Source organism: Schistocerca cancellata, chromosome 1, assembly GCF_023864275.1.
Source record: "Schistocerca cancellata isolate TAMUIC-IGC-003103 chromosome 1, iqSchCanc2.1, whole genome shotgun sequence".
Taxonomy (NCBI): domain Eukaryota; kingdom Metazoa; phylum Arthropoda; class Insecta; order Orthoptera; family Acrididae; genus Schistocerca; species Schistocerca cancellata.
In genome coordinates this window covers 870,050,893-870,195,071 of record NC_064626.1, presented here as the reverse complement: position 1 = coordinate 870,195,071, position 144,179 = coordinate 870,050,893, and the positions used below count along the sequence as shown (strand labels likewise).

The window sequence follows — 144,179 nt, the reverse complement described above, 5'->3', positions numbered from 1 at the left end:
GATGGTGCAGTTGCATTTCCTGCAGAACATTCCTTGCCAGTGGTGGTGGCCGAGGTTCGGTGGCCGCAGCAGGTTCGGTTGCAAGAGGGGGCGTGACTATGGGCGGAGCCGGTGATGTCCCAGTAGCTTGTTTACTGCTTTCCGGAACGAGTGGAACGGTCGGCACAGTATGGCCCCAGCCACGTCCAGCTGCAGGGCGATGGGCCTGAACCAGAGACTTGTCAGGTAGGCAGTGGATGGCGAAGTAGAGCAGTGGTGCATCATGTAGCTTGTCAGCAAGTGTCACTGTTTGCTCGACACATTCGGGAGGCCTCTGAGCCAGAGCAAAGCGGATGTTAGGAGATAGTTTTTTCTGACCAGATGGCGAGGAGAACTGTGTCAGAGAGCAGATCAGCGCTGACCAGGGCGCGTAGCCGTGTCCAGAGCTGGGAAGGTTTGTCTTTGCCTAGTTGCTCGACATGGAGCACTTGCCATATTGCTGCCACAGTTGAGCATGCAAGCCGATGTAGAACTGTTTCTTTGGCTAGAGTGTACCAGGTAGACAAGTCTGAGGTGTCGACCAGGTCGTGCAGGTGGGAGATGAGGCACAGAAACCTGGTTGACTCGTCGAGTTTGTAATGGTTGAACACTTCGTCCATAATTTTGAACCAGGTTGCTGCTCTGTCGGGATTAAACAGCGGCAGCATCGGTAAGGGTTGTATAATGTTCGGAAGAACAGGTTGAGTTGAGTTCATCGGGGAAGTGCCTGAAACAAGCTGTTGTTGCTGTAGTATTCCAGGAGAGTGTACCTCCAGGGGGTGTGGTGATGACAGCTGGTCGGGTGGCAGTGTGAAGGTGACGTGTTGTGGTTGAGCACCATCCGTCGTGATGTAGAAGGCAGAGCCGGGTGAGACACCGTAATGTGTCGATTGCGGTTTTGGAAGCTCAACACATTGTGGTTGTGTTCGGATTGACGTGTCGCGGAAGACTGATGCGGATGAGGCACCGGGATGTGAAAGAACAGTAGAGGAAGCTCAACTGGTGCCAGTTGTCCAGAAGCACAGTGTGGAAAATGACGTCGAACATCAGATGGAATGTGTGAATGTTCACTGTTTGTAGTCACTCCACTCTAAGGTGAATGTCGTGGCACAGAACACTGAGGCATAGCAGTGGGACAGAGATGGAGGCCGGGCACAGATAACAAGTTATTGTTCCTGTTGCAGGCCTAGGTATCAAAGCAGGAAAGCATGTGCTGATGCTTAACCGGGGCAGGTGTGGGCGTGGTCGGATGCTGAGCAGGTTGACCTGTGAACAAAGCAGTTCCAGCCACGTGGCAGGAATCCACGTGGTACTGCATGGATTGCCGCATGCAAATCTTGTCCTGGCGGTGGTAAGTTGTCCAACGAAGCTTTTGCAGAAATTGGCATTGGTCCCGCACTGCACGGAGATCCGTAAGAGGTAATTGCACCATCGATGAGGGAGGGCGCATGGGGTGGAACAAAGGCGTCAGATAGCCGGAGTCATGCACACTCCTAACCTCACTTATTGTTGCAGGCTCGAAAATGTCCGGCGAAATCGGTGTAATCGTCGAGTGAGAGGCATTGTGTTGCAGTCCTGGTGGGTGTACATCACCCACAACACAATGCATGTCGATCACAAAATTCGGCATTAGGCATTGGGCAAAAGTCATTGTTCGAATGCTGAGTTGAAGTAATAACAACAGAGAATATTTCAAGTAGGTGGCTCCAGCTATTCACAGATCAACCAACAGCTCATATAAAAAGTTTCTAAAATAGTTCACTGGCCTGTGTCAGTCCCAACATTTAACTTGAAAAATATCAGAAACAACAACTGTGCTACCACTACAGCTACATAACAGACATTTTAACGAGCCTTTGGCCACTCTGCAGTTTAGATGTTTTTAGGCACATAGTAAGTTTAAGTATATAGGAAATGGCTACTCAGTATAAAACAGTAATAGCCCAGATGTACAACCCCTATTAATTTTAGTCACAATGCTTTACATGTGCCCACTAAGACACAACTCAGGCTCATACCCCAAGACTGCCACTACATTTCTAACCAAACATGTGCGAGATTCCACATAACCTGAGCCCTTCAGCACATGAGAATGTAAGTTTTATGAAAAATAGCTGATAAATTCTCCAGGAATTCATATTCTTTATTGCTCATTCAGCATTATTACGTGCAATAGACTTCATCAGTTCACTTAACCTATTAATTTTACAAAATAAATTTTTACATATTTAAGGTGATATTTGATATTGGGCATTTATAAAAATTCTTCTAATGAATAGAATGGATTAGTTAACAAGAAGTTGTGTACATTTTCTTTAAATAATTTGTCAGGCTTGATTGATGCATTCTTAGACAATTTGTTATATATTTTAATTGGCATATACTTATGACTATAGTTAGTTTTAGTTAATCTATTTTGTGGCAACAGCAGAGAAGTACAGGTTCTTGTATAGTAGTCATGTCTTTGATTTGTTACACTTAAGTTTGGTAGTTCAGCAAGTATGTAGTTAGCACTGTCAAGAATATATAAATTAATTATTGTTAAAATTCTATATTTAATGAGCAATCATTTACAATGTGTCCTATTATCTACCTTAGCCATTACTCTGATTGCTTTCTTCTGGATCACCATAATTTCATTTATTTTTCTTCTGTTTCCCCAGAATATTAAGCCATACCTTAAAACAGATTGAAAAAAGGCAAAGTATGCTGTCCTTATGTACTCAAATGTCACACAAAACATCAGTCTCTTCAAGAAATATATAACTCTTGACAACCTAACCACTAAGTGATCAACATGAGAGTTCCATGTTAGACTGTTGTCAAGTATGATACCTAAAAACTTTGCCTTTTGTTTTTATATTTTTGTAGTGTTTGATAGACTGAACCACATATTCTGCGTCTTTTCTCCATTTAATAGTAGACCATTTGCATTAAACCATGATGTTGCATTTTATTTTGCCAATTTCATACCACTTGCAAGGTTATCAGATACATGGTTTACAGATAGAAAAGTTGTATCATCTACATACATATATGTCTTTATATCTATATTTTCTGGTAAGTCATTTATGTATACAAGGAAGAGAATGGTCCCAATTTGGATCCCTGCGGCACTCCGTGTTGAACCTCAATTGCGTTTGACAGTTGACTTCCTGAACTCACCACCTGTTTCCTTTTATTGAGGTATGATTTGATGTGTTTTCAACTTTATCACATATTCCACAGTACTTAAGTTTAGAGAGCAAAAGTGAGTGGTCAACACAGTCAAAGGTTTTGCTCAGATCACATAAGGTTACCTGTGTGTGAGCATGCTCCACGAATGCTGCTAAAATGTCTCTGACTAAGAGCTCTATGGCATGTATAGATGGCCATCCTTTTCTGTAACCAAACTGTGATGCACTTAACATATCATTTAGTTCTAGGTACTCATACATCTGCTCATATATTATGCCTTCAAAGACTTTTCCTAGTACTGGAATTAGTGAAATTGGTCTGCAGTTTGCAGGATCTGATTTGATGCGTTTCTTAAAGACTGGAGTCACCTTTGATAGTTTGAGAGGATCAGAAAAAACCCCTTCTATGAGACACAGGTTTATAGAATATGTTAATGGTGCTGCAATGTAATGTATGATTTCTTTCAATAGATTGTTTGACATATTAAATATATCTGTACTGTAGGAGTTTTTCATTTCTTTGACTATTTTAAGAACTTCATGTTGGCGTAACTGTTTAAAGTGTTTCAGTGATGGTCTGGCCCTATTATGATTTAGGTTGGCACTCTTAAGATAATCTATATATGTTACATTGGGTTTACTGATCAACTTTTTGATATCATCAGCACAGCTTACGAAATATTTGTTGAATGTATCTGCTGGTGTTGGGACAGTCTTGTCAAAGTTTCTGACTTCACCTTTGACAGTATCAATTACTGACCAGGCTGTTTTGCATTGGTTTTTACTATTTTTTATGAGATTTGTGTTGTATCTTTATTTTGCCAAATGTAATATTTTCTTATACAGTTTCTTAGTGTTTTTTTCGAGATCCTTAATTTCATTAGAATTATTTACTTTGCCAAGGCACCTCAACAGCAGTAGCTTATTTTTTAGATTCTCCAGTTCTTTCGTGTACCACAATTTACCCTTTCTTGTTTTATGATATTTCTTTTGAACAAGATGGGCTTTTAAAGTACCTATTAAGCAATAGTGAAATGTTTCATAAACTGTTTGGGCACTGGAATCACAGTTTAATAATTTGTCCCAGTTAGTTATGCTCATCTGGCATGTTAGTTTTCTGAGATTGTGTTTTGTTAATATTAAGGTATTAGATTTTGTTAACTTTTGTGCAGCCTTGCTCTCATTCCCTTTTATAAAATGTCTAAACTCTGCTGTTAACATGGAGTGGTCTGAGAAAACAAATTCCTTTACCTTGGTGGAGTACACATCATGAGCACAGTTGACAAAAGCATTATCCAAGCATGCTTTTAGTCTTGTTGGTTCTGAATTTATATGATGGAAGTTGTGCTGCCTTAGCATATTCAGTAACTTATTTACACTGGGTTTGTTACATGTTACATCAAAGCTTGAATTAAAGTCTCCTCCAATTACAGTTACATATTGTTTTCACTTCATTATGTAGCAGAGTACACTATTTAAATTATCTAAAAAAGTTTTATCATCTGAGTCAGTGGAATGGTAGATACATACTATGGTAAGTTTCATTATATCACATATGATCCCAGTGATTTCAAAGTGTTTTTCTATACATGCCGAACTAAGATCTGGTGTTTTACACGATATTTCATTTGAAACATAGATACCACCATTGCAGTACTGAGATCTGCAAAAACTGTTTCCATGTTTATAACCTTCTGGTACATAGTATTGTATTTGTTCTGGTTTAAGCCAGTGTTCAGATAGGCATAAGAAAGAATACTTATTCTGTGGCAATGACTCCTCCAGAACTTCAACTTTTGTTTCAAGAACCTGAATGTTTGAAAATAAAATGTTGCTGTGACTTATCTGTGAGTTAGCAGGCTGGTTTATCACCTTTTTATTTTCTTATTGGCTTGAAACCATAAAAAATTATCACTGAATGACACAGACGTATTTTTCCTTTGGCTCCTCCTTAAGCATTGCTGTGTTGCTGCTCCAGTTGTTGTTGGTTCTGATACTGCTGCTGCTGTTCTTGATGCTGTTGCTGTTGTTGCTGCTTCTGTTGCTGGTTCTGATGATAATGGTGGTGCTGCTGCTGTTTCACTTATTTCTGGTGTTTGTTGTTCCACAACTGTTGTGCCTTTCTGTGAATTGTTAACATTTGGGGTGTTCACTTGCATTAATAAAATTTCACATTTGTCTTGGAGAGGTGTAGCTTCACTGACAGCAGATTCGAGTCTCCAGGGAACACACACTTCCTGCCCATGAGGGGTATGACTTTTCTATCATCACACTGCACATTTGAGATTTTATTTACTAGTTGTAAAATTTTTGTTACCTTTACATTTTTTCCAAGTACATTTAGATGAGAACTGTATGCTGTGTGAAATCTTTTCCCTAAATTGCTGATATTCACAAATGCTACATTTTCAAACCGCTTGCAAATATTTTGCACCTCTTTATTTGCAGTTTCAATTTCCTTATTTACACAGGATCATTCTATCAAGTAGTTATGGTGTGGCACTGAAAAAACAATAACATTTGTTCCTCTCAGCTCATACAGTTTTCTTTTTAGCGAGATTAGGAGATCATTTTTTTTCTTCCTGGCGACATCATTTGATCCCACCAGGAAGATGGAAAAAGTCCTTTTTGCTCAATGAGGAAATTTTTTCTTGACTCATTGATGTAGCAACACTGAATTTTGCTCCTGGTTTTATTGTACAATTAAGATTAAAATTCTGACTTCTTGTTCACCAAAATTCAGTGACTATATTTCATCCTTGGCTGTCGGCATACAGTTCAATTTTACCGGTACTTGCTAGATTACCTGTTTTCTGCCTACCTATGCAGTAAGCAAAGTCTTGTTTGACACTATTTATTATGTCCTTTTTGTTAACACATGTCGATATTGTCTCAGAAGAACAGCTTAATGGTGGAAGATTTTTTGTGAGCACTTTTGCATATTATCTTTTCTTAACTGCTGCTGAAATATTCCATGTTTTACCTCATTCACAATGTCGTTTGGTTTTCCACATGGTACACTCAAACTGTTAACAACACTGTCACAATCCATAGTCGAAAGAGGTTTAAAGTAATTTTTGTTCACTACATTTATGTTTCTTTCACCATTTTCTATATCTTGTATTATCTGTTTGCGTCTTTTGTACTTCACTTCCATCCAGTTCTCCAACATATTCGTACTTTCATGACGTTTTTGTCATGTTCCATTAACTTTTTTCATCTTTAAGTTTCTTGATATCCATCTTCAAGGAACTGATACCTGACTATGACATTACCATGAATCCAAGAGTAATAGTTCCTAATACACAGTCCCAAACCTTTGGGATGGCAGCTGCAATGGCTTGTTTGGTCTTCGCTAAACAGCACTGGGCCAGGCTCTGCTGCTCTTGATGCTGGTTCACTAGCACCCTCCAAACCTGTCCCTGATGCAGTTTATCACATGTTGTGTACTGACTTGTCCATTGCTGACTGTGCTTCCTCTTCTCTCTATCATCCACCACTCTCCTCCTTAAAACCCTGTCCTCACGACCTCAGATGCCCTCTAGTCATGCAGCCAGCACTGCAACTGTCACTAAAGCAAATCGATAGCCAAAGAACTCTGCGGCATGCACCACAGACAACAATAGGGCAAGGAACTATCACAATATTATACAAGAATTACTGAGGTTATATCACCTTATATGATGTAATTTGTCACTTAAACAGTATTTCTGGAATGATCATTTGGATTTCCTTCCAAATAACTGTGGCACCTTAAGTGAAGTAAAAAGAGAATGTGTCCAAAAGGTCATTTCCCAAATAGGAAAGTATTATCAAGACATGGACTACTATGATACTGTCTGACTACTGGTGATCCTTCTTGCCATGTTCTTGAAACAAAATAACTAACAATTAGTTAGAATGTACTTTTGGTATGATTCTGCTGTATTTCTTTACAAAAACCATTATTGTATGAAAACTGGGGCCAGTATAGAAATTCTGAAAGTAAGTCTTGATTCAGGTGTGAATTACCTTCCAGAAAAAGTGTATACTCTTCTTATAACAGAAAACAATTTTTTTGGCCAGTATTCTTATTGGGATGAACTTTTTTCCTAGCAGTATCTTCATTAATTGGCAGTCCAGAAATAGAAGAAAATTAACATGACAGGAGAAGTAAAAATGGCATTCATTACTCCCCATTACTGTCTTTGGCACAAAGAGTGGTGCATAATGCTGCAATAAAAATTATTGATCACTTACCCAGTGACATGAAAGGCCTGACATACAGCAATTGTGTGGTATATTTTGAAGCAGAATTCAGTGCACAATCCCAAATCATGTTTCACACATGAAACTAGTATCTTTCCTAATTATTTTCTGATTTGCACACATAAGACATAGGGGTTGGTGGGGGTAAAAGTATGCATGGGACAAGAATACACATCAAGATTTCATGTCCCTAAAGGAGAAGTTCACCGTTCTCCCACCAGGCAGCACATACGTCATCATCTCCTCAGTTCTATTTTATTTTGGAACCTTGAAGCAGTCAGGTGATTACAGGGTGAGAAAATGTGGTAAGTTACTTCTTTACATTTTCAGTGTACAATCTGTATAGTTTTCAGTGTTAGGTAAATACATCTTTAGCTTCGAATATCCTCCTTGATCTCCACAGATTTAGTTATCAGTTATCTGTAGATTGCTGAAAAAGAAAATAGCAGAATGGGGTAAGAGTATGCAAGCCTATTGGGGTAGAGGTTCACAGGGTATGCATTTACTCCATCAAGAAATTAGCTGTGAACTCTAGCCCCTTCTAGTGTATTCAAACATTCTTTGGTGGTGCTTATTTACCTTAGATACCTCTGTATGCATCTTGGAGAAGTTAATTTATCTTTTTTGTAGTTTTTCTTTTGTTGAGTACTGGTTTTTTCAAACATACCTACTTCTCACACACACTTCAAATATAATCACATCTTCCATAGTTGCATTTTTTTCTGGAGATCATTAAGTTGATAGCCATTAACAGAGTCACTCTACGAATAAGCTCTTGATCATTGTGAAAATGGGAGCTCAATATGGCAAGTATCCAAAGCTATCAGATTTTCAGAGACTGTCTTACGAAAATATCTTAAACCTGGCAAAGGTAGCAAGCACCTTGACCAACTGACAAAAACTCTTTCATTGGAGGAAGAATGAACTATAGTGCAGAACTGGGTTTCCCTGGATAAACATTTTGGTGTCTTTGTTTTTTTCATGGTCTCCCTCTCAGATCGCTACAATATTTACTTTTTGAATTTGCCAAAAAATAAGGAGTTCTTGATTTATTTTTCCATGCATTTTTTGCAATCCTTTTCATTTTCTTCAGTTGAGGGTTAAAATATATATTACATACTCTTGCCTGAGGCCTACATACCCTTAGCACAGGTTAACAATATGCAGAATTATTTTTAGGAAAACTTTTATAACTCCTCTAATAATAACTGGATGACAATGTAATTTTTACAAATGTTATCAAGATGTCAAATTAGGTGTTGCATGTGTAATTTTATGGTTCAGATCAATACTACTGTAACTACTCTTTGGCAGAAAATGAAGTTACAATGCCACTGCATTGACCAAGATAATGTTTTGTCTGTGAGATAAAACTGTAACTTCTCCGCTTACTGATCCGTCACACAAAGAAGATGTCCAAACATTGTAACTACAAACTCCATAATTTTCAGTGTAATTTATTTATTTATTTATTTAGTCTTCCTAACCTTACATGTATAGAATATATACAAGGATATTGGACATGGTTAAGTCTTTACAACATAAAATAAAATTTGTATTGCATTACTAAGGACTAGATATTTAAGTAATTTAGCAAAGAATCATATATACAACAAACATTAGAGACAACATGCAAAGTAGAATACTCGCAATGCATATTTATTTTTGTTGTTTGGTTTCTAGGTACTCTGTCAGACTTAAAAGCAATGATCAATTAAATACCATTGCAACTGCTTTTACTATTCTTTTGCACTCATATCTTCAGCAGCATGTGTGGCCTTTTAGGGTAACTGCCTTAATGATTTTGTTTCACAAGATAAAAAACAACTGAGGAGTGAAAATTGAGGAGAAACTTTAAAATAGAAACTTATTAGAAGGGAAAAACATACATTAATTCAAAAGGAAAAGGGAGTACAAGAAAAGCTGATGGGTCCAGATTATGGAATAACTACAAGGTGCAATTGCAAAGTTAGTATTATTAGATCAAAGTCAGAAACTGTCTGAGACATTTTATGGCTTACAGAGTATTGATAGAAAACTTGATTATCTGAGTGAACTGATCATGCAAATTCCAAGAAAGAGAATTTGTAACAGATTGGAAGACAGTATTTTGTCCAAGTGTACTTTCCCATTATAGTATTAATTTATTCTTGAAAATCAAGCAAAAAAGGTACACAAAAGCATGTTTGTCATCGACAAATATCAGAAGACAATATGGAAGGGATAATAAATCATATAGACTCATTTGATAAAGTACTATCAAACTAAATTAAAAAAGGATAGTTCATGGCAACACCTAGTTACCACCCTCAGTGGTTGAAAGATGTGTAGGTTGCATGCTCCGAAGTGCCAAGGTGAGGGGAAGGAACACACATCAACTTGGATGTATGAAAGGGTTTTCAATACTTAATACATTATTGGGTTTTTCAAACCTAAAAAGGATGCAGGTTACCAGTGTGAGATCTACAAGAATGCTGAACCAGAAAATAAAATAGCTTTAGAGTGAAAAATACAAAACCATCAGAAAAACAATGATATGGCTCAAGCAGAGAAAGATGCTGAGAAGTTGAAGGTGCAAACTGATAGTAAATTTGTGCATGTTTTGATTTACAGCAGGTACTCAACACTTCACATTGTGAAGTATCCTTGCCCTATTAGAAAAGAATTCTCAGTACCTACAATTTGATTACCTACAACATGGGATACGAAAGGAAATGCACTTCATGTGGCATGAGGGAACTGGATGTAGAGGAAGTGTAGGCATAGCTAGCTGTATCTACAAATTTCTAAAGCAGCAAAGTGAGGATGGCTACAAAAATGTTTCTTTTTTGACAACTGCAGTGGACAGAACTAAAATGGATTTATATTTTTCATGTATCTGTACAGTATGAATACTCTACAGATTGATTCACTTACCCATAAGTTTCTTGAGAAAAAACACACCCAGAATGAAGGAGATAGCATAGGCAGTGTTATTGAGAGGGCAAAAAAGGATGTGAACCCACAGCACTGTTACCCTCCAGCAGCCACAGCCAAGCAAAATGGAAAAAGGTACAATGTACACGAGATGTCAGAGAAGAATTTCTTTCATTCCAAAGACCTGAAATATTTCAGTAAAATTTTTATTCAATGTTTTAACTTTGTTTAGTGTTCCAGTGGCCGTCTGAATTTTTTGGTTTTAGCTAATAATTTTTTGAAGTTTTGTTGGTATTGATATTAGCTGTGGTGTAGTAGTATTATTACAAGTAGTTTCTTTCTTAGTAGGCAGAGAATTTTGAGACCATTATTGTTAGTTCTATGAGTAGTTCTACCGGTGTAACTGAACTTTGGTAATGTGGACGTATAGTTTTTTTCAGTAACTGTAAAATTTTACCATGAGTGAGAAGTGTGGGCTCTGTCATAGGTTTGTGAGTAGTGGGTTATGGTGTGGAATTTGTTCCAAGTATTTTCATTGGGTTGGAATGCAGTGGGGAAGCCAGTGGTCATTTTAGGCAGATCCTCTCCTGGGAATGTAGAATCAGTAGTAGAAACAAGTTAACAGAGGAGCAGGAGCATAAGATCTGTGCCCTTCAGGTGCAGTTACAATGCACAAAGGAGGAACTAGATAGGTTGAGGAGGGTGAAGGGTGGTGGGGAATGTGAACTGGCAGTTGGCAAGAAGGCAGCTAGGAAAAGGAGGTATTCAGACAATTTTACTTTGTGTATATGCAATAGATTTGACCAGCTGTTAGAGTTGAGTGGAGAAGAGTCTCGTGCAGCTGTAGATGTAGGGAACATGTAGCTGTTCTCAGCAATTAGGAGGCCTAGGCTAGTTGCAAAGTCTAACAGAAAGAAGAAGGTTCTGTTGCTAGGTAGTTCTTACGGTAGAGGTGTAGGCCAGCAGTTGCAGGAAGTGTTGGGGAGTGAGTACCAGGTCACCAGCATTGTGAAGCCTAGTGCAGGGTTGGCTCAAGTGACTGACAGCATAGGGGAGTTATGTAGGAATTTTATGAAGCATCAGGTAGTGATAGTGTGTGGAGCAGCGAACAGTCTTGATAGGGACGGGGAATATGATGTAGGTGGTGACCTGGTAAAGATAGCTACTCAAACTGGTGACACTAATGTGCATTTCATGCAACTGTTTTAGCATCATGATTGGCCTCACCTTAATGTGACTGTTAGGTGCTTTAATGTGGGGCTGGGGAGGGTGTTGATGGCGGAGGGCGTGGGTGACATCTCAGTGGTGCCAGTTGGATCTATCAGTAGATTGGATTTTGCTAGGCATGGCCTGCACCTCAATAGGTATGGGAAGGGGAGGCTGGCTAAACTTATAGGTGACAGTGTAGTGGGTGGTGGTGGGGTCCCTCATGGAAAAATTCCTGTAGTAGTTGGTGTTAGAGCTGCACCTTTTTTAGACTGAAGTCAGCTGATATGTATACCTGTTTAAAGGAAGTCCCTCTAACTAAGGGTTCACCTTCCGAGGTTGTAATGTTTTCAAGTAGAGAAGGAATTAGCATATTTCATCAAAATATGAGAGGTATTAGAGATAAAGTTCATGAACTGCTTATATATGTTAACTCTGAAATTATTGGTATATCAGAGCACCACTTAAATAATTTGACAATTCAGAGGCTTCCTTTACCAAGATACATATTTAATGGGTGTTTCTCAAGGAGTTCCTTGTGGGGTGGGGACTGGCTACGTACGTAAAAAACAGTATTCCATTTGAGTCCATAGACGTATCACGACACTGCACAGAACAGATATTTGAATGTTGTGCAGGGGCAATTGAATTTAGTGAAACTAAACTTTTAATTGTTGTTGTTTATAGGTCCCCTAACTCTGACTTCAGAGCATTTCTGCTCAAGCTAGAGAGGGTTCTTGAGTCACTTTGTAGGAAGTACCAGAAACTGGTTATATGTGGTGACTTCAATAACAATATCTTATATGATGGTGCAAGAAAAAGGATGTTGGTAGATCTCCTAAATGCATATGATCTGATGCAGACCATGTTTTTTCCAACTAATGTGAAGGGGAACAGTATCACAGCCATAGACAATATTTTTATTCATTCTTAATTTCTAGATGGGCATTCTGTTAGTAAAAGCGTGAATGACCTTTCAGACCATGATGCACAAATTTTAACACTAACAGGCTTTTATACTCAAATCAATGTCATATTTAATTACAAACTATGTAGGAAAGTTAATTCAACAGCAATAGAGAGTTTTTTAAACCTTGTCAAGGAACAAGAGTGGCAGGATGTTTATAGTGCCGATAACGTAGAAGGTAAATACAATGCTTTCGTTAACACATTTCTCATGCTTTTTGAGAGTTGCTTTCCATTAGAACATTCTAAATAGGGTACTAGCAATAATAGGCAGTCTGGGTGACTGACTAGTGGGATAAGGATACCTTGTAGGACAAAGCGGGAATTATATCAAAATGTTAGAAGTAGTCACATTCAAGCAGTAGCCCATTACAAACAGTATTTTGAGGTGATTAAAAATGTTGTTAGGAAGGCAAAGAGTATGTGGTATGCAAACAGAATAGCTAATTCACAGGATAAAATTAAAACCATATGGTCAGTTGTGAAGGAAATGTCTGGTCAGCAGCACAAGGTTGACGATATAAAGTCAGTTCACAGAAAAAATATTTGTGTTACTGATAAATCAGATATATGTACAGTATTTAACAATCATTTTCTGAGCATTGGTGGAGAATTAAATAAAAATTTAGTTTCTAAAGGAAATCATATAAGTTTCTTGCCAAATGCCTTCCTGAGATTTATGCCTGAAATACTCCTCTGTGATGCAGACAAGAGGGAGATCGAGTCAATAATTGAATCACTGAAGACTAAGGACTCTCATGGTTATGATGGAGTGTCTAGCAGAATATTCAAGTATTATGCTGCACATGTTAGCCCTGTATTTAGCCTTATTTGTAATTTTTCCTTTAGGAATGGTCAGTTTCCTGAGTGATTAAAGTACTCAGTAGTAAAGCCACTTTATAAAAAGTGAGAAAGGAATATTGTAGATAATTTTAGACATACTTCTATGCCATCAGTGTTTGCAAAAGTTATTGAAAAAGCTACATATGTAAAGATAACTGATCACTTTATGTCACACAATTTGCTATCAAATGTACAGTTCGGCTTTAGAAGTCATTTAACAACTGAAAATGCTATATTCTCTTTTCTCTGTGAGCTACTGGATGGGCTAAACAAAAGGTTTCAAACGCTTGGCATATTTTTTGATTTAACTAAGGCATTTGATTGTGTTGATCACAAAATATTGCTCCAGAAACTGGACCATTACGAAATATGGGGAGTAGCTCACAATTGGTTCACCTCTTACTTCAGCAACAAGCAGCAAAAGGTCATTATTCACAATGTTGATAATGGTTGTGATGTGGGGTCTGAGTGGGGTACTCTCAAGTGTGGGGTGCCCCAGGGTTCAGTTTTGGGGCCACTCCTGTTCCTTATTTATATAAATGATATGCCCTCTAGTATTACAGGCAACTCTAAAATATTTCTGTTTGCTGAGGACACTAGCTTCATAGTAAAGGATGTTGCATGCAACATTGGCCCGGTTTCAAACAGTGCAGTACATTACCTAAGTTCATGGCTTGTTGAAAATAAACTAATGCTAAATCACACTAAGACTCAGTTTTTACAGTTTCTAACACACAATTCAACAAAACCTGACGTTTTAATTTCACAGAACGGGCATATGATTAGTGAAACTGAACAGTTCAAATTTCTAGGTGTTCAGATAGATAGTAAGCTGTCATGGAAAGCCCATGTTCAGGATCTTGTTCAAACACTTAATACTGCCATATTTACTATTCAAATGGTATCACAAGTGAGTGATCATTTGACGTGAAATTTAGTCTACTTTGCTTATTTTCATTCACTTATTTCGTAGGGTATTATATTTTGCGGTAACTCTTCCCATTCTAAAAGGATATTTTTGGCTCAGAAACAGGCAGTTTGGGCAGTAAGTGGTGTAAGTTCACGAACATAAACTTTCAGGAAACATTCCTCACACACAAATAAAGAAAAGATGTTATGTGGACATGTGTCCGGAAACGCTTAATTTCCATGTTAGAGCTCATTTTAGTTTCGTCAGTATGTACTGTACTTCCTCGATTCACCGCCAGTTGGCCCAATTGAAGGAAGGTAATGTTGAACATGTGCCTTTACAAGTACGACACAACATGTGGTTCATGCACGATGGAGCTCCTGCACATTTCAGTCGAAGTGTTCGTACGCTTCTCAACAACAGATTCAGTGACCGATGGATTGGTAGAGGCGGACCAATTCATGGCCTCCACACTCTGCTGACCTCAACTCTCTTGACTTTCATTTATGGGGGCATTTGAAAGCTCTTGTCTATGCAACCCCGGAACCAAATGTAGAGACTCTTCGTGCTCGTATTGTGGACAGCTGTGATACAATACGCCATTCTCCAAGGCTGCATCAGCGCATCAGGGATTTCATGTGACAGAGGGTGGATGCATTTATCCTCCCTAACACAAAGTTAATTACATGTTCCCTGTCAATCAATAAAACAGTCACTGAATAAACTCTCAAACACAAAATTTAGATAACTCTTGATGCATTTTTGACTTGTGTTTTGTACTAATTTGTCTGCAGTACACCGTCCATTAATTTTGAGCACAAATCTTCATAACCATCCACAGTCTGACTGAAATTTTCCTTTTATAAGTTTACATTAATTAAAAATACATTTATCTATTGTTGTTTGCTGAAGTTTTACAAGTTACAATTAAACTTTTACATTCCTGATTAACTGAATAGTGGAGAGAAAGTTTCTTCTGAATGAGAACTTTTAGATACAACAACAATTATGCTAAATTATGCATCTGGTTTGCCAAACTATGGTATTCTATTTTAGTAACAATGTTTCTGATTATAATGCTAATTACTGTGAACTTAAATGACGGCAAAAGTATTAACATGTTTCAAGCATTAACTGAATAAATACTTCACTTATCTATATGTACTTTTGATCTGCCTTATCTGAAAGTTAGGAAAACAGTATATGTTTACATTCTGGCAATGATAACAAATTTTGCAATCACTAGTATCTGTAACTAGCACAGCTTTTAGGTAAACTGATTACACCAACAGATTCTGATTAACAAAATGATGTACTGGATAATAGCCCCCTGCGGGTTCGGGGGTAAGAATAGGCCCGCGGTATTTCTGCCTGTCGTAAGAGATGACTAAAAGGTGTCTCAAATGTTTCGGCCTTCTGTGATGGTCCCCTCTTGGTTTTGACCTTTTTTTTTCCAAATTTCCGTTGTTAGTGCGTGCCATTTGGGGAAGGATGCCTTACATGGTGTTTTCTATTGGTTCATCATGCACCACCATCTTGCATGTTACCTATTGTTGCGTGGCGGGATTTACACCCAACGTCTTCTGGGTTGCCTCCTTCTCATCTTGTGCGCAATCCCCTTCTTAGTGCCCACGACAACTGTGGCCCCTTTCAACACCTAAAATCCAGCACAGTAGCCAGTCCGTTGTGGTGGGGTCATCATGTACCCTCTTGGTGGTAGCCCCCTGACCACGCAGGGATTGCACTACAGATGCCAGAGCTGTTTCCTCCCCATGCATGCCAAGGAGTATGTGCCCATCTTGTCTGTGGCACGGGGACTCCGGGCAACGGGATATCAGCCAGGTACCCGTTGCTTTGGCTGGGTGGTGCCCTTGGGGAGAGCCCTCGTTTGAAGTAGCTGGCATCTGGGCGGACGTGGCACAATGAATCACAATAAATCACACCAAGCTGGTGGTTGCACTGCCACCAGCATCTCTAAGCGAGGCAGAGTAGACTTTGATGCTGCGAAATATGACCATCAGTCGTTCCCCTCGTTGGCTGCGCCATGGGAGGGACGTAGATCTAGTGCCAAGTGGGAGCCTTACGTACCACAATACCTTGTCTGCAGCAAGACTGATGGTGACTCCTTTCTTATGACGAAGCCTCTGTTTTTTGTGGAACACCTGGAGGATTAGTTTGGGGAAGTGGTGGGGTTGTCTAAAATGAGGAATGGGTCCATCCTCCTCAAGACATCTTCCCCAGCCCAGTCACGAGCGTTGCTCTTGTGTGATAAGCTGGGTGACATCCCTGTTACCGTCACTCCCCACAGTAGCTTAAATATGGTCCAGGGGATTATTTACCATCGTGACCTCTTGTTACAATCTGATGACGAGCTGAGAGCCGACTTAGAACAACGTGGAGTACATATTGTCCGTCGTGTACATCGAGGACCCAAGACTAACATCTTATCTTGGCCTTCGAGGGTGATGTCTTGCCTGAGAAGGTCAAGGTAATGGTTTACCGTTGTGACATCAAGCCCTACGTCCCTCCCCCGATGCGGTGCTTCCAGTGCTGGAAGTTTGGGCACATGTCCTCCCGTTGCCCATCCAGCGCCACATGTCAAGATTGCGGACGCCCCTCTCATCCCAATTCTCCATGTGCGCCTCCACCTGTATGTGTCAACTGTGGGGAGCACCACTCTCCATGCTCGCCGGATTGCCCCATTCTTCATAAGGAGCGGAAGATAATGGAATTTAAGACCCTGGACCGGCTTACTTATCGAGAGGCAAAACTGAAATTTGAAAGGTTGCATCCTGCTTCCCTTTGAACATCTTATGCTGCAGCCACGTTATCGTCACCCTCGCGAGCAACGGTTGTCGCCTCCTCTGTGCCGCCTTCAGTGGGCCCTCGGGGCCGTGCCTCTCTGTCTGCCCCCCTCATGTCTGGGGGCAAGCCTTCCTCTGTTGCCCCCTTAGCCGTTGGGGGCAAACCCTCTTCTGTCGATCCCCCCATGCTTACTTCGGGAGTGACATCTGCTCCACAACCGGGAGGCTCGATCCCTCCCCCTCCTTCTCCACCAGCGTTGCCTCTGCCGGTTCCTCTCTCGCGGAAGGGGTCCCTCGGGGCTCTCCCTTCCTCCATTTCTTCTCCTACCCAGCCGGATGTCAGCCAGTGGCTGAAGGTTCCGCCACCTGCTGGTCGTAGGGCTTCTGCATCGTCGTCAGCCTCCGACGCTCCTTTAGAGAAGCTCTCCCAGCCCTCTCACCCTAAGGGCAGATGAGAGAAGAAGGAACGGAATGTGTCCAAGAAGAAGGACGTTCCAGCGGTTTCAGTGCCGCCTGCTGTACATAGTCCTGGCACCGGGGATGAGGTGGAGATCCTCGCCTCTGCCGCGGATCTCCCCCTCACAGAACCCTCGGGGGCCTTTCCTATGGTCACAGCTGCCTCTCCCCCGGTGGCAGCAGTTGGCTCTGAGGCGCCGTCTGCCTCTTAGTTGCCTTCACACCCTCCCAGTCCCTTACTGCTTCCATTTTCCAGTGGAATTGCGGCGGTTATTTCCGCCACCTGCCTGAGCTCCGGATGCTTCTGAGTGCTTCCCCTGTTCTCTGCATTGCTCTGCAGGAAACTTGGTTTCCAGCAATGCGGACCCCCGCCCAGGGATACTATAAGAACTGTACTGCCTGTCAACGAGCATCAGGTGGAGTTTGCCTCTTTGTTCACCACTCTGTCTGTAGCTCGCCAGTACCCCTTCTGACGCCTTTAGAGGCTGTCGCTGTCAGGGTTGAGCTCTCACCGGCTATTACTGTTTGCTGTGTTTACATTCCTCCGGATGGGGAGCTCCCCCGACATGTCTTGGCTGCGCTGCTGGCTCATCTCCCGCCACCATTGCTGCTTCAGGGCGATTTCAATGCCCACAACCCTCTGTGGGGTGGGACTGTCTCCGATGACCGCGGTCGCGCCATGGAGCATGTGTTGGCTCAGCTCGACCTTAGCCTCTTGAACACCGGTGCTCCCACGCATTTCAGTGTGGCCCATGGCTCGTTCTCGGCCATCGATCTCTCTCTTTGCAGCCCCGGACTTGTCCCATCCCTCCACTGGAGAGTGCATCCTGACCTGTGTGGTAGTGACCATTTTCCCATCTATTTGCCACTGCCCCAGTGTCATTCTTCTGGGCGCCTGCCCCGCTGGGCTCTTCACAGGGCTGACTGGCCGGCTTTTACTTCTGCTGCAACCATTGAGTCTCCCCCACAGGGTGACATTGACGAGGCGGTCTGTGTCTTAACCACGTCAATCGTCTTGGCGGCCGAGGCTGCCATCCGCCGCTCTTCTGGACTCCCTCAGAGGAAGGCTGTATCCTGGTGGTCGCCGGAGATTGCTAGGGCTATTCGCGACCGTAGGCGGGCCCTCCAGCGTCATAGGCGGCACCCGTCTCTGGAGACCCTCATCGCCTTTAAGAGGCTCCGTGCCTTGGCCCGTCGTCTTATTGCACGGCGTAAGCAGGAGTGCTGGGAGAGGTATGTCTCATCCTTGGGCTCCCGTGTCTCCCCCTCGCTCGTGTGGTCCCGGATCCAGCGGATTTATGGATACCAGACCCCTATGGGTGTCCCTGGGATCTCCTTGGACGGCGCTGTCTGCACAGACGCTGCCGCCATTGCTGAACACCTTGCCACGCACTTTGCTAAGAGCTCTGCGACTGCAACTTATCCCCCCGCCTTTCGCTCTCTAAAGGAGCGAGTCGAGCAGACGCCGTTATCATTCCACACGCGTCGTTCTGAAAAGTACAATGCTCCTTTCAGCGAGAGGGAATTCCTCGCTGCCCTCGCCGATTGCCCTGATACAGCACCAGGACCAGACTGCATCCACGTGCAGATGCTGAAGCATCTCTCCAGGGACTGCCAGAGACACATCCTCACCATCTTTAACCGCATTTGGAGCGAGGACATGTTCCCGTCGCAATGGCGAGAGGGTCTTATTGTCCCCATCTTGAAGCCCGGTGCGGACCCACTGGCGGTGGACAGCTATCGTCCCATTACTCTCACCAACGTTTTGTGCAAATTGCTTGAACGTATGGTGGGGCGGCGTTTATGTTGGGTCCTTGAGTCGCGCGGTCTCCTCGCTCCATCCCAGGGTGGCTTCCGTCGGGGCCGGTCTGCTGCGGACAATTTGGTGCGGCTGGAATCTGCTATCCGTACGGCCTTTGCCCGACATCAGCATCTTGTTGCTGCATTTTTTGATCTGCGGAAGGCGTATGACACCACATGGAGGCATCACATCCTTGCTACTTTGCATGAGTGGGGTCTTCATGGTCGTCTCCCGGCTTTTCTTCAAACCTTTCTATTGCGCCGCTCTTTCTGGGTGCAAGTCGGTGCCGCCTCTAGTTCCTCTTATACAAAGGAAAATGGGGTACCGCAGGGCTCGGTGTTGAGTGTCTCCTTATTTCTAGTGGCCATTAATGGTCTGGCTGCAGCCGTGGGGTCATCGGTGTCTCCTTCTTTGTATGCCGACAACTTCTGCATCTCCTTTCACTCCGTGACTACGGGAGTCGCCGAATGCAGGCTGCAAGTAGCCATTCACAAGGCGGCATCATGGGCTCTGTCTCATGATTTTCAGTTCTCTGCAGCCAAGACTCATGTTATGCACTTCTGCAGGCGTCGGACGGTCCACCTTCATCCTGAACTTTACCTCGACGGCCACCTGCTTGAAGTGGTGGACACTTGCCGCTTCTTAGGTCTCGTCTTTGATTCCCGGCTCACATGGGTTCCTCATATTACTCAGCTGAAGCAAAAGTGCTGGCGGCACCTCAACGCCCTCCGCTGCCTGAGTCACACGTCTTGGGGTGCAGATCGCTGCACGCTGTTGCGATTGTACCGAGCCCTTGTGCAGTCCAGGCTTGATTATGGGAGCCTGGCCTATGGGTCTGCATCACCCTCAGTGTTGACGATGTTAGACCCCATACATCACTGTGGGGTTCGGCTTGCAACTGGCGCTTTCTGTACGAGCCCCGTGGATAGTCTGCTGGTGGAGGCTGGGGTTCCCCCGCTGCGGATTCGCTGCCATCGACTGCTCGCCGACTATGGTGTCCATGTGCATTGCTCGCCAGGCCATCCCACTCATCGCCTGCTTTTCCCTGCCATGGTACTCCATCTGCCCGAACGGCGACCTCGGTCTGGGCTTTCCATAGCTGTCCGCGTCCAGTCCCTGCTGTCGGAACTGGGGTCATTCCCTCTTCTGCCTCCCTTCCGGGTCCGTGCACCTACGCCTCCCTGGTGTTTGCCCCGGCCGTCCATCCATCTGGACTTGGCACAGGGACCCAAAGACTCGGTTCCGCCTGTGGCCCTCCATCGCCGTTTTCTTGCACTCCTCGCCTCGTTTTCGGGCTGTGAGACTGTCTACACTGATGGTTCCCTAGTTGATGGTCGCACTGCCTACGCTTTTGCTCACGCTGCCCATGTTGAACAGCGCTCCTTGCCGGCTGGCTGCAGTATTTTTACTGCAGAGCTGGTGGCCATATTGCGCGCTCTTGAGCATATGCGTTCCTGCTCAGGTACGTCCATCGTCATCTGCAGTGATTCCCTGAGCAGCGTCCAGGCCATCGACTGCTGCTATCCCTCTTCTCCTCTGGTATCCTCTATTCGGGAGTCTGTTTTCGCCATTAACCGCTCTGGTCGTTCGGTGGTCTTTGTTTGGACGCCAGGTCACGTTGGCATCCCGGGGAACGAACGTGTCAACAGGCTGGCCAAAGGGGCGATCAACGCCTCAGCTTTGGAGATCGGCCTCCCAGTTCGAGATCAGCAGTTGGCGTTGCGCCGTAAGGTGCTTGGGATGTGGGCTGTTGAGTGGCGTTGCCTGACATCCCCAAATAAACTGCGGGCTGTTAAGGAGATGACCGATGTGTGGTGGTCCTCCCTGCGGGCTTCTCGCAGGGACTCTGTAATCCTGTGTCGGCTCCGCATCGGCCATACCTACCTGACGCACGGCCATCTTTTGCATCGGGAGGATCCCCCCTGTGTCGGTGTGGGTCCCGGCTGATGGTCACCCACATTTTGTTGGAGTGTCCCCGACTGCGCACCCTCCGGCAGTCTTTTAATCTCCTGGGCACTTTGGTTTTATGCGACGATGCCTCCATGGCTGATGCCGTTTTAAATTTTATCCATGGTAGTCCTTTTTATGGTTCTATTTAGGGAGGTCCTGCACCTTTCCCTTTCTGTGTCTTTTGTCCTCGCGTCTCTCAAACTTTGTCGCTGTTTTGGTGTGTAGTCAGATGGTTGACTCTTTCCCTTTTTTTTGTTCTCGTGGTCAGTCAACCAGTCTCCGGCCATCTTCTTTTCTTCTGTTTCTTTCTGTCTGGCGTTCATCTGTACTCTTCTTGTCTGTAGTGTTTGTTGCTGCATTTGTGTTCTTTTAGTGCCTGGAGGAAGTCTCCTTCCCCCCTTGGTTTTTACCTGCTCCGCAAATTTTCGGCTCGTCTGTTTTTGGAATGGGGGACTGATGACCTTCGCTGTTTAGTCCCCCTTAAACATCCCAACAACCACCACCTACTGGATAATAAAGTCAAGGTGCTTAAGACCTAAGTTAGTATCAAAGATTTTTGGTACTGTGCACATATCACCAAAGTGATAATCTCAAAAATACTCGTATTTGCAAAAAAATAAATAAATACATGAAATAAAATTTTGGGGGGAATAAAAAAACAGATCACAAGGAAAAACCCACCTACTTTGTTACACACCCCCACAGCGGGTTGTATGGACAGTGCACTACCAAAGGAAATTAAAAGTATACCAAAATTCCACATATTCAAAAAAGAACTTAAAATGTTAATTAGCAAGAGTTTTTATAGTGCCAAGGAATACTTAAATCAGCAGTATTCAATATACAGTAGCTTATTTCCTTCATCATAATGACCCAAAATGCTCATTGAAAACTAAATTGTATTCATTTAGTATTATAATTTAGCATATTATGAATGTTGTTATGTATATGGTTTCATGTTATATGTAATAATATTTTATTTATGGACATATAATTGTAAATCTTTTTGTGTCATGTTTTCTGTGTAAGGCAATGTATGACAAATCCTGTATCATTTTTATAATGATGGGATACAAGGATGCTAAGTAAATAAATACATAAATAAATAAATAAATGTTAACCAAATAGCTCACTATATAATCCAAGGTCCAAACAACAACCTAAAAAAATTTTATGAAGTAGTTACATATACAGATTCAAAATTGTTCTTATTACCTAAACTGACCATAAATTTCTAATAGAGAAAATTATAAACTTTTCAAATTATACAAACCATACTGAAATACAAAATCATGTACTTCAAAGAAAGACATGTCTCATTTTACAAAGAGGAAGGAATTCCTCATCTTTCAGTCTGTTCAGTGATTACCCTTACACCATTTCACTTGTCACTGTTCCATTTAGTTGAATTTCCCCATGTCCTCCAGTTTCACCAGTGTCCTGGGAGTTGGTTATCCTCCGCCACTGTACATGGAAAGCAAAACGAAACATACTACTTTAGCGTACAAATAATTACCATAACGAAACCTATAAGAAAAAGTTTTGTTTTTCAAAGACAAATTCATTACATAACCTTCTATACACATACAACATATTCTTCAAAATAAAGATAATATTAAAGAGAATGGAATCTGCTCCATGTACTACTGTACTTTCATCATTATATCACCTCACTGAGCTCAAAATTCGATTACCCAATTACTTTTGCAAAATGACCAGTCACATATTTAACTTTTTACAAAGATAACAAAATTATGATCACAATATGATTACATAATTACTAGCGAAATCAAATTAATGGGATGGAAGCTGTTTCAAATCGTTACATTACTTCACTCATTTTAGATTACTACCTTCACTCAACCCTAAAATTAAATCCTCAAGTAATGCCCCATAATGTCTCCAAATCATCCAGCCTTCTCAGAATATTCACATTATTTTCAGGTTACTATTATCAGTTAATCAGCAAAAGTTTTTTTCTTTAATGTATCATCATTACCTTAAGACCATCACTACCCAGAGCACATATACCGATTTCCAGTAGCATTTAAAACTAAATATGCAGCATTATATAGCTACTACTTCATCAAAATACTGCTCTTTCACTTGTGGCGCCGATGAGGTCGACACCAGAATGGATCTGAGCATTGTCTTTGAACTAAGCTAAACATTATCTTTGTGCAGTGCCGCCATGTTAGTTCTGTGTAAGCCTTGCTTGTGTAAAGATGTGCATAATGAACTACTGTAAAATGGGAGTATTGTTTGGTGTAACCGACCCGAACTTCCTCCTTACTGGTGACGCCGACTTGATTACCACACTGATGACCCCAATGCTCATGAACGCCGCATACGACGCCAGAAACGTGTACTGGAACATCACCATGGACAAACAATGCAGTAACCCTTTGTTGGATTTCTACATCCATCGACTTCTCATCGTGCCACATCTGGATGCAGTGTACAGGATGTGTAATTAGTGTGTAAATTCCCAACTCTTGTGTGAATCATGCTTTTTGGTAATTTTCGTCACCTTCTCACACATCACAATGCGACCGAGGCGCACACATCATCCGTCGAAACCCATTCAACGCATCGGTAATTTCTCTTCCAGACAGTGCAGTGCTCCTTCACTGATTAATTTGGACTATTCTGACTTGCTTTAGAGGAATGAATTTACTTTGTGCAGTGCTTCGATACCAGTAAATCATGCCATACAATGGACTGCAACAAACGGGGACTATGTTGCAAATCACAATTTGCACGAACTCCCAACTATGGCTAAATCGCATGCCTGGTCGAATTCACTGGAACAATTTCATCAAGGACATCCTACCAACCAACGACAATGCACCAATTACACCAATGATAATGCCGGCTGTTTCTCAGTCCAACACTGGACGTTCCATGCCTCCCTCTATGCAGCACCCGAGCCGCACTGACTCTGCCCGACCGCTACCGGCAGCGACGTCACGGCCGCCGCCTGCTGGCTCACTGACCTTGACCCAGTTAAAACAAACAGCTGCACAACATGTGATCCCACCACGGCTACCACACCTGCATCTTGTCAACAACTCGCCGACACTATACACGCTTACCGCCAGGCCGTTCACTGCTCGATCGTGCCCGCAAATTGTTCACCCACCATAGAAGACGATTTCAGCCGTATCAATCCTTCATACAGCAGTGAACGTGTCCTCACTCCGCCGCTGACGAGTACTGAGTTTCACATTTGTGATCACACACACGATCTCTTCTACTCGAACTATTACGTCAATTCTGTGCCACCGACCTGGTCTTGTAGACCAGGTTACCCTTTGATAGAGAGACATTCTGATTTCGACCCCATCTTACTCAGTGATAGACAGCAGACTGCTTCATGACATACATTTTCACCTGAACAACTGTGATAGCTACATGAGCAAATTGCGACATACAACTTGTAGGTACAAGATCAGTTACACATGCTGCAGCCGACACCGACCGAACACAACACGCAACGAGATGCTGCTGTCATTGTTCTGCCTCCGACTGCTGATGATCCTTTGCCGTTACTACCAGCTACAACTAATACCCTGACGATCATGCTACATGGATCTATGTCCAAGATGTCACAACTGTCATCATCATGCCGCCTCAAGTGGAAATTCTACGTGACTGATGTGATACAAGCAACTTATTTACGCAGATGCTACCTTTCCTTGGTAGTTCCAGACACTTTGTTTCTGTACCACGGCATAACCAGCTGCATTCCAGTGCCGCTTGCTTTGCTGCCCTCTTCACTACCTCCCCAATGTATGACCAACACATCTGCCGTTTCTGCTTCGACGAGTGAGCATCTTTCCACTCCGACACACGACCGTGCAGCAGTTTTGCATTAGCAGCTTGCACCCTTACAACTCAACCGCAGCGCCGATAGTGACAGCACACATGCAGCTCCAGTTCATTTGAACTGTGTTGCCTTTCCACCACGGACCAGTAGTTCATCCGCCGTTTCGACGTCTTCATGTTAATATTACATTTCATCGCCTTCCTGCTCCGACCATGGTTTTGCCGACCACGTCCGCCTTCCATCACCTCTCGCCATCGCCTTGCCTCATGCACAGAGCTCATGGCCACGTGCCCCAATCTTCGATCACAGCTGTTTCACACATCAAAACACTGACACTGTCAACTCCACATGGAACATCGTGCCATCTACTGCTGTAACACACTCACCGTCCACGGACTCTGAGGTGATGCTTCCGTTTACACTGAAGTCATCCACCGCCAAGGTCAGTCATGTGCAGCTTGCTGTTTTCTCCCCTACTGCGTCATCAAGCACCTCTATAACTCCGTCATTACCGCGAGTTTTGCTCATTCGGCATCTCTTACGCAACCTGTTAAGCCACAGCATGCTTGCTCCTATATGTTATATGGCCAATAACAAACTGTTACTGGACACATTGCACTTACTGCAGTGCTCGCCGGCAAATACTTTGCCAATACATCGCATCGTGTCTTCGACGCAGTCCACGGCTTTGATCGTATCAAAACCTTGCTGTGCCGCACGGCCTCGGCACGACGAGTTTCTCTCCACCGACACGCCGCCGCCTTCTGCTTCCACCGTGCCATCAGCATCATGGCACGGTCAACCTGTGGACACCGTCTGCACCTCCTTTCCTCCACTGGTCGTGCCTACCTATACATCGAGAAACGGTCTGATCACGCCTCGCACTAGCGCCTGCCACGACACAATCGGTCATGCGCAGCTGCGCCATCAACCGGCCAGGTGCACACACGCCTCTCATCATCCTTACCATGCTCCGCACTACCAGTGGGGGCTCTGTGGTGGTTCTCAACTGCAAGAGTCGACCGCCTCATATTTGAGAACGAACTTCTTTGAAAACTGTTGATCGCAGTGTGTTCTGAGCTCTGTATTCGAGCGGATGTGTTTGTACCGACATGATCAAAATAAAGTTAATTCATTATAAACGAGTGAATACTTAATGTTGGGTTCGATATTACCATATGTAACATCTCGATTCCCACACTGGTAACCCTGAGTTGTAACATATTTCATTTTTGCCGTTTTACTGTGTCCGCGGCCTCCGCGTCGGTTGTCAACTGTGCTCATGATGTGTACTCCACCAAGGTAAAGGAATTTGTTTTCTCAGACCACTCCATGTTAACAGCAGAGTTTAGACATTTTATAAAAGGGAATGAGAGCAAGGCTGCACAAAAGTTAACAAAATCTAATACCTTAATATTAACAAAACACAATCTCAGAAAACTAACATGCCAGATGAGCATAACTAACTGGGACAAATTATTAAACTGTGATTCCAGTGCCCAAACAGTTTATGAAACATTTCACTATTGCTTAATAGGTACTTTAAAAGCCCATCTTGTTCAAAAGAAATATCATAAAACAAGAAAGGGTAAATTGTGGTACACGAAAGAACTGGAGAATCTAAAAAATAAGCTACTGCTGTTGAGGTGCCTTGGCAAAGTAAATAATTCTAATGAAATTAAGGATCTCGAAAAAAACACTAAGAAACTGTATAAGAAAATATTACATTTGGCAAAATAAAGATACAACACAAATCTCATAAAAAATAGTAAAAACCAATGCAAAACAGCCTGGTCAGTAATTGATACTGTCAAAGGTGAAGTCAGAAACTTTGACAAGACTGTCCCAACACCAGCAGATACATTCAACAAATATTTCGTAAGCTGTGCTGATGATATCAAAAAGTTGATCAGTAAACCCAATGTAACATATATAGATTATCTTAAGAGTGCCAACCTAAATCATAATAGGGCCAGACCATCACTGAAACACTTTAAACAGTTACGCCAACATGAAGTTCTTAAAATAGTCAAAGAAATGAAAAACTCCTACAGTACAGATATATTTAATATGTCAAACAATCTATTGAAAGAAATCATACATTACATTGCAGCACCATTAACATATTCTATAAACCTGTGTCTCATAGAAGGGGTTTTTTCTGATCCTCTCAAACTATCAAAGGTGACTCCAGTCTTTAAGAAACGCATCAAATCAGATCCTGCAAACTGCAGACCAATTTCACTAATTCCAGTACTAGGAAAAGTCTTTGAAGGCATAATATATGAGCAGATGTATGAGTACCTAGAACTAAATGATATGTTAAGTGCATCACAGTTTGGTTACAGAAAAGGATGGCCATCTATACATGCCATAGAGCTCTTAGTCAGAGACATTTTAGCAGCATTCGTGGAGCATGCTCACACACAGGTAACCTTATGTGATCTGAGCAAAACCTTTGACTGTGTTGACCACTCACTTTTGCTCTCTAAACTTAAGTACTGTGGAATATGTGATAAAGTTGAAAACACATCAAATCATACCTCAATAAAAGGAAACAGGTGGTGAGTTCAGGAAGTCAACTGTCAAACGCAATTGAGGTTCAACACGGAGTGCCGCAGGGATCCAAATTGGGACCATTCTCTTCCTTGTATACATAAATGACTTACCAGAAAATATAGATATAAAGACATATATGTATGTAGATGATACAACTTTTCTATCTGTAAACCATGTATCTGATAACCTTGCAAGTGGTATGAAATTGGCAAAATAAAATGCAACATCATGGTTTAATGCAAATGGTCTACTATTAAATGGAGAAAAGACGCAGAATATGTGGTTCAGTCTATCAAACACTACAAAAATATAAAAACAAAAGGCAAAGTTTTTAGGTATCATACTTGACAACAGTCTAACATGGAACTCTCATGTTGATCACTTAGTGGTTAGGTTGTCAAGAGTTATATATTTCTTGAAGAGACTGATGTTTTGTGTGACATTTGAGTACATAAGGACAGCATACTTTGCCTTTTTTCAATCTGTTTTAAGGTATGGCTTAATATTCTGGGGAAACAGAAGAAAAATAAATGAAATTATGGTGATCCAGAAGAAAGCAATCAGAGTAATGGCTAAGGTAGATAATAGGACACATTGTAAATGATTGCTCATTAAATATAGAATTTTAACAATAATTAATTTATATATTCTTGACAGTGCTAACTACATACTTGCTGAACTACCAAACTTAAGTGTAACAAATCAAAGACATGACTACTATACAAGAACCTGTACTTCTCTGCTGTTGCCACAAAATAGATTAACTAAAACTAACTATAGTCATAAGTATATGCCAATTAAAATATATAACAAATTGTCTAAGAATGCATCAATCAAGCCTGACAAATTATTTAAAGAAAATGTACACAACTTCTTGTTAACTAATCCATTCTATTCATTAGAAGAATTTTTATAAATGCCCAATATCAAATATCACCTTAAATATGTAAAAATTTATTTTGTAAAATTAATAGGTTAAGTGAACTGATGAAGTCTATTGCACGTAATAATGCTGAATGAGCAATAAAGAATATGAATTCCTGGAGAATTTATCAGCTATTTTTCATAAAACTTACATTCTCATGTGCTGAAGGGCTCAGGTTATGTGGAATCTCGCACATGTTTGGTTAGAAATGTAGTGGCAGTCTTGGGGTATGAGCCTGAGTTGTGTCTTAGTGGGCACATGTAAAGCATTGTGACTAAAATTAATAGGGGTTGTACATCTGGGCTATTACTGTTTTATACTGAGTAGCCATTTCCTATATACTTAAACTTACTATGTGCCTAAAAACATCTAAACTGCAGAGTGGCCAAAGGCTCGTTAAAATGTCTGTTATGTAGCTGTAGTGGTAGCACAGTTGTTGTTTCTGATATTTTTCAAGTTAAATGTTGGGACTGACACAGGCCAGTGAACTATTTTAGAAACTTTTTATATGAGCTGTTGGTTGATCTGTGAATAGCTGGAGCCACCTACTTGAAATATTCTCTGTTGTTATTATTCTTACAACCATCTTTAACATTTCCTGGTAGTACTGGCATATGCATTGTTTTAGAGTAATTTATGACAGTAAAATGATTTATGTCTATCCTCCAACCACAGCTCTTTGTTTAAATCATTCTCGCTGAATACTTTTAAAACCTTCCACCTGTTATGTTGCAGGATTTAAGGGCTCATTCATTGACAAGTCATAACCTTACGTATGACAAAGTTTCAGGCAGCCAGCGCCCATATCATTTCATGTAACAGGCCAGACTTAAGTGTAACGGTGTGTGTCATCAGCACTGAAGGCACCAGTTAATGCAAGTATAGTTTTCATGTGCTGTGTTGATTAAGGTCTGTGACTGAGGATGGCCTGTTAGCTGATTAACTTCACTAGTGCTTCGAATTGACACTCCTAAACAACTGTCATTGCTCAGGAGTATTGTTAACTAGCTTAGTTTAGTGGTTGATAGGGCCATGAAGTTGTTTTAAAAATTCTTTTTAGTGTTACGTGTGGCCAAGGGTTGAATTTAAAAAAAAGTTGGTGTATTCCTGAAGTTAAAATGGCTAGTGGTGATTCAAATTGGTAAATTCATTTGATTATTTAAAGACAGCTAAGTGCTGAGTCAGACTTTAAATTTAATCTGTCTGTGTAAGCTGTTAAAATGGTTAGCACCGTGGGCATATCATTATTTAACTGCTTGTGTAGTTTGAAAATTTAAATGGCTAGTGTCGATTCAATTGTGTATTCAAAGGGGGCTAAGTGGCAACTTAAACTCCTTGTTTTGCAGGTTTGTGCTATCTTTAGACCATTGGTAAATTTGTCTTATTTTATACTACATGTATAAGGGGCGTTCAGAAAGAAATGAACCAGAGTCTGGAATGTGCAAACTGGTTACAGGAGGGTAATATCATGGCATTTATAATGAGGTGTGGTTCTGATCAGAGTATGGAAGTTCACAGCTGGTCGCTACAGGGCACGCGTGCATGTCACGTGACTATACAGAGCTAGCATCAGCATGCATCAATTGTCTAATGCTGTCAGTTGCATTGCAAACAGTGACATGGTGGTGTCAAAAGAAGAGCAAAGAGATGTTGTTCATTTTCTGACAGCGGAAAGAGTAGGAGGAACAGACATTCATCGACGAATGTCACAAGTGTACGGTGAACACTGCATGTCCCTTGCATGGGTGAAGGTGTGGCACAAGCACTTCAGGGAAGGATGGGTGTCATTAGCCAATGATGCACAGTGTGGATGACATCATCCAGCTGGTAGATGCACTCATTACCCAGGACCGCCAAGTGACAGTGAAAACCATAGCCACCATGGTCAGATCGAGCATCAGAAGTGCTAACACCATCATGAAGGAACGACAGCACATGCACGAAGTGTGTGCCCAATGGGTGCCCCACAGTCTTCAACCACACCAGGAAGCATGTCGAATGGCCCACTGTCTTGCTTATCTGCAGCGCTATGCTCTGGAAGGAAATGCATTCCTGGCACGAGTGGTGGCTGGAAATGAGTCATGGTGTCATCACTTTGAACCAGAATCAAAATGACAAAGTCTCCAGTGGAAGCATCCAGGGTCACCACCACCAAAGAAAGCCAAGGCCATCCACATGAGTGCAGGAAATGTTATGCTGACATTCTTCTTTGACCAAGATGGCCACCTTCTGATTCACTTCCTGCAGCACAGGACTACAGTGAATGCCTGGCATTACTTGCAAACCTTGACCACCCTTCACCAGGCGATCAAATCAAAATGACCAGGCAATCTCACCCATGGGGTCATTCTGCTCCACAGCAATGCAAAGCCTTATACACCCAATACAGTCACGGCACTCCTGCAGAAATGCAAATGAGAAGTTCCCAGCCACCCTCCATATGGTCCGGACCTCTCTCCCTGTGATTACACCAATTTTGGTCCCCTTAAAATGGCTCTGAGGGGCAAACGATTCACCTCGGATGATGACATACAGCTGTACGTGCAGAACTGGTTAACATTGCAGTCCCAGGAATTTTATGAGACAGCCTTTCACCACCTTGTGTCACAGTGGGACAAGTGTCTCCACAGTCAGGGTCAGTACTTCTAATACACAGGCACTGTATTGGTTTCTGTAATTATGCCTCCAAATCATTTCTTTTTGAACGTCCCTTATAGTTTGCAATTTAAGAGACTCCTGCTGATTCAGGTAGGGAAGTCAAGTTAAGTGTTTTAAGTATTTTGAGTGTTATGTAATCATATGTAGATGATTAGAGCTATTGCTGATCTGAATGATTCTATGGGTTATGTGGTTATTCCATTAGAGCAGCTATTGCCACCAAAAATTGTAAATGATCCTTTTAGGCGAGACTGCTGAGAACTGTGGGAATATTAAGGTGTTACTGTCTTGTAATTATTTAATAGCAAAAGGCCAGTTGACTTTGAATTCTTGTTACCTTGTATCATTTGTTTTAAAGTCCACCCCCGGTAGCTGAGTGGTCAGCATGACAGACTGTCAATCCAAAGGGCCCAGGTTCGATTCCTGGCTGGGTCGGAGATTTTATCCTCTCAGGGACTGGATGTTGTGTTGTCCTAATCATCATCATTTCATCCCCATCGACGCGCAGATCGCCGAAGTGGCGTCAAATCGAAAGACCTGCACCAGGCGAACGGTCTACCCGACGGGAGGCCCTAGCCACACGACATTTCATTTGTTTTAAAGGTGGCTTGGGCCGGTTGTCACTTAAGAGCCCTGATTGATCAGCTCTTGTTGACTAAACTAAAAACCGGAATGTCTTATTTGCAACATGGCTAGTGCCAGTTGTATGTTGTTTCTCTCAGTAACTGTGGGCATTGTTCAAGTACTGAAGTACGATTTTGTCAATAAAGCAAATTTCATTTTTTGCACCTAGTACCTTTCAGTCCAGGACCCTTGTGTCCTAGATACCCCTTCTCCAAAAGATATCCTCATACCTTGTTTCCATTGTGGGGCAAAAGGAGGGGGAGATTTCAGCATAAAAGGTTCTTGCAAATTACAGCAATGCCATTTTTTTATTGTACAAAAAATCAAGCAAACCTTTATTAGATATTAATTCCATAATTTTCAGCTGTATAAATATTCGTTACTTTATTTTTGCTTCACTGATCCTTAGAAACTTCTGTTACAAGAACATGATCCAAGTGAAGTTTTGTCGTTGGCTTTCATAAAGTTTTTAAGTGATCCAATCTAATGAGTGGGAGACGTAAATAAACATTTTAGTTGGCAACAAGGGGTATGTTTGCCATGTTGTTCTTTCCAGGTAATAGTTCATTTTAAACAGACCATTTTTCCACAATAGTGCTTTTTTTCTGTCTCTGCTGCTGCACTCACACAAAAAGCATCATTTCTTTTTTACTCAACATACATGCTGAGAAGAACTGGATTCCCACTGAGATATCCACATATATGCCATTTGTATTTCTCATACTGGAAGTGAATAGCAATGTCAAGTTCTCAGAGGTCTTCTTTCGATTAAGTGCATGAGCAATCAGAACAGAACAAAATTTGCTCTGGCAGTGGAGAAGTTCTGCTTTCAGATAAACTTTGCTGGAATCTATGAACAAGTCCTACTCATTTACACTGGAATCATGGCCAAGAGTCTCCATAATGGACTTTGTCATTGCAAATGCCACCTTCCTTGGAGAAATGTTCATAAAAAATGATGGCCACAATAAACACATTTACATTACTAATCAGATGATTTGATCCTTTTAATTGTGAAGCCAAATCTCTGCCTGCTGCTTTGACAAACTTAAATACAAACAATATGTTGAGATACCCTTGAGACAAAAAGTGGCATACTTGATTCACAAAGACCTGGAAATGTTGGGTCAGCATGCATATTTCCCTCATCATTTCTTGCCTGTTGCTCAAGTATTTGTCTTCAATCACAGCCTCATACTTAGGAGGCACTGGTGTTTGCATTTCTTCACTATAACATACATGCCTCATAGCAGATGGTAAACAAGAATTTGCACTCCCTATACAAGTAAGTGCCATTTTTCCTTCTGAATTGACACAAAATGAAACCCACAAACATTCACAAAATTCAAACAATAGTCACTTCTAACAGTTGTCAGAACTGTCAATGCTGGGATGCAAGTGGCAGCAAACAGTCTGATTCTATGTGTTCAAGCAAGACTCATTGACAGCCCAACGATTTTCATTTCCTGGAGATATATTTCTAAATTGGTAGTCATGTGTGATATTTCCTAGTACACATTTTGATTATTCTTTTACAGTTAAATCTGGAGAATAATGAAGAATAACCAGTATGCACCATTTTTTGAGGATTTCAATAGATAGAGGATAAGGTGTCACAAGGAAACTGCAGCTGATGGCAAAAACTGATCTAATTTTCAGCTTCCGTACCTACAACTTAGCAAAGAATGCCACTCAGTCTTTGTAACTGAAAATTTTTTTTCAACTGCTGTTATTGTGCAGGAAAAACTGTGACAGTCACCTGTTACTAAATACAGAAAGGTGTAAATCAGTTAATCATTTCAGTAAGCGTTTTTATTTTTCCTTCCAGAACAGAGTTTTAGTAACACAATGGTCTTCATTGCATAGAATTAATTCTATATTTCATATAAAAAAATAATATTATGTGAAAGTTTCATTTGTAAACATAACACTTTATCAATAAATATATATATATTTCTAATGTTGCTTGATTCCAACCACAAGTTCATGAAGAAAATATGTTCTTCATTTCATCACAACCATTCACTCTTACTGTATTTCCACGTACAGTGTAGTTCTCCCTTTCAGTATTAATGCAAGCCATTTATTGCTGGATTTAAAGGGGTAAAATACATAGTCCAGTCACATTAATGCATTCATCTGTCAAAAGCCTTTCGCAGAGTGGACTTCTGTGAAAGGTACAGGAAGATAGTGAATGAGGTTCTGGAAGGTAGTGAGAGGGACATGGAGCCATGGTGACTCCAGTGCCACGTCAATCTGCACTAGGTTCTTCAGCTGAGGATCCATGCTGCAAACAGATTGATCAAGGTGGTGTCAAAGATTCTTGGCTAGTTTTAAATCTGGGGAGGTTGGTGGCCAGAGGAGTAAGCTAAACTCTTCCTGGTGCTCTTTGAACTATGCACGTACACTGTGAGCTCCGTGACATGTATTGTCCCGTTGGTGGACGCCAAAGTGCCAAGGTAAAAGCAAACTGTATGTTGGAGTAGACTTGGTCCTCAGGGACAGATGCATACTTGTGTTGTGCATTCCAGAATGACAAGAATCACCCAGGGAATGCTACAAAAACATCCCCTAGGCCATAACACTGCCTCCTCTGACCTGAACCTTTCCAGTGATTTCCTTTAAGCACTTCATGTCATACATGCCAACAGCCATCTGTTATGTGGAAAGACCACCTGTCACCACTTAAGGGACATCCAGTTGCGGTGTTGGTGTGCAAAATTCCAGCCTTCATTGGTGACGAAAAGCAATCAGCGTGGGTGCGTGAACCAGGCACCTGCTGTGAAGGTCCATACGCAGCAACATTCACTCAACGGTAATTGGGGATACACTGTTGGTAAACCCTTGTGTCATCTGGGCAATCAGTTGATCTACAGTTGCACGTACAAATCTCCACAGCTGCTGTTCTCCCCTGTCATCTAAGGTCCGTGGTGCACCACAACTACCTTGGCACTGGTCTTGAATAGTGCCATTTTACCATGCACAGTATACTTTAACCAGTTTACTAACTTAGCTGTTTCAGAAATGCTTCCACCCTTGTCCCAAAAGCCAAGGATCATGTCCTTTTGGATGGCAGATAAATCTCTCCATTTTTGCATTACAACAATGGCTGTACTGTTTCCTGTGTCGCTCCAACATGCTTTATATACTCTCTACTGCTGGTGGTACCACCTCTCATCTGTGAGTAGTTATAGCACACAGATGTTAAACACTGACAATGGTCACATTAATGTGACTGGACTGTGTATACTGGTCCCTCAAAAGATTGAATCAAATGTTTCCTTTACTACTTATATATTTTCCTAAAATCTTTTACTTCAATGTCTATGTACAACTTGCATGGAACTGAGGCTATGAATTAAGTGATAAAATATTCGTCTTCTGCCACATTCTCACAGGTTGGAGGCATCTAAGATCTTAATATGGATCAGCCTTATTTTCTTGCACTGCCTACTTTTGGGTATGCCCATACAGTCTGATAAAAATGATGGATGCCTGAACTGATCAGCAATCTGACAGTGGATTTAACAGCTCAAGTGAACTTACAGTGTATGCATGTCTTCCATTGTGTACTGATGTTAGTAACCCAGTGAGTGAGGTTTGTCACAGTCAGTTGGGTGTTAGTATACAGAAGCTGGTGAGAAGCGAGCAGCTATTATATTTAAAACATTGCTTGTCACAAATACTTCACTGTCTGTTCCAGGTATGTCAATTTCCGAGGTTAGGGTTCAGATGGGACCTAATAGCACAGCTTAAATTGCTGTGAGTGAAATGAAGAGCTACACTACTGTCCATTAAAATTGCTACACCATGAAGATGACGTGCTACAGACGCGAAATTTAACCGACAGAAAGAAGATGATGTGACATGCAAATGATTATCTTTTCAGAGCATTCATACAAGGTTGGCACCGGTGGCGACACCTACAACGTGCTGACATGAGGAAAGTTTCCAACCGATTTCTCATACACAAACAGCAGTTGACAGGTGTTGCCTGTTGAAATGTTGTTGGGATGCCTCGTTTAAGGAGGAGAAATGCGTACCATCACATTTCCGACTTTGATAAAGGTCGGATTGTAGCCTATCGCGATTGTGGTTTATCATATCGCGACATTGCTGCTTGCGTTGGTCGAGATCCAATGACTATTAGCAGAACATGGAATCTGTGGATTCAGTAGGGTAATACGGAACGCCATGCTGGATCCCAATGGCCTCGTATCACTAGTAGTCAAGACGACAGGCATCTTATCCGCATGGCTGTAACGGATCGTGCAGCCACGTCTCGACCCCTGAGTCAACAGGTGGGGACATTTGCAAGACAACAACCATCTGCACGAACAGTTCAACGACATTTGCAGCAGCGTGCACTATCAGCTCGGAGACCATGGTTGCTGACGCCATATCACAGACAGGAGCACCTGCAATGGTGTACTCAACGATGAACCTGGGTTCAGGCCAGCCACACACAGGTGTGACTCCAACAATGTTGGAACATGTGGACACGTACAGCACGCAAGAGATCGGACAGGTCTGCACAACCTTGTTGTGATGATGACAGAGGCCTTTCCCAATGAATCAGCATGGTTTTGTTCACTGCCAGGTCTCTGTAGATATTCTGCAAGCACCTATGAACATCTACAATGCTCTAGTTTTCGGGGGGGGGGGGGGGGGGGGGGTTAAAAAAAGCCCTCAATGACAGCCCTGTGCTTGGAAAGCACCTCCGTCACAGGTGCCATTTTGAAGGCTGTGTATAGTGCTGCCACATATCGGAACTTCTGGAAACTATAGGGGATGAAGTGGGAATATTTCAAGATTTTCACGACAAATTCTGCATTTTTCAAGTGAAATTGGCTTAGAAAAAAATATATTGCATTACTTATTGAACACACCTTGTACATTGTCATATGATTCCCATGTATTAAATGAGAGATGTGCACTGCACTCTTGCTATCTAAGAATTAAGAATAGGCACCCATGAAAGTTCTAGAATGTTTTACTGTTTGCTGTTCAGGATCTAGGCAACCAAATTGCGTGAAAATGTTATCACATGTCAGTTCTAGTATAATATATTTGTCCAATGAATACCCGTTTATCATCTGCATTTCTTCTTGGTGTAGCAATTTTAATCGCCAGTAGTGTATATATTTATAACCTTGCTTGTCATAAATATTTGGCTGTTTCTTCTAAATATGATCAATTTCTGAGATTGTGGTCAGGTTGATATTTAATAATACAGATTAAAAGATCTTTACGATCACTCTATCATAAACAATTCACTTTTTTTTGCACTACATGAGGGCAGTTCAGAAAGTAACCTCTTTTTAGTTGTAAATAGAAAACTTACATGGAAAAAAATTATTATATACATCTTGAAACTACAACTTTTTGTCGTTTTTCAACATAGTCTCCATTTAAATTTAAACATTTGTCACAGTGTTTCATTAACAAACAAATTCCTTTTCCATTAAATTCTGCCACCTAGGCACATAGCCAATTTTTCAAAGCATTTTGAAGTTCATTGTTGTCATTGAAGTCCTGCTACACAAGCCACTACTGTATGTGTGCAAAGAGATAAAAATCGCTTGGTGCCAAGTCTGGGTTATATAGGCCATGCTCAGAAATGCCCCATTTGAATTGCTGCAAAATCTCTAGTTTTTCGGGCATTGTCAGGAGAAGTGTTACGATGCAAAACCACAACATATTGCAACATTCTTTTGAATGGTTCACTTAAGGTCTTCAAAGTTTTCTGCTTGGTATCTGAAGTGATTATTGTTCCACACTCTATAAATTCAACCAGAAAAACTCCTTCAGCATCCCTAAACATCATAGCCCTGACCTTCCTTGATGACCAAGTTTTGCAGGCTCTCTTCAGCTTGCTTGGAGAATTGGTATGGCCACAAGATGTCAACTGTTGTTTCATTTCAACATTTATATATGCCATCCAAGTTTCATTACCAGTAACAATTCTCTTCGAAAAACCTTCTCCTTCTGCATTGCAGCATGAAAGGAAGTCCCAGGAAGAGACCATTCATTTGGTTTTGTGGACCGCTGCAAGCAATTTCGATATGCACCGTGCACAGAACTTTAGGTAGTCAAAGTTGTCAGTGACAACCTCGTACAAAGCTGTACACGTCTTTTGCAGGAATTGTTCAGAAAGTTAAGAACTGGTAAATCTTCAATTTTCACAAACTGTTTCATCAATTTTCTTGACAGGATTATTACTCACAACGTAAGGCCTAGCACTCCTCTCTTCTTCATGAATGCTTGTCCTATCACTTTTTAAAAAATCACACCCATTTCCAAACCTTCCAGTCATAATGCCTGGACTGTACAAAGTACACAAGTGAAGATAAACATCTACATTGAAATGACTTGTGCCAAAAGAATTCTTGGTAGTACTTGCATTTTACATTTCGCAGCATTTTTTATTACAGTGCTCATGATTTAAGGTTATAACAAGTGAATACACAAACGAATAAGGTTCATACTTTCACAGATGGATGCTTTTTGAATCAAAAAACATGCAGATGTGACAAAGGGGGCACTCCAAGCACTTGCACAAATGGTGGTTACATTCCAAACCACCCTTGTACAGTGTGAATTTGGAGATGGTGGGTAGAGTGGGGAATTGTCAGTTGAATTTAAATTTCTGCAAGTGAAACAAACTACCAGCCAACTTCATTTATAAAGCAAAGGAAATTACAAATGAGCAATGTCACTGGGTACCCACCTCTGACTCATGATCTGTCATGTTCACTTCCCATTCAGCACACAGTTACTAGCTGTAGCACATAATGGAAAGCCGCGTACATCGAAAGTGCACTTTTACCCAGTATGATACTTCTAAGGCAAGCATTATTCTCATGCTATCAACATTGTAGACTGTGGCAGTTCGTAGAGGAAGTTCTCTATTGTCTAAGCATCCCTCCATCACATGTGCTTATGGGCATAGTGGACAACAGGAGTCCAGTGTTTTAGGTCAGTTGCTCCAATGCTAATGTCTGTGCATAATCAAGTTGCAATCAATTTATTCCACTTTCAGACAGCATACTAATAGCATTTCTGTAGAAAAATATATTTTCAAGTGAGTGCTTGTGATCCAGAGGTCTTGAGACTACCCTCCACATAAACATCATCCAGATGTTTTAATACTATAGCAACCACCAGTTGTCACCAGTACCAGCTCCTGTTATTCACATGGCAAGTATACAGTGCTTTAATACGGCTGTGTCATTTTCCAAAGGAAAGCCTATGATACGCTGGATGATAAATGTGCACTGCACATCCAATTGATTGCACACTGACCATTTGGTTCTGAGATCCATGAATGGAGCCACAAACAAGTTAAGATAAACCAAATTGTATTATAGATTTAAAATTTTTATCTAGAATCTTCTACTGGTGAAGCTACCAAGCACAGAATGTTGCAGCAACTTGGTGGCTACTAATACTATTGGGAGAAAATTTCAACACAACAATGGCAAAATTATCAGTGAGATAATTTCTCACCAAGGATATGACATGATGAACACTAAAGTTAAATTTTATGTGAAAAATCAAATATACTACAGTGAGTTAGATACAAAGGTGTTCATAATTTTGCACCACAGATAAATGATACTATTCAGTTACTTCCATTATGTTGAAGGAAACACTAATTTATCCCATTGTCAGTCCATATCTTTTCTTTATTTTCCTTTTAAGTAGTGGGGCTTCATATTCATTTGAAGATACCTATGTCAACATCTACAATGAACTCAATCAAAAACCATTAGAAGATTTTCTAATTGCATTCAAAATCTTTGTCACAGGAGAAACTTGCAATCAATAATTCTCAGATTTCATGCATAAACTCAAAGCAAGGGATTTTTTTTCCTTTGTAAATGTGTTAGAAAGGTACTGGGATCAACTGCAATCTTCTTTCATGTAAAAACCGGAGTCAGCAGCTTAGCAAACAGTAAAACATTCTAGAACTTTCATGGGTGCCTATTCTTAATTCTTAGATAGCAAGAGTGCAGTGCACATCTCTCAATTAATACATGGGAATCATATGACAATGTACAAGGCGTGTTCAATAAGTAATGCAATATATTTTTTTCTAAGCCAATTTCACTTGAAAAATGCAGAATTTGTCGTGAAAATCTTGAAATATTCCCACTTCATCCCCTATAGTTTCCAGAAGTTCTGATATGTGGCAGCACCATACACAGCCTTCAAAATGGCACCTGTGACGGAGGTGCTTTCCAAGCACAGAGCTGTCATTGAGGGCTTTTTTTACCCCCCCCCCCCCCCAGAAAACTAGAGCATTGTAGATGTTCATAGGTGCTTGCAGAATATCAACAGAGACCTAGCAGTGAACAAAACCATGCTGATTGATTGGGAAAGGCATCTTTCATCATCACAACAAGGTTGTGCAAACCTGTCCGATCTCCTGCGTGCAGGCCAGCCACACACAGGTGTGACTCCAACAATGTTGGAACATGTGGACACGTACAGTCAAGGTATTTGTCTTCACAAGAATGCAAATGAACATCTCCATTACAATGCAAGGGCTCACACAAGGCACACCCGACTGTTCTTCTTCATCCACCCTACAGCCTGGATTCAGTATTCAGTTTATTCACCATTGACCACTTACAGCGGAATAGGTCTGAACATTAAGTATACAATTAACAATAACTTTACAGTAAAGTTCTTTACAATTTAATTCCTTTTCTTTTAGGAATATCCTTATATACTAATGTCAATGCTTATTTCAAAATATTCTGTTATCTTATAAAATGGGTGTTTGAGAAGCCAGTCATAAACCTTACGTTTGAAAATATTATTGGTCAGTGACCGAGCAGATGCTGGAAGTTTATTGAAGAGAACTCATATCTTGCACCTTTCATCTATTTGGCCCAATTAAGGTTGCACTCCATAGGAACCAGTACATAGATGATGAGAACGTTATTAATGCAGCAAGAAATTAACTCCAATGTTGACCAGTAGAGTGGTACCATGTGGGCATACAGGGCCTCGCAGTAAGGTGGCGTAAGGCCCCCATTAAGTGGAGATTATGTTGAAAAATAGGGCTTTGTAGCAAAAAGAGTGGGGTGCAACATGGTGATTGGAATCCTGAATAAAACCAACCTGCTTTATGAAAAACAGGAGAGAAAGAGAGAGAGAGAGAGAGAGAGAGAGAGAGAGAGAGAGAGAGAGAGAGATTGTTGCTGCCACTTGTAAATTTGCCATCACTAGGAAATCAGCAGGAATGTCTGCATCATCTGCTCCCGATAATGTTAAGGCTTTGTAATTTAATTCTCTCTTCTTGCTCCAAACATGACATGAAAGACTAAAAGTATATTCTGCATGGAGAACATTTTGTTCCCTTTCTTTGTCAAGGGTACTTCTCCTTCTTCTACCCCTTCTTTTGCTTTGGCATTTACCCCTGGGAGTTTATCTATCTCCACAGGCCTCTCTTGTTCCTGTCATATGGTCCTAGATTTGTGTCTTCCACAGCTTCCTGTATGTATTTTTACCATCTTAGCACTGACTTTCCTCTCCTTCCAGGCGACTCCAAAGTTTAAAAATGTCCTTGGCCACCTATTGTTAGGCATTCTCTGTAGATGCCCATAGCAGTGAAGCACTCTGTTCTCCAAAGCTTTTCTTATGGAGCATGTAATCTCCATTTGCCTCCATATCTCCTCTTTTGTATCCTGTCTTATCTTGTTAACTTCCACTTTGCTGATCTGAAACTAATAATGTTGTCACATGTACTGGAGTTATCTAATATTGCTCCCAAATATTTGTAGCTTTTGCAGGGAAAAAAAAGAAGAAAAGAAAAGAGGGAAAAAAAGTGTAAGGACCATCCAACAAGACGGATCCACCACAACAGCAGTGTTAATAACACATTGTTACTTTAAGTAGCATCCCACATGCAAATATGAATCAGTCAGCAATGTTAATTTTAATATCAATACATTTGTCAACAATGCACAAAATGAACAAGAAACATAAGTACTGTTTCTGCTGAAGGACCTAATTATGAAAAGTTAAAAAAAGTTAGGGAAGAACTGCATGCATGGAAATAAATTGTAGGGTGAAAACTTTGAGGTCTTGTCCCTCTTTGCATTCAAACAGAGATCAAAACTGCCATAAATATGTGAACAACAAACGTTGTCTTCTGGCAACCCACCACTACTTCTGACTATCAGCAGACAGTTTGCCCAGTGGCACTAATTTAGCCATAGAGAGTTGGCAACTGTCCAAAATACTACAAGTATTTTCCTCAAAATGCTGGTTTTTGCACATATCTGCTACTTCGTCTTGGGCGGCATTTAAAAAAGTAACTGTGATTTACTGATCTTCATATATTAATTCTCATAATTAAGGGAAATTCCACCATGAAGTTCTCTTCGTAATAGTATAAAAACTGCAATATTTGGGTTATGTGAGTGGAGAATGATATTTATTGAAGAAGTTACTTTCACTGCAAGGAGGAAATAATTATTACATTCAAAATTTTCTTACATTTAAGCTAATGATATCAAATAACAACATAGTACATTGGCAGTGTGAATTAGAAAATTTTACTTCTTGTAACCCATTATTTATCATCATATATTACTAATTCCAACCAGCACAATATTTTTTTATTTCTGAAATAGTAATTGTTGAGTGTCTTCATTACACTGTTGACTTTTCCTGGCTCCATATGTGTTGTTACAGAATAAGAAAATCTTAAGCGCTTTTTGGCACAGGTCCTGTACGGAATTTCTGGCACAGAGGAGGACAGTGCAGTGCACTTTATTACAGCTTTCTCAAAATACAAGCTCATGACTGACTCACCAATTAAGGCCCTAAATTCATTCTTTTCTTAATTTATGGGACAAAAACATATTTTGTACAGGTTTTTTTTTTTTTTTTTTTTTTTTTTTTTTTTTTTTTTTTTTTATAACAAATGATTCACAACTACAAGCGAATATGATGTATATGTTACCAGCAAACTGAAACCTGACATTTCATGGAATGCCTATGCAATATATAGAATACCAAGTATCATTAGGCAAGGTATGAAGTGCATCTTATTTAATACTTTGTCCAGGCATTTAATAGAATGCCAGTTACATTTCAGGCAAAGCATGAAAGAAAGATAATTTAAATATTTTGAGTTACAAGATCCACAGATATCATGCCAGAACCTCAGTTGTTTGTTTGTACTACAGTAAATAAAGTATACAAGTAGTACAGCTTCAAAGTATACAAAAATTGAAAGTTAAGATTCTGTTATTGTTTTATTATTCATTTTTGATAATTGTTTAAAATTGTTTATTGTACATCAGTAACTGTTAAAACGTATATTTCAGGATAAGCCAGTAGTCAGACAAACACAATCATTACAATGTTCATGTTTTATTTTAACTTTCATTAGCTATATAAATGTTTAATTTGAACATGTTATTTGATAATAATTTCATACTTTGCCTGTGTTAATTTAGCATTTTATAGGTTTCCTAAGATAAGTATTAAATTAAATATTTTGCCAAAAAGTCCTAGGCAATCTACACAATGCCTTGATTTGACACTTCGCTGGTAACATATACAGAATATCTATGAAGCAGAATTAATAATAAATGGAAGAACAAAAATGTTAACAGTTACAATGATTATTCAAGAATGCCCTTCCTTTAATCATCTTCTAAGACAGTTCACTCAGATAGCAAGCAATATCAAATGACTGGCAGAGAGCACATGCTGCACCAATAAACTGATAAGCACAGTAAACCATGTCAACCAAATTACATGTTATCACCAATGTCTGCATCCAGCAAAACACATTCCATGTTCAGGGTCTTTGGCACCTAAATACAAGCTTGTCTTCAGAAAATGTTATGGCAGAATTGCTATTAACATGTTTCACTGTACAAAAGCATTCCAAATATTTTCCTCAAATTCCTGGTTTTGCACATGTCTGCTACATTTTAACAATCTTGCTGTGACTCAGTTTCAGGGATTTTGACTGCTCAAACACACACACAACTGCAATTTTTTGGGGTATCAGTAGTTTACTGTACTGATTTTATGTATTTATCCTCTGAATCATTCCTGTAGAAGACATTCACATGGTGATGTACAAAACATACATTTGCTACTGGATAATTCAAAGTACGGTCTACTGGTTGGATTAGATGAGGTGATTTGATGAGAATTTACAAAACATGAATTTTATGTATTTTTTACACTTTATGTTAGTTTTGTGTCACACACACACACACACACATATACAAAACAAGTATTTGGTTGGCTTTCTCTCTCTCTCTCATCTTTGCTGAATTTTGCAATATTGCTTTTTACAAATTTACACATTTCTCATATGTAGAGACTACCAAAAGGCAGAATGAGTGCTTTTTAGAAGAGAGGTCATTACTCTCACAGCTCTCTTTTGTGCAAGAAAAATGTCTGAGCTATGTGTGGAGTCTCCCCAGAGTATGGTACCATACTGCATTACGCTATGAAACTGCACGGTAAGCAGTGTGAACAATATCTGGGCTGTGCAGTATATGAAGATGTGTAAGGTACGCAAGTGTTCAGCTTACTATTATTTTTGCTAATATGTGTTTGTCATTTTAAGTTGTCCTGGAAGCACAGGCTAAAAATATCGTGGTTCTGATGTGAAGGATATTTCAGAGCCATTTAATTTCATATAGGATATAAATTACTTGGTTCTCATGAGAAAGCTTAGGAAGGTGGTTTTCTTTGTATCAAGTATTAGGCTACTTCTGTCAAATCAATCACCCAAATCACCTGCACTTTCTGTTATGGCTTCTTGGAGTTCATGGTCGTTACTACTGGTACTGAGGATACTAGTATCATGTGCAGAATGTGTGCTGGTAGTGGCACTGTTGTTCAACAGCAAGTCATTTATGTGAACAAGGAACAGAATTGGCCCAGGTATTGAACCTTGGAGGCATGCCTTGTACAATATCACCATAGTTGGAGTAGTAGAGATATTAACTGAACCAGTTTAGAGGGGAGCCTCTCTGATGCTGTATGACCACAATTACTCTAGCAGAATTTCGTCAAATGACTTTGACAGATCTAGGAAGATCCTGACTGCTTTCCGTTTCTTGTCCACAGTGGAGTGTATGTACTCATGTACAGGTATAGCAGTTGTTGTGGGTTTATTTTTCCTGAAGCCATGCTGAGCATCAGAGAGGATTTAGTTCCTTTCCAGAAAATTAATTAATCTTTGGTGAAATAATCCCTCCAGAAGTTTACCAAACAGGAGCCCCGTAATTTTCTACATTATTTTCTTTGCCCTATTAAAAGTTTTGCCACTTTGATACAATCAGGAAATTTGCTTGTCATCAAAGATGTACACAGAAAGAGAGACAGCTAAATTTTGTTTATGCAGTTCTGATAAAATCTGGAATGCTGTCAATTGCATATCATAGTTTCTATTTAAGGCTCTTTGTGCTTAATGTAATTCTATTGACTGGCGACTCCATGTTGTCTTCTGCACTACGACCAGATAACAGGTATACTTGAAAAAAGAGACAGCATTGGTCGTGTATTTTTTACTATCGCAAAATCGATTTTCTGTCACTGAGTGACCATCTTCAGTGCTATATTGTATAACTTAAATTAGGATGCACTGTTGTCACTAAGCTTACGGCAATCACATAGAAACAGCGACCTCAGTCTATGTGATCGCCGTAAGCTTAGTGACAACAGTGCATCCTAATTTAAGTTATACAATATAGCACTGAAGATGGTCACTCAGTGACAGAAAATCGATTTTGCGATAGTAAAAAATATACGACCAATGCTGTCTCTTTTTTCAAGTATAATGTAATTCTGTCCACAGTAGTTCCCCAGGAGAATATGGTCTACAGAAGTTTTTACTTTGTTTCGTCTATTGTGTATCGGTTTGTTGATACTTTTTATTAGTTCCTCTACATTAGTTTCATACTAACTGTTCAATATATTTGCAACTTTTCGTGGATTAGTGACTCGAGTTGTTGTGGATCAATGTTGCTTTCCATTTTTATGGGGCAGTTGATTTGTTTCATTTCTTTTTTTATACACCACATTGCCTTTGCTTTGAAAATGTTGCCACATAGTTGTCATTTGCCATTCACTTGGATTGTGCTATATAACTCTGTTAGAGATTTTTACATATTTCTTAATATATTTCTCTGTAGAGGGGTGGGATTATTATTTTTTTGAATGCTTCGACAGATCTCTCTACCTTCTCCACAAAATCTTTATGCCAGCTGTTATCCATGGCTTCTTCTTGTATTCTTTTGATTTAATGTGTTTTAGTTTGTGAGGAAAAGCAATACTGAAGTAGTACAGAAATGTATATAAGAAGGAGCCAGTTTTTTGTTCTGTATCACCTGCTTCATTCCATTCTTCTGCTGCTAGGGAACCACTGAAAATTTTCATATTTTCACTAGTGTAACTTCTTACTTTAGTTGTGCATTTTTTTGTTACAGCCTAAAGTGAGGACCTTTGGAAGGTAGAGCACTTGGGCACAGCGATCACTATAGCTGATATCCAGCGATTCCAAGGTCTGGTAGAAATAGTTTATAAATATCTGTAGCTTCCAGACTGAATGATCGTGTAACGTTCAAAAGAGGTTTTCTCACATGTTCTGGAGACCAGAAACAAACATTAAAGCTGCCAAAAAATTTGTATGTACGTGTATGCAGTTTTTTTTCCCCCACAAATATGGCAGCATCACTACCTTTTTCTGCAATAGTGAAATGAAAATGTAAAGCCAGGTATGCTAGGTAAGCAAATTTAGCCTGATTTTAAGCCAAGGTTCTGTAACACATTTACATATTTCAAGTCTGTTGTGAACAGGAGTTTGACGTCCACAAGCTTGTTTGTTACTGACTGCTCATTTTGGTGATATTCAAAAAAGTTGTTTTTCTTACTTTTCTGGGAAGGTAGCATACTATATTAGTGCCTATGGTACCGTAGGTATTGGCTGCCTGTTGCGACTATGTATCTCTTCTGAGATGTGTGTGTACTCACGTGGGCACCAATTGCTCAGTTACTATCGCCTCTCCTGAGGTACCAGGATTGGCCATAATAAGAAATTTAATACACTACACTCATTTGCATTATCTTAAGTTTTCAACTGTTTCTGTCTTTGGGTACAAAGTTTTCTTTAGTGACTTGTTCCCTGTAACTGAGTGGTATTATGGGACCACTTAGTACCCTTTATTTCTTCACAGTTTCTAATACAAAATTAGCAATTTCTTCTCTGCCAAGGCTGTTTAAGTGAAACCCACTTCACGTATAATGTACGCTGCAAAATTTGCTTGTATTAATTCCTGTAACACCTGCAAATTAATCTTGTTTTTTCTGTGTTTATGTATGACCAGTTTGGAAGATCATGTCTAAATGGCATGTCCACTACAACACTTTCTCTGATGCAAAGCAAGGTAGTTCATTTCTTAAAGTTGTTATTAAATGTTAACTGCTGTAGTAAGCAACATCATTTGTTCATGTTGTAATCACAATATCAGAACTGCATTTTTTCAGGAAGAAAATTGTATTGGCTTGCATTCAATGTGAGCATGTACAGTTCGAAATATGGATACAATGCGGCATTAGCTGTCACCTGACATGATTTTTGCTTGCTGTGAAATTTCATACATACTTCCACTTTGTTCTGGGATTTAATGATAGGTAACAGAGTTTGTGACCTGCTCTTGCATCATTTTGATGTGATAATGGGTTTCAGCTGATAATAGACGTGGTTCACTTTATCTTTGTGTTGCTGGTAATACATTATTCCCGAATGTCTTGTTTGAAGCAATAGAATCGTGATCCTTTTTCACAATAGTGGGCTTATTATCAGCATTCCTAACTCCTTTTGAATCACAAGAACACAAACAGGTTACGTGTTTATCACTTTCTGCTGAAGTCAGTTATCTGTTTACTACCAAATATTTCTTCATGTGGTCGTCTTATTTCAAATCTTCTTTTAGTACATTAATTGCCTATTCATGTGACACCACGACTTCAAGATTGTTTAGAACTAAGCACTCAGCAGATAATTTGTGTCTGTTTTGTGCTTCAAGAGTGTTCAGAATGTACTTCTGCTAGATCTTTTACTGTATTAATTTCTTTTTCCTACAGTGTTAGGGAGTCCTCTAAATTGTTTTCTACTAAACACTCAACAATTGTAAGGCACTGCCTCTCATCTCCATAATCTATGGATCAGATTTATTTTCACACATTTATCAGGATACCAAAACTTCCATTCTGTGCATAAAATATCCCTTACTACCTTTCAGAGCATATTACATATGGAACAATCACATAATAACAAAACTGACGGACTTTCTTTTTCGCTACCTTTACTTGACACTATCACAATGGTTCACTGAGTATGTGTGTAGATATAAAACCATAACAGGATTCAAGCTGCATAACAAATAGTTTGTCAATGCTATGCACCTTAAAAGATTACTACTGTCAGAAAAATTGAAACAGTAACTTATAAATGAGATAGACTATTTCGATTTAGAGTAACAAGTAGCCACCCACTCCAAACGCACATTAGTAAGACTAATTATTTGATCACTTCAACAGAAGTTGTCAGCAGCAAGTCTTTGAGTGCTATCATATTGAAGTATTAAAAAATAACTATGTCAAGTGAAGCAAAATTAACACACAACTGTGAAGAAAACAAACTGAACAAAACACAAATACAGCACAACATTTTTGAAGCTGTTCAACTATCAAGTTAAACATGCTAATTTACGATTAAAATTGTAAATCTTCAGTCTTCTAAGCTTTTCCATACTTGTGGGAAAGCTCCCATTTTTAAATCAAATAGATATTTATTATCCAGAGTGCCGTTATCCTTCTTGGTGAGTGTTTAACACTTAATTTATATAAATTTCAAGAAACAGCTCAAATTGATAAAACTTTAAGTGACCAGCCATGCTCTAACTTCTGTTTGTTGGAAATGACTAACACTATAAAAGCAAGTTATGGTGGTAAAACAGCAATCTGTACAGTCATTGATATAATGGTATGTTTTTGTTTCAACAGCAAGAGAAGTATGTATTTAAATGCAACAAGTAAATTAACATATCAAGCGAGTTCATTCTGTCAGAATATCTACTCCAAAAAATATGAAATGGGAAATTGGTATAGCACTGACTGCACAAAATAAAGGAATAGCAAACTGTGACTGTAAACCTATTAGTGTATTTCCTAACATCTCAGTTCCAAGTAATCAAGCAGATCTTCTGACACACTGCAATAAAATTTAACCTTTTTTCCAGTATATTTTCATAAATGTAAATTGATGTTGGATTTTCTGATTGCTTCTTTATGTTTTTGTAGCTGCTGCTGGATAGATTCATCTCAGTGGCTAAATAATCCACTGTAACATTTGGGCATACATTTAGTGATGAGCTAGCAACTTACATTAAATATACATAATGACATTAACTATATTATTGCTCACACTTACTCAACGAACAGTAACATCAAATATTCATACTAAAACTTAAATCTGCAAACAAATAAATAGCATTTGCCTGGCAGATACGGTGAAGACAATGAAAGAACAAACTGAAACACATTGCACACACTATTCCTTCACAGCCATGCTAGAAGGAAGGAAAGGTACAAGACAGTGTCTCACAGGTTTCCCCATGAAAATAGTTTCAAGAGAAACTTCTGAAGTCAGCTGTTCAGGACGTAAGAATGTCATGTAAGGTGTGCAGTCATTTGATTTTTCTGTACTATTAAACAAGGAATTAACATTAGGTTTTACAATTAAAAAAATTAAAATATTACACGGTATATTTTTATTAAAAATTGAATATTTGTGTATTGTTTTCTCTATTTTACACACTGGATAAAAAGGAAGCAGTAAAATAAATAAGCAAATATCCAACAAGTGGAAAAATTCTGAATAAATTACATTTGCTGTTATTAAGTAGTAATAAGGATGCAGAATGAAATTTTTAAATTTGCCTGCTTGTACATTTTAAGACACTTTTCACTATCAAATAGACATACAAAAATAATGTTGATCTCTTATTTGTCTTAGCTGCAACAAACTCTTCAAAATAATACAACCTTTGGTTAACAGAGTTAAAATAGTATTTTATCCTTGTTCACAAATGGCTTCAAACAAGCATTGTAGGAAAGGTCTGGTAGAATGGAAACACTTTTGGATTAAATGAGACCACTCACTGAAAAGCAGAGATGTTGACAGTCACGACAAAAAGAATGAGTACTTGCTAGCTTCCCCCCCCCCCCTCCCACCCCCATGCGCACACACACACACACACACACACACACACACACACACACACACACACACACACACACACACACACACACACACAGAGAGAGAGAGAGAGAGAGAGAGAGAGAGAGAGAGAGAGAGAGAGAGAAGAAGACTAGGTTGTGGGTTGTGGCAGGGGTAGGTAGAAACAGACCAGAGGCAGGAGAGGGACCTGAAGTGGGATGCTAGCAGACCGGACAGAGGCAGCCAGTTTGATTTTGCTGGCAAGGAATGTGAGAGAGGGTGTGGGTGGTGGCAAGTACACAGGCTGGGCTTGTGATGCGCAGTTGTCAGAGACAATGGCGAGCAGTGCATGTTGAAAGTGACATGAACTGGGAGTGAGTGACCGGATAGAGAAAGGGCAAACTGTTGGGTAGGGGGTGTGGGAACTGAACCTTAACCTTCACCAGGGCTTTCAGTATCACTCATCATGACTGGAAATGAGGAATGTCGTACCCAACATCCTTCCCACCCTAAAATGCTGTTCCATTACCCTAATGCATACTATGCCACTTTCACTGTGCAGGACCCGCCTAATCAACCTACCCAGCACCTCCCACTCCAGCCTGTCACTTTTCTCCTGCCACATGAGAGAGAACTCTGTTGAAAACACTGCACAGCTTTTAATGTCAATATGACTACCAATTAGTCATCTATGACGATGAATGGCCACCATCAAACTGGTCCAAAGAACAAAGTTTACCACTCGGTGGCACAAAATGCAGCTGAAACAAAATGCTCATGACTGCTTCATAACCCGGGCCATGGAGGATCGTTCTCTGAACTTAGGAGTTTTCTTTACAACACAGCTTTCACTCCCATAATCATTCTGGCCTCTATCTCTGGTAACCCACTACCCCTGTGATCAACACCCGATAGTTTTCCCTTCCTCCGTCCTGTCACCCCCTCCCAATTTATGTCCCCATGTCATCCCCAGCGTCTTGAGCTGCTAACCTCCCAAATCCCATCCTCTCCCTGCCTCCAGCCTCCCTCTACCCACCCTACCTGACACTACCCCCATTCCAAAAGCCATCAAGTTTTTGTTCCTTTTGTGTGTACCAACAACTAACACTTCTGCTTTTCAATGAGTGGTCTCTAATCCAAAAGTATTTACACTGGTTTAAATAAATGTAGTAACCAGAGGCCTTCACAATAATGTGTCACAGAGGCACTTTGTGATGAATAAAATATTTTTATGCCAATAAGGCTGCAGTTTGAGTATTACAGTATTAAAAGTTTGAGAAGCATCCAGCATACATAGGGAGAAAAAATGGATGAGAAAGCAGCAATAACATTCAACAAATTGACACAGGCCATTATTATAGAAATCTACATTATCACCTTACGTTATTATCACAGCACATGCCAGAATAAACTCTGGAAAAAACAAGTGGCACTATATGTGCTAGGCCTATACACACTTTAAGATAAAGCCATGGACAACAGTACGACAAAAGTCTTGTCTGTCACATTAACTTTACTATTCTCTTCCAATAGAACAGAAATACGTATATGAGTTCACGAGTAACATAATGAAAATCTTATTAATCACACTGATCTTGCAGTCGTTGCACACTCTGGAACAAAGAGAGAAAATAGATCAGCATTATGATACTGGAAAGGAAAATTATCCCTCTAATTACAAAGGTGGAAACAATGCCCAGTATTTGTATTAAGGAGGCGCACAATTCTGACTTGTCTACTGTTGACGAGTAGGAAATAATATTACCCGCTTTAGTAGGTAAATACCGTTCAATGAATAAAAGAAGACCTGAAGCCTATGAGTTTTGTTCCTTACTATGATCATTTCCATTTTTCTTAACTGAATTTTATACTATACTAATGCACTAAATATTACAAATCTGAACTAACATACACCCCTCAACTGCACTGATCAATAAAGAATTTTGAGTGAAGAAACATTGACGGCACTTATTCTATATTCCAGCCCCCACTGTAGCTAATATCTGCTTCGAGGAACTGAGCAAAAGTAAAATTGACAACGCTTCTCCCGTCAGTTAATTCAATAGGCTAGCTGAATTAGATACATGTGGTAACTAATAACATTACTTGCCACTGTCAGTACTGCGTATAATATAAGAAGCTTAAGTGGAACGTGACAATATATAAATGATGCTAAACAAGATTTAGGGTCATCCACATATGTTACGAAAGTGATCCAGCTCCTAGTCTACAAAGCCCAAATATGTAAACCTTTACGCAGGCCAATTATGTTATCTGAAATACAATACAAACGGCAAACGAACTGTATAGTGACGATTGCGAAACACACATTATAACGCTACTTCTCAAATTAACTACATCGTAAAGTAATGCTGCTGTAATGTATTCTAAATAAAACAACTTAAGACTTTTAGACGCCTCTAGTTTTATACTACCTACAACAAAACGCCGTCAAAACTTTGATGACTTATCGAATCTGTAGCTAAACAATCATCATACAATGATAAAGTTACAAATCATTTGTTCCACTTATATACTAACTATTAACAAACTCCACTTAACAGAAAATAATTCTACAGTACAATAAATTTTACTAACTTCATGATATTACTGTGCCACTTCTATGGCTACCTTCTGGGCTCTTGCTTTCTCCTTCCTTCTTTCTACTTCATCTGTAGGAACTTCAGGTAATTCTAGCTCTTCATCCTCGGCTTCGGGGACATCTGGAAGAGTTTCCTTTATTATTTCTTCTAGTTCTGCTTCTACAGACTCTTCGTCGTCAGCAGACAATGCACCACTCAACAGTTCGTCAATCTCTCGCTGCTTTTCGACCCCTTCACGAGTTTCTTCAAGAATTCGTTCAACCTCATCAACGCTGATAACGTCGTGTACTTTTTTCAGCGCCTCGTTGCCGGCTCTAAGTCCATCTAATACCTGTATCTCTATCTGTGCGAACTCCAAATCATGGACAAGCCTCTGAAGGTTTTCCAATTGCCCGTCTGTTTTTTCGAGAAGCTGTTCTTGAAACTTTTTCTTCCGTAATATGAGCTTAGCACGTTCCTTTTTACCGTCTTGCAATAGTTTCCGTGCAAGTAGTCTATCTTTCTCCAACATAGACTCTACTCTCTTCTGATACTGTTTCAGTTTATCTCGTTGTTGTTTTAACTGCAATATAGCTTTGTCCTGCTCCGTTACCCGACTCACATGTTTTTTACTTTTACCAAACAAAGCACCCATTATTTACGTTCACTTTTTCACCAGAACTACAACACAATCACTTTTAAATATACTATAGATCATGATATGCACAGTTCTTGACAACAGAAAAAATGTAGTCTACGTGTCTGATACTCATACACCCACGTAAGTTCTTCCGTACACATCTGACTTAAATCAGATGGTCAGAACATCATACTCTATTACTCTCCTCGGTCCTGTACGTCACGCTACTCTCGCCTAAGAATTTTATCTCTTACGGCTGTAAAGATATCACAGTAGACCGATTAGAAGGTTTCCATAAGGCCCGTCCACACGCAACGATCTGTCTGCGCAAAAGTCAGCGCACATCGCATCTGCGCAGACAGATCGTTGCGTGTGGACAGAAGACTTGCACCAACCTGAGGTGTGTGCAAACCTGGAAGTTGGAGGTTTGAGCGAAACCTGTCAAATCTGTGGGTTCAAACCACATCTGCGCAGACAAGTTGGAGCGTGTGGACAGGAGATCGCCGCAAATCTGGCGCGAAACAGCTGTTTGCTCAGTCTAGTGTTTGTATTTTGCGCACAGGCATTAAAATGGCTGGCACTCGTCAGTGTTCTCGAGAGGTTGTAAGTGAATTCATTGAAATAAATAGAAACCATCCATGTTTGTGGAAGATTAAAAGTAAAGAATATAGTGCCCGAGACAAAAATACAGCAGCATACAATGCTCTAATTGAAAAATTGCGGGCAGTTGACGTCTCGGCAAACAGAGAAACGGTAATAAAAATTAAAAAAATTCGTTGCGAACTGGCGAAATTATTTGCGGATGGGTGTCGAAACTTATAATTATCTCTTAAAGCTTGTAACCCCTCATATTATGAGAAAAATACTTGTATGAGAAGGGCAATTTCTCCCCATGAGCGGCTGGCGGTAACATTAAGATTCCTAGCAACAGGAAGGAGCTGCAAGGATTTGGAATTGTCAAGTGCAATATCGAAACAAGCGTTGAGTAAAATAATACCCAACACATGTGAAGCTATTTTCGCTGTCCTGAAGGATGAGTTCATGAAGCAAGTCAAGTAAATTAAGTCTGTCAGCGAACTGTTTACCGAAAAGAGTTATCCAGAGATCAGAAATCTAGAAGATCTGGTCTAAGAGTAGATCAAGTATACCAGCCAACATTATGCTATTTCGATCTGCTTAGCTTTCTTAGTGATAAAGAAACGCCAAGACCAAGCAGGAGTACAATTGAAGATGAAATTGGAGTGTCAATGCACCAGGAAATGGAACACGAGGTAATGTAAAACAAAATAGGTTCGCCGTGCAACTCTCGCAGTAAATGTACGTGAGAAAACTGCTTTCGCTTTAGCAGCTACTGTCTACACCATTTTGACCGCTTTCTCTGTTTCCTGCGGTTGGTCTGAATGTTTTTTGCAACACAAGTTGCGAACACAGACCACAACAGAACGTCCTTCATTTCTATATTTGAAAAAAACTTAATTAAATTTTTGACGTTTATGGGGAGCGTAGTCGCTTGCCACTGATATTTCTTTTCTACACCGACAGATGGCGGGCGAGTAGTAGATTGGGGTTTGTGTCGTGTGAACACACCACATTTGCAGCGATCTTTTGCATGTACAAACATCTGCGCCGATGTCTGCGCAGACAGATCGTTGCGTGTGGACCGGACAGGCGTCTAAAGCTAGCGAAATGAGGGATGCTCAACTACCGGAACTACCGATAGATGGCTCTAGCGCGAGCCGGCCAAAGTTCATATCATTGAGTGTCCGCCAGAGATCATTGGTGTGCGCCATATCTGAATTTGGCAAGAAACCAAGTGTCAAAACACGGATGAAAATGTTTTTCGTTCTGCGCCCTCATAAGTCTTTTGTATTGGATGTTCTAGATATCTACACATCAACATAATGAAGTGTCTCTAATCTAGCGAGAAAAAAACAGTGACAGTTCTACTATGAAATTCCTAAATTCGAGTGTGTTTTGGAAGTTTGACAAGCTGACCTATAAATCGTTTAATATTAATTTTATGAGTGCTTTACTTATTTGCCCGTTTTAAAACACTATTTAAGATTCAATGGAGGTCAACAAATTACCTTACTTGCCAAAGCTTTTAACTACAGGTATAATTCGGAAAATCAAGTGTGGAAAACAGTGAAGACGTCTCTCGGGGAAAAAAAAAAAAAGTTGACATCGTTTGCGTTTGCTTAGGGGTATCTTTACTGACAACAGAAATTACAACTGAACTGTTAAAGTATTACTTACGTATAAACGGAAAAATTTATTATTTTTCTTTATCTGAAGTGATGCATTACCGATCTGCATATATGCTGACACTGTAATTGCAACATGCACTTACGAATTTGGCTCTCTCTTTGATGAGAAATTTAAATGCCATGATTTTATTAACGGCTGTACGTGCATGGTGTATTTTAACTGAGTAATAAGGTAGAAGCACCAGTTTTTGACAGTGCTTCAGTCTTTGATACGAGACAAGAAATACATGTAAATGAGAGAAAAACAAAGGCCAACGTTAAGGCTCCTCTTAAATGCATGACTTGGATCATTTGGAAGTTAAGTCTAGTACTAATATTATATTGGACTGATCCATGATGATGTAGGAAGTGAAGGAACTTGCTGAAAATAACATCAATCACAGCTGTTAATTTTATGGTTGGGGTGTCTTAAAACTGTAATTTTCCAGTCTGACACCCAAACAATGACTGGTACCATGATTTTATTTTAAAATTGAATTCAAAACGTGTCAGTGTGCAAAATTAATTACACTATGAATTATAACCATGGAATTTTATTTCTGTGAATCTTGGTTCCAGTCTTTGAGATGGTGTCTGTCACTGGAATGACTGGTTGTCAGTATAGGGCCCAAGCAAAAACCAAACCTGATACTGAAAGCTGCAGAAGCTGGCCAGACAGGCACCCCAATGGCTGCTACAATCTGTGTGAGACAAGGGTGTCATTATATTGCAAATTTAGTGTAAAAAGTTCCATATTGTCTGAATTTGTTCTATACTGACAGGACATTCTAGTCCAGCCGAGTTTCTTATCTGCAAAAGTACACTAGCCAATACCAGTGGCACAAAGGTAGTGCCAAATTACAAACTATCCGGTAACAACAGAAGTATTGCTGGACAATGTACAGTAAATAATATGTAATAACCTGACCAATTCAGAATTGGTTTGAAGAAATAGAACAGTATCTGGAAATAGAGTAACATTCTCTCTCTCTCTCTCCCTCCCTCCTCCATGTTTAGAGTATTCCTGTAATAAATAGCTAATAGCATACCAAGAACATAAGGGTGTCACAGTGGAGATTTGTTTTCTGGTACATATATCTGATACAACTATTCCACAGCAAAACTTACTTTCAATAGGTGTGGTACCAGTGCACTCCCATAGGATAACAGAATATTATATCCTCCAGGAATCATATTGGGTACACCACATACAGCATAAACTGTACAGCAACTACAATGCTTTGTGAGCAAGTAATACCAGTCAGTATCTTTAATTTTAACATAACTCTTTACTCCCATAATTATCTGCTTCTACGTGTGCTTGTACTACAGGTTATTGGTAAAGCAAATACTAATTGAATAGGTCTTCACACTTTTAATACTTACCAGAAATTCTGAAAAAGTAAATTGTTTTATTACTATATCACCTGTATGGTGAATTAAGAGGTGCTGACTGGTTTCTTTGAACATTTAATAGACGCCTTCTTTTTACCTGCTATTGATAAAGAGCCATTCCAAGTTCTGTACAGAACAATCTCTCCCATTTTTCATGAGGTTTGTTATTCTGTACACTAATATTGCTTCTAAATTGTAAATAATGCATTCAGACATTGTTGGTATTAAAGGTAATTCATGAAATAAATTATATTTAAACCAGAAAATTAAAGGTTCCACATGGCACTTGAAAAGTACTTTGCTACACACATGTATGTACAGATTCCAAATTGTCTGTGAATTTGAGTTACAAACTTTTTTAAATAGAAATATGAAGAGCACAATACTTTGGGCCTGCAACAACTCAAACGTAAAATACTTTAGTTCCCTATGGGTAACTTTGTTCTACACGTGACTCGTGCAACTGCTTTCACTCTTAATGGAAAACTAAATGGTTTATGTTAACGTTAACTAACAAAAAGTGTAACCATTGTTACATAATTTCTGTGAAGTAGGATTCCTTAATGTTAATTCCTTCCTTTGTCGTCATAACTTCAGTTCCATGTGGGACATATGAACTAACAAAATTAAATGCTTTTATTACCATGAACAACAAAATATTTTTAACATTTAGTACACAGTTCAAATCAGCAAAAAGTGCAACCGTATAATTAAGGTAAATGATGAAAATTAGGCATGTAACAAGTACTGAAATGTCCTAAATTGCCAAGTGCAACTGCAATCACTGTATTCTGTACTTTGTAGTGCTAGAAAGATAATTCTATATGATTATTTGCATTCTCTTCCCCTCCCCCCCCCCCCCCCCTCCAACACAGGAAAATATAATAGAAAGACCTCCTAGCAAAATAAAGACAAAATTTAGAGAATTAGGTTTCGCCTGACTCAGGCTCCCTTATTCTAGAATGGTTCTAAAGTAAAAAGAATGCTTATGATCAATTGGAACATTGTGTTCATGCTAGGAAATATTAAAACAAGAATTGACAGAGTAACAATTTTATTGCTCTTATGTTGCAGAGTATCCACAAACAGTACTGTTTTAAACATAGGGCCACTGCATACTCCATTAGATCAAATTCAAGTTAACATAGTTATTGAGGGAAATATTTTCTCACACTGAAAGCCATCTGTCAAATAAGTCTCAGAACTTTTTGTTCCATTAATTTCACACAAATCACCTGTTTTTAATGCAAGTGCATATTTTGTAACACCAAACATCTTAAAATAAGCTTATATAATAAACAATTAGAATTTTGTTCCAATATCTACACAGGATGTAAAGAGTTAATTTTACTTCAATGTGATTCGTCCTTTGAAGTGCATCATTACACAACAACAATTCTATGGACAAAGTAGTTTTAAAAAAGCTGTCAAAATGTCACACTCATCTGCATGGAATGTTCCATTACATAATATTTTCCAATTTGAGCACTATACATGATTAAACAATATGAGTTTATTTGGGACTAGTGCAGCAGGGGATACAACCCGTCGGCTTTGAACAATGACGTCACAAGTCGCCAGAGAGCATGAATTACAGAGATGAAAGAGCTGAGGAGAATGTTGAGAAACAAAGGAATGCGAGAGAGATAAACATTGATCTTGTCAAAAGCATAAGTGTTTTTTGACTTAAAAAAAAAAAAAAAATCTCACAAGATAGAATAAACTGATCCTACTTTATTAAGCAATATCTTGTCAAAAGCCGAGAAGCGATTCTTCTTAGTGTTCTAGCTACCTTCAGTACGTAATAAGAGTTTTTTGGCTTTTTTAAAAATAAATCTCACAAGATAGAATAAACTGATCCTACTTCATTAAGCAATCAGTAAAGAAACGAAACTGAAACATAACAGCAAAAGCTCTATGGCTCTAAGTGAAGACATTACGATCTACGACTAAGGAATGACGTCATTGTTCAAAGCCGACGGGTTGTATCCCCTGCTGCACTAGACCCGTTTATTTAACTTCTGCCTTATACTTGATTTGTTGTTTAAAATTTTCTCAGCAGACATTTTTTTCCCATATGTTTTTAAGCGTATGCAGGAGTACAGGGATGCAATCTTACAAACAAGTTGAGTCCGATGTAAGTCCTCAATGGTAATCATGACCAAGAGCAGGAAATGGGTAATCTACAAAATTATTTTTAACAGAATGCAAAATCTTGGCCTGTATATATTTCCGTCGCATATCCCCAGCAATCACAAACATCTGAAACAGTTTATCTGAGTATTCTACAACAGAGTATACACAGCCACTTGTTTTAACCAGTTTTCCCCGGTTAACAAAATTTACAAATGCATTTTTATTGGCCATATTGGGAAAAGCATTGAGAGAATCACATTCTAATGCAGATTTAACTACTGGTGGCTTCAGTGTGTGAAGACAGTCTTTGCATGTGATCTCCCTTGAAAGGCGCAATGACACATACCCTGCAATATAATACAGTATGTTTTGCTTGTAAAATGAGAACTTAATCATCAACTTATCATCAAGAAGTGCACACCACTTCTCTACTTCATTTTCTGCAGCACATTCATCACTTCCTACTACATGCTTTCTTGCATGAAAATCATAAACAGGTGGCAAACAACACACATTAAAATTTGAGCAATTCCCATTCATTGCAGTGACACTGTTACCCAAGACCAACATTCTCATGGCACATTTGAAATGGTATGCATTTGGATTGTTGTTCCAACCACCTCTGGGCTGAATGCAGGAAAAAAAAGCCCTAAGTGATCTTGTGACAGTTTATATGTCAGCAAATACTTCAGAAGAGATTCAACACGAAGCATACTTGACAGAGCTATGTGCCTGACTGATTGCATATCGAAAATTATCCCAAAAGCAAAAGTACTTCTTGCATGGAGCAGCAACGGAACACCAATAATTTTTAAGCTTTTGATATAATTTTTAGTGTCTGAAAATACCAAGCCAATAAGATTTGTTGTCAAGTCTCAGGCGGCTCTTATACCCTTTACCTAATGGATTTCTGGAGTTCAGAATATCAAAAATCCTATCAATATAATACAAAAATTCTACTGTTGCTTCACTTCCTTTAAAATTTGGATCACCAACCCTCCTCAAAAACTATACTATCTGCCACACTAGAATTCAAAGTCTGTGCAGCTAATGAAACATTTATTTTTCTATTTACATAACTTATATGTTGTCCTGATAGTTTGTTGGCAAATGTCATACCTTCTTCTTGTTGTACCTTCTTAAATTGCTCAATGAAATGCCATCTAATAATGCCAGTTGGAGACTCAATAGATACTTCTGCTACAGCATTTATGGCTAACTTAATCATATGACACATGTCAAAGATACAATAAACATTGTATTTTTCCACAGGATGAGGAAAGTGGCTTTTAAAATCACCCGTGGAAAACTTTAAAGTACAGCCAAGTGCTTATAGTTACCTTGCAGCCATCACATGTAACACACCAAACCCTAATGCCAGAACTATGCAGCCTCTCAAAGCAGACTTTATCAGTGTCTCCTGATTATTTGCCTGTACACCGTTGATAAAGAAATATGCAATCGGGCATGCCTTTAATAGAGACAAGCATGAAAGTCAGAGCCTCAGATGCCTCTATTACTTCTTTTGACTGAGAAACTTCCCCACCAAAGTCTAAAAAAAAAAAAAAAAAAAAAAAAAAAAAAAACCTGTGTATTGCTTAGTTCCTCAGTCCCAAACTACTTGCTTCCTAATTGCCATACTGTCTACAATTAGACATGAATCGCTGAACTGGTCCCTTACAATTGGGTTCAAATCAATGTACTTAAAAAAATCTTTTAAGAAGCCAGGTTCACAGTCTACACTTGCCACCCATTTGGAAATCAATGATTTATGGGGCAGAGGCATTAATTTTTGCTGGTGAATAAAAGTACACAGTCATCACAAGCATTTTCACATTTGTTGTGTATCTTTTACCCTTTGACGAGAGAGAGTTGTTCACTAAATTGCACACTAATTCCACTTGTGTTCCTTTCTGATGATTGAGGAAATTATGTAACTTCTTAGGAAGATGCTTCTCCTTCAATGAACTTATGATGTCATCCATGGAAAATACTTTCTTCGCTCTTCTTCGAAGTTTTTCACAGACGCACTTCAGTTTACGTTTTAATTCGTGCACAATGTCTGAGAAAAAATTGCAAGTTTCGGTCGCCTAGTCTTCCATTTCTACTTTCGACTGTATACCACAATCAGTTACTGAAAAACCAACTGTATTCTGAAACAAAGAAATAATTTCGTTATATATAATTGAAATAACTCAAGGCCTGATGAAAAAATATTATAAGAAAACTTTGGGCGTGTGAAAACATCCTTATACTAACGTTTTTGACGCAATTCGCAGCTTCTGCTTTCCACGGAAGAATTCTCATTGACAACATTCTCCACGCAATCGGTAGGTTCTGCAGCGGGCAAATCGAGCACAGATTCTATGACAGAACGCTAAAAACAAAAAAATGGACCTGTATTACAAAATTGCTTAGACCTATGTAGCCCATTTGTGTTCGTACGAAATAAATTCACAAAAGTAAAAAGCACACACATAGCAACGAAATTAATTAGCTACCTCAAATGGAGAAGCATTCGTTGTCACTCAAAATCCTAACAACATGTCATCGTGGCTGTTTATTTGGTGGCATCAAATGAGTCGGAAAGTCAAAAACTGATGGCACTGCTTCGGGTTTGAAACGTTTCTTCCACGTTCCAGGGCTCACTTGTTGGAAATGGTTTCCGCAAAGAGAACTGCAAGACGTAGGATTAAAACCTTTCCGCTTCACGGAAGTAATACACTTCTTTAGCAGCTCTGGGTGCTTTAGAAGAAACTTGTTCAAAAACATCGAATTAGCAAACGCACTAAGTCTGTATTTTTATCGTATTGTATCGGTAGTCCTATTACATGTTAAATGGTAAGTCACTTTCCTTACTCCATCGCTTCGTACAATTGAAAGCGGAACAAGAAATCACCATTTCGATAATACTTAATTCCTTATACACCGTACAGACCGAGAGAAACTTCTTGCCAAATTTGAATATGGCGGTCAATACATACGACAGTAATCACTAATCAGCTGGTAGAGCCATCTATCGGTAAGTCCGGTAGTTGAGCATCCCTCATTTCGCTAGCTTTAGACGCCTGTGTGGAACACAGCAGGACCGGGCTATAGGCATGAATCTGTAGGGAAACCAGAGTGTACATTATATCAGACTGTGGGGAAACTAAAGAGACATATATTCGGGAACATATAATGGAAAATCTTTGATGTGAGAATGCGGGGACAGCTACACACTAACATGTCACGTTTAAAAAACCTTTTTATTTGCCCCATTTGCATGGGGTTCCCGAAACCTGATTTCGTAAACCGATTTCCCAACACCCCTTCTGAGTGATAATGTAAACACTTCGAAATCGATTCTGGAAATGAGCTTCTACTTACCAGTTTTCCAATGCTGCACTCGGTTTTCGCTTGCATGTAAACAGAACCGTTTTTAAACGTACTTTGTCACGTTTCGTCTTGTTTTCAAACATTTTCGGCTAATATGCACGGAGACACTTTTTGCACAGTGAAGAATAAATAAAAAAAATTAGACTGAACCTGTTTATATCTCCTCCAATTGAAGAGAAATAGCGATTTGACTGACTAAATCTTAAACAATAAAAGCTGTTTCCCAGGTGCCATATTTAACTGAGGTAACAAATCCACTTCATACCTTAAGTAAACACGACAGCGTAAAACGGTTTCCGAAATTCGGTTTTCGTCTTTCGGAAGCGATATATATCGAACGCACGACTGTCGCGGAGCAGGATCCCGATTTTGTTTACATTGATGACACACTGAATGGTATACTACCACAGTCGCGACATTTGGCCTCGATTTTGTTGCCTACCGGGCCAAGGGCGCCCCAAGCGGCCGGTAGGTTAAACTGTGAGTTCGGCGCGATCGTGAAAGCGAATAGTGATTACTGATTATTTTGATTTATACAATGGTTTTTACCATCGGGAGCGTTTGTAGCGAAATAAAGTTCAGCAACAACAGGAAGAAGACATCACAGCTATCTTTTTTTAAGTTTCCTAAGGATCCTGAGAGGTATATACCATCATATTACTAAACTCTATCGTCAGGACTCACTTGAAAACTATATATATGTATAAATGATGTACGTTTCGTTTTAGGAGCAGAAAATGGCTAGTTAATAGCAGACAAGAAGACCTTATGAAGAAAGACCCAGTTTACCTGTGTGATAATATTAGGTTTTGTTCGCTACATTTTGAACAAAACCAGTTCATGAACGCAGATAATAACAAATTCGTGTGGAATGCAGTACCCGCACTGTTTGACATTCCAAATAAGCCATCTCAACTGACGATGAAGAGGAAACTTTCACAAAGATTTGACAGTTTTTATTGTCATTTCAAAAGTTATGAAGACAAATTTGGAAGCTTGGTTATTTGCAGTGAAAATGTTTGTTTATTTTTGAGGGATTGTGAAAATCAGATGGCTTCAGTTTTTGATGAACATTTCACAAGAAAAACTGTGGTGAATTATATGTGAACTTGTTGATAGCTATCCCAAGTTTTCCTCCTGGATGTTGTGAAGAAGCTAAGCTGCTGTTGATCAAGATATTTGTTAAAGTCAGACTTGTTTACTGGCTCAAATATTGGAATCAAGACTTAGTTTCTAACAACAAGAAAGCAAATAAGAAACTGAAGAAGTTGGCTCATGATTCTTTGGTATGTATTTCATTCACTTCTGTTGTTAGTCACTTAATTTTCCTTGCTTCTTTCGTGTGATGACATTATTTTGTTAGCACCTTGTTCACTGACAGTTTGTTTGAAAATTATTCAAATATTTGGTTTTTCGTGAAATGTAATGTAATCAGCTCATTATAATGTTTTCAGCATATTTCTCAAACTATTTGGCAGTTGCTTGTCCCACTTAGAATAATAAAAAGATGAAGGTCGTACTTGTGGCAACAGGCGACAATGACAAACACAGTAGGCCTACAGAACGTTAAACAAGCTGTCGATCGCTTTTGCATGTAGAGGTACATGTCAGTTCTTCTTACATGTGGAACTATGTGTTTATATTCTTTTGATATTAATGTGGTAAGCTGCAATTCTGTCCAATGTCACAAGCGTTTCTTCACGAATGTGTTTTAGCTTGCCACTCCATTAGTGGTTTTTGTCCGTACTTGGGCTTATTTTAGAATCATTTTTAGGTGCATACTACCCATACCTGTGCAGATAGTATTGTATGAGTGGGTACAGTGGAAGTGGTGGGGGTTTCATTGTGTGTGAGCTATGTCTGTAGGGGGGATTCAGTTCAATGAACAAGGCCTACTCAAGAGCAGAACTCCTAAGCTACAGTTAGCGAGTCTGCTAAAGATCATACAGACAGTTCATCACAGTATGACTAATAATATAACTGACTGAAGTGGCTAATAAGAAAATCACCCCACTAACAATTAATGCAACTGCTGATAGTGTACTAAGCACACTGCTCAGCAGATTACTGCATACTAAGATGGTCACTCCTTCGTAACAAAAAGGTAGACACACCTGGGGCTGTGTGGCTGCCAAGCTATTTGGAGCTAGAGATAACATATTGATCTGTAGAGCAGCATGATGTCTATGTTCATGCCATATTTTGTGCACTTTTTGTTATAAAAATGAACTGCAAGGTAAATTCAGAAAGCACATACGGGATAACAAACAAGTATCTCATGAGTGCACGATATACATAGTACGTAATCTACAAAAAAAATGCAGTGGGGGAATGTCATACTGACTTTTAACCACATACAATAAATAGTTCAAGTTTATTTCATGATAAATAGTTTAGAAGATCTAACTGGTATTATTACATGACTTCAGTATATCACTGTTTATATTCCACGCAATGACTAAAAATTTAAATATTACATTCTTTGGTCATGTTTTCATATTTACTGTTACTGCTACAAATGCAAAGACAAATCCATGAAAAAGGAAACAATTAAATTTCCTTCATAGGACAGTATTACAAATGTTCAGTTATATTAGTAGGACATTGCAAAAAACAAATACATAGAATTTGGATGAAAACAAAGAAGTCATTGAATGAGAGTCTGCCAGAACAAGAAAGGAACAGTGGTTTTTAGGGGTGGTTCTGAGCAAATTACTTTGCTGGGAGCATCTGGATTCAATGCAATTGAGGAGGTAGCTGCTGTTGTATGTACACAATGTCCTTATAACAGAAGACCATGTATAAAGTGAAGACAATGATGTGTTGCTGCCTAAGAATCCACCTTTACCTCTTTGTGGTGATGACACAGGATTACCCATATATATAAATGTCAGGTCTTAAAAAATAAAATTGGTATTCTTAGTATTCTGTTAGGTGTAAGCAAGAAGACTACATTATGTGTTGATAACACTGGCTCAGTGAAGATAAGCTACAACTGTACATATCACAGGGGATGGTCCTGGCATACTGCGGCATATCGAGCTGGCATCCACCACCGGCTCTAATTACACCCCCACTGCTACCAATAATATTTTCTCTCTTTTCTGTCTCTGGGTGTCTTTTGGTTCTGAATTTCAGTAATATTTGTATGTGATGTGGGCATAATCTGCCCATTTGTTACTTAGTTCAGGTTTCATTGGTACAGTTGTAGGCTCAGTACCCGACAGCTAAAATACAGTTAGTCTTATTTAAAACCATGTTAATTAAAAGTTATGTCTGATTAAAAATTTTACTATAGTAAATAGCAGTGAAAATATTTTGAGCTAATAAATAGATTTGGTAAGGACGATACCACTGATTGTAAAGACTAGCATTCCTACTTTTCATTAACATAGTTAAAATTTTGTGGAAAAAATAAACAAGATAATTATCAATAAAGTTCAGAAGTAAACACATTTTACATTGCAAATTTTGACTCTATGCTTATTAGATTTCATCTCTGAGGCTGTACTTCTGTTACTCCAATTGTTATGCACATGGTGGCTTACTTCATTAACTGATTGAGCCATTAGTTATGAAAATTGTGTAATCTCCCATGATGTTCAGTATTGCACTTGTACCCATAAACGGATTAGTGCCGATGCAGATGTGTAAAATGATTCCATATACTATTCCAAAGTCCTAGATCACTACACTTTTTACTAACTGAATTATTGTTAATAATTATAGTCTATCCTGAGTATTTTTTTTTATGACCTTAAGAAATTGATAATCATCCAACAATGGGACCATGAAAACAATATATGAAAAACTGAAACCAAAATCTACATCTACATCTACATCCATACTCCGCAAGCCACCTGACGGTGTGTGGCAGAGGGTACCTTCAGTACCTCTATCGGTTCTCCCTTCTATTCCAGTCTCGTATTGTTCGTGGAAAGAAGGATTGTCGGTATGCCTCTGTGTGGGCTCTAATCTCTCTGATTTTATCCTCATGGTCTCTTCGCGAGATATACGTAGGAGGGAGCAATATACTGCTTGACTCTTCGGTGAAGGTATGTTCTCGAAACTTTGACAAAAGCCCGTACCGAGCTACTGAGCGTCTCTCCTGCAGAGTCTTCCACTGGAGTTTATCTATCATCTCCGTAACGCTTTCGCGATTACTAAATGATCCTGTAACGAAGCGCGCTGCTCTCCGTTGGATCTTCTCTATGTCTTGTATCAACCCTATCTGGTACGGATCCCACACTGCTGAGCAGTATTCAAGCAGTGGGCGAACAAGCGTACTGTAACCTACTTCCTTTGTTTTCGGATTGCATTTCCTTAGGATTCTTCCAATGAATCTCAGTCTGGCATCTGCTTTACCGACAATCAACACTATATGATCATTCCATTTCAAATCACTCCTAATGCGTACTCCCAGATAATTTATGGTATTAACTGCTTCCAGTTGCTGACCTGCTATTTTGTAGCTAAATGATAAAGGATCTATCTTTCTGTGTATTCGCAGCACATTACACTTGTCTTCATTGAGATTCAGTTGCCATTCCCTGCACCATGCGTCAATTCGCTGCAGATCCTCCTGCATTTCAGTACAATTTTCCATTGTTACAACCTCTCGATACACCACAGCATCATCTGCAAAAAGCCCCAGTGAACCTCCGATGTCATCCACCAGGTCATTTATGTATATTGCGAACAGCAACGGTCCTATGACACTCCCCTGCGGCATACCTGAAATTACTCTTACTTCGGAAGACTTCTCTCCATTGAGAATAACATGCTGCGTCCTGTTATCTAGGAACTCCTCAATCCAATCACACAATTGGTCTGATAGTCCATATGCTCTTACTTTGTTCAATAAACGACTGTGGGGAACTGTATCGAACGCCTTGCGGAAGTCAAGAAACACGGCATCTACCTGTGAACCCGTGTCTATGGCCCTCTGAGTCTCGTGGACGAATAGCGCGAGCTGGGTTTCACATGACCGTCTTTTTCGAAACCCATGCTGATTCCTACAGAGTAGATTTCTAGTCTCCAGAAAAGTCATTATACTCGAACACAATATGTGTTCCAAAATTCTACAACTGATCGACGTTAGAGATATAGGTCTATAGTTCTGCACATCTGTTCGACGTCCCTTCTTGAAAACGGGGATGACCTGTGCCCTTTTCCAATCCTTTGGAACACTACGCTCTTCTAGAGACCTACGGTACATCGCTGCAAGAAGGGGGGCAAGTTCCTTCGCGTACTCTGTGTAAAATTGAACTGGTATCCCATCAGGTCCAGAGGCCTTTCCTCTTTTGAGCGATTTTAATTGTTTCTCTATCCCTCTGTCGTCTATTTCGATATCTACCATTTTGTCATCTGTGCGACAATCTAGAGAAGGAACTACAGTGCAATCTTCCTCTGTGAAACAACTTTGGAAAAAGACATTTAGTATCTCGGCCTTTAGTCTGTCATCCTCTGTTTCAGTACCATTTTGGTCACAGAGTGTCTGGACATTTTGTTTTGATCCACCTACTGCTTTGACATAAGACCAAAATTTCTTAGGATTTTCTGCCAAGTCAGTACATAGAATTTTACTTTCGAATTCATTGAACGCCTCTCGCATAGCTCTCTTCACACTACATTTCGCTTCGCGTAATTTTTGTTTGTCTGCAAGGCTTTGGCTATGTTTATGTTTGCTGTGAAGTTCCCTTTGCTTCCGCGGCAGTTTTCTAACTCGGTTGTTGAACCACGGTGGCTCTTTTCCACCTCTTACGATCTTGCTTGGCACATACTCATCTAACGCATATTGTACGATGGTTTTGAACTTTGTCCACTGATCCTCAACACTATCAGTACTTGAGACAAAACTTTTGTGTTGAACCAACAGGTACTCTGAAATCTGCTTTTTGTCACTTTTTCTAAACAGAAAAATCTTCCTACCCTTTTTAATATTCCTATTTATGGCTGAAATCATCGATGCCGTATGATCACTGATTCCCTGTTCTGCGTTAACTTTTTCAAATAGTTCGGGTCTGTTTGTCACCAGAAGGTCTAATATGTTATCGCCACGAGTCGGTTCTCTGTTTAACTGCTCAAGGTAGTTTTCAGATAAAGCACTTAAAAAAATTTCACTGGATTCTTTGTCCCTGCCACCCGTTATGAACGTCTGAGTCTCCCAGTCTATATTGGGCAAATTAAAAACTTCACCCAGAACTATAACATGGTGGGGAAATCTACTCGAAATATTTTCCAAATTATCCTTCAGGTGCTCAGCCACAACAGCTGCTGAGCCAGGGGGCCTATAGAGACATCCAATTACCATGTCTGAGCCTGCTTTAACCGCGACCTTCACCCAAATCATTTCACATTTCGGATCTCCGTCAATTTCCTTCGATACTATTGCACTTCTTACCGCTATAAACACGCCTCCCCCTTCACTGTTCAGCCTGTCTCTGCGGTATACATTCCAATCTGAGTTTAGGATTTCGTTACTGTTTACGTCTGGTTTCAGCCAACTTTCTGTCCCTAGTACTATATGGGCGTTGTGATTGTTTATTAATGAGAGCAGTTCTGGGACTTTTCTATAGACGCTCCTGCAGTTTACTATTAGCACATTAATATTGTTATTCCCTGTTGCATTTTGCCTACTCCTATCTTGCCGCGTCTCAGGAGGCGTCTTGTCGGGCCTAGGGAGGGGATTCTCTAACCTAAAAAACCCCCATGTGCACTCCACACGTACTCCACTACCCTTGTAGCCGCTTCCGGCGTGTAGTGCACGCCTGACCTATTCAGGGGGACCCTACATTTCTCCACCCGATAGCGGAGGTCGAGAAATTTGCACCCCAGATCTCCGCAGAATCGTCTGAGCCTCTGGTTTAAGCCTTCCACTCGGCTCCAAACCAGAGGACCGCGATCGGTTCTGGGAACGATACTACAAATAGTTAGCTCTGATTCTACCCCGCGAGCGAGGCTTTCCGCCTTCACCATTTCCGCCAACCGCCTGTACGAACTGAGGATGACCTCTGAACCCAGACGGCAGGAGTCATTGGTGCCGACATGAGCAACAATTTGCAGTCGGGTGCACCCAGTGCTCTCTATCGCCGCCGGTAGGGCCTCCTCCACATCTCGGATGAGACCCCCCGGCAAGCAGACAGAGTGAACACTGGCCTTCTTCCCCGACCTTCTCGCTATTTCCCTAAGGGGCTCCATCACCCGCCTAACGTTGGAGCTCCCAATAACTAATAAACCCCTCCCCCCGTGTGCCTGCTCGGACCTTGCTGAAGGAGCAGCCACATGTCCCCTCACAGGCAGAGCGGGTGATGCCACACGGCCAGCCTCCACATTGACCTTCCGCCTCGTGCGCCGCTGAACCCGCCACTCCCCTTGGGGAGAGGGTGGCCCAACCGCGCCCGGTACCCGCGAAGATGTCTCGACAGCAGGGACAGTGGGTGAAGCATGTAACACCTGGGGTGTACCTTGCGACGCACCAGATTCCCCACTGCCGCTACACTCCGAGGCAGCAGCCTGAAGACGGCTGACCGCGGCCATCAACACGCTCAGCTGTTCGCGAACAGTGGCCAGCTCCTCCTGCGTCCGTACACAGCAGTCACACATCCTATCCATCCTAAGGAAACAATTTACTGAAGGGAGTTAATGAACCTTTAACTAGACTGCTAATTCACTAAAGGCGGCTGCTTATTCACTAAACTGTGGTTGCTAGCCACTTCTTGTAGAAAACAATGAAAATTGTGGTGGTGTGTACATTATTGAGCAAACACCATCCTGAACTCATTAAGATTTTCCACTTTATGACTTCAGAATTATGTGCTACAGATGAGCAATCATAGAAGAGACCATACAAATCAGGTTGGTGGGCTTACAGTACTTGTGCAATACAGTGTCCTTAATGTGGATGATACAAGCCTAAAAAATGCAATGGAAGCAGCTGCACTGTTATTGCACATGTTAAAAATCATAACTATATTTTTTTGCTGTATGCCAGACACTAATATTGAAGCATTTGGGCAGTTCTTGAGTAAAATTTACTTATTTTTTGGAAAATGGTCTAAGGAAAGGATATATATTCTTGGAGACATAAATACTGATTTAAGACTAAGGCAACCACACAATTTAGTTTTCTTAATATGCTGAGATTGGATGACTTGCACTGCATTAATGATAGTTCATAACAATTGTTCTGTCATCACCATGGTTCAATAACGATAATTCAGAGAACAGCAGGGGTTCGACTACCTCCTATCATGCCCTGAAATGAAAAATACCCCCCCCCCCCCCACACACACACACGTACAGACATATTCCGCTGCCTACCCAACTTACGCATTGTCTGGCCCTATTCAACCCCCTATCTGAACCAATTGTCCCATGGGGCTTATCCTGTAATAGATGGAAAACCTGACCCATACAACATGCTCCAGTTCTATCCCTGGCATCTCCCATCCCATGAACGGCAAGGGCAAATGTGAAAGCAGTCATGTGATCTACCAAGTTATCTGCAACCACTTTCTGTCATACTACATGGTCATGACCACTGCCAAGTTGTGTGTCCACATGAATGGCCAGTGCCAAACTGGCCAAGAGGCAGCTGGATCACCCACTTGCTGAGCATGCCACCCAACATGATACGCTTGAATTCAGTGCCTGCTTCACTTACTGGATTCTTTCCACCCACACCACCACCCTGATCTCAACCTTCCCTGCTCTCACTCCAGCCCTACATAACCTTCTACCCCACTGGAAGAATCCTTTTCCCTTCTCTACTTTACTCCACTTCCCCCACAGCCCCAGCATAGCCTGCAGATGCTGAAACTAGTAGCTCATTATCCTGTCTCTACTATGTCCCAGCATGCTCCCACTCTCTCTTTCTCTCTCTCTCTCGCCTGCTCAGTTTCCTTTTTCCATTTTCTTGATTCACCAATGACTCTAAAATATTGTTGTTCACATTTCACAAGTGGGATTTCAAAATGATTACACAAACAATTTTTGTCAGTTCTACCTAAGTACATAAAATGCACATAATTTGATTTTCATTGTAAGTGTCAATCACTCATAATGATATCTGAAACTGAGATCATGATTTAATCTATAGTTTACTGCAATAGGTGTGCAACTGGTGCCATTTGCAGAATTGTAAGATTTAGTTTTTGCATTCTGCTATCTCGCAATTGTACAATCACAGTTCTTTTATTTTGTACTATGCAATACACTACTGAGAAGTTCACAATCCATGTTGCTTATTCACTACCTGTATAAATTTCAGTTACTGCTCTTAAAATATGTTGGCAGGCTGTTCTACCACTTGTGTTTATTCATAAATTTTTGTGTGTCTGAAGTAATGGTATTGTGATCAGGTATCTTATTACACATATTTGATTAATCTTAATGGTACATGGAAAATAAAAAATAACTGTGAAAGTAAATACCTTTTTTATGTTTTCTTGCATCATGTCCTGACATGAGGTCCTTCCTACACAAGATTATACCTACTTAACCCAGAGTCCTTTTTTGTAACTCTTTGTCTTAGGCACTTATCGCAAAATATTTATGCTGGATAGCACCTTTGTGGATGTAGATCTGGTGCAAATGTTACTGCTCTCATTTACAACAGCAGTGTTCTGTTACTGTGTGTACTAACCCAAAGAAATACTATTATTAGAACATGCTACTATTTTGTCAAAAGGAAGGAATTATGATTGATCCAAGCACTCCCGCCTCAACAAACTCATTTCATTAGTATGTAGACTACTCCATAATTTAATTGTAAGATAGTGATTAGTATTTCAAAAGTAAACAGTTAACTTACTTTTCTCCATCAGTCTTGTTTTCATGGAGCTTTCATCTTGTGTACTCTTTCTGAAGTTTTGCATCAGTGTAACGAAATATATTACAACAAAAAAAAAGACAAATGTGACAGGGTTCAGATCCCACGCAGAGCCAATCACAAAATATTTTGTTTTCATTCATCACTTTCCAAATTATTTTTTAATTCTGCTATGTTGACTTAAAGATAAACCTATAATGACAGATCCATAATTAGGTTGGGATTTCTTAATTAACACATACTAGGGTAGATTTTTCCATGTGAGCAGTGCAAACCTTCCCCTCTGCCTCCAACCCCCCCCCCCCCCTCCACCACACAAAAATTCTTAACGCCAATTTTGTTTATCAGTTTCTTTGGGTAATGGTGGCAATGTGCGTAAACACAACGCAAACACACATACCTTACCACAGTCTCTGGCTGCCAAAGCCACAAAGCCAGAATGTGAGCAGCAGCGCAAGACGCTCAAAGTCTTGCCTTGGCAGCCAGAGACTGTGGACATGTCTGCACATGTTGCGTTTGTGTAATGTGTTGTGTGCTGTCTAAATCTAGCGAAGACCTGTTTAGCCTAAAGCTGTGTTTGACAGTCTTTTCATTGTGGCTATCTGCGAATCAGTGACTCCATTATATGGTGGCTAACAACTATCCTTTTCATAATACTGTCCAACATAAATCTGCCTTTCTCATTGATGTGAGAAGACAAAGCAATCCAGGTACAGTTACTGGCATCACTATTTTAAACCAAACAACTGCTTTTGTTGTTATAACCAGTGCTCGATTTGTGATGGTATGCCATACCAATACCTCTGGTAAGTCACAGTACTGGTACCTCTTCTTTTTTATAAATCAAGCACTGGTCAAAACTCTTAATACTTGTTTTATTTCTTCAAGATCATGTCACACCCAAAGGTCAAACCAAACTGAACATATATAGAAGAAACAGTTGTAAATAAGTGTTATTTTCATAGCCCATTATGTACTCTCACAGTCTGATCAATCTAAAGTTACAAGCAGAGGAGAGGTGATGTGTGGAAGGAATCAAAGAAAAAGAACTAAACACATGCCAAATAAGAAGCTGTGTATCACTGTAGAATATGTTACAATGGGTTCATTATACCTTATTCTAAACATAGACACAGTGAATCTTTCATGAGGCTCAAGCTGCAGTCGGGAAGAAATTTTCATATGTCACTAATATACTTAATACAGTTTATGTCTAATGGTTCACAGTAAGCGAATAAATTTTGAATAATTGAATATATTACAACAAAACATTCAACATTCCATTCAGAACCAATCACAAAATATTTTAATTTCATACTTTTCACATTGAACTCTTCTCAAAAGTGCGTGCTCCCCCCCCCCCCCCCCTTTCCAACACACACACACATTATGCAATGATTCTTGATTCTGTAATTACTTTCTCTGGGTGAGGATGGGAGCAGGGATTGTCAACAACACCCATATAAAATGGGACAATACAACATATGTAAAGGACATAACTCCTTTCGCAATAAACAAATTTATTTTACTGCAGTTGTTTTTAACATGTCATACTAAAAAATCACATTCATTGCAACAGTAACTCCAACACAAGAGATACAACTGTCATCCACATCAATAAACATTTTATGACAGTGGGTTTTCACAGTGGAATGTAAACCATTTCATTTTCTTAAAGTGTATTTATCATACTACTACAGACAAGGACGTAACATTAATATATTATCACACACATTATTTTGGCACAGACGGTAAAATAAAAATAATGATCTTGGGTACTGCCTGTTGCCTATCCCTAGTAACCATCCCAAAAAATATAGGGTGGTGGCAGAGAACGTTTGGTTGTGCAATCCTGTAGTCACTCTGTTGTGGTACTGGATTTGCAATGTGCTTCTGAAAATAAATCAAAGATATATTGAATGAATTATTGAATATTTTTTGATAGGATCTGGCAGTGATGGAAAGAACAAACATAAGTAGAATAACATCTCTAGATGTCAAATTAGAATAACATCACAACATGTCAAATTAGAAAAGAATTAAGTATGTACTGATCAGTAACATGAATTTTGTATGTAGAATACACCACCCTGTCACCAATGAGGTGCAAATCAATCTCAAATGAAGTACCTAGGAGTAAAAACTCCTACATTTGGGCACATATTAAGTTGTTAAATGGTGGAACTTATAATCAGCTAATCTGATCATGTATTGCATTCACTTTGCAACTGGACAGCTGAAGATAGTGATGCTGTGGACTTACTGACAGTCATTATGTAGGTGCGTGTTGAAGGCATTAAGCATTCTAATAGCATCTTCGAATTATATACATTTACTAACGTGGCTTGACATAAATAAACCATCGCAATTTCAAAAAATAGAAATTTCTTCTACTCTGCCATCAAGAAGGTGAACCTACAGGAAGCAATTGAAGGTAAACATTAACAAAGGACAACCAAACATTGCTTAAGCTGTACACTATGTTAACAAGAAACGATCACAATACTGCTGAATGCTAGTTCTATTTATGCCAGTTAAACATGTTCTTGTGAATTTGAAAGAAAGCTGCTGCTACTTCAGTTATATTAGGTAGCTTATAAGAAACTTAATATTTACTTCATTAATCAAGTATTTTTTCGAAGAAAACAGTAAGCTAAATATGTAATTACATAAGACAGTTTACAACACACTACCTGCCATCCATCTAAAGAAGGAATCAAATCCTTGCACTAAGATAATCAGTGGAGGGAGTCACTAATGAGATATGTTTTCAATTTTCCTTTGAATTTACTGAGATATCTAATTACTTGTTGTATGTTAGATGGGAGCTTCTTAGATATCTTCATACCAAAGTACATAACTTTGTTAAATCCTAGTTAAGGATGCAAAGTTCACACGAAAGTTATATTTCTGTCTTGTATTGATAGTGCAGATCAAATTTCAGCTTGAACTGATTTTTTCACAACCACATTATGCCTTGATTAAAATAACTCTGTGATTGTGGCAGTGGTTAAGAGTCAGCCAACAGCCATTCTTTCTTGACACCTATGTGCCTGCTATAATGACTGATTTTTTAGGCACCACAGCTTTCTCAGCTACAGTACAATGCACAGGAAGGCGAGAGCTAACTGTTGCCCTATCCACTATCCCCACTAATTTACTTCCCACCACTGCTGACAATGACAACAATAAAAGTAATCTGAATGTATGTTTTGCTTTATTTCCATTGCATGTGCAACTCTTGCTCATTCTAAGTATGCGGAATGATGTATGTAATGAACAACCCTGCGCCACCAATGCTGTCTGTTAACCAAGAGGTTATTTTAATCAAAATTTAGAAGAAAACATAATAATTGTTTATCACTAACTTTGCCAAAGGATCACAAAAGCATTCAACAATAGCCACAAAAGTTTTTTTATTACTGTCCCACTAATATAATCTGAGCTTCTATAAAAGAAAAAAAAAAAAAAAAAAAAAAAAAAATTAAAACTTTCCATAAATTACCATCAGCCACCTTTTGTATTATTTTTCAATCTTTATTTACCAAGACCAGTTTTGAATCACTATCATCAGATGGTACATATTTATTGCATGTTTGCAGCTTTGTTGGAGTTGTGCAGCTGTGGCCAGGTGTGAACTGAACATATTTCTAACCACATTCAGTGCATATATGTTTCATTCTCTTGCCATAACTACACAAGAATGCTGCAAATATGCAATAAATATGTAACATCTGATGATAAATCGCTTGTTAATTTAAAACCAGTCATGGTAACAAGAAACTGAAGAATAAAATCAAAGGCAGCTGGCTGCTGTAAACCTCTACAAAAATTTAAATCTGAACTGAAATTGCTTCTTCTGGCAACTTCTGCTCTAAAGATGGATACTTAACAAAAACCATGTGGTATAAAAGGACTACAATGATTGCTTGTGCTACTTAAAAGTAGATGTAAACATTCTGTAACAGTAACATGAGCAGTGACAGACCAATATGTTCATTATCATTACTTTTCAGCCAATAAGCTAGCTGGTAATCTGTTAATAGCCAGTATGTAGCAATAAACAAAGACACAGAGCGTAAATCCAAAGTAATCAACATCATTTTGATAGAAACAGGCCAATGGTCCTTGGAACACAGCATTATTTGTAACTAATCAAAACACACACAAACAATATCCGAAGAACAAGATCAGTTTATATAAAGTGATCTACTTCTCAATTATAAAAGATAGATTGGTGTAAAGTCAAGACTCCACCTGCCTGTTTTGACCAGTAATGTCATCAACATGGTGTACACTATTTCACGTACAATATGGTGGCCCACAACATCACTCATCAGACCTGCGAACAAACATAAATAGCATGTCAAGTATTTAACTCCAGCAATAGAATGAAACTAACAGGACAACCAAATGAAGAGGACAAACTAAATAAACGACATTAAGAATAATGATATCAATGCAAAACAAGTATTCATCCAAAAATCAAGCACACAAAATCCTCAAAATTTAACAAAAATGAAAACTATTGATGTTGTAAATCACACATGGCCTATATATCTCTAACGTAGACCTCAATACCAGTAACCCATACAGAACCAAAAACTCAACACAATTTTCACTTGACTTACATAGCTCCAACAAAGCCCTCAATACCACGAACCAACCACTCTAAAACATGGTGTTGCAAATTTCACCTCACCCACATGACTTAAACAAAGCCCTAGATACACTTTCACTTACTCTACCTAAACCAAAGTTCTCAGTACAACAAACCAAAACATGTTCACATGACTACAGAAATGTATCCTAAACAATGATGGTACACCAGTACCCATGATACCTAGCAATAACATTCCAACAATTACTGAAGACTAACAAGGAAATCCCGAAATTTCATGAAAACCTTCACCACCACCACCAATTTCAGTATACACAAACAACTTCGCCCATTGCAACAAGCTACTCATACATGTCTGTATCTTCTTCACCACAGAAGGGGGAAAAAAAAAAAAAAAAAAAATTAAATCTCCGACCACAAGAAACACACGGCACTAATATTTCCAAACATAAACATGAATCCATCAGCTCAAATATGCAAATTCATAGTAACTCACCAGAAAGCCTGCACAAATTCTTTCAGTACCAACATGAAACATTCAATTAATGTCAAACTACTCACTAACAAACATACAGCACAACAGAGAGCCACCAAATACTACAACACAATCTACAAACACACACACACACACACAAAGACTCAAAACCTCAAGGCTCACCATGACATCACAGGTCAAAGCAGATGGGTGTAGCATCATCAGCACCTGACCTTGTGCGAATAACCTCAAGTTAGCCTCAGGTAGGAAACAGTGATGAGGTAATGACTGCCAATTGGCAAGAAAACAGGACTAAATTATCAAGAATGAAACTTAATTACAGTTGGAACATTAGGTCAAAGTTAGCATCTTTTTGGTACAACCCAAAAAGGGCAGCACTGCCTGCTTTGCACTTAGGATATCTTTCTCACTGTACTGGCCCACAAACAGAATACTCTATCCTACAGCATTTTCTTTCCAAGCAGCGCAACTAAGATTTAAAAATTGACCATTCCAACACTTACATCCTAAACCATTTACTCCCTAATGGTCCTTATGAATAATAATGAAGAGTGAATTTACTAGACACTGATTTGATTTAAGAATTCATTCATATGAACCCTTACCTGCTATTTCAGCATCTTATTTTGCAAATGCGAATTTCCCACGGTACCTCCTGTTTCGCTGATTGCTCTTCCTGTTTTTAGCGAGTTTCATCGCTATATACTTCAGTGACTAAAAATAAAGTCCAACAACTCCATTAATTAACATCTCAACATGTTTAAACGAGAGTTACTTTTGAAGAAGCCTTCCAACAACCACTACAACAGTACTACGTTGCATACAATACAGCTATGGAGCTAAATCTGCCGTTTATAACGTTCATGAGTACAACACTACACGTGCAGCTTGAGTACATACGCCACAGTACTAAATAAATCATATACATTTATATTCTATGGGAAAATACGATACTCACGACAATCATTTTAACCGATCAGCTTGTTTGCCTCCCAGAATGCGAATGTATATTACGTTTCCTGTTTTCTCTCCTACAATTTTGCGTTCCGTTTTTTGTCTCTTACACTTCACAATACCACAAAGCCTATTACTGAGTTACTACAAAACTTCCATGCGGCATCACCTCCTGGGCGAAAACAATAACAAACGTCAAACACAGATCTTTCTGCCCGCCAAAAATTTCGTCTTCGAAGATAATACTCTCAGTGCCTGCAACTGGAGAGAAGCGTCTCGCGGGCCCCGAGGAATCATGACGTCATATCATGGCATGACGTCGTCTCTCATGCAAGCCAATATCGCTGGTAGTTTTCGAAACGCGGATATTCTTTGAACATGACATGCTAATGCCTTGTGGGTGTGTGTGTATAATGGCGGGTTTTGGGATTTGTGTGCGTTAATGCTTTTCAATCACGGAAAAAAATTGATAATACTTGCTGCAAAAGCAGATGTTTGCAGAGGAGAATGGATAGTTTATGTTCCAGGTAATGTACGGTAAGTAACTTCCGTTAGTAATCTTATAATGTTCAAGAAAAGTAAAGTGTATAGTAAATCTACAGAAATTTAATTCTTTGTGCCTATAGTATTCTGATGCATTACGTTACCCAGTAAAGTTTCTTTCAGTGCAGCTATGTGGATTATTTGTAGTAATGGAGTATTCTCATAACAAATGGCTTCGGTATTTAAGTTGCAATCATCGTAACTTTTTCCGGATCAAAAATTGTGTAGTAACTGTATTCTAACGTCAGTAACGTGCACATTTGAAAACTTTTGAATGTTCAAAATTACATCATTCATCATAGTATTTTTTTGCAGTTAAATAGGTATGAATTGCAGTGACTGAATCCAGATTTGTGAGTGATGTAATCTGTTTTTGTAATGGATGTTTCAGTTTCTGAAGTGAAAATCCAAAGAAGAGAAGACAGCGAGAAGTAGCTTTTTGTCCTTTTCATGGTTTATAGGCCTACTGGGGAAACTCGCCATGTAAAAAAACGAGTAACGCATCAAGCTTGATACCTCTATGGTGATGTGGAAATCCGAGCGTTGTTAATAAAGAAATTAATTCTGTGTGTGTGTGTGTGTGTGTGTGTCTTTCTTTTGATTCCTTTATCATGTTGCTTATAGTAGACCAAATTTAATTAAATACCCAGGTGATAATTTCAACATAAATTGGACTATATGCATAGCTGTTTCTTACTTTACTACTTCTCAGAGGCAAAGTATGAATATTTACCATCATCTGGCATGTACATTCACTAGTCATTTATGGCAAAAGAAATCACTGACTGAAAGCATAATTTGCTTGGTACACATAATTGGAAATGGCCTTTTTAGTTATAATTTACGTTTTTAGATTATAGTACTACCTGAGAGATTATCTTCTGCATTTCTTGACGCTGACATGATTAGTAATGGATGTATCACCACCAGGTCAGGCATACAGCAATAAGTGTCCTGCTCTGCTGTGTGCAGCATGGTAGTCAATGTGTTAAGCAGGCGTTAGGAACTTTGAGTGTGAAGTACAGGGTGGCGCAGATGGATCGGGTGGTTTTGAAGTGGACTGTACGTCTGGAGGGGGGGAGCCAGGTGTTCGGCGACCTCGTCCTGTGGTGGGGGGGGACGGGAAGTTTCAGTTGCAGGCTGGCAGTCAGTCGCGATGGCTACGTGGTCCGTTGAGCATCGTGTTTTCGCAGTGGAAGAGTTCATACGCAATAACGAGTCAATTGTTGCTGTGACGCGTGCCTTTCGCCGGCGTTTCAACATCCCACCTCGCAGTAGTGTTCCTAAGCGAGATACGATATTGAGTTGGGTGCATAATTTCCGCACTACTGGTTCATGTGCTCCAAAATGGACGCCTAGACCGCCAACAATAACAACGCCTGAGAACGTGAAGCGTGTGAGACGCGATGTCACTGCGAGCCCACGTCGATCAACGAGACGTCGTGCTCAAGCTCTTGGAATGTCACGTCGGAGCCTTCAAAGGATTCTTAACGAAGAACTGAAATTCCACCCCTATAAAATCCTGTTGGTACAGAAGATTCTCCCAACAGACCATCTTCAAAGGCTTCAGTTTAGCCAACAGATGTTGGAGTTATTGGAAGATGTAAACCTGATTATCATGATGTCTGACGAGGCTCACTTTCACATTAACGGATACGTAAACAAGCAAAATTGCCGTTACTGGGCCGACACTAACCCAAGAGATCTACACCAACGGCCTCTCCATAGTGACAAAGTGACGGTTTGGTGTGGGGTTTCTAAGGTAGGGATAATTGGTCCTTACTTTTTTGAAAATGAAAGGGAGCAGGCGGTTACTGTTAATTCGCAGCGTTATGTGAACATGATTGAAGATTTTCTTCTCCCACTACTTGAAGAGAACAATTACGACATGGGCAATATGTGGTTCCAACAAGACGGGGCAACTGCACATACCGCTAGGATATCAATGCAAGCTGTACGCGCTCTGTTCCCTGGCTGTTTGATTTCCCGTAATGGAGATGTCCATTGGCCCCCCTCGCTCACCGGACCTCACGGTATGTGACTTTTTCTTATGGGGCTATTTAAAAGCAAGGGTCTACATGAACAAACCCCGGACCATTCAGGAGTTGAAGGCAGCAATTCACACCGAAATCACATCAATTCCTGGTGATGTGCTTGAGCGGGCAATGCGGAACGTTAAGGACCGACTCCAAGAATGCGTCGCTCGAGAAGGAGGGCATTTGATGGATGTAATTTTTAAAAACTAACATTACTATTTTTTTGTTAATAAACTTCCATTGTAACTACAAGTTTTGCACTTTATTTCAATCCAATACCTTTACAATTGACAGTTTGACAAGTATTTTAAAACCACCCGATCCATCTGCGCCACCCTGTATATGCATCTGTACATTCGTGGCTAAAAAGAACAGCTAGAATGCTAATTACTGTTTCAGGAATTATCCTTTACACAGTTAAATATGTATCTAAAAATTAATTCATGAATAACTGTAGTCATTTAATCATTTGGTTTTGTAAGACATTTAAATAAAAATACTGCAGACCCAAAAATAGTCTGGAAATGGCAAGGAATATCAAATATAAATAAATATTTTTCCTCAGTAAGATTAAAGTGTAAAATTGCTGATGCCTGGTTGTTACCATATCACTACTGTGACCACCGGCACCTTCGTGCCAGCCAACGGGTTAATACACAAAATAGGGCAGTGCAAGACTTGGTCCATAATTCTCATTGGTTGAAGCAACTAAAATCAAATTTCTGAGGTGTGCTGGAACTGTGTTATTGGTATACTCCCCAGCATGATTTAAAATTTTTGCATTGAAATGGCACTGACAGTGTGTAATATATTTTTCAACTGAGAATAGATACTAAAAAATTTATGTGGGAATATATTTCAAGAAACCCTTTCATACCAAACCTGACAATTATATTGACACACAAGTAAACCCACCTGAATGGCACACTGGGTTACACAAACATTAGCTGTAGGTGTAGAATAGGTAATTTACACAGAAAACTTTTCATACAAATTTTGTTGTAAAGCACACTAAGGGTAAAGGAAAGGTGCGATGCCTAGATGAGATAAACTTGGACACGCAAGAACTGGTTTTGCTCAGATATATGGAAAATTAACTGTAGTATTATATGACATACAACACATCTGAGGTGCAAATTTGTGGAGAGGAGAGATTGCATTGAACCTGTTGTGTATGGTGCACAATTTGTTGCAGTGCTGGGATGATGTCATCCAGATTTCAAAATTAGTGGTCTAGTAATGAAACTCTCAGCAGTTTTAATATTTAAAAATAAACATGCCTGAAAAAGGAAGCTGAATTAGGACTTTCAATTAAATTGCAAAATGTTCTTGTTTTGCACATTCACTGCAGATGACACTTAAAAGCACGGTGTTAGTAGCTCTTATTGACCTTTGTGTCAGTCACAGTGAACATGTTGAAGGTTTTAAAGTAACAAAGTAGTTGTTGACATTCAGGTATTAATGGATGACAGCAGCAAACAGCAATGAAATAATGTGAAGTACTTAAACCAGCAATTAAACAAGTCTTCATAGCTTTGAACACCATCAAAAAATGTTTGGTTCAAATGGCTCTGAGCACTATGGGATTTAACTTCTGAGGTCATCAGTCCCCTAGAACTTAGAACTACGTAAACCTAACTAACCTAAGGACATTACACACATCCATGCCCAAGGCGGGATTGGAACCTGCGACTGTAGTGGTCGCGTGGTTCCAGACTGTAGCGCCTAAAACTGCTCGGACACCCCGATCGGCAAACACAGTCATTTCAAACTTGTTATTCATTGCATATTTGTATGCTATAACTAATACAGCAACCTTTTATTTTCTCATCTTTGATCTGGGACCCATGTCACATCTTACTTGTTTTCCTAGAGCAACTCTAGGTTTACAAGATCCACATTTCAGAATTCTGGTAATTGCTAGTCCTACCTCATGCTGAAAGTGTGGGTTGATAGCTGTCTCTTCAGATGATCTCATCAACTGCCATTTCAGAAACTTGAAGCAAAAATGTGATTATTCAATTTTCTGTCAGTGATGAATATATCACTAATGATAGGTGTATTCATGATGGTATAGAACAGTGCAGGGACATCTTCTGGAACATCTGCTGGGTAGACTAAACTGTGCACTTCACATCCAGTGCATCAATTTCTTCATAAGTAGTATCATAGTACACTACTATCTCAGACTTGATTGTTGTGATGCTCAACAGCATTATGCCTTGAAGACACTAAAGTAACAGCATTCTTAAGTTTTTGAATGAAGGATATAAGAAGTAATATATCCAAAAACAATTAAGTTTTACATTTTGCTATCAGGAACTCTTTTGGAATCTTTCCTTTTGTTATTATTTTGTACATGTGTGGCCTTTTTGTTTCCTCTTCCCAGCTTGACAAGCACATCTGATTTGCTTAATGGGGATATTTATGGTAACAAAAATAAATAAATTAATATGTGGATACGATGCAACCTGCAAACCAAGATCATCCTCCAAAACTTTACGTGCCTAGGAAATAAGCACAATGATTTGGACATAATAGCATGTTTTAATAAACCAGTTTATTCAGTTATTACTGAGCACTGGATACCAAAAAAGAATCTTATTATGCACCCATTAACAAAGAATTTCTGCTCATCTTTCAGTAGGGATATCAAACCTTATGGTGATGTTGCAAAAAGTGGCAATAATTGGTGCTCAAAGATGTAATTCCTACGTGTTGAAGGTGTTACTCAAATTTCTGGAATAAGCTATAGATGGGAAAGGAAACATAATTTTAGATATAGACAGACCTCCATCTGAAATTACAGATTTGTTTTAGCTAATTTCTATGAGTTGCTTGTAGAGAGAGATAGTAAATACTCTGGGAAAACAGCTGTGTAATTATGCTGGTAATTGTTCACAGTTTAATAAAACATTATCTAACACAAATCAGTTTTCACTCATAAGGATGGTGAGTGGCACACACATTACTGATAGGTAATACATGATACCCAGGACTTTGTACTGGGATACTTTCTTTTGTTGATTTGTGTAAATGACAAAATACTGCTCCTCAAATTCAAGGATACTTCTGTATGCTGATGCTACACCCATTGCATGCAAGTGTAAAGATCATGATCAACTACAAAAACTATGAAACTGTATTACAAATGAAATAACTCAGTATTTCTATGAAAATCATCTCATTGTCAGCACAAGATAGCAGCAGTAACGGATTTTCACCCCACAAGACAGATTTTGAAATTCAGTTGTGCACTGGAACTGATATTGTCATCAAAGAAAACTACTGCTTGTTTACAGTTAAACTTTCTATATTTAACATGTTATAACATGGAAACTACTTACCATACAAGAACATAACTTGGTAGCATTAATGTCAAGGACATGGGGAAGAGAAATAATGCAGAATCAATTCAATTGAAACACTTGTAATGTGCTGCTACAGTACACCATACCATTACATACCAGTACCATTACTGGTGACAGTGATGGAGGCTGTTATGAAAAGCTTGCAATATTATTCAAATCTGATATGGCAAGTTAACAGAACTTTTGATCCATGTGAGTAAAATTATTGTGTAAAATCGATAGTGCAGCTTCTTACAGAAGTCTCTTCAGGGCCTTTGGAGTCTTTCACTTACATTTCAACATATTTACTCCCTAATAGTATTTGTTGTTCATAATAGGGGTAATTTTACTCTGTTCAGTGAAATGAACTTGCAAAATACTGGAAGTGAAAACAATGTCCATATAGACTATACATCCCTGCCTACGATTCAGAATGGAATTTCACATTCTCATCGAAAGTCTTTAACAGGTTGCTGCTAGACATCAGGCAGAAAACTGAAAATCCTAAGATATTAAAAAAATACAAAGTAAAAAAATTATTTTATTAGCCTCTCTTTCTATAATTATAATTAAACGTAATGTTTCGACTCAAGGATGCATATGCTAGTTAACACTAAGGCTCAAATTAACAGGGTTTTAATGTTACCATTATATGTAGAGCTGCCAGTACTCATTGTAAAATTCTGAAATGCTTTGTATGAAGTATGAGAGAAAAACAGCACTTGAATAAAAAAAATCATTTCTAGCTTTCAGGGTCATTACTTCCTTCCTCTGGGAAGATGAATACGTTTTGTGACTGGAAATGAGGGGAAGATCACTTAGACCACCCGTATAGAACACTTATGTGACACATTCATGAGTACTGCTCCAAAGTTTGAGATCCAGGTCAGATTTAAGCAACTCAGAGGCTGGATCCTAGATAGGTTACCAGTAGTTTCAAACTATGTGCGAGTATTATTTTGTATAACACTATTGAGAAAATTTAGAAGGCATGAGAAATCAGGGCTTGGATGATAGACAGCCTTTCTTCCCTCTCTCTATTTGCGAGTGGAACGGTACCATTTGGTTGCTTGTGTAGTATGTATGTACATAAAAATACGGAAGAAAATTGTGACTGCCTACTACATTAAGAAGTAATAGTTAAACTAACCTAAAGCTTCGAGATTTAGTTCAAATGTTTTGTCCCACTGACACACACTGACAATCAGTGCATCTATAGCAGTCTTACAATTTGGAGATGTCAGTATTGCTTCGATCTATTAATATTCCCTCATTGAGCTCTTTTTATCTTAAGATCACATAAACTGGATTTTTGAGAAACTACATACAGGAAGATGTGATTGGCATATAGCTGTTTGTTTACAGAAAAACAACGATCAAAATTTAAGCATATCGGTAACACACACAGGGCAAGAGCACATATCTGGGCAAGCGCACTATACTGGATTTCGCCCCCTTTTCCCTAGAAACCTTGACTGGAGTAATAACTTTATTTGTAGCATAGTCCGAGGTCTACATTAGGTTGAAACGCGATAATTTCGTTGACAGTTGTGGAACACAGCAAATGAGAAATAAAGGTTGTGGTAGCAGACAGACGTGTGTCTTTGCCTAATATGTGTTTGCGGCGTATTTAAATGCACTTTCCCACATTTAACGCATTTCTCATAATAAAAAAATAAAACTACTAGGTCAGCCCCAAAAAACATATATTAGAAAATGAACAAGCATCCGACGTGTTTTGATGCATATTACTTACAGGTATCGTACACAAACTGGAAAAATGCAATGGGCGTTCCACTACGCATCCTTTACCATATTTGATTCGTTTTTCCGCATTTGCTACTGCTGGTATGGGTTCAAAGACAAATTCGTGCTGCAAACGTCTCAGTGGTAGTTAGCCTACATTAGTAAGATGCAGTTGATGCGTTAAAAATATTTAGACACATTGTCCACAATGCGTAATATGTGTTATGCTATAAATCACTCTGCCTTTCGATCAGTAATTTGTAATCAGTTGGCTACAATCAATCACGTACGACTCTAATATGTAACTTTGACTACGCTGCGGATTTATCATGTCACCATAATCCAGATTATTCGCATTTAAACCTTCTTTCTACATTTTATTCTGTTAACGGAAGTTTCATTCAAACAATCTGGATTGATTTGACATTCCAAAGCAACAGCTGAACGTGCGTCTCGCGGGCCCCGAGGAATCGCTTCATGACGTCATCAAAAAGGCTGAAAGCGTGACAGCATTGCCTGGTGACTAGACCTGTAAACAACTCTGTTGACGTATGTGACATCACACGTTGGCTACAGTGTTTATACAGACTTGCCTTCAGCTGTTGTTTTGGAATGTCAAAGTAGGAGCAGTATTTTGTCATTTACACAAATCAACAAAAGAAAGTATCCCAGTACAAAGTCCTGGGTACCCTGTATTACCTATCAGTAAAGTTAGATCTGTGTGTGCCACTCACCATCCTTATGAGTGAAAACTCATTTGTGTTAGATAATGTTTTATTAAACTGTGAACAATTACCAGCCGTTTTCCCTTAGTATTTACTATCTCTCTCTACAAGCAACTGATAGAGATTAGCTAAAACAAATATGTAATTTCAGATGGAGGTCTGTCTATATCTAAAATTATGTGTCCTTTCCCATCTATAGCTTATCACAGGAAGTTGAGTAACACCTTCAACACGTAGGAATTACATGTTTGAGCACCAATTATTGCCACTTTTTGCAACATCACCATAAGGTTTGATATCCCTACTGAAAGATGAGCAGAAATTCTTTGTTAATGGGTGCATAATAAGATTCTTTTTGGTATACCAGTGCTCAGTAATAACTGAAACATCTGGTTTATTAAAACATGCTATTATGTCCAAATCATTGTGCTTATTTCCTAGGCTCGTAAAGTTTTGGAGGATGATCTTGGTTTGCAGGTTGCATCGTATCCACATATTTATTTATTTTTGTTACCATAAATATCCCCATTAAGCAAATCAGATGTGCTTGTTCATTCAAAAACTTAAGAAGGCTGTTAGTTTAGTGTCTTCAAGGCATAATGCTGTTTCATTGAGCATTGCAACAATCAAGTCTGAGTTAGTAGTGTACTATGATACTACCTATGAAGAAATTGATGCACTGGATGTGAAGTGCACAGTTTAGTCTACCCAGCAGGTGTTCCAGAAGATGTCCCTGCACTGTTCTATACCATCATAAATATACCTATCATTAGTGATATATTCATCACTGACAGAAAATTGAATAATCACATTTTTGTTTCAAGTTTCTGAAATGGCAGTTGATGAGATCATATCTGAAGAGACAGCTATCATCCCACACTTTCAGCATGAGGTAGGACTAGCAATTACCAGCATTCTGAAAAGTGGATCTTGTAAACCTAGAGTTGCTCTAGGAAAACAAGTAAGATGTGACACATGTCCCAGATCAAAGATGAGAAAATAAAAGGTTGCTGTATTAGTTATAGCATACAAATATGCAGTGAATAATAAGTTTGAAATGACTGTGTTCGCCGGCTGGGTGGCCGAGCGGTTCTAGGCGCTGCAGTCGGGAACCACGCGACCACTACAGTCGCAGGTTCCAATCCCGCCTTGGGCATGGATGTGTGTGATGTCCTTAGGTTTATGTAGTTCTAAGTTCTAGGGGACTGATGACCTCAGAAGTTAAATCCCATAGTGCTCAGAGCCATTTGAACCAACCATTTTTTGACTGTGTTGAAAGCTATGTAGACTTGTTTAATTGCTGGTTTAAGTAATTCACATTATTTCATTGCTGTTTGCTGCTGTCATCCATTAATACCTGAATGTCAACAACTACTTTGTTACTTTAAAACCTTCAACATGTTCACTGTGACTGACACAAAGGTCAATAAGAGCTACTAACACTGTGCAAAACAAGAACATTTTTGCAATTTAATTGAAAGTCCTAATTCAGCTTCCTTTTACAGGCATGTTTATTTTTAAATATTAAAACTGATGAGAGTTTCATTACTAGACCACTAATTTTGAAATCTGGATGACATCATCCCAGCACTGCAACAAAATGTGCACCACACACAACAGGTTCAATGCAATCTCTCCTCTCCACAAATTTGCACCTCAGATGTGTTGTATGTCATATATTACTACAGTTAATTTTCCATAATCTGAGCAAAACCAGTTCTTGTGTGTCCAAGTTTATCTCATTTAGACATTGCACCTTTCCCTTAACTTTAGCGTGCTTTACAATAAAATTTGTATGAAAAGTTTTCCGTGTAAATTACCTATTCTACACCTACAGCTAATGCTTGTGTAACCCAGTGTGCCATTCAGGTGGGTTTACTTGTGTGTCAATATAATTGTCAGATTCGGTATGAAAGGGTTTCTTGAAATATATTCCCACATAAATTTTTTAGTATCTATTCTCAGTTGCAAAATATATTACGCACTGTCAGTACCATTTCAATGCAAAAATTTTAAATCATGCTGGGGAATATACCAATAACACAGTTCCAGCACACCTCAGAAATTTGATTTTAGTTGCTTCAACCAATGAGAATTATGGACCAAGTCTTGCACTGCCCTATTTTGTGTATTAACCCGTTGGCTGGCATGAAGGTGCCGGTGGTCACAGCAGACTGCTCTGCTGGGGCCAGCAGTGATATGGTAGCAACCAGGTATCAGCAAATTTTACACTTTAATTTTACTGAGGAAAAATATTTACTTATATTTGATATTCCTTGCCATTTCCAGACTATTTTTGGGTCTGCAATATTTTTATTTAAATGTCTTACAAAACCAAACGATTAAATGACTACAAAGTTATTCATGAATTAATTTTTAGATACATATTTAACTGTGTAAAGGATAATTCCTGAAACAGTAATTAGCATTCTAGCTGTTCTTTTTAGCCACGACTGTACAGATGCATATACTTCCCACTCAAAGTTCCTAAATGCCTGCTTGACACATTGACTACCATGCTGCTCACAGCAGAGCAGCACACTTAATGTTGTATGCCTGACCTGGTGGAGAAACATCCATTACTAATCATATCAGGGTCAAGAAATGCAGAAGTTAATCTCTCAGGGAGTACTGTAATCCAAAAATGTAAAATTATAACTAAAAAGGCCATTTCAAATTATGTCTACCAAGCAAATTATGCTTTCAGTCAGTGATTTCTTTTGCCATAAATGACTAGTGAGTGCACATGCCTGAGGTAGGTAAATGTTCATACTTTGCCTCTGAGAAGCAGCAAAGCCATTAGAAATAGCTATGCACATAGTCCAATTTATATTGAAATTATCACCTGGGTATTTTAATTAAATTTGGTCGACTATAAGCAACATGATAAAGGAATCAAAAGAAACACACACACACACACACACACACACACACACACACACACACACACACACACACACACTGAATTAATTTCTTTATTAACAACGCTCGGATTTCCACACCACCATAGAGGTACCAAGCTTGATGCGTTACTCGTTTTTTTACATGGCGAGTTTCCCCAGTAGGCCTATAAACCATGAAACAGACAAAAAGGTACTTCTCACTGTCTTCTCTTCTTTGGATTTTCACTTCAGAAACTGAAACATCCATTACAAAAACAGATTACATCACTCGCAAATCTGGATTCAGTCACTGCAATTTATACCTATTTTACTGTAAAAAAATACTGACTATGATGAATGACGTGATTTTGAACATTCAAAAGTTTTCAAATGTGCACGTTACTGACGTTAGAATACAGTTACTACACAATTTTTGATCAGGAAAAAGTTACGATGATTGCAACTTAAATACCGAAGCCATTTGTTATGAGAATACGCCATTACCACAAATAATCGACATAGATGCATTGAAAGAAACTTTACTGGGTAACATAATGCATCAGAATACTATAGGCACAAAGAATGGAATTTCTGTAGATTTACCATACACTTTACTTTTCTTGAGCATTATAAGATTACTAACGGAAGTTATTTACCGTTCATTATCTGGAATATAAACTATCCTTTCTCCTCTGCAAACATCTGCTTTTGCAGCAAGTATTATCAATTTTTTTCCATGATTGAAAAGCTTTAACGCACACAAATAACAAAACCCGCCATTATACACACACACCCACAATGCATTAGCATGTCATGTTCAAAGAATATCCGCGTTTCGAAATCTACCAGCGATATTGGCTAGCGTGAGAGACGACGTCATGTCATGATGTGACGTCATGATTCCTCGGGGCCCGCGAGACGCTTCTAACAGCTGAAGGCAAGTTTATATAAACACTGTAGCCAACGTGTGACGTCACTTGAGTCAACAGAGTTGTTTACAGGTCTAGTCACCAGGCAGCGCTGTCACGCTTTCAGCCTTTCTGATGATGTCATGAAGCGATTCCTCGGGGTCCGCGAGACGCACGTGCAACTGGAGGAGGATGCTAAGTTCACCGGACGTCATTATGAATTATATACGCTACATCGAAAACGATAGAAACCGTATATCGACTATTCGACTTTTGTGAACTTTCGAGAGGTTGTGACAGGGTAGCGCTGTGCTCTGCGCCATTCGTTTAGATGTGTTTTGCGTTCCTTGCGTTTAAATCGTGTATTGTACTGTGTTTGTGTACTGTGCGTTGTTTTTCGTTTGCTCGTCTCTAATTATGTGTTCAGCATTCGAGAGACTAATGAGAGAAAAGCTGAAAGAGTTCAGCATCAATGACGACGGGCAATTGCGTGGTTATTGTGAATCTCAAGCACAAATTGATGTACTTCTGACCCAGCTGAAGTGCATCGGTTATTCGTACTTGGTGAGAAGAAGCACTCAGCAGCCAAAATCTTTAGATGCGTCAAGACGCTAACCTTTGGTTAAAATTACATTGAGAAATCCACTTCCCCTCGTATTTCATCTCCGGTCGACAATTTTTCTTCAACAATGCTTCATATTTTTCTTTTTAAGTTCGAAATTCAATCATTCTACACACCAGTCATTACTGGACACTAAGGTACCTGTCTCTGCGGTCCAAGTGTAAAATTGCTTGGAATTATGGTTGACGAGAGACTATCTTGGGATGGACATATAAATTACTTAGCTAACAAACTTGCACGAGTTCTCTTTCAGCTATATAAATTAAGAAAAAATGTCAGCAAGAGTATGCTCCTACAATCTAATATGTACTGACAATATTGATAATAAATAAATATTATTTTCGGCGTAAGAGTTCAATACAACAATCACACAATCTAATCTGGTCGGGACATAAGAAGACTTCATTTTTTTACGACACGTGTTGTCTGTGGTGTCTTCAAGGCCACGGTCAGGAATATTTCTATTAATATCCAGCTCTTTTATTTTGGCGAAATACATATACGCTGCCACACTGAGCTGTTATCAGAATCGCACATGTCAAAACAAAACACTAGCTGACGACAGTTTAGAATCTCGAACGTTCGTAAAAGTCGATAGCTGTGTTAATCGACTAAAGTGTATATACGCCATAATGACGTCACATCATATCCAGGTTGGGTGAACTTAGCATCCTCCTCAACTGGATGTGGTAACTTCTGTGAACTACATCACTTCCCGTGTTTCGCTGTCGCTAGAGTCTAATTTACGACGCGTCTGACGTTCACCTTACCTGCCACTTGGAGCGCTAGTATCGCTCCATCTTTCAAACGGCAACAACTTTTACAGCAGTGAGTGTCGCGACTGTTATTTTAGACTGTGATACTAGCTAGATGTTGAACATCAGCTGTCTGGTCGTACCAGCCCTGAGACCTAGATGCTCATATCTCGTTTCTTGCCAAACTGCAAACATGGCTACTAGGAAACATAAGAAAATACTTTTCGATTCAGTTCCACATCAAGGCTGATCACATGTTGACATATAGTTCAAAACAAGAAACCAGTCAGCAATTCTTTGTTACTTATAGGCCGATGAAAATTTGTTTGCCAAATTACAACATGATGGACGAAGCAAAGCACATGAATCAGTAGACACGCTGCAGTCTATTCTCAGAGACCAGACTTCTACATTGACGTTGTTATAGAGATCACTGGCGACCAACAGTACAGTTAACCAATGACAACGACGTTACCATGTACCAGTAAAAATATCTGGCGCGAAACGACTGGAAATTAATTTCTGACGTTTAGAAAACATTTGTGTGTCAGTAAATGAATCGAGAAACAAAAGAGATATTCGCCCCAAAACGGCTGGGAGTTGCAAAAGCTACAAATAGTACGAGTTTGGCAAACCATGAAACTTTGTGTGTTGCCTCCGTTCATCCCCACAGAACCATTATTCACCTTGACATTTATTATTTCATGTTTGTTAATGCTGTAAAGTGAATTCACTGAGAATTTGAAGTCTATGGCGGCGTAAACACTGTTCACCAGTGACATAAGAAGTGAATATTCATACCTACACAAAACCAAGATTCACGATTAAATTTTATACTGGCTGGTTGGTTTGTGGGATTGAAGGGACCAGACTACTAGGGCCATCGGTCCCTTTTTATACTGGTACTTCGTGTATGTAGGCCTAATTTGATATTGTATTGTGGAAGTCATTAAAAGCTTGTCTACAGAGTGGCTGCAATGTAGCATGTATTTTATTGCTATACTTGAATTTGTGCCCTGTGTGTGGCTCTGGTGAATATTTAAAAAGCTAATGATAAACAAAACATGCATTGATACTAAGATTATCATAACTGGTACTGAGATATGTGTTGTTAATGCTAGAAATTACCAGGTACTTAGGTAAGTAATAGCAGTCCATTATTTAACAAAATTCCAATCACAATACAACCATTATCTGATGTGATCTATTGATCCATATTTAAGCATTTCATAAAATTAAAGTCGTCATTTTACATAGCTACATAATAAGCCATACATTTTTAACTTGTTCAAGGAATATATATTGCTTATACTGGATACATTCAGTAGTCATTAAATATATGAGGGTTGGAACTTTAATAGCGGCAACTATTTATTTACAGCTCATACAACATAGATACGTGTTTCAAAGTTTTACTGACCTTCAAAGTAGTCATCAGCATTGTGTATAACGCGTTGCCAGCTATGTGGAAGTCGTAGGATACTCTTAGCAGTGCCAGTTGTGTTGTCAGTTCAAGTGGCGCGGTCTATTGCCCGACGAATCTGTAGCAGTTCTGAAGCGAACGCCATGAAGTGTTTCCTTCAGTTTAGAAATCGAGTTAAACACACGAGGGCTTAAGTCAGGGGAGTGCAGTAGGTGGTATAGCACTTAGCAGCCCCATCAGTCAAACAAAACAGTAACAGCTTGCACTATACATGCTTGAGCATTATCCTGCAAAATAATAGTCAGGTCCTGCAGAAAATGTATTCACTTCTGTCTCTTTGCTGTTCATTTTTGGGACACAGCATACGACCACAAGTCCTTTGGTAGGTGCCAAAGATTTTAGAGTTTTGGACTGCCACAAGGCTTAAATTCAAATCTCCATGGCAGCTGGTGATATATCTCAGACAGCAATAATTACATCCTTTGCAATATTCAAACTCGTGTTTATTCTATTCAGACTTAAAAACGTGACCCAAAGGACAAAGTTCTTCCATTTTGCCTACCTATACAATACAGTAGAATTTTTATAAGACAGTCTGTTGCATGAGCAACATGTCAGTGTGGTGTGGCTGAGGTTATACAGTTATGGCATACAGTTGAATGAAGAGAAGTGCGTGCTCAATAAACCTAAGGGGACTTTCTTTGGTCATAAAATATCGGCCATTATCGAAGAGGATTTTCATTTTGCATGACCTCCCAAAGACTTAAGATTACCATCAACTAAGATCTTTCTTAGGGATGGTGAATTTTTACAGGCACCATCTTTGTGGGTTGCTGCCATTCAATCACACCTTATTAATGCCCTATCTGATGAAAACATCATAGTCATATGGGTACTCCACTGGATGTCAGAAATGGTTGACACTTTCCAGGACCTACTGAAGAACCTCAACCAGACAGTGTTGCTTGCTCATCCTATAGTGTGCACTCCTTTGGCTGTCATAGTAGATGCCAGCCAAAGTGCTGTAGGTACAGCTCTACATAAAAAATGAATATCAATTGTCAATCATTAAGATTTTTTTCCTAAAAAAACTGCAGCAAGAATAAATATTTGGAATGTGTATGATAAAGGACTTTTTGCTATTTACGAGAGTGTGGACATTTCCACCCTCTAGAGGAGGCCCAACCAGTGACAATCTATACTGATCACAACCCTGTTGTCTCAGTTTTTCAGAAAGTGAGTGAGATATGTTCCTTACTTCAGTTCAAGCACATTGAATATGTCAGCCAATTCACCATGGTCATTCATGACATTACCAGTGCAGATAATATATTCGCTGACTACCTATCTCACATCAGCGGCCTGGTGAACTTTTCTGACTACACCGACCTTGCAAAAGCTCAAGTATCCGATCATTAACTACAACTATTACTGAACAATCCCTCACTAGGAGTACGCCTACAGCAGTGGGCAGGGGTGTTGGGGTGGGGAGTAGTACCAGGTAGCAGCGCAAAAATAGTGTGACATCTCACAACAGAGACCAAGGATGCAAATCTCAGCACCACTCTGAATGATAGTTCTTGACAAAGTACAAAAGGTGGCACACTCGGGGATCAATGTCATGGTAAAATTTCTTACTAGCCTGTTTGTTTTACCACCAATAAAGAAAGATGCATAAGCTCAGCCAAGTGCATGTCTTCAGTACTAGCGCTGCAAAGTGGGATGCCATATACACACGGAACTCGGTGAATTTCCTGTATCACCAGTGAGGTTTGGTCACATTCACACTGACCATGGCAGTCCCGTACTATCCTGTAAAGGTTACAGATACCTATTCATTGCAGTGGGTAGGTGCACACGATGGGACGAAATGGTAAAAGTTGCTGACATCTCTGCTGAAATGACTACTGAAACGTTCATTGAGAATTGGTTGGTCAATTTAAGGTGCTCCCATTTCATACCAACGGATCAGAGACGACAATTAGAGTTGATTCTGTTTCACGATTTGTCCAAAATGTGCAGCTTTCAGTGCCATTGTACCATGAGTTACCACCTGGTCAGCAATTGCGTAGTCAAGTGGTGGCATGGAATGCTGAAGGCAGCTGTTATACGTCATAGGTAGAGGTTCCTGTAACCCCAGCAGGAGCAGAGGGAGTGCTTATGTCCACAAACACTCCCTCTGCTCCTGCTATGGTTACAGGCATTGCATGAACTGACATTGGTACGTAGGCAATGGAGATGGTTTATAGCGAGCATTTAGGGATTCCAGAGGGCTTCTTCACTCTGGCACCACTATGGAACGATTAGCAGTTACCTCAATTGGTGAAACAATTTAGGGAACGTACTCCAACACCCAATGGCCCCCAGCTTCACACCATGGCTCACAACCAACTTTCGTGCATGAGGCATTAACTGATTGCACCCACTTCTACATGTTGGTCAGGGGGCCTAAGGGTAGAGTAGTGAAATGCCAAAATTAGTCACATGAATAAATTACATTCAAAATATAGATGGCTGAAGGTATTTCTAATTTTACATTTTACAGTGAACAGTTGAAATCCTTCAACCATCTTGTGTAAAGATGGACCCACAGAGATTGCACTCATGTCATGCTGTGAAATGGTTTCATGCAAAACCCTCTGTAACCTCCATACACTTGCTCTTTTCTGGTTTCGCATTGAGGAGACCATAGATTGATGTATTAGAAAATAGTAAAGGCAACAGAATATCTACTGGGAGGGTGAAGCCTGCGTGGTTATATAAGCAACTTTGGAAGAGAGCACAACTATACCCACTGATGCACAGTGTACTGCCACAGCTACACTACTTGCACCTGCTTTGCCAACAGACATACCTGTGTCAGCTACTGCAGCTACACGCCCTTCATGATTACATGTGGTGAAGTTCAAAAGATTGCTTCGTTCCCAAAGCTCCACACTTTGGTGGGGAGGACTCTGTAGGAACACAGTCTCATACACACAGACACGGTAGTCTCTGGTGTGTGAAAGTTGTTACAGTTTGACAGCTGGTGTGACACTATCGCTCAAAGCGATGAGAAAGCAGAGTGTCACATGTGTCGTAACGATAATATTTGTTTTTAATTATTTTCTACTTAATTAACGAAATAGTTGCTATATTTGTCATATCCATGTGTTACTCAATTACCTGTAAATTCAATAACATAAGCTACAACTTATTCATGAAGAACTACTTTCGAATATGTGCATATTTACAGCTGAAAGCAAGAGAATATCAACAAATATTTCATGCATGAAAAGCACATACTTCAGTAGTTGTCTGTTTTTATTATCATAGGCCCCTTTCACAAAACTTAAAATTTTCCATGGAGTCTATTGATTCGCCCATGCCTACACCTCATTCGACTTCCTAACATTCAAATATTTTTGTTAAGTGCAACTGCTTTTGTTTCAAAAACGAATGTTAAAGATCCTTGCCTTTAGTGGCTCAGGTTAAGCAACAAATGTAGGGGTGCTTTCTCCTGTATTGGGAAACAGTTTTATTGTTTTGGCAATTTATTTTTCACGTCTTCTTTAAGCTACCGTTGTGGTGACTTATTTGATTCGTTAAATAATGTAGCTATTACGTTCCATATAGTTTCCCTACGTTCCAAATTCACTGGTTTGGCTGACAGTGTTGCGAACAAGACTCTGCGTTGTTGGATAGATACACGGTGTCTTTCCACAAAAGGTCAAGTCTTCTGGTGTTTACTAGCAATTTTTTATTACAGAAAAAGGACATTGTTCAATAAATGTATGTACGTTACAAGATAATCTTAAATAAACTATCGTGTAATGTACTGTTCCTTATCTCCCAGGGTCCTTAGGAAACTGAATGCTGCAAAATCAATATAAAAGTTAGTATTCGCACTCATCCAATATTGTGCTTAGAAGTGTCGCTTGCTGGCCGCTTGGGGAGATGCTGTCACTGTGGATGACTAAAATGAGACGGAGTGTCGTGACTGTTATGTTAGACTGTGGCAGCAGTAAAACTATCGATTAATCGAGTGTGAACGGTGAAGTATTTTTTTTTGTATGTACGGACTATCTTTCTTCTGTCATTGTTTGGTTTTTTGGAATGTTCGGATTGTTTATTTTGCGTCTGATAAATACAAGGGTAATTTCCAAGAACGCTTGCAAATGATATAAGTATTTTTGGGTTGTCATGCATGACTCATCAGTTTCCAAAATCTTATTCACACCACCTACTGGACCACAATTAATAGTCACAATTATGTAACGCACTTCTGATCAGAAATCATAATAGTCACAAACAGTATTAATCAATAGTCCAGTTTCCAAAGCTGTGCTTTCCAGTATGAAATCATGGGTCTTGTGAAGCAGGGGATAGAGGGGATACAACCTATCGTCTTTTTACTATAACGTCACACATTACTTGTAGATAATGATGTCTTCACTTTCAGCCATAGACAATAAAACAGTTCTGTGTTCCGGATAAGTGCTATCATTGTACTTTAAAATAATTGAATGTGATTTTAAAAGAGATCGCTACATATTGCTCAAAATATTCTTCATGTGCATTTATTTAAATAATTCGTTGTTTGCAATTCATTTGGTACTTAATTTCATTCTTAGTGATATTGGGTTAATTTGGACTATTAGTTTCTTATTTTAGGACAATTTTTAGTATCTCATTTTCGTTTGTAGGTATGGATTTATCTGTTCCAATGAACCTGGATGATTTGAGAGAGGCTATGGGCGTAGACTTGTAGACCACGATTTGTTTTTTACAAATGTGTGGTCTCGTTGCCGAGTACGTTCGATATCGTGAGTGCGGCGAACATATGCGCCTAACAAGTGTATCTCGTCGCCGTATTCACGACTTATTCGTACGGCGCTGCAGCAAAGATCGGTTGTGGCGGTCCATTAGATGAGGGACTCGGTTCGAAAAATCCAAGCTCGCCTTGAGCGACATTATGAAAATCACATACTGTTGGTGTCTGAGATATCCTATGGGGCTGTGTGTCCATAAATGTCGTGTGAGTAAGCGTACAGTTGTGGTTTGGTACTCTTTTTGTAGGGAAGTTTGTGGGGAATACATGAAATATAGGGGGCCGTCTGGGGGGGCGGAGGGGGGGGGGCGTGTTATGGTCGAAACTGAAGAGTCGCATTTTGGCAAAAGGAAGTACAAGAGGGGGGAACCTCTGGTGGGATTATGGGTTTGGGGGGCTATAGTTTCAGATTCAGAGTGTGACGATGTAGTGTTTAAAGTAGTACCTAATCGAGGGAAGGAGTTTTGGTCAGCTTAATTCAAGATCACGTTACAGAGGGCTCCATTGTAATTTCAGATGGTTTTTCTTCATATAGGGATTTAGGGGAAAGGGGTTACCAGCATCTCATAGTCGATATTGAGTTCAGATCATTATCCACAGGTGCTTGCACAAATAGCATAGAGGGTTATTGGTCAGCTGTGAAATCTCTTGTAGGGAAGGGGAAACGCCAGATTTCCACACTTCAAAGTCACTTAGATGAACATTCATGGAGGGGTAGTATTCCCCAAATGTATTGCCCGTTTAAATGTTTTGTTGAACGTGTTGGGCAAATGTACCATCCGAAATATGTTAGCTAATTTCACATTAGGATGGGGGTGGGGTGAAAGTGTGTGTATGTGGTGTATGTGTGTCTGTGTGTGTATGTGCGTGTGCATGTGTGTATTTTCGTAATGTTTTGTTTGTTGCGTATGTGATTTTTGTTGATGTCTTTCTAGGCGAGCTTCGGTTCTTCTAAGATGTTCCCGTGTGGCAAGCTCAATTTTCCATTTTTTCTTTTACTGCATTTGACTACTTTGACGTATTTCATTGTTGTATTACACCATTACGTATGTTTTCGTGTAATCCAGTACGTAATAGAAATTTCGCAGCTGTCGTTTTTCTTTCGTTTCCCAGCACTAGTATCAGTACGCTTTTTTCGAATCTGTACTTGCAATATTAAAGGCGAAACGCCCGACGCAACTAAAATTTGTATCCTGTCCTTCAATTGACCTTTACACTGACACTAACTATTCGAAAAGAACGATATATGTAACATTGATAAGATTTACCTGTATACGTCAACTGGAGAGCAGGATACAAATGTTCTGTATAGCTATATAGCTCAACTAAAGAATGGAATGCTATTGTCACTGCTGTGATCAAAACTATAACTTTCAGTCGATACTATTAGCATCGAAGGCGAAAAAAAACTGTACCCTATAGTGGAGTACGGGATACAAATTGTATATGTGTCGTCTTATTGCCTCTTGACGTAGTTCAACTGAGGTGCAGGTTGCAAATGTAACGTACGTCCATTTCCACGTTTTCGTTAGCAGTGTACATATATATATATATATATATATATATATATATATATATATATATATATATATGTCATTAGAAGTATGGGATACAAATATTATATACGTAGCTCCTTCTGCCACTGGTAGTACTCGTATCTATGTAAGAACAGACTATTAGTGGAAGCGGAGGTGAAAGAAACAACACATGTAAAATATGTATTCCGTGCTTCAGTTGACTTCTATAGTTCAATTGAACAACAGGATATTAATGCTAACGAAAACGAAAAAATCGGCGTATTGTATCCCGTACTGCAGTTAACCAATACAGTTCGACTGAGGTTCGAGATTGTAATGGTCGCCTGGTCGTAGATATTGCTAATTGCTATAATCGCACTATTTCACTCCCATTTACGGAGCTTGTTAGCACTTGATGTTAGGTTGGCGCCATTAAAATGCATTGTAGTAATCACTGCTGCTTGCTGGATCGCTGCTGTGTCTCGATGTTGATGCTGGCTCTAAATCTGGTTGTCTAGGGTTAAAAACATGAGGTCCCGTGTTTTGTTTTATGTGCTTTTGATGATAAAGGATGAACGAAACCAACAAATATGTAAACTTCAAATATTTATTTCTCTGGTGGCCATCTTAATTCCACTGTCCACCAAAGACTATGACACAACACAACTTCCTTTACATGTTCTTTGCATTGTGTATCCACCTCAAACAATAACACACTAACACACTGTACCAAAGTGACATTCCGACTGCTTCTCGACCCTTCTTGCTGCTCGTATTTATAACATTGTCAAAGAACTACTAAAAAGAGATATAGTTTACAAGTCACATGTACATCTGTTATCATAATTTGTGCAGAAAAGTTATTAATTTGCATCGAGTAACCTAATTTAACATGTTATTAAAATGACAGACAGATTTGTTGACTTGACAGAATAATTCTTTGTTACAAAAAGTCCGTTTTTTAGAAGTTTGTCAATTGACTTCTCTAATTTGCATAAATAAGTAATTAACATGAATTATTAAGAAATACATTAGTTTTCGTCTAAAACAGGATTGATTTCGTGAATACTAAGTGAAACCGCTCCTAGTGAACAAATAGGTTTCACTGGGTGATTTTTATTTAAAGCGATCCAAAATACCTAAGTTGTACACTATTTTTCGTACTTCATATTAATTATTTAAGATGAACTCAGTGTTTTTACATGATGACATTTGCTGTATCAGTGATCAAGTGATATTAACTTTTGTGTGGGTTAGTTATTCAGTATAATTTAATGGGTTGACTGTTTATGGAGACATGTTGCGCAATCATTGTTAACATACACAATAACTTTTCTATAATCATAAATACTCGTTAAACTGGTAGAATTTGGAGGGTATCGCATACTTCGGTACAGTAAAGCCTTTAATATGTTCCGTTACAAGATACAACCCATATATATATGACGTGAGGTATTCTATGCTACCAATATTTCCAGCCATTTTTTCCCCTTCGTTTTCCACAGAAATAATACGATATAAACGCGCGGCATTCTTAGCGTGAAAGTACTTCTTGCCTTGACATATGTCAACTATATGTTTCGTCTCTCGTATTCCTTTGTTTCTGAACAGTCTTGTCAGCTTTTGCATCTGTGTAATAAATGCTCTCTGGCCTATTCTGAAGGGTTGTATCCCCTGCTTCACTAGACCCGCTGAAATGTGTACTCACAATCACTAATGTTTGAATCACGTTTGATGCAGTTCTCCTCATAACAATCCACGCAATTTCTAGTGTTGTGACTCGGCAGCAGATGGTACTCCTAACACAAGTAAAAACTGTTTTCAATGGTACTCATCCTAGAAATAAAATCACGCCACGTGAGACTAAGACTATTGGAAACTGTAGCTACTATGGCCATCTCTAAGAGACCACTAAAGATAAGTATTCTTTAACGCTTATTATTGGTCAATGCTGTCGCTCGAAGTGAGATTTTTAAAAGGGCATGACCGACTTCCTTCCCCATCCTCTCCTAATCCAGTGGGACCAATGACCCCACTGTTTGGTCCTCTCGCCCCATATCAACCAACTAATCGAAGCGAGATTTTTGCTGCAGACTGTGCGTCATTGACGAATGCTTATTTCACCAACCTAAAACCACCGATATCTACACTACCTGGATGTTGAACTTCAACTGTCTCATCTTGTGCCAGCCATAGATGCTCATATTTCGTTTCCTGCCAAACTACAACATAGCTGCTAGGAAATGTCGCTAGAACACAAAAAGAAAATACTTTTCGATTTCGCATCCACATCAGCCTATTGCATCACATGTTGACATAAATTTCAAAACAAGAAATCAGTCTGCAGTTCTTTGTCACCTGCAGACCAATGGATTTTTTTTTTTTTTTTTTTTTTTTGCGAAACTACAACATGACAGATGGTGCAAGGCACAAGAACCTGCAGACATGCTGCAGTTCTATACTCAAAGACCACACTTCTACACCCAAGTTGTATAGAGATCACTGCCTAAAACACATTCATCCAAAGATATCTGCTCCATTTCGCACTCAGAAAATGACAACAGAGGTTACAATCAGCCAATGAAAACATTCTGATACGAGTAGCGTATTGTGTAGATTATTTTTGTTCACAATTTTAGGTGGTTTAAGTACAGATCAAAAATCTGGTGTCTTGTCCACAGCCATAACTTGTGGAAATGTATGTGCATTTGTCACAGCGACGGCGGGGTAGAGAAAAAACAATGTCAGATTTGAGACAGCTATCTAAACACATGAGAAGACATAGGCATACAAAAGGACAGGTAAGGAAAGTATTCAATATACTATGATGTACTGTAATGCATGACTGTAATGTATGACAGTAATGTATTAGTTTCTATAAGAATAATGTCTTAGTTGCTTTGCATTATGAAAACCCTTGCCACATATTCCGTTTATTTTTTAAAGTGTCATGCACAGAGTGTGAAACTTATGTGGGTGTCGCCAGCAGAACATCCGTAGACGCACAGTGAAGGATAGCATTATTCTGTGGCGGCGCGCACAAGGGACAGATTGTTTATTCTTTGATGATATATAAGAGTTCTATTGTTATTGATTCAATGTTAATGTGAGTTTTTTGTTGCAATAAAAAAATAAAATATTATAGCCTAACTACTTCGTGAGTCTTTCTGAAGATTGTAATAAGTAGTACATGGCTAAAGTGGTGACCCAGTATAAAGAATTTCGTTGTATACGAACAAATGCAGCCCACTTCAATTTCGTCTACCAGGAGATCGGCGCCGCGCAGCACACAGAGTGTTACGGATCGGCGCGACGTTTTGCTAAAGATCATTGAGGAATTACGACGCGACATTGAAGAACAAGAAAACGCTGTGTTGAATTTTTCTGGGCCATCAAGTAACGGCCTTTCTGCAGAGAACAGTAGCAATATGAAATTACGCCCACAGCAGTTCATACCTGATAAACCTGAACTGTGGCTTGCAATGCTTGATCTGACTTTCCAGCATCATGGCATTGTAAACGAAGAGACAAAATTTATGATCGCCGTTAGTGCGCCTGACAATAAAACAGCAACGATCAGCGCAGATATAGTACGTCAGCCGCCCGCCACGCATAAGTATACGCGTTTTAAGCAGTTACTCATTGAGCCGGTGGAACAACGTATCCAGCAAGTATTGCACGGTGAAAATAGAGGATATAAGTCACCTTCGGAATTTTGGCGTCAGCAGCGAAGTTTAGTCAACGACACCGAGTTGCCACATCCGACACTGCAACATGTATGGCGTGTGCAGTTGCCAAAGGCAGTTAGAACGGCTGTGGCGCTCTCAGACGCACAAGGTATCTCGTCGTTGATCTCATTAGCCGACAAGGTCTACACCTCGTTAGACGCAGCGCATACGTCGACGGTGATGTTCGGACACAACAGTACAGACTCACAGGAAACGGCGGCGATACAACGACGCCCACAGCCGTACCTTTCTCAACAACTGGATGACCCACGAAAACAACTTGACGGATTGAAGCAGCAGATATCGACGTTGCTCGGAGGCAAGACAGGCACAAACAAGAAGAGCAAGGAAGATGACATTGTGTCTAAGGAGCGTATCTGCTGGTACCATCGACGATTCGGAAGCAAGGCGACGCGGTGCACATCACCCTGCATCACCCAAATGTCGACAGCGGCCGGCGTTAGGCGCCGCCGGTCGCGAGTTCGAGCACCAGCGCCTACTGTTACGAGGTGAGATCGGCGAGGGGCAGCTACGGGTGACTAACCTTTCTTCTTTACCTTCACTGTCCCATCGGCTGTTCGTTACAGACGTTAAGCCCGGCCGTGCTTATCTAGTCGATTCAGGTTCGGACGTTAGTGCATTGCCTGTTAGAAATTGTGATGTGAAGCTCCCCCCATCTCAGTCGAAACTCACAATAGCAAACCAGACGTCAATAGCTACTTATGGAAAACGTCAGATAGAGGTAGACCTCGGGTTCCATGTAGGTTTACCATGGACTTTCGTAATTGCTGATGTGTCAGACGCAATATTGGGTGCACATTTCTTGTTTCATTATGCACTTGAGATATCTATTAGCTCAGTGAGCATTCGACAGGGGACTCAGTGCATTAGAGGCACCCTAGGACGAAGCCCTATGTCCACGTCTGACTGCAGACAAGTAGCAAACTGCGAATCCATGTCTGGTGGGCAGACAATAAAGCACAATACGGTACATCACATTAGGACTACACCCGGTCAACCAGTGTCTCATGGCCCACGCCGGCTAGCTCCGGATCGTTTTGCTGCAGCAAAGGCAGAGTTCGAAGAATTATTACGCTCGGGAATCGTCCGTAGATCCGACAGCCCGTGGTCATCGCCACTTCACCTTGTAAAGAAGAAAGATGGGACTTGGAGACCATGCGGAGATTACAGGGCACTAAATACTCGTACCATCCCTGATCGTTATCCGATACCACATATCAGGGATTTTACGCACGCACTTGCAGGCGCTACAATTTTTAGTGTCATTGACTGCAAAAAAGCCTATCACCAGATACCGGTTGCACCTGCTGATATACCGAAGACGGCTGTCACGACACCATTCGGTTTATTCGAATACCTCCGTATGCCGTTCGGGTTAAAAAATGCGGCACAAACTTGGCAGCGTTTCATTGGCAAAGTCCTCAAAGGTTTACCATATTGCTTCGCGTACCTCGACGACATCTTGGGTTTTTCGTTGTCTGAGGAATTGCACGAACGACATCCAAGGACTGTTTTCCAACGTATTGAGGCATATGGCATTTCGGTCAATGAATCAAAGTGTTTACTTCGACAACATCAGGTGCCATTCTTGGGCTACTCAGTGACAGCAGCCGCATCAGCCCACTGCAAGACAAACTCGACCTTATCGAAGAGATGACTCGCCCCATCGACTATCGCCAACTACGCCGGTTTCTTGGAGCAGTTAACTTCTACAGACAACATCTGCCTAATTCGGCAGTCATTCAAGCACCTTTGACGTCAGCACTAGTCGGCAAGGATGCAGTAGGCAAACGACCTTTACAGTGGTCATCAGAGATGCAGATGGCATTGGACAAGATCAAAACCTGTCTACGTCAGGCAATAATGTTGGCACATCCGGTTCCTCAAGCTCGACTGGCAATTGTTGTGGATGTGAGCCAGCAGGCAATATGTGCAGCTCTACACCAGAAGGTGGGAAACAATTGGCAGCCCGTAGGTTTCTTCTCCTGCAAGCTTACATCATCACAAAACATCCGGTTCCTCAAGCTCGATTGGCAATTGTTGTGGATGCGAGCCAGCAGGCAATAGGTGCAGCTCTACACTAGAAGGTGGGAAACAATTGGCAACCCATAGGTTTCTTCTCCCGCAGGCTTACATCATCACAAGTAATATGGAGTGCCTATGATAGGGAGCTACTGGCAATTTATGAAGCCATCAGACATTTCCGACCGCAAGTAGAAGGCAAACCATTCACTGTTTTCACACCACAAGCCAATTACCTTCGCCTTCAGTAAGAACAAGGATGGTTGCTCACCACGCCAATTTAGACAACTCGAGTTTATCGCCCCAGTTTACGACAGACCTGCAGCACATAAAAGGAGCTGAGAACGTCGTGGCAGATTTCCTGTCTAGGTTGGAAACAATCTCTCAGACTATTGACTATGAGGATATAGCTGCAGCCAAGGAAACGGACCAGCAACTTGCTAAATTCTCTCGTGATAGTATGTCCGGCTTACGCTTGCAACAAATACAACCTAGGGTGAACACTTCCGAGTTTGACATATCTCAAGGAAAACCGAGACCGTTCGTACCTGAGAGTTTGCGACAACAATTGTTTGATAGCATTCATGGACTGGCTCATCCAGGAATAAACGCCAGCGTCAAACTAATGACAGACAGATTCGTGTGGCCCGGTATAAATAGAGACTGCCGTAATTGGGCAAAAACGTGCCTGGACTGTCAGAGAGCCAAGGTGGGACGACACGTGCACAAAGCGGTAGGAAACGTCCCACTTACCACACAACGTTTCACACATGTGCACCTGCACATTGTGGGACCGCTTTTGCCGTTGGAAGGATACCGTTATCAACTCACTGCGGTAGACCGCTTCACCAGATGGGCAGAGGCGATTCCGTTATCGGATATTTCAGCAGAAACGGTGGCACGCGTATTTCTTTCATCTTGGATCGCACATTTCGGCTGCTCTTTACATGTCACCACAGACCAGGGGCGTCAGTTTGAATCAACGTTGCTCTCAGAATTGGCCAACCTCTGCGGGTTCCAACATCATTGCACCACAGCATACCACCTGGCAAGCAATGGGATGGTGGAACGCTGGCATAGAACATTAAAAGCTGCATTAATGTGCCTTACACAATCTTGGTCGTCAGCGTTACCACTAGTTTTGTTGGGCCTACGAACAGCATTGAAAATGGATTTAGGGACATCCACCGCAGAATTGGTTTATGGTGAACCCTTATGACTGCCTGCAGAATTATTCACTGATAAAGAAGGGGCACGACAGACCGAATTGCCGTTTACAATGCAAATGGTACGCGAGCATATGACCAGACTTCGCCTGTCTCCTGTTTCGAGACATGGAGCGGTAAATACGTTAGTGCACAAAGCTCTACGCTCATGTACACATGTGATGCTACGGACGGACGCTGTCAAGTCACCGCTGCAGCCTCCATATTCTGGACCTTACAGAACGTTCTCACAGGATGAACATACCATGCAGATAGAGCTAAATGGAAAGAATCAAGTGGTATCATTGGAACGGCTCAAACCTGCGCATATGTTACCGACTGAAGAGGACACAGAGGTCAGGCACCAAGCGCCACCTTCCACACCACAGGACCAGGATAACACCACCTCATCACCACAAGAGGAAGCGGTCACTACCAGCAACAGAAGCTGAAGAAGTTCAACCAATGCCTTCAGTACACACAAGAGCTGGGCGTCGGGTGAAATGTAAATACCCCTACATTCCCGGAGCTCTGCTCTATCGGAGGGGAGCTGTGTGGGAGTCGCCAGCAGAAATCCGTAGACGCACAGTGAAGGATAGCATTATTCTGTGGCGGCGCGCACAGGGGACAGATTCTTTATTCTTTGATGATATAGGTATAAGAGTTCTGTTGTTATTGATTCAATGTTAATATGAGCTTTTCGTTGCAATAAAAAAAATATATTATAGCCTAATTACTTCATGAGTCTTTCTGAAGATTGTAACAAGTAGTACGTGGATAAACTTACACATGCTCGGAATGTCAGGAACTAATATCCCATTTTGAAAATTTTCACTGAAAAGAAATAGTGATAAAACTGGAGTTTGTCTATGGCAGGCAAGGAACATTTTTAATGCGTGTTTCGTTCTATTTGTAATGGTTTGTACCTTTGTGGTAGGAAACATCATCGAGTTATCCCATAAATCAATCTTTTACTTAAATCCCATTCACAGTTTCGTAAACAGATTTCTGTATATCAGCCAAACTTAGATCACAGGGTATGCGACAGATAAGTGTGTTACTTCAGCAAGTATTTTGTGGGATGATAATGGATACTATCAGACTCTAGCCATGATTGTTTGTTTGATTTGTGGGAGGGGACCAAATAACGAGCTCATCAGTCCCTTCGGGTTAGGGAAGGATGGGGAAGGAAGTTGGCCATGCCCTTTCAAAGGAACCATCCCAGCATTTGCCTGGAGCAATTTAGGAAAATCACAGAAAACGTAGTTCGGGATGGCCGGTCGCGCATTTCAACCACTGTTCTCCCAAATGCGAGTCCAGTGTGCTAACCACCTCACTCGGTCTCTAGCCATGTTTTATACAATAAAAGAAAGGCAGGACCGCTATTTGCAGATAACAGTAAGTAACTGATTGCTCCTTGTGTGTAGCTTATGTTGTTGCTTACAAGCTTCTGTCTTGTTTGTTTTTTTCCCTTTTGTGAGCCAGAGTGAAATGGACAGCGCAGTCTCCCCCCCCCCCCCCCTTCCAAAAAAGAAATCTTGATTCAGGATTCAGGAATAGTTGTAATGTTGAGAAATCAAACTTGTGTTCTCATTATGGTGTTAAGTCTTCGCCCAGTAATGAGATGCGATTATATTGATTTTAGTTCAGGATTAGATGTATTTTGTTAAGAAAGTCAATTTTATAAAATTGCTACATGACCATCAGTTTATCATCACCGATAATTCTATATTTAGAGTAGCAAGCAGAACTTTGGAAATTACGAAAGGCAAGTAGGGCTTCCCATTCACCAGAACAGTTGACAATCGAAGGATGGTTGTTGGTTCAGGTGGATGTGATACAGTATGTCTCCCCAACAGGCTCAACCATGCTAGATGAGAATTAAGGCAGGGGACTGGGCAGGTCAGCCAATTCACCAAATATCTTCTCATTCTGAGAGCTCTTGCACCTGCACTGTTCGATGCAGCCATAAATAGTCATCCATAAAAATAAAGTCAGGGTCGAATGCACCTGTGAAAAGACAAAACATTTGCAAGGAGCAGTGTCACAATGATGTGACCTGCAAGTGTACTGTGTTCAAAGAATTGGAGGCAATATTCCCATGCAACAGTATGGCTCTGCACACCATAGCACCTAGACTACAAAAATGACCATGTTTAACAATGTTTCTAGGTGCATTACGTGTAGCTTCATCATGGGTGCTCTTAATGCATCCCAACAACATCGCCTAACTGATAGCTTTAGTGGTCTAGTTGTTATGATGTTGCAAGAAAATACTGCCTTAAAATCTTTGAACACAGTACATTTACCAGTCAACATCATTGTGACACTGCACTCCTCCTGATTTTTTTTATTTAGGTTTGCATTCGTCTGTGACTTCATTTTTATGGATGACAAAGCATGACCACATCAAACAGTGCAGTTGGGGGAACTTTTGGAATGCAAGGATGTTCAGTGAATGGACTGGCAGAACTTTGTGACTAACATGGGAGCACATTGCAGAGCATGCACTGCAGTCCTTGGTGACCATGGACCCAATTAAGAGCCATGCCTTGCCTTTTGTAATTTCCAGGGGAACCATAATAGATTATAGTGACTCCAAGGTAATTACTGTCTTTGGAATCCTGTTGTTGTTTGTTATGGCATGGAATTCATGTGTACTGAACAATCTGTTGCATGTTCAACATAATCACTATCACATGACCCTGAAGAGTATGGAGAGCCATGTTCCTGTTGACACCTCCATGTGTCACCACTGCTGTTATCAACATGCTGTAAATGTCAACCTAGTGTAGTTACCAATCTGAAGATGTCCTCAAGTCGTTGAACTGCGTTATAAATCAGGAACAGTAAAGATACCAGATGTTTTCCTGTAGTCGGTTTTTTAAAGGCGACATTTTCCCAACAACCAGTGAGCGAATGCAGGGCAAAGCAGTGTCAAGGTTTGTCCCTCTCATTGAACCACAAGCAAACTCAAAAGTAATTCTTGGCATTCTCCAAGAAAAACAACCAGTGTCAAAATGTGTATTAATTCAAAGTATGTGGTACACCTATTATCTATTGTATAACCGAATGCTGAGATGCTATTTGAAACAGTTACCAAGTCACTCCATTATGAACACAAAAACTGGAGATTATTTCATGTTGGAATTGCTCCCAGCATCGAACTATGAGTGATTAGGCTTGTTAGAAACATTATTAATGTTAAAACTATGATATTTTATGTTATAATAGTGCACTTGGTAGAAGCATGGCAGTATCTCATGTAGAAATAATTATTGAAATGAAAATATGTTGATACTTTTGGACAGAGTCTATATTTCATCAGTCTTGTTAATATTACATATTTTAATGTAATTGTTGAACATACAGTTATTGGTAAAATAAATGTGATAAGTCTTGTTAAGAGTGTGAAAGTCAATTTCTCTTGTTTGATAAAGAAGCTTTCATTCTGATGGTTGATTGTTCTGTTTGTGCTAAATAAACATCATGCACCTTCTCACCTCATTCAGATATAGATGTCCTATGAGTAAAAATCAAAAGTGGTGCCTTGGCAATAGTTGATTTGAGTGTTGTAGTAAACATGGGGAATAATGTTCCACTGATAACACGTATATAATGAAAAATTTTGCAACAAAGAATGATATGTAATAGTGAATGGTGCTTATCTGTCTTCATATGCTTTCAGTATATTGAAATATAAACCTAATAATGTCATCAATTCCTAATAAAGCATTAGTAGTGCCTTATGATTGTTGATAAATGTTTTATGTTTAACTTTAGAACAAGTTTATGAAAGATGTACACATCCACTTGGAAAGTCCAACAACTGTCCTTATTCGTGTTGAGCACACAATACACTTTAGACATACTCCCATAGTAAAAAGGTAGAGATGAGTTCAGGGGAATACATGTGAGGAAGTTGGCATCTACTTCTGCTTCCTTACCTACTGAAAGCAACACAATACTGGTATTGGGTCTGAGACTGAACAAATATCTTGCATGAAGTATCTAATAAAGAATGTTTTGGAATTGCTGACTCATTTAAACAGCAGTAACTGTTTGCTACAAAAAGGGCGTGTTACTATTGGACAAACTGTATACTAAAACTGTTATGTCTAAAAACTACTGTAATTTCAGACAGTGATTGTATTTGCCACTGTGGCACTGTGTCATAGAAGAGTGAGGCTGTCTACGGGCATAGAAACATTTTGATGCACAGTCAGATTTGCTCATCATGGTATTTTTCAGTGGTAATAAACATGGGCCATGTTACAGGGTACTTTCAGAAGATCAATATGACCATATTAAACATCAAATATAGTATGAATTCATTCTTTATGGTCTAAAACAACACACATCACGCTTTTGGCACCTGGTAAAGGGTCATTGTTGCTTCTAAAGCAATGTTTCAAGGACAGGATTCTCAGCCACTGAATAACTGTGTGTCATCAATTTCTGACTTTTGGTATAACATATGACCTGTGATCTCCTCTCGCATCTCCTGGTGGGTGCCGACCCTGAGTTCGATGCTGACTCGGTTGCCTGTTTTCATCTGGATGCTGTTGCTGCCAAGGCAGTGGCTGATTTGCTGCTGAATTCCAAGCTAGTTGCATGTCGCACGGCAGATGACCCGATCCTCTGAGCGCTGATGCACAATGTTCAACATGGGTGGCTGTAGATCATCATCAGCTGCAGCAGCTGGAGATCCTGGCCTAGTCACCACGTCCAGTCAGACCTGTCTGTCAGAGATGGGGTCCCCCTCATCTTGGTTGATAATGATCATTGATGGGTTGTGCTGCCGCTCTCCCTCCACCAGTGGGCCTTGAGACACTCCTGCACGTTGGTCATTGGGGGATTTTCCTGATGACACAGCTTGCCTGCCAGCATGTCTACTGGTGGGGGATGGACGCCAACATCACCTGCATGGTGGTCTCGTCTCCCTCTTGCCAACGGCACCAGTCGGTACCCCTTCAACGTGTGTTCCTGTGGCCTCCTGCTCCTTCTCCTTGGTCCTGTTTGCACTTGGATTTTGGGGACCCGTTCCTCGACTCCTCTGGGCGTATTCTTGTGGATGCAGTGGGTTTCCTTATGTCTCCCACATGTCCTCCGTGACATGCGCCCATACCATCCTAGCTCTTTCCCACATCTTTGCCATTGAGGGCCTTAAGGAGATGTTGGTGACTGAAAATGGCCCTCAGTTTACCTTTGCTGAATTTACCTCCTTCTGCACCACCCTGGGCATCCAGTTGATTCACACCACTCCCTTTCATCCTGCATCTAACCGATTAGCCGAACAGTTTATTCATACATTCAAAGTCCAGATGTCGAAATTGCGTCCTCAACACTCCGTGGCCTACGTCCTCACCATCTTTCTTTCCTCCTAGTGGTCCACTGTTCAGGATGGGTTATTCCCAGCTGAAAAACTTCATGGCCACCCTTATCGGTCACCCTTGTCTTCCTGTTTCTGTCTTCTCCCCGACCATCTCCTCTGCATTCAGCATGGCCCCATTTTCATCTGCAGGATCCGGTCTGAACTATGGTGTTCACCTTGAATCGTCCTCAGTGGGTCTCCACCAGGGTGTCATCGCTCATCAGAAGCGCTTTGGCGGCAGTCACCCTCAACGAAGGCACAGTGTGCCAGAAACACATCAACCAGTTTCGCCCCCAGTGTGGACCACAGCCATCTCTTCTGCCATCTCCAGGGCTGTCTGCTCTCAGGGATGATGGTGCTCCTCTCCTCGCCCGACTGCCGCCTCCGCCAGCACCGCCGGTCACACCCCAGGCAGACCATCCAGAAGTGGTCTGTATGCCCATGGAGGTGTATCCTACACCTGCGACCACCCCTAGTCACCGGTCCCCAGTCAAGCTGGGGCCTGACGTCAAGATGAACCTTCCACTCATCCCTGGAAGAGGGGGGGGGGCTGGGGGTAGGGGAGTCGGCTGCGGCCACCCACTTCAGACATCATAGCGGCTACTGCATCGGCATCCCACTTCATGTCCAACCACCATGAGATGCCTGCATTTCAGGGCATATATTTACCAGGAAAATCTACTTGTCAACACAAATATTTACCAGCAGCCACAACAGGAAACAAAACCAGATCTCCTCCAATGGCCGCCAGGGACCGCTATCTGGTCGCAGAGCCTACAGAACAGCTGTACCAGAGGTCGTAGCTAGCCCAGGAATTACTCTGATACGCTGGGCACGTGATCGCAAGTAGTTCTGGCAGATTCATCTGCCAAATGTGCTTTATCAGGTGGCGCGCTGCAGGTAGAGATGGGCAAAACTGTTCTTTTCAGAGATTGGATCAGAACTGTTCACTCCCTGAAATGAATTAGCTCTTTTTCATGACTCACCACTCATTTACAATATAAAATAAATGGAAGGCACATTGCCCTTTAAACTTGGTTTATTCCAGTACTATACCTGTATTTTGATCTTATTTGATCCTATTTTGAAGTAACACAGATAATGAGTAAGAATTTTGTATTGTTTATTGAAATTTCCACGATATGACAAAGTTTTTGATTATTGATTTATTTTGCACTATCGTGGTTTTTTGGGTGATCGGAAAATGTTGTAACTTGAGATTTACATTAACAATATATTTGGCTATAACGTATTAAAATTTCATTAACCTCATACAAATACATCGCAAGCCATATATTTTTAAAGTGAACGTTTCCTTTTGAAGACGCCTAAAATTGCAAAATCCGTACCAGAATAAGAAAAAAAAATATAAATTTGACTGTAAAACGAAAGTGCTGCATATAGCCTTACGCAGAATAAAGCAAGGAAAATATTGGTGTATCACATTTTGCGATACGTTTATCGGTTCGCTCGTAATTAAAGCGTAAATTCGAGTGTCTATAATAAAAATCCTATAGTAAGAGGAGTCATCAGGAACCTAATCTAATCAGTTTAAACAAATAAAAATAAAATAAAAACAATTGATGTATACATAACATAATAATGTAATATACATAGCGGCATTACTACGAAGAACAATATCCAGTGGGGACGAACTCCGATGCAGAGGCGCTGAGTCGAGTAGGTCGAGCCGCGAGCTGTATTACTGCGTGAGCTGAGACCGCAGAGACCAGCCGTGACACCTGAGTCGCTTTGCTCGACGCTCTGGCTAGAGTCGAGACGGTGGGGCGAGCGTTGAGCGGGCGAGTTCCGAGGGAGGGGGTAGCGGTGAACTCACCCGCTCCGAGACAAATAGTTCGTTCCCTTGCGAGCGGGTTTTTGCAAGTAGTTCCTATGTTATCCGCTAGGTGGCTCTCTGTCCTGTTGCTCGCATCAACTGCCCAGAGGGCAGGACGTGCGACTGAAACGATCGCCGACAGAGTGCGATGCGAAGTTACGCTGCGCCAGACACTGCGCGGCAGACGACGCACAGAGACGCCACGGCATATGTGAAACACAAAATCCAATGGGGCACTGCACAATGCAGGCAGCCAAGGTAGAAGCAGGGCAGAGGCCGGCGCTGGCTGTGTTGTGTGGCGTGCACTGTGCTGTGACCAGCAGAGGCGCTGCTGATATGCTCCGTCTCTCTCTCTCTCTCTCTCTCTCTCTCTCTCTCTCTGCCGTCGGAAACGTTTGGAGCTACCGTTCTTTTTTTCTGAATCACTGATTGTTCACTCCTTTGAAAGATTGAACTCTATGAATTAGTTCAAGAGCGGATCCCCCATCTCTAGCTGCAGGCAGAGGGCTGGCACCGCTTGGAAGTATACTGAGCCACCACCCCAGCAGCCATGACCAGACACCTCTTCTAGCTGTCTGATCTCTTATGGATGGACTTCGTATAATCGACAAACCTGTTGACATTGTAGAATTGTTTGATTGTGATCTCTTCCCACGAAGGGTCAGGTCTTTTCTATTATTATTTGTTATTTTGTATTTGTGATGATCAGTCATTGAAATCGAGTCTGTTGTTTTTGTGGTGATTGTGTTATTGTTTCGTTTTGGTGAGTCCAATAAATTGTTATGGACTTGTGTTTTCCGCATTCCTATTCCGCTAGCGCTGAGACTTCATGTTGAGTTCATGTAAATAGTATTTCTTTCTAAAGCTTTATGACTACTAGGTACAACAGAGCTTAAATACTACGTTTTCCATTATCTGTATCTTAACCAGTATTTACGTTTAATCATTTTCTTTCTGGGTAGTTTCACGATTTTTTATATATAGTACATAAATTGCAATCATTTCTTTCAAAATATACATTATTTATGCTTAATCAATACAGGACTGGAAGTAGCAGGAACAGATGAAGAAAAACCAGACACACACAAACACACATACATACACACATACATACACACACACACACACACAAACACACACACACACACACACACACACACACACACATTTTGCACACTCATGTACATTGAATACGATGTACAAATATATGGTGTACTCACATATAAAGAGCACTCAGGCATTTGTACACAGATACACACAAATGTGACAAGTGGTTCATCCAACTATTCTGCACACACTTTCACAGACACCCACTATGTACAATAAATACATAAATACATAGCCACATACTCAGACACTCCAATGATAGTGTGAGTATGTGAGGGTGTCTGGCTGTCCCCAAAAATAAACTGTTTGTTGTTACAACATGACAGTCCTATTTTCTGCTGCACAGCAATATACACCTCATGACCTCTCAATCAAAACATTACCTTGTGCAACATATGTGGAGCAGTGCCAATGAATTATTCATTAGTTTGTAAAAATCTTTCTCAAAGTCATCCATTGTAGGAGTCCTCTGTTTCGTGCTGTTATGCAAGCTGGACACAGCAACGAGTGGATATGCTCCTTAAGCAAATGAGTGAGATAAGCCAGGTCTACCTCCAGAATACCCACAGAAGCATCTTCAGCCATGACATTGATCTTTTCCTCTGATCTGCTGATTTCTCCTTTGGACATCTATTGGAACAGCCAAACGGTAGATTTTGTTGCATGGCATGTATGTAGAGGGTGTTTACATCGAAGTAAACGATATAACTTAACTCATCAGATGCTCTGTACTCTTCCTCATTCTTTCATAAGTTATTTGCCTTAGCGTACCTGTCCACTTCTGGCAAAGTCCACCACGAATCCCACGAGCAGCATGTCCACGTTGGTGAACAGTTCAATGCTTAAACGAGTTTTTCTTAACATTAAGTTTCATAAACACCCTAATTTGATGAAATGGAAGGCAGGATCCAGATAGCATGTGTCCAGATTTACGCTCTGGAGCTTCTCGCAAAGAAGCAGCAGGTCTACATTGGTGTTAATGTATAATATTGCATGTTCTGCTAAATTTTCTAAAATAGGAATGCCACATTCCTGCCAAACATTCACTACATATTCATACTCTACATCCATTATGACAGTGCGTGTCAGTTTACTGGAGAATGCACTTACGTTGGGTAATGTGGTATCATGGAGTTTCTCCATCGAATCCATTTACTTGTGTGAAAGGATGCTCTTCTTTATCACAAGTTGAAATTTTGCCTCGTTGGAATATGCAGCTCTGATGATACGCATGGTCTCCTGCCACATTATCTCAGTGAGAGATTCGAGCATTAAACGTAGTGAATGCAGGAATCGGAGAGAGTTTCTTGGTGTGACTCTGTTGGCAAAGGAAACGTAATTTTCAACAGTGTGAGCAATGACACTGACATAATCATTCTTCAGACAGATATCACCGACTTTCTGAACGAGAAAATAGCTGTCATACCCACTCCAATTGTGAAAGAAGACGAGTATGTGCCAATGCACTTGGTACTTCAAGTTGCATGTATTGTGAGCTGTGACGTGAAACTTACCCCTTAGATGACAATGACCTCTGTTTGGAGTTTCCATTTCTCTATTAGATGGCACCCCACAACTAAGACAACCATCTGCTTGCTTGTATAATGCAGGATTCTTTTTCTAGTCGGTCATGAGAACGTTGCTGCAATAAATTCGATCAATTTCCCACACAAGATATTCCAGCTCAGCGAGCAGCCATTTGGCATGATTATCATTAATATATGTTTGACTTTGTTGGGACTGGAGTCATACTAGCATTCCACTTGATACGCTGCCACATAGGGTACATGCCATTCTGTGAAGGTTGTATGGGAGGCAATAGGGTCATCTTCACAAGATGTCAAAGTAGCTATGAGACAGCAAATACAACAAAGGGGCATTGCTCCTGGTGGTGGGCATTCTTAAACTTCAACTTTTTATCCCTGGACACTAGCAGTCAATGAGGTATCTTTCAATACAGTCTCTCTTCATTGACAAGTTGAGAAATCTATGGCAAAACACCTTGCACCATTCTTTTTACTCAAATGGACAGACAGTAGGTGGGACCTGGTTATGGTCTGCAGGTAGTGTTGCTCCCCACCCTCAGAGAACAACAACTAGTCTACTTGTTTGGGGCAATGACTGGCTAATTTGGGAAAATAAAGGTGACCAACTACCTTATGCTTGATTTCTTTGTTCTGCAGAGTGTACCATCTTCTGGCATGCTATCATGAACATCTAGGGTATGAAAGTGAATTATAATACCATGGATATTAGATGTTTTTTATTCACTTGTATGCTTAGGCTGAGCACTATAATTTCTACCACTAGAGAAGTGATCATGCAGGGTCATTTACAACGTTTTCATCTACATTCTGGACATTAATACAAGCCTGTTTAAGGTCAATAATTTTTGGAAGAGGGATGAAACTGGACCCCACATCAAGTGACAGGTAGACATGCAAGTATATATCGAGATGGAGTACGCTCTGCATTTGAGTAGCCCATGATATCACACTAGTTCTCCCACAAATTTGGACGATGTGTTCCTAAATATAGGTTTAAATTTCAGTGCAGCTGTGCAGTGGTACATCATGCAGATATTGCATACCCAGTTCAAAGAAAAAGAGTAATTTATCGATTCTTTGAGACTCCCTGCGTATTGTGACCGGTACTTGTAGTACACTACTGATGCATCAGAGGCTCTTGTCAAAATGCTCCTTTTGCAGGAGTTCGCAGGCGTGGAAGCCAATGATATAAGCATCAGGTATCACTCAGATTCCGGTAGTTATCATGCTGTGCAAACCAATTCTGCGGTGGATGCCCCTAAATCCGTTTTCAATGCTGTTCGTAGGCCCAACAAAACTAGTGGTAACGCTGACGACCGAGATTGTGTAAGGCACATTAATGCAGCTTTTAATGTTCTATGCCAGCGTTCCACCATCCCATTGCTTGCCAGGTGGTATGCTGTGGTGCGATGATGTTGGAACCCGCAGAGGTTGGCCAATTCTGAGAGCAATGTTGATTCAAAAATTTTTACTCTTCCAGCGAGGCCTCAAGAGAACCTTGCACAATGTCCAGAATCATGAGGCAGTAGTTATCACACCGAGCCATTCTACATCCCTGTGGGAGCTATCTGGAGATACAGGTGCGTGATTGTATCAAGATGTTACTAGCCGCTAACATGCGTTTTTAAAAAGATGATAAAAACCCGAATGTTTATTACCAATAGCGCTCTGTGAAGAGTGATTATAAATCGTTACGTGGTACAGGGGAAATTTCATAAATAATGGTCAGGCTGGTATTTCTGTGGATTGTTTGATGCAACAACGATGAAAATTACGCCAGATGTCGTTGTGATCTTGAGGAAGAAGCACGTGTATTTGTTTTTTAGAAGTGCACTCAAAGTTGGCAGGAGGTAGAAATGAACCTCTAGTGATCTCAGGTACTGTGACTGTTGAAGACCTGAGGTCACATGTCAAGATCGAAACATTACGAGGCAAAAGCCCGACAGATATCCACAGTACGTTAAGTGAAGTTCTTGGTGAGTTTACAGTGGATCGTAGTATGGTTTCACGTTGGATTAATCGTTTTCGTGATGGTCGTATGAGCATAGACGATAAACCAAGACCCGAAAGGACAAAAACGTCAACTGATGGACGATGTGTGAAAGTTGTGGCAGATGCTCTTGCAGAAGATCGCAGTGCGACTTGCGAGGAACTCTCTGAAGCCACGGAAATTCCCCCAGCATCAGTACTCCGTATTCTGAGAAATGATTTGAAGAAGAGAAAAGTTTCTGTAAGATGGTCCCAAACTGACGGCTGAAGAGAAACAGAGGATAGATGGTGTAGTGTACATGCCATTCAGTAAGAGCAGTGATATCCCTCCACCAGGAAAGGTAAAACCAAACACAGTGTTCATATTTGACGATGTTGCTGTGGAAAACCAAGATCAAATTCGACGATATTTCTGTTTTGTTCCCCATACGACTGTTGATGTATTTTATCTGAGTCAGAGATATCCCAAAATGCCAAAACAGCTGATGAGGGTTAATGCAGACCTAATTATAGCATACAAGTAGGACAATCTGAATTTAAAACACAGTTACCAATCTCATATAGGAACTGATATGTCTCTCAGTTATTATGTAAAGATATGTACATATATCTGGAATCACTCAAGGTATGGGTTTCTCATTATTGATAAAACAAGAAAAGTGAGTGATGGCAGGTACAGACGGTACTTCCAGGACTTCCTAAGTGTATAGCCATGGAAAAAGGTGAGTACATCAGTATACACATCACCATGGATAAATTCGCACATGTGCCGAGCGCTCAGTCCGATAGGATGGTGTAGTGTTACCTTTGTCTTGGGAAAATACCGTGAGAAATATAAAATAGAAAATCTGATTGGGTTTTGAATTTTGGTGGTTTCAGTTACGGATAAGGCGGACTTTGTATTATTGATTGAGATCATGCTGTAATTTGACCGTGCATGGTAGACTGGGTTGGCAACACTACAAAAAGCGACTGTACGGAAATAGCATCAGAAACTAATTGAAATTTACCTTATAATCTTGTTAGATACGCAGTATTAATTACAATATAGTCTTCATGGCTGTCCTCCTAATTTCTCTTGTAGGACGATCCGTCTTTCACTTTTCTCCGTCTGTTGAAAACTTCTTCAAGTTGTCACTGTCATGATCAATTTACAAATTTGGCGATAACCACCTCGAATCACTATTGAAACAACCTCGCTTTGTAATATAATTTTAATTTTCACCCAAAAGCACGTTCAACAAAGCGCCGAATAATACACGTCTTTCGTCTGAAGACAATAGAGAAAGAGTCATCAATTAGTTGTTAAAAACAAAAACCTACGCAAAAGTAAAAAAGACGAACAAAATTATTTATAAAAATCGGTCGCTGGCGCAGCGCTCTTCTGCGTGCGCGATCGTAAATTATAACTTCATATTGGCGGAGGCGCGGTAGTCAAAGTACCATTACAATGCCTCCTCTACTGACACGCTCCGCAAGCGAACGTGGCAGTACAGAAAATTTACATACATATATATGAGAAAATAAGAAATTTACATATTACAAAAAATATTTCTGAGCACAATGCTCTTTGCATATCAGTCTTTGAATACAGTCTTTTTGGTGTGTATCTTCTTTAGGAGTCGTAACATTAATGTCTTTGAATTGCAGTGTATTATCATTGCTTAGCACAGCGTTCGAATTCAGTTCAAGTGATTCATGTTTACCATGGAATTAATTCGAACAATAAATGTTTCTATGTTTTTATTATATTGCTCCAATGTCTTTAAACGTAGTATCGGATTCTGAGTGTGTGTGTACTGCCTGGATCTCTTGCATGTGACTTGAAGAAAATTCAGAGTTTGTTCAATGTGTCAACACGAAATTGTGATCTCCAGCAGTCGAATTTTGGTGGCGTCTACCGGGGTATAAATGGTCAATAAGGGCACAGGAAACACTCCACTGCCTACGACAGGTGATGCGCTTGTCTTTTACACCAACCTGAAGACCTGCCGGCTTCCACTACACCATACACTTCAAGGTATATTGACACTACGTAAATATTTCTTGACCAGTGTTCCATCATGTTGGTTTCTTCTTTGCATTTTCAGTTCCATTTATATGAATCATGTGCTACATGCACAAGTCCTTTGCAGTTCATTAACATCTTAAAATACATTTCTTGATATAGTTAGTACATAAATATACAAATATTTACAATTAATCATTACATGAGATAGTTACATTGTTGTCATATAGTACATATACAGAATTAAATGAAAAATATAGTAAATTTTTACGTTACATTCAATATCATTGTGCTGACATGTGAATTACATCACATTCAGATTTAAATATACATTTTATTTGTTAGCTCATTCTTTTTCCTTTCTTTCCTTTTTTTGTTCCTTTCCCTTTCATTACACTTGTAACATTTGAAGATAATTGTGGCAACTCACTAGAATATTCAACTTAAAATTCATCTTGCCTCCTGGAATAAAATTTACACATATTTCAGGCTTCAAGACAGTCTTCTGTAGGAGGATAGGTTCATGGGATGGTTGCTAACTACTTCATAAATACTAGTAAATTCATCTCCTACAGTGGACTACACAAAATAAAATATGATAAATAAAATACATGTTAACTTAATATAATGTAAAAGTTCCTATACCTAATACCGTTTCTAAGTGTGGTGTCCCCACTATTGCTGTTTCTAAGAGTGGTATCCCTCTATTACCGTTTCTAAGAGCGGTACCCTTCTAAGTATCTTAGGATTCTCCAAGTATGTACATCAGTGTGGTAAGTGTATATATATATCTAGTTCAAGTCAATCATGTTCCTATAATGTTTGTGTAGTTCATTTCCTTCCTTTCATGAGTATCAAGCAATATAAATAAATGTTTTACTTAATAAATAAATAAATCTTCTTAGATAATTGCTGCTGCATTCCATGCTGTATATCCATTCTGTATTTACCTTGTGGTACCTGTAAAATTCTATTCATAAATAAATATGTGTGTATGTCTCTCCATACTGTCAGATAATCACGAATTATATAATGTCAAATATTTCATCAACATGTATAAATTTTTCTAAGGGAGGGATGAGAGTATGAGCCGCAACAGAGGAGTTATAAGAATATATAAGACATCACATAAGTTATTATCTCAGGCATACCAATCTTTCAATAAATAATATTCTTTCCACTACTTTCATTCTGTATTCCATGAGTACATGTGATATAGCGTTCAAATCTAATTTCTCTCCTCTCAACATATTCTCAATTACTCATAACATTCACACCTATCCATTATTCATTCTTCACGAAATAACATACTTATTCCTCAGCATTATATATATATATATATATATATATATATATATATATATATATTCCTCTTATTCATCATCATTTACTTTTTTACTTCAACAATAATAATAATAATAATACCCTTTTCTCATCTTATATTCCATTTACCTCTCTCCACATTACTATTTATTCTCTTATTAAATTAAAATTACATTCACTCATCTCATTCAGTCACTCACATCACTCATATCAACATTACTATTATCACATGCCTCCTAAAGAAAATAATTCTGTTCAGTTCTCTGCCTCCTCTAATGTGTATATGCCTCAATAGCAATTCCTCTTATAACCAAATATCTAAGTAGCTATTGGATGGTTCACATTGCTTTCTAGACTTACCTGCATTCATTAGATTGTAAGTACCTGTATAACTTAAATGTAGGCTCATCATAAGTGTATATCATATTAATTATCTTCTTCTCATTAGCTAACATTTTACTGTATGTATTTTTTCAAATGTCTGTGTGGATGTAGACCTCTGTGTTTATGTGTTAATGGATATTCTAATGAATAACAGCCAGAGTGTGGAATATTTGCAATTCGGTATGGCCCAGAGTATAAGATCTGCCATTTCCTGTTTAAATGTTTCAGTTTTGTGGGTTTAGGATGTGTTTTTAGTAAAACTAACTCATCAACTTGAAACGTTTGTGCTTTCCTGACACCTCTGTCATATTTCTGCTTACTTTCCTTAGCTTTGTCACATAACGTTGTGTAAGCTTGTCTTACCTTTTCTTCTAAACTAACATGATTTGTTGTTGCTGTAAATTTCGGTAGATGGTCTGTCCATTCATTTCTTTCTGTTTTATCCATAATTAATTCAGTTGGTGTGTATCCAGTAGAAATGTGAGTTAAATTGTTCACTATTTGTTCAAATGGTGCTAGGTATTCTACCCATTTTGTGTGCTTCTCTGGTGTGTGTGTTCTCATACACTGTCCAAATTATCGAAATGTTCTTTCTACCGGGTATCCTGCCGCGTGAAATCTTGAAATTAAAATATGTTTAACATTCTGTTCTTCAATAAATGTCTTCCATTTTAAACTGGTAAAATATGCTGCATTATCCGTGATCATAACCTCAGGTTTTCCTATTCTTACAAAATAATCTGTTAATAGACGTCTGGTAATAGCAGTGGTAGAAAGTGAACATAAAGCATATAATTTTAAATACTTTGTGAAAACATCTAAGACAGCAAGGATGTATTTCATTCCTTCACGTGCTTGTGGATAGGGTCCTGCAATATGTAAAGAAATTAGCTGTAATGGTCTCTTAGGTATGATTGGGTGCAATTCCTTCATGCTTGTGCGATTAGAATATTTGGCTTTCTGACATATGATGCATTTCCTAATATTTCTCAATACTCTTCGCCTTAAATTTGGAAAATAGCAATATTGTATAATCTTATCTGTACATTTAGTTACACCGTAGTGTCCCCAAGTTCTGTGTGTAAATAAAATAAAATATTCAACATGAGCTTCAGGTAAGCAAACACACCAATGCTGTGATTCAGGGTTTCGTCAGTGAAATAATACTTCTTTGTGTAATGTGTAATATTTTTCAAGATGTGGGTCTGTTCCTGCACGTAATTTATTCTTTATCTGGATCCACCTGGGATCATTGTCCTGCAATATGGCTAACTTCCTGCACATGTTTTTGTAGTAAGGTGCAAATGTACTGTCATACATGAGTAAAATTTTGAAATCTGATGTTTGTTCTGTCACATCTGAAAATTCTTGTAGGCCTTGTGGCAAACGAGATAGAGCATCGGCTATAATGTTGGATTCTCCTTTTATGTATATAATATCAAAATCATATTCTTGTAGTGATGCACACCAGCGTGCAAGACGTGAATGTAATAACTTGCATGATAGCAGGAAAGAAAGAGCTTGATGATCAGTATAAAGCTTAGTACGTTTTCCCCATAGAAAGTAGCGAAACTTGCGAAATGCCCATACTATGGCAAGTGTTTTGCGCTCGGTCACTGAATATGACTTTTCGCATTCAGTGAGCGTGCGGCTAGCAAAACTTATAGGTTTGATGACTGTTTGTTCATTTTCTACATGAATTTGGAATAAAAATGCTCCGAGCCCATAGGAACTTGCATCTGTTGCTAGGCAAAAGTCTGACGTCATGTCAGGATGACATAACAACCGTGCATTTACTAAAGCATTCTTAATCGCTTCAAAATCTGTCTGACAGAACTCTGTCCATTTCGAAATATTATTTCTTTTGAGTAAAGATAGAAGATGTGGACTGTTAAGAAGGTGGTAGGGTACAAATTTCCAGAAGAATGAAGATAGACCAAGAAAGGCTTTGAGTTGTTTACGATTCTGTGGGGATGGAAAATTCTTTATTGCATCAATTTTTCTTGAGTCTGGATAAATGCCTTGAGTTGATATGATGTGACCAAGGAATTTGATTTTTCTCCTTCCTAATTTCGTCTTTGATAGATTGATAGTGACACCTGTGTCAGAAAATTTACTCAGAAGTTGCTTCAAAAGATTAACATGTTCTTCCCAAGTAGTGGTGGCAATGACAATGTCGTCAACATAAACTGTGATTTGTGATAACAATTGTGGTCGTGCTTTGTGATAATAATTGTGGTCCAAGAACAGCATCTAAGGCTTCAATAAATACTCCAGCACTCACTCGTAGACCAAAGGGTAGAACAGAAAATTGATAACTACGTCCCTAGAATAGAAATGCAGTATATTTACGACTGTTTTTTATGGAGGTTCACCTGCCAAAACGATGAGCGGATCTCGATATTGGTTAAATACTGTACATTATGAAATTTTAAAAGTCGTTCTCCTAAATTTATAGGTCGCGTGTTGATTGGGATTATAACTTTGTTAATTTCTCGTTATAATATGTTCTACAGTATGTTTTGTGTGGTTTAACATCCATCTCATAAGTATAGCCTCTAATAATTCTAGGTTTCTCCACAAATACCTCAGCAAATTGCTGCAATACTTCAAGTAATTCAAGTTGTTGTTCCTTTGTCAGATATTCAGATTCTGTGCATTTTTCATATAAATCATTAGATTTAATTCCTTGAGCTACAGCTTCATTAAAAGTTAAATCACATATGTTTGTTGCTGGTGGATACACAAAATGTAACTGTTCAAACTTACCTTGTTTACTGTTTAAGTTTTTACCCTGTGTTAACTCTATTGTCAGTTGTTGTTGGTTTACGGTTAAATGACATTTCCCTTTTCCTAAATCTATGATTCCTTGATATTCATTCAAAAAGTCAATTCCTACTTTGCAAGGCATAACTAATTTGTCTATTACCAGAAAACTGTAATTGAGTGGTATATTTGAAAATGTGAAGTTAATTCGCACTTGAAATTGCACATTCTTTGATTTGTTACCGGTGGCACTTATAATGTGGCAATTCTGTACTGGCAATGTTTGTATGTTCATTATTTGTTTGAGTTCATTATATAAGGACATTGAAATGACACTTGCTGCTGCTCCAGTATCTAACATTACTTCCACTTCATAACTACCAGTCATAACTCGTGTTTTAGCCTGAATAATCTTCTTTGTTTTACTGGTGCTATTAAAATCTACATCCTGATGTAATTCTTTTCTATTTCTTTACTGTCACCATATCAGAGAAAACAAATCGTCGGTTCCGTTGCGCTCTGCTCCTTATCGACCCTAACTCGAGCGCTTAGCTCGGTCTTTGTTCGTTTTCCGGCAAATTCGGTTGTTGCTGCGGGTTGGGTTCATTGCCCAACTCAATAATATTTACATTTCTGTCGCGCGTCACCCAAGTATCAGCTGTTTGGTTGTTGACATTACCTCACGTTGCATTGGGAGTTCCGTTAGGTAGGAATTGAGGGTTGCTGTATTGCATGTGTCATGGCGGTGGTCTATTGTGATTTCCCCATACATTATTTCGTCCATGACCGTAACTGGTATTGTCATTACTGTTATTCCTGCAATACATGTTTGGATGTTGTTTCTCTGAAAATATCCTGGATGGTACCTGTTATCCTCTCCTGTATGATTTCGGTTCCTTCTTCTGTTGTTGTTATTTTGAATATAACTGTTATTGTTCTGATTGTAATTATTGTTCAAATAACTATTATAGTAATAATTACTGTTTCCTTGCCAATGCTGTGAGTTGTTTCTCCTAATATTGAATGGATTTGTCCCAGTGTAATGTGAATTGTTTCTTTGAGTGTTTTGTTACGGTGTCGGAGGCGGATTCCAATAGCCTCTGTCATTTCTGTTGTGCGTACGCGAATTGCTTGGATGGATCAGATACAATTGATTGAAATTCCTGATCTCATCTCTGTAAACAACATATATTTCATCAACATAACTGAAAAAATTCTTAATGTTGTCCTCGGACACTCCTATTAATTTATCACAGGTCCTCGGACACTCCTATTAATTTATCACAGTAAGGAAATGGTAAGTGGCTTTTAAGTGTTTTAATTACGTCTGGTAAATCTGCTGGTTTTGTCCAATATAATGTTTTGTCTAGGTAGCGTTCAAAGCATTGATGTAAAGTCTCTTTCTTCGGGTTGTAAATTTCTGGATTGTATACTTCTCGTTTTAAACTTTGCTGTTCTGTGATCGACCAGAATTCCTCAAGAAATGCTTGTTCAAACTGTTCAAATGTTAAGCATCGTCTTTTCATTGCTGCTCCCCACTAAGCTGCTCTTCCACGTAACAAATTTGTAACATATCGAATTTTATCGGCTTCTAACCAATGTCTCGGGAAAATACCATCAAAAGAGCGGATGAAAACAATCGGATGCACTTTGTCTTTCTCATCACATCAAAATGTCTGAAAGTATCCATGTCATACTAATGTTTCATCAGCTACTCCCGATGGTATTATGGGTCCTGCATGTTGTGTCAAACTGTGCATAGTATGTGGTGATGTCTGTTAGTAATTTTGATCTTGTGGTAGCATTGAAAATGGTTCATTAGGATTTGTATCACTCATTGGTAATTGTATTTTCGGCTGTGTTCTGGGTCTAGCATTATTCGGATCCTCATTTGTCTTTTGGTTGCCTGTTATGGGTTTTGGTATCACTGACAAACTTGGTATTACATTTTCTTTCTGAATATTATCTGTTTCTCCCTTTACTTGTTCCTTTCTCTTATCTAAAATTATCTGAGTCAAGGTCTCAAACTTCTCATCTAAATAATCATCACATAATTTGCATTCATGTACAAGTTTCTCTGCTAGAGTTGTATCATTTTTTAAAGATGCTACATCTGCTCTATCTTCAAGTTTTTCTAACTTTTCCTGTAAGGATTTCTGCTCCAATGTTACATCATTTAATCTGTCTGAAAGGTCTGTAATCATCAGGTCTAAGTGTTCTTGGTTTGTTTTTACGGAATTGTGTTACTGTCGTAATTCGTCAACTTGGGTACTGGTTTTCTGTTGTTCAAAAACTACTGTTAACAATTTCTCATTACATCGTTGTAAGTCAGTTTTTGTCTCATCACTGAATTGCACAAATACCTTTTCTTGTCTCGTAACCTTGTCTGAAAAGTCAGTAAATTTCCTTCCAAGACTACTGGTTGTTTCTGTCAAGTCGGCAATTTGTCTCGATTGTTTTTCAAAATTTTGTTTTATGTCCCGTGTCAGTTCATCGAATTTAGTGTCAAATTTCCCAATGTCACGTTTTAAATTGTCATTTTTCTCGTCTAAAGCGTCAAATCTTTTGTCAAATTTTCTGTTTTGGTCACCAAGTAACTTCAGAATCTGGTTGAGCATGTCAGAGTCCTGTGTCTTAGTTTCGTCATTGTTCGTGTCTGATTGATGTCTGGTTCTGAAGTTGACATTGTCAATGTCGCGTTCTGTCGCGTAGTACTCACTCTTCATTCGCCTGTATATCTGTTTAAATATAGGGGTTGTTGTCTTAATCGATCCGGTAAAATTATGTCTTGAACATCCTCACAATTAAGTTCAATATTCATTTGACTGTTGGACATGTTTTGCAATGTGTCACTTTCACTAAGCTCGTCTGCAGAAACAATTTCTACGCGTCTAGCGTCCATCTTGCGGTTTTCGTAATTAATTGCAAATAAAATTTTCCAATGACAAAAAAAAAAATTAAATATATGTAGAAATCTGAAATTTCTCTTATGGAAATGGATATTTCTATGTGATTTTTTAATTAGAAATTGAGTTATTAAACTGGGACTGAAATTTCTCTCTCACAAATAAATGACTGTGAATATGCTCTTCACTTATCATTTGCAATAATAGTAAATCAATTTTAACTACAATTTGAAAAAATAATTTCGAAATAAATGGATCGGAATAAAGGAAGTACTGATGGCTGCTTGAAACTGGAAAAAATGTAAATTTCTGTACTCACCTATCTTTTTTTTTTTTTTGTTCTTCAGTCTTATGTTGCAAATGTAGTGTCAGATATACAGTTTTCAATCCAAAATTTTTCTTTCGCGTCTATGCAAATTATTTTATGGAACGTTATCCTTTTCCCATTTTTTTTACCAAATTAATTTCCTCAGCATGAAAATGAAAATTAACACGAATTAATAACAGGGAAAACAATATTGTTGTAAATTTCATGCACGTAACATTACAACTGAAATGAATGTGACTTAGTCCAAATTCATTTTCTGATGCTATTAAGTGGTTAAAATTAGATAAAATGTCCAAAATTTATAATAATTGCACTTGTATCAAATCCGGAGATTGTAAGTCCTGTCACCAGGACGCCAATTGTAGTGTTGTTTTTATCTTGGGAAAATACCATGAGAAATATAAAATAGAAAATCTGATTGGGTTTTGAATTTTGGTGGTTTCGGTTACAGATAAGGCGGACTTTGTATTATTGATTGAGATCATGCTGTAATTTGACCGCGCATGGCAGACCGGGTCGGCAACACTACAAACAGCGACTGTACGGAAATAGCATCAGAAACTAATTGAAATTTACCTTTTAATCTTGTTAGATACGCAGTATTAATTACAATATAGTCTTCATGGCTGTCCTCCTAATTTCTCTTGTAGGACGACCCGTCTTTCACTTTTCTCCGTCTGTTGAAAACTTCTTCAAGTTGTCACTGTCATGATCAATTTACAAATTTGGCGATAACCACCTCGAATCACTATTGAAACAACCTCGCTTTGTAATATAATTTTAATTTTCACCCAAAAGCACATTCAACACAGCGCCGAAAAATACACGTCTTTCGTATGAAGACAAGAGAGAGAGAGTCATCAATTAGTTGTTAAAAACGAAAAACCTACGCAAAAGTAAAAAAGACGAACAAAATTATTTATAAAAATCGGTCTGCGTGCGCGATCGTAAATTATAACTTTGTATAGGCGGAGGCGCGGTAGTCAAAGTACCGTTACAACGGGTGTGCATAGGGAAAACAATCGCTTGTACGTGGATCAGATTAATGCGATCGAAAAGCAAGTAAACGCCTTATCTTAAGGAGAGATAGCCGTTATTGAGAAAGGGACATTGTATGAAGGGATTAATGCAATTGAAAAAAAAGTAGGTGACTTAACTGAATGAAAAATAGTTGTTACCAAAGAGGAGGAACAGTATAAGAAGAAGAAGAAGAAGAGCGTATATATAAAGCCTCACACTGCACAGAAGACCGACTAGTACACAACAAGATGTAGTCATCGCTGCACGGAAGGACATTCGAGAGAAGTTACAGTTGCTGAGGTTAGGACATTTGGATGAAGAGCAGATGCTGTGAGAAACCTTTAAACTAGTTACTGAATCTGTCGATGAACTCTCAGTGAAATTACATAATGATGATGATGACGCTACTACCGATTTCATTAACTGTCACAGCGACGCTACGGTAGGCAAAACATTCGTTGTCAGTGGTGAAAAACCATACATGTTGGGCACACAGCCTATAATTTTAAACGAAAAAGCTATACAGATAGGGAAATGATTCCTGAGACCCACAAAAACTGTAAATTATTCGCCCCAAATATCTGGATATGTATACCAAAGTAAGTGCATTTGACTGATCTGCATAAGAATGCTAAAAGCCAAAGCAATGTGAAATACAAATCCGTTATAAAACCTGTATTGGAGGATGAAAAAATTAGCAGCGTTTATGGTACTGACATTCAACATAAAAGAGTCAGTAATCGATTCCCACAGGATGATCCCAGTGAGGTGATAGATCAGCTACGACTGCTCATGGCATCAGCTGCCGCTGGTAATACAGCTCATTCGAATGAAGTTATTTCAATAATTTCTGGGCTTAGAGGGAGGTGTCATCGAATAAGTATGGAGACTGTACAAACTGTACAAACCAGATCACAAAACATACCCTCACAAATATCTAATGATTAAAAGTTTGCATGACCTGTGGCAGGCGGATCTTGTCGACATAGGGAACATTCACGTGTGAATAATGCTTTCAGATATGTTTTAACGGTCAGTGATACTTATTCTAAATTTAAAAGGGCATTACCCGTGAAAGCGAAAACAGGGAAAGATGCCACACATGTGTTTGAGTGATTGCTACAGATGGGGGCGAATACAATAGACATTTCAAGACCGTGATGGAGCGGTATGGAGTACATCACTACTCGACGTTCACCCACCTGAAGACGAGTATCGTGAAATGATTGAACAGAACAGTGAAAGGCCAAATGTGGATGCATTTCAGTCTTTGTGGCTCACACAAATGGACCCATATTCTCTGGCAAATAAATGCATAGTATAATCGAATCAAACACTGCGCAATAAAAATGAGACAATCGATGTACACGATAATAGACCTCTAGATAAAGTATACAAACAAATTAAAATGCTAGATCCAGGCAAACAGCAATTCAATGTAGGTCATATAGTAAATACTTCAAACCACAAGTCAGTATCTGATAAGTCATACATGCCAAACTGGTCAACCAAGATATTAACAGTTTCTAAAGTGCACAGAACGAATCCTAGGACATACCTCTTAAAGGACAGCAGTGGTACTGAAATTGCAGGACGCTATTACACGGAACAGTGACAGAAGAGCTTGAAAGCAGAAGTGCGTCTTGTAGAGAGGGTTCAAATGGTTCAAATGGCTCTGAGAACTATGGGACTTAACTTCCAAGGTCATCAGTCCCCTAGAACTTAGAACTACTTAAACCTAACGAACCTAAGGACATCACACACATCCATGCCCGATGCAGGATTCGAACCTGCGACCGTAGCGGTCGCGCGGTTCCAGACTGTAGCGCCTAGAACCGTTCGGCCACCCCGGCCGACGTAGCGAGGGTCATGTGGGAATAGAGGGAATAGAAGGTACGTTAAATGGCTTGGTTTTCCTGCATCACAAAACAGCTGAATCGGCGCTGTCAACTTGCTATATAACAGGGTGCACAGACCACAACACCTCAGTAGCATAAATCCGTTGTAGGAGACGCATTAGAGGAGATTGTGGTATTCTCGACGAACTATTACTCGAATTGCACATGGATATAACTTCTGTGTACCTGGAACAAAATTTCAGAGACGATTGGCATGCAGTGGTAAGGAGATAAATTTGCTAAACGAAGCGTGTGTGGAACACGATATCGCGTATGCAGCAAATACAGATGGTCATTCTGCATATCGAATTTTAGCTACTAAAGCGAAGGAAATAAGTGCTAGAAGGGATATTGGCATAGGTCAGCGCATTGCAGCATTTGCAGTTGGGAAAACCATGCATAGTAAAATTAAGTTGGGCTTTGATGTGAAAAAATTCAGCCAATTTATGAGCTATGCACGTCAGGCGCTAAGGAAGAGGATGACAAGCAAAGGGTGCATGAAAAACTGCATCCTGACAGCGATTTATGCAGCTAAAAGCGGCCTGAATCAGAAAGGGGCGAGAAAAAGAAGATTAGTTAAGCCACTCAGGGTTCTACCAATCCCCAACACGTCAGGTAGAATTATCCCCTTCCTCATTCCTGCTCTAGCTGCTCTCTGGGTGGTGAGTTCACTGGTTGGGAGTATTGCGGCTATTGCCAGGAGAGTCAAGAATGCACAAAACTCCCAGGAGCAACTGCAGGAGGCACAAAGACATAACCGCATTATGGAGTCAGCAGCCATCGGGAAAGGACTAGGTCACTTCATAAATAAAAAAAGCTCCCTAGCAGTCCTATCAGACAGGGCGCTTACAAGTACAGATCTACTTAAGTTTGTTAAGAAGAAATTGAGCATCCGAGATTCCGAGGTGTGTTTATGTGGAATACATTACCAAAAACTATGTGGAAATCAGGAGAGTGCGAAATTGTGAATCTAGATGTAGCAGGAGGAGTTGGAACTCACCGTTTAGCATATGTTACAGAAAGAAATACGAATAACGTCTACTATTCGACTCATTCGGCGACCTCCAGAAGAATTACAAAGATACTTCAGGCAGAAGACGTGTTCTACAATTTTCTACGCTACCAAGACTTTAATACATTCCCGTATGGTCACCTATGCATTATGTTCCTCCTGACATTTACAAATGATGTATAAGGACGGGCATTAAGCATCCAGTCACTAGTTGATGTTCAGATGCAATGTTGTACACTCTGATTTTAAAATAACGATCGTTTGTATTATGTGCGAATTAATTCCCACAAATTGATTTAAGCAGTGGAGATTGGAGTATCGCGCAGATTAGACTGAAGATATTCAACATCATCCCAAATATCACAGGGGCAGACAATAAACTGCATTTGGAAATTACTGTTAAAAACGAAACTGTGGAAATTGAATTTGGTGCATACGATACTGACAATTTAAACGAAGTTTTAGAACAGTTTGGAAAAGGGACTGAGCAACGTAAAAAAATCAATACACTTAAATCTGAACTAAGGATGGTCAATGCATCGATTGACTTTAAGCAGAAGGGTTCATTATGTCCACTACTGTGTTTCACAAAGGGACGGGTTTTGAAGACGGATCCCAGTAAATTTTACAAATCTCATCAGACAGTGTATATTCTCCCTGTCAGTACAATCTGTGTTAAGCGTAGCATCGCAACGAACTCATATCTCAACGATAGATTGATGCAGCCAATTTACGGATCCTTCCTGTCAGTCAAAATAGGGTGTAAGATTGTTCAGCCGCCTACCAATGCTAAATAACTTCCAGTGACCGTTCCGACACTGAACTACCTGTAGCGGCATATTATAGATCAGAATAACCAACTTGTTGACTTTCGTGGTGAGGGAATCATTGTATGCCTACATCTAAGACAGGATGGGTGTAAAGTATAAAACCAGCGCACAGCACAGCACTTCGCAGCTGAGCCACAAAGTGATAACATGTGCGAACTATAAGTTTCGTAAATCGTAGGCTTGAAACCTCCGAGTGACATTGCTCAATACATCTCACCCAGCGAAGCACGATGAGCGAATCATATGCCAGGAATATTTTTCGCATACTTCAACGACATTTAACAAGAACGATGAAATTAGGATTGTCATCCAGCACCATGACATTTTAACTCTTCAATGCAAGAGTTTCACGTATTTGGACGGATCATTTAAGAAAAAGGGTGGTAGTCCTGCAGTGGGATCAAAAGTTACACGTAATGCCTAGGCATTCCTGTTCCAGGAAATACAATATGAACTTAATGGCGCAGAGATTGATCGTACACGTAATGTAGGCATAGTATCAACCATTAAAACACATGTCTCGTCATCACTCTCGGATTTGAATGATTTAGAAAATGCAGGGTGGTCCATAGATGAGCCTATGGGCGATTTACTGCATGCATATCTCTAAAAATGCACATGGGACACTTTGACAACATGTGAATTATTATGAAGGCTAAACAGGAATTATTCTGGTACAGTGTGCAACAGATAGCAACTCGTGCATTCAAGGAGCTCAAGAGGAGAATCAGATCATCATCAATAAATAGGACGAGGAATTCTGCCATATGCAAGACACGTTTTCATTTTTATTTTACCCAGACATGTTTCAGCACGTTTTGTGCTATCTTCAGTGGGTTAGTTTTTATTTTCTTACTGTAAAATAGTTGTTACATACTAATAATTAACGAAAATTTTGGTACATAACATTTACAATTGTGAATGAATAATTATTGTAAAATTATTGTAAAATATTATACATCATGTGTTCATAGTTCATAGTTGAGATATGTATTATCGACTGATGCACTGTGTGTTGTTGATAACATTATGTCTAAAGTTCTAGTTATAGCTTAAGTGGCAAAATAGTGGATGTATGCATTAGTTTACGTACCTTACATGATGCTATTGGACATTTATGTTCGTAGCTAGTCTGCTACACAACCTACAACTTCTCGTCTGCAAACAGCAAAACGTAATTTTTATATTTTTGTTTATTATGCATTTACAAACGGAAATGAGTATACATCACGTTTTTTGTGTGTAACTTACGGCTTTGATGCTGTAGTACTTTCCCTTGTGTTGTTGGCGAGGTTAATAGGCTGACTTCGTGACCTATGGTCGCCTGACACTGCACTTTCTCCGGTTTCTCAAAACATCAGAGAAAGTGCAATGTCAGGCGACCATAGGTCATTAAATCAGACAATTCACCTCGCCAACAACACATGAGAAAGCACTACAGCATCACAGCCGTAAGTTAAACACAAAAAACGTGATATACACTCATTTCCGTTTCTATTCACCTTGCTTCACTGGCGCCAATCATTGAAATAGATGTTCTAAGCAAAATAAGATAATTAAATCAGGACCAATAGATGTACGAATCGAATTTGAATCCTCATCAAAGTCCCAGAACACACTGCAGCGTAAGCTCTATTTCTACATGACTGTGTGATTAATTATTGCCCACTTACTGTTGTTGTGCAGCTTGCTGTATAAATGACCAAGTACTGTGTCACACCCAGAGCATTCCACAGTGGCAACTTGGAGTGTAAACATCGTTGCTGACACTCAATGTATCTATGATGATGATTGCAGACAATTCGTATTTAAATATGTTGCATTCATAGCATACACAGACGATGCTGATATAATACAGACATTCTCATCAAGCATTGCATCGCCGAAGCTTTTTAAGGATGTGAATTGTGTTACAACTTGGAGGTGTGCAAAGTGGCTAACACGTTTCTCTCATGGACCCCACTGGGACGATCCTGGTGTACCTTATAAAGATATGATGACGTCGCTTCGAATATTCGATCATCCTGATACCATCACCTACATCAGAGGCGACCAGTAGATCGAATCTTCAAGTCTGCATCTATTCAAGACCTGTAATTCTATGGGTACCCTGTTATCCATCAGCTGAAGAAGAAGATATATGAAAATAGAGTTGTGTCTGCTTATAAATATGTAAAATTACCATTAATTTGAATTAATGAGAATAAATGATTTTTTTACCTCACATTCTGTGTTTTTCTTTACCTAGTTACCACTTAGGTAGTATTCTTCTTTCCTCAGATCCTATGTCTCTGGCTTTGTTCAAGTGCAGGTAATAGAATTTCAGACATGTTTGCCGCACAGTTGCTTCTCTCTTAGTTGCAGTTGAAGAACACAGTTGCTTCTCTCTCTCTTGTGATCCAGACCTTGAGCAGAACAGATGTCTTTCGTGTGGTGTAGAGTCTCCAGCTGTGCGTTCCATGACCGGCCACCAACATAAGTTAACATTAACCGCCTCCCCTTCCACTGCCCATGTATTTAGCTGTTGGTCCTCCTAGACTGGCCTACACCTGGTAACTTCCAATCCTAGGCACGCCCCTTGTATACCGTACACTGAAATATATTCTCTTTATTTTACCTAATTTTCTGTTCTGTCATTTAATAGCAGCTCTGGATGCCCACATACAAGTCCTGACCACTTGACTTCCTGTACGTTGTAGTCGTAAGCAGAATCCGACAACCTTCTTCCCTTTCCCTGCCCATGTACATGTGGTTTTACAAACAATAGTACTGCTTGAAACAAATTTTTACTTTACTTTGCAGTACTGATTAAATATTCCTACATCACTAAAAGTACTGGATGAAAATTTCCACATTACATTGCAGTACTGATTACAGCTATTGCAGAGGTGCAGTTTCTGTTACACTGTTACTATTGCTATTAATAGTGAAGTTCCACCCAAACAGAAGACTTAATTCATATATTGAAATAGGAGGCTCTAAATTTTCCACCTCAAACAGCTGAAATAATTTAATAATACAATGAAGTGGGTGGCTCTAAAATTCCAGCCCAAACTACTGCCCAGGCATTCGAAAACCAACGCACTCACATGCATACACACTTAAAACTAGTATGATTGGACAGCTAGCGGTAGGTGAAACTTAAAACCATTCTATTTACACATGCACTGACACAATCACAAGCACACATGAAGTGTAAATGAAAGAAATACGATAAAACTATATTTTTCACCATTTACAATTTTTGAATTCTTTTATGATTTTTCTAGAATTTTTAAACTTTTTTATATATACTTTGCACATTTATTATGATTTTTCTAATTTTTTCCAGCACATGGTGTTTATATATTCACGCATACATAGTATGCTACTTATTAAGAAAAAATAAAGTGTCTATATTTACACACAGGCATACATATTTACAGATACATTCAAACACAAAGACACTCACATGCATATGCTCAGATACACAAGCAATCACACATGTGGGCACACCATACACCATACACATACAATATTTATGCTACGATAAAAGAGCGATACTATTTGACACAAGCTGTCTCTCATTCACACCACTGGAACCCCTATCCCCTCTCGCAATTCAAGAAATAATAGTGTGAGTATGGGAGGGTTTCGATCTCATCATCACAAATGTCTCTTTTATAGTCACGAAGAGATAATCTCACTTAAGATTGCAGCGCAGTGTACACCTCTTAACCTCGCAATCAAATACTAGTTTGCTGTACCATATGTGGAAATTGCAGTGGAGCACTGCAAACACCATCGTATAGGCTCTGCAAATAGTCTTCGACCATGAGAACAAGTGATGCCACATCTCGCACACCCTTAGGCTGCGTCTTGGTGGCTCTATCTATTGTGCGATATGCATACATCTTCGATAAACACCACAAGCAGCAATCAATTCGCCTCATCTTTCATTAAGCTGATAACCTTTTTGTTCTGAGGAATAATACTGTAAGGATTACTGGCTGTGTACCCTGATGTGTCGAATTCGTTACCACAACACCTCATTACTCCATACGGATCACAGTTTTTCACACAACAAATGAAGCTACTCATGTAAAGTATTGGTTTGATGAACTGAGGTTTAGCAAACTTATAGTGGAACTGGTACATTTGGAGTTTGCAGATGTCCAGTATACAGATACCCAAACAGACAGGTTTCGTAAACTCTAGTGAACCCTTAGACATCTCCACAGCAACAAAGTTCTCATTGAAAATGATGACCCACTTAAAATTTGGTCTGGTGATGCACTTTCTTACGCCCCAATGCCCATCCCATTCCATCCTAATCAAAATACCACGTTCATGTCTCACATTCTGAATGGTTTTATCGAAAATAGAATTATTCATTAATTTGTAAAAATCTTTTTAGAAATCACTAGTTGCGTCCGCCATCTTTTCACTATTTAATTCAAAAAACTCCTTCAACCAGTGGGACTGACCGAAGGAGATAGCCTGGGTGATTCCACCTATCTCCATACCTAAGCTGAGGCACTGCTGGAGATTACAGTAAGGAGTTATGTACCTCTGCTTGAGTCCAATAATGGTCGCCAGCATAGGGATAGCACTTCCTCACAGAACTTGTTGCTCTTTGTAACAATACGAGTCAAGATAGATGTAATGGAACTTGAATAGCGTATTTGCCTCTATTGGTTACGGTACAGAGATCGATCTTTCAGTCCTGTCTGTATATTTACATATAATATTGCATGAATAAAGGCTGGGCGAGTGTAAAGCTATCGTTAAAAACGCACGCCGCGCGATTTGTTACGATTTGGTCGGTCATAATTATAATAACAAGCTTTTGAATACAATTAAAATATAACGGCTATACCTGTTTAGTGTTATTGGAAATAATATGTAGTAAATTAATGAGTAAGGTAGCCGATCCTATAAGAAGAGGTAAAATTGGGCATATTGAGGTGTTTTGCTTTATATCGACGAAGCCGATGATACGGCGTCATTTTTTCGTTTACTCTTAGAAATAAAGAAGTAAAGAAGTGCTAATTGTGCATTGTGAAAAAATATAGGGGCGACTTTTAAATAACTATGGTATACGATCAAAGTAACAAAAGGACATTTAGTTACACGAAATCGCAGATAGCGAAGTGTGGTCATTAAATTGAGTACACCTACAGGGCGGTCAATTGCGGGATAAATCTATATGCATCTCACGAGAGACACGGTATTGAGACTGTTGTTTTTTTAATAGCTGGCTCCAATTTACAAAAATGAGAAAAACATTAACTTTTACGCGAACCCTTAATAACAGCGGACCGGACAGAAAAGTGTGTAATTGTCTTACACCTAACAAACATTTGAGGAGGGCGGTGGCTAAACTAGAAGAGTCAATTACAAAATAATGTATCATCATCATTGACTGTTGGTGTCAAGCAACCAAAACTGTTGATCAAAGGGTTTCGATGGAACTTGGGAGTTAGGGTTCAGGCACTCGCATATACTCCACATGATAGTGTGAATGAGTGGTGAATGTGAAATAAAACTGTGAACAAAGTTACGTTAAATAAAACAGAAGAAACAAGACAGTTTGGTCGTATCTGTTATTATTCCATAAACTGTAACATTTCTTATCGTTGTACGAAGCCTTTATAGACGATCTTTATGACAATTTGCTTCAAAGGGATCTCGTTACGAGTTAAGTTTTGGGGTCCTGGTCAAGAGGGGGTAGTTCGTAGATCCTAACTACTGCAGCTATTCTGGAATCAGGTGCTACTGTGACAGTTGTGTGTTGTCAATGACTTGAGGTTACCAAACCTCATGCTCTAAGATAGACGTGCCTTTTCACTTGGTATAACGGTGCCTCACGGCATCAACGACAACGCCGACGACGAAGGAAGATACGGTAGATCTGGACATAATGGCAAGTCGGTTCTCATATCATGTATACTAACAGGGTATATGAGATCTGCCTCCACCACATACCCTACATGAAAGTAAACTGCCAGACTCATTCGTTTTCGAGCACCCATTGAAAGTCACCAACTGCCAGTGGCTGCATCATGGCATGCCCGTGTAAGTTATTCACATCCAAATGTAGAATGTAACTTGAATTGAGGGATGCATTGAACCCCACACCCTTACGTCAATTATCTACTTTGGCATGTCTATGGACACACTGTCAAAGTCCCCCACAGATCGCATGCTCAAAGAAAAGAAGCATATCAGTAGCAGTTAAAAGTTCGATGCTCCACCTCGTTTTCTTGAGCATTGCATCCCAGGACAACCAAGGTGCCATGTAATAAAAGGCAGGGCCCAGAGAGTATATGGCAATGCATACATACCAGAACTTCTCAAAAACATCCTCAAGCAAGCGTATAGTGTTGTTTATTCACCCTTATTGTGAATGTAAATTCCTGCCAGACATTAATGGCATGCTTATAATGTGCACTAGTTATGGCATGCCTGTGAGAGTATTACTAAATGTAGATATTTCCTATAGCCTGGTTTCGTAGCGTTTTGGCTTACTATCCAGATCCTCATAAAGGAAAACTTTCATAGTCACAAGTTGAAATATCCTCATTAGGATATGCAGACCAGGTGGTGTGGATATCCTCCTGAGGTAGAGTGTCTACAAGTTTTTGGAGCGAAGTTTGCATAAAAAGTGAAGTGTCATGGAAACAGAGTGTAATTTTTGGCGTCATTCGTTTCAAGAAAGAAATATACTTATCTACAGTCTCAGGCAGGAGACTGACCTGATGTTTCTTGATACCGAAATTAGCCAATTGCTCAAACTGAAAGTGAGTGTCAAACCTACTTTAATTGTGGAAGAAAATACTTATACTTCAAGTCGCATGCATTTGAGGTGCACTGCAGAACTTCCCCATAAGATTACAATGATCTCTACGGGGAGTTTCAGCTTTTCTGCCTAACCGCAGCCCAGAAATATGGCAGTTAACCATATCATTGTATAATTTTTTTTATCTTTCTCCGATTAAGTCATGGGGTCGTTGGAGCATATCAACATCCCATGAGTGATTTACAAGCTCACTGAGCAAGCAAACTACAGGATTATCCCCGCCGTAAGATTCATAGTAGCTAAGACTTGAATCACATGAGCATGCAAATTGGTATGCTGCCAAATACGGTATGTGCTTTTGCATGAACGTGATATGTCAGGCTAAGGGGTTCCATTTACAGCGGGTGATAGGGGCAAAGAGACATTCAAGGTCAGTGTATAAAACGAACAGACATCATTCCTGGTAGAAAGCATTCTTGAACTTAATGAACTTGTTTTCTTCTGAAGGCATAACAACACGTAGCGTTTCCTTACATTCACAATCTTCCAGATGCCTTTTTAAATACTTTTATTCCGAAAGGGATTTAGACACCTCAAGCATCCATGTTTTTTCTGTTCATTGTAAGTATAGCCTAGTTTACACGATGACTCTCGCTTCCACCACTCGTTGCGTGTAAAGGCAGGTCCACACTGAGCGCGCTGCGCCACATGGTGCAACATATGGCTAACTTTTGAAACTATAAGCAGTAGAAGGGGAAGTGACATGATGATAAATATTAATGTACTTTACGGTTTCGGTAAGTCATGGCAAAAATTTATACACTAGTGATTAGTGTTGTTTCATATGCAAATTAGCTGACACAGTTAGTGGAAGCTGGTGGTATAATATGCAATAGAAGTTTCTAATCCATCTGGGGAATCAGCTTAATGTTATCATACAACAAGCAGGATTCCATTAAAGGTATCATTTGGGATTTAGCTCAAGACATAGCCTAGGAATTGGTGTTTCCGTTGCAAAACCATTAGTGTACTAGTTACTGAGGACGATTATGGTTTACAGTCTCGTCGACAATGAGTTCATTAGACTTGGAGCTCAGGCTCGGTTTGGACAAGGGAAGCGTGGCAGATGAGCTGCATCCGTTTTCAAAGGCACCATTCGTCATTTTGATCGATGGAAAATCGAAATATGGCTGGTTCAAATGGCTCAGAGCACTTTGCGACTTAACTTCTGAAGTCATCAGTCGCCTAGAACTTAGAACTAATTAAACCCAACTAACCCAAGGACAGTACACACATCCATGCCCGAGGCAGGATTCGAACCTGCGACCGTAGCAGTTACGCGATTCCAGACTGAAGCGCCCAGAACCGCACGGCCACAACAGCCGGCAAATATAGCTGGCTGGACGACGATTTTAGCCCACTACAAATACAGTATTGTAAGTGACAAACCATTAGCAATGACTTTATAAATGAGGTGGACCTACTGATGGCTCTGATTTGTGCAGTGGCGGCTAGAGATCGTGTACTAATGAGCTATAGCATACTGAAAATATCGCACTAAAATTATGCCATTTCTCTGCGAATACAGGTTGGAATTTGCACTATAGTAAATTCATTTCTCTCCGAATGCGTGCCGATATGCAAATAAAATGGACGAAAACATTTTTTGTATCACTCTCTCTGTAATAAGTAGAAACCAGTGTTAAATTCTAAAATGATGATCAGCCACGCTATGATCAACTCAGAGAGGGGCTGCAGCTGTTTTCGATTGCTCATGCTCTGTGGGCGTCTCACATGCTCTGTGTCTCGCCATCCGTTAACCATGAAATCCTCTTACCAAAGGCTGAATACTATGATGTAAGTGGATCAACTGCCTCATGGATTAAATCCTGGCTAATTGCAAGAAAGCAGAAGGTCATATTGAACGACTCTGAGAACCACTCTGTGTCATCTATCTGGGGCTCTATTTGCTGTGGTGTTCCTCAGGGCTCTGTATTTGGCCCCCTTCTCTTCCTCCTATTTACCAGTGATCTTCCCTTGTGTACCAGCTTTAAAACTCTTTTTACTCTTTTCACAGATGACACCTCTCTCCTCATCAACAGAACTCCCTACGACAATCTTGATGAATCGGTCAACATTGTCCTGGCAGCTTAAAACTGTGTGCCTGACCGAGACTCGAACTCAGGACCTTTGCCATTCGTGGGCAGGTGCTCTACCATCTGATATACCCAAGCACGACTCACGCCCCGTCCTCACAGCCTTACTTCTGCCAGTATCCCGTCCCCTACCTTCCAAACTTTACAGAAGCTCTCCTGTGAATCTTTCAGGAGTGCTAGTTCTGCAAGGTTTGCAGGAGGGCTTCTGTAAAGTTTGGAAGGTAAAAGACGAGACACTGGCAGAAGTAAGGCTGTGAGGACGGAGCGTGAGTCGTGCTTGGGTAGCTCAGATGGTAGAGAACTTGCCAGTGAAAGGCAAAGGTCCGAGGTTCGGAGTCTCAGTCCAGCACACAGTTTTAATCTTCAAGGAAGTTTAAGACGCACTTTGTCCATTTGCAAGCAAGTAAAAAAGTGGAGTATCTGTTATGTATTAAATGCAGTGGTAGTGAGTTACTACAAGTTGAGTCATCCAGGTTCATGGGTGTACACATTGACAGCAATCTAAAATGTCTGGTCAGCTCAGTAACATTCTCTATTCGTAATACTTCCACTGCCTGTGACCAGAACGTCCAATAACTGCTTATTTCAGTTACTTCCATGAACTATTGTTGTATGGAATAGTTTTCTGGGGTAATCAGCCACTTTCCAAAAAAATATTCTTTGCTCAGAAGAGAGTTATTAGGATAATGAGCGGAGTCCTTCCTGTAGAAGCATTTTTTTTAGAAAATTAGGCATACTGACAACTGCATGTCAATATATCTACTCCCTGTTATGTCTGATTGGTAAAAATGAACACTATACAAAACCAATGATTCATACCATACCCACAATACCAGGACAAAGATGGACTTCCATCATGAGTTAAAAAACTTAGTATTGCACAAAAAATAGTCCATTGCGTGAGCTGCATGATGTTTAGTACTCTATCACCATGACTGTAATCAGTTGTCTGTGAGCTTCTCAAATTTAAACAACAGCTCAAATACTATCTAATAGATAATTACTTTTATTTGGTTGAAGAATAACTCTCATTGATTTTTTCTTTTAATTAAATCTGATGTACTCTCCTTCATTATGATAGTTGGAATCATTGTTACAATTACTATGTCTTTTATGTAGTTATTAAGACCTACCTTTGTTTTACCATTTTTAAGTGTAATTTTGTCTACCTGTTAATGTGTATTTTCTCTTATACCAACATCTCCTCATGCTAGAGGGGTTTTCTATGTGTTCCCTTCGTGTAATTTGTAATAATCTGACACATCCTACATCCATGTGAATGTCTCACTGTTTTGTATTTATGGTATGTAAATAAATAAATAAATTTTTAACGATATATCGTTTTTCGCCAGTATTCACCACTGGAGGCGCTGCAACTCTTCTTGCGTCAGGGGCAGCAGCAGCGTCTGGGAGCTTGCACATTACTTCAGGGAAAGCACTTTTGTATTTTCACTGCATATAAAGGTTCCGTCTTTAACAGTTTCAATTAGTTATACTCAAGATAGCTTTTCTAACCTAATGATGGCAGTCAGGTGGATCGCAGAAATATTTTGTGCAGATTACAGTTTGATGCAGCTGAAGAAATGACAATAATTTGATCTGTTAAGATACTGGGAAAGCCGACATAGCAACAAATCAATTAATTTCCTACATCTAACGATAAAATAACATACACAACTGGCATGAATTCGAAATTTACAGAAAACATGCATCAGACATCATAGATGAATACTCTTGCCATCACAGAGTACACAAATATCCATATTTACACTTCATTATAAACAATTAATAAACCTCCCACTACAAAATCCAGCAATTCAGAACGAATTAGCAGCTCTAAAAATGATGGCAAACACAAACAACTACAGCCCCAATATAGCAGACCGACTATAAAAAACCACACAAAGACAGTACACAACATAATACATAATGACATAACACTGACAGTAGAAACAAACATGACAAAAAAATTGAACTACATACCACAGACATATACAGAAGCCATATCTGACAAATTAAACGAAATATTAAAGGAAACCACAGTACGATTTACTTTTCGCATTGCACACAACATCAAAACACAAATCCCATCTGGAAAAACCAAACCACCAATCCACAAACACATACATATGCAAGTGTATATAAAATCAATTGCAATGACAGTGGCAAATTCTATG

The 144,179-nt window shown here is 39.6% G+C and overlaps 2 protein-coding genes and 1 long non-coding RNA gene across 6 annotated transcripts; 1 reads left to right on the top strand and 2 right to left on the bottom strand.

The window, feature by feature from the left end:
• Positions 1-50,172: 50,172 nt before the first annotated feature.
• Positions 50,173-53,612, bottom strand: LOC126189955 (charged multivesicular body protein 6-A). Of its 2 annotated transcripts, none has more exons than XM_049930982.1 (2): positions 52,762-53,612; positions 50,173-51,776 (listed from the first exon to the last, which is right to left on the bottom strand). In XM_049930982.1, exon 1 carries the CDS (start codon positions 53,398-53,400, stop codon positions 52,771-52,773), a length of 630 nt encoding a protein of 209 aa, XP_049786939.1. In that variant the 5' UTR covers positions 53,401-53,612; the 3' UTR covers positions 50,173-51,776; positions 52,762-52,770. The 2 variants fall into 2 exon arrangements, with proteins under 2 accessions (XP_049786939.1, XP_049786938.1); XM_049930981.1 differs by having other exon boundaries at positions 52,795-53,612.
• A 9,399-nt stretch (positions 53,613-63,011) lies between these two features.
• On the top strand, positions 63,012-143,475 carry LOC126189918 (52 kDa repressor of the inhibitor of the protein kinase-like). Of its 3 annotated transcripts, none has more exons than XR_007538256.1 (3): positions 63,012-63,182; positions 63,269-63,826; positions 143,355-143,475. XR_007538256.1 is itself a non-coding variant. In XM_049930979.1 (2 exons), the coding sequence occupies exons 1-2, from the start codon at positions 63,079-63,081 to the stop codon at positions 63,645-63,647; spliced, it is 483 nt and encodes a 160-aa protein (XP_049786936.1). In that variant the 5' UTR covers positions 63,012-63,078; the 3' UTR covers positions 63,648-63,842. The 3 variants fall into 3 exon arrangements, 1 of the variants encoding a protein (XP_049786936.1); XR_007538254.1 differs by lacking the exon at positions 143,355-143,475 and adding an exon at positions 79,378-79,482; XM_049930979.1 differs by lacking the exon at positions 143,355-143,475 and having other exon boundaries at positions 63,269-63,842.
• LOC126189944 (uncharacterized) lies at positions 75,932-78,693 on the bottom strand. The gene is made up of 3 exons (XR_007538258.1): positions 78,448-78,693; positions 78,095-78,203; positions 75,932-76,714 (listed from the first exon to the last, which is right to left on the bottom strand). It is a non-coding gene; the product is annotated as an uncharacterized LOC126189944 (long non-coding RNA).
• Positions 143,476-144,179: the final 704 nt, after the last annotated feature.

Bases quoted from the DNA above. Each gene is read 5' to 3' on its own strand.
- LOC126189955 (XM_049930981.1), bottom strand. From the start codon at position 53,400: ATGGGTGCTTTGTTTGGTAAAAGTAAAAAACATGTGAGTCGGGTAACG. The intron at 51,777-52,794 runs GTAGCCATAGAA...TCTTTGTTCCAG, and splicing joins AGAAAGCAAGAGCCCAGAAG to AGTGTGCAACGACTGCAAGA.
- LOC126189918 (XM_049930979.1), top strand. From the start codon at position 63,079: ATGGTTTTTACCATCGGGAGCGTTTGTAGCGAAATAAAGTTCAGCAAC. The intron at 63,183-63,268 runs GTATATACCATC...GTTTCGTTTTAG, and splicing joins TTTCCTAAGGATCCTGAGAG to GAGCAGAAAATGGCTAGTTA.